Source organism: Thamnophis sirtalis, unplaced genomic scaffold (assembly GCF_051295495.1).
Source record: "Thamnophis sirtalis isolate CommonGarterSnake01/CBP01778 unplaced genomic scaffold, rThaSir2_p1.2 scaffold_4, whole genome shotgun sequence".
Lineage (NCBI taxonomy): Eukaryota > Metazoa > Chordata > Lepidosauria > Squamata > Natricidae > Thamnophis > Thamnophis sirtalis.
In genome coordinates, this window is record NW_028261384.1 from 107334194 (window position 1) to 107476169 (window position 141976).

The following is a 141976-nucleotide window of genomic DNA, read 5'->3' on the forward strand; positions in this document are numbered from 1 at the left end:
TTGGCCGCTTATTCCTATTGATTGGAGCATGGTCCAGGTAAGGATGTAGAGCACGCTGATGCATTGAGGCGCTGTCCATTGCCGTTAAAGGCGCAGGATCCGGCTCCAACATGTAATGTTATGGTGGTCGATTAGCTTAACTTACCGCTGACCTCCACTGATATTGCTGCTTATACCTGCCATGATCTGATCCTCACTAAGATTTTGGACTGGGTTCGCAGGGGCTGGCCTGTTGAGGGTTTGGATGACCAGTTTGTTCCTTATGGGACATGGCGGGTGGAACTGTCAATACTCCAGGGGTCTTTGCTATGGGGGAATCGGGTCATGATTCCCATAGCTCTTCACAACCAGGTATTACAGCAGCTGCATGAGGGTCACCCAGGAATCGTTTACATGAAAGCCCTTGGCTGTGGTTATGTGTGGTGGCCGGGGATGGATGAGGCAATTAAAGTGTGGGTGGGGCAGTATCCCGAATGTCAAGCCACCCAACCAGCTCCGGCGGCTGCGGAACCCAGAGAATGGGAGGTTCCTAAGGGCCCCTGGTCGAGGTTACACCTTGATTTTGCTGGCCCTATTCAGGGGACTCAAATTATGGTAGTTGTAGATGCTTACTCAAAGTGGATGGAGGTAGTGTCTATGGCCACTATGACCGCCGAGACTTCTATTAGGTTCTGAAATGACTGTTTGCATTCCATGGCCTGCCAGACATAGTAGTCTTGGATAATGAACCCCAATGGACCTCGGTCACTTTCCAGTCATTTTTAGCTGTTTTGGGGATCCGGCAGGTTCTAACGGTCCCTTTCCACCTGGCCAGCAATGGCTGGGTGGAACAGGCAGTCTGTTCAGTTAAAGAAGCCTTAGAAAGGATGACCTGTGGCAATATACATGACAAAAATCTGCCAATACTTAATTTATCAACATTCCACCCCATGTCCGGTCACTAATCAAAGTCCTGCTGAACCTTTGATTGGCAGGAAGCTCCGGACCACCCTGGACAGGTTGCACCCGCAATACAACAACGTCCCTATGCTAACGGGGGCTTACCCAACAAGGGAATTCATTAGTGGTGACAGGGTTTTTGCACATAATTTTGGGGGGCAACCAAGGTGGGTTCCAGCTACCGTTATCGAAGTAACAGGGCCCTGTTCTTACAGAGTTCTTCTGAATGATGGGCGGCAATGGTGGCGTTATATTGATCACCTGCGCCGCCGCGAAAGCCCGAGGGGACAGCATAATGATGAAGTCCATCCCAACAACGAAAGACTGTACACCGCCTGCCAGCCTAGCCCAGCTACAAATCTCATTCCCCACACGTTTCCGACTGTCGATCCGCCGCTGGTTAACTTACCCGTGGAGCAACAACCTCCCCCCAGGGTGGAGTCATCACGGCTACCTGATGAGCATCATGTTCCGGAACACCAAAAAATACCAGCTCCTCCTCCACAGGCTCCTACCCAAGGCCTGCATCGTTCCGAGCAAATCCGGAGATGGCCGGCCTATCTATCCGACTACGCCTGCACGAACTTGGGAGAAAGAGGTGTTGTGCCCAAGCCATGGCGACCGCGCAGTATCAATCAGTACCAGTGGGTGCCAGGATTGGCATATTCGCGAGGGCATAGTCAGCAGGAGCTAGCGTTGTCTGATTGGTTGCCAGTTTGACAGCCGCACTATAAATAGCTGTCAAACCAGAATTCTCTGTTCCATTTGTATTAGATTGTTGTAGTTAGTCAATAGAGAGTGTTGTTTCAGAAAAGATCGTCTCAGTCTATTCACATTACACTGAGTATATAATATTTTTATATATTTTACATATTTTAGAATATTAATACACGACTTATTATTTCCCCACATCCAAATCATCCAAAACCTGGAATCATTGCTCTAAACCATGGCTATTAATCTCCTGCCCCATGGGTTGGATGTGTCATGTGCTGGCCACACACTGTTTAGAAAAGGGGACAACTGATATGTCACATGACATCGCTATGATGGCTTGAGTTTGACATCCCCTGCTCTAAACTATTCTACGTAGAACTCATTGTTTTATAAAATAAGCATTTTCATTTTGTTTTTATGGAATATATTGAGGAATTCTGTATAGGTTTTATGACAGCTGACTTTCAACATAAGCAGTGATGTTGGAATTGCCAGTTTTTTTTAGTTTCTCTCATCTGATTATTATAATATAAAAAACTGTTGTACAGATAGTCAGAAGAATAGACAGCAAGTTTATACAAGAAAGTAGTATTTTTTAAAGTAATGCTCATATTTTCCAAATAAGGTGATGCTCATTTCACCCACTAGTTTATCGAACAACTGTTCACTGATTTTGCACTTACAAACTGCAGTGAGTGCTTTACCTCTTCTCAGGCATCTTGTTTAACACATTCATGAGGATATATATAGTTCACCAAATGTAGCCTTAACAGAGGTGGGTTGCTCCCAGTTTGACCAACTGCGCCCGAACCAGTAGTAAAAAAATTGGCAACCTGCCACTGGTCCTTAAGTCATATTTCTCTAGAGCAGGAGTCCTAAACATTTTGTCATTACAACTTCCTTTTGTAATCTTAATGTACCTATCATGGGAAACTTTCTGAAACTGAAATGCTTGTCATGTTGCTCTTGCTCTTTAATAAAAGTCTGGACTTGCAATGACCTGAAATAGGCATCTCTCTTTTTGACAGACCCATATTTCATGTTTCTCAATTTCATGTTGATCTTTTTCTCTAACTTTGATTGTATTATTGAATAGAGAGAAATGAAATCCAGTTTTCATCAAAAGTATAATCAACAAATATAACAATTGCTGTTTGGATTAGTTCTTGTTAGAACATAAGAAAGCTTCAAAAACTTTTCACATCCTATCTACTGCAGGTATTGTAAAACATTTGAGTTTTGTTTGTTGCTGCTATTCAAATCAATACATTTTTTTTAATTTTCTTATATACATATGGAATTACTCATAAGCCTTCGTAATTAATTTATTGTTGCTTCATCAAAAGCATTTTGCATTGAACCATGGACAATATAGGGTGTGCAACCATCTCCAAATGAAATAATTCTAGGAACTAGTTCTTTCAGTCTGCAGAAAATACTGTTTTTCCATATCCTTGGTTTACCACCAAAGTTAATACAGGTAGTCCTCGACAGTTCATTTACTGATCATTCAAAGTTACAACGGCAATGAAAAAAGTGACTTCCCGTCTGCCTGCCCTCAGGCGACTTTTCCCTCACCGGAGTGGATAGAGAAGTTTGTTTTTTGCTTCCTTTAGTTAAGGTCACTATTCTTGTTGCCATTTAACTTAATTCAGCTCTCCCCCTTTGATCTGTAGTTCCAGTACCTTCTAGCTGCTGTTAGAGTATTTATATAGTTCTATTACATTAATCTATAAACTTTTTGAATAGTTTATACTTAATTAATTAATTGGTTAACCAATGAGTTAGGTATCTAGACAGTAATGTTAACAATATATCAGTTACCCAAGTCTCAGTGTGTTGTTCAACAACAATCAATCCACTATAATGCACACCCAAAAAAAAGCAGGATAGTTTAATTAGAGCAGTACTATACAGTATACAATAGAACAGTTCTGTAGTATCTGAGAGGCGTCCACTAGATAGGGAGAAAACGTTTCAGCGTGGAGAGTCAAGAGACGGGAGAGGTCAGAGCTCACGAAAGTCGTTTCAGAGCTCACCCATCAATCACTTCTTGTTGTCAGTGAGGTAAAGAAAGAGGCAGGGGGGGATGGTTTGTTTTTTCCCCCCGGCGCTCAGTTTTCGTTTTCAAGGTGTCGCCCTTCTCTTGTCTCTATCAGTATGCGTCGGCACCACCTCACCAGAGTTTTAAAGCTGTTTCAAACCCTCGTGACTCGATCTTTTTCCCCTTTTTCCCACGAGGACAGATCCAACCGACTGTCTTTCTCTTCACTGTCTCGCCCACTGTTAATCCTCCAAATTTAAATATTCAAAAACTCAGTCCTTCTCTATCCGATCTGCCACTCGGCTCTCTTAAATCTTTCCCTGTCCGTCTTTATTAGCCGCTTCAGCTTAATGCACCCACTTACGTATCCGTGCTCAGAACAGTTAAATTATTAATTTCTTCAAATTTAGGTTCTTAAATCAAGGTCTTTCGTTTACCGTCTTTCAATCCAATATGTTCCCTGCAGCTGTCTTTCCCTTCCTTGTTAGAGGCTGGCAGTCACGTCTTCTGGTCGGCCATTAATCAGCCGACCTCCTTTGCACTCGATCTGAGGGAGCCTCTCGCTTCGTGGGGGAGATCGCCTTTCTCCCTCCGCTGCTCCGCTGCTTCCCCTCTCCACTGGTCCTCGCACCTCGAAAAGACCTTGCCTGCTACAGCCACGCTCGTGCAAAAGGCCGGGCGAACCGAGCAGAGGATCTGTCGGCAGCTCACACCGGCGTGATGCCAAACCGGAAGCCCTATAACTATAGACCTATATCCTTGTTAAACGTGGATTACAAAAATTTTATATCAATTTTGGCGGAAAGATTAAAAATAATATTAAATCAAAATATCCATTCGGACCAAAACGGCTTTCTCCCTAAAAGACACATTCGGAACAATACAAGAATAATAATTAACATCTTGGAATTCTACGAAACAAGATCTGAGAAACAATTAGCATTAATTTTTGTCGACGCGCAGAAAGCATTCGATAACTTAGATTGGAATTTTTTAATCACACAACTAAAAATGATGAAATTCGGCAACAAATTTATTAAGATTATAGAAACTATATATTCACAGCAATCAGCAAACATTATAATTAATGGAGAATTAACAGAGAGGGTACGAATCGGAAAGGGTGTTAGACAAGGGTGTCCGCTCTCCCCATTATTATTTATTATGTCGTTAGAGGTACTCCTAAATCAGATAAGATCAAATCAGGAAATTAGGGGTTTGACCATAAAAAAAGAACAATATAAAACACAGGCTTTCCCGGACGACATGGTCTTTATTGTGGAAGACCCTCTAATCTCAGGACCGAAATTAATGAAGGACATTGAGGACTTTGGGCGTGTGGCCGGATTAAAAATAAATAAGGAAAAAACAAAAATGATTATAAAGAACTTTCCCAAAAAACAGATAGAAGAACTAGAGAAAGCAATGGAATTAAAGGTAACTAAAAAGGTCAAATACTTAGGGATTTGGCTATCTGCGAAATGCTCTTCTATAAAAGAAGATAACTATGATAAACTATTACGAAACATCCAAAAAGATTTAAAAAATTGGTCGAAGCGACAAATATCATTGATGGGAAGAATCGCAGTAATCAAGATGAATGTCTTGCCAAAAATTCTCTATTTATTTCAAACGGCACCGGTTAAATTAGGAGAAAATTTTTATAACGATTTGGATAAAATGGTACGAAATTTTGTGTGGAATGGCAAGAAGCCCAGAATAAAATATAAGCATCTTCAAGATAAAAGAGCACAAGGTGGAATGGGCCTACCGGAATGGAAAGCATATCATCAAGCAGCAACAACAATGTGGATAAAGGAGTGGGTAATGTTAACCAACAAAAGAACCGTAATGATAGAGGGCCACGACTTGCAATGGGGGTGGCACAATTACTTATGGTGTGAGGGAAATAAAGTCCACAATTATTTTAGAAGACACCATTTCAGAGGGGTACTGATTAAGGATTGGCTGGAAATTAGAAGGAAATTCTATATCCAACTACCCAAATGGATATCCCTGACGGAAGCCCTGATATACCCAAATTTGATAAATTTTGACAAAAACGTTATTTACAAACAGCTGTTAGATGATCAAAATAGACTAAATTCCAGGGAAAATTTGGCTGAAACGGGAATAAATATTGATTGGTGGCCATACTTTAATACAAAATAAATACAAATCAGATCTAGCACAATTTGGCTTTCAGGACAAGGACCAGGAACTGGATAAAATCTTAATAGGACCAGACGAGAAATTAATCTCGAAAATATATAACTGCTTGCTGATCCGAAAAATGGAAGCAGAAAGAGTGAAAGAAGTCATGGTAACCTGGGCCCAGAATATCGGCCACACAATTGACCTGGATGACTGGGAAAGGGTATGGGAGTGGAACCTGAAATTAACGAAATCGATGGCCTATAAAGAAAATATATACGAAATGTTCTACCGCTGGCATCTCCCTCCGACAAGACTGGCAAAAATTTCCTCAAAATTATCGGCCAAATGCTGGAAATGCAAAACAACGCTGGGCACGTACTACCACATGTGGTGGACGTGTCCGGTGGCTAAGACATATTGGAAACGAACGCTAAGATGGCTGAATGAAATCATGTCAATTAAATTAAGTCTTAAGCCGGAAATGTTTCTATTAGGGATAACAGATCAAAAAATATGTAAAACCAATCAATACCTTCTCGTCCACATCTTGACGGCGGCAAGGATCGCTTACGTGCAGTGCTGGAAGAGTGAAAATGCCCCCACTAGCACAATGGTGATGAACAAAATCTTAGAATTAGCAGAAATGAACAAATTGACAATGCGGATTACCGATAAAGAAGACATAGACTTTTACAAAGTCTGGGAGAAATTGTACAAATGGCTTGATGAAACAGTGAGAATTCAGATATAAAAGGAGATAGCTGACTAACTTAAAACGATCTAAGCAACAACTCAAATAAACAATACACAAAGACAGAGGGACAAATGAGAGTAGAAATGTATTAGAGGTGAGAATTCACCGTTGAGTAACACCATTAGACCACAACGTTGGAATAACTTGAAAAGCTGATAGGTAATCCGTTATAACTACCTGCATGGAATTAGCAACCTAGTCTCATACTAGGTAAGGCGAGATGAGCAATGAGAGATGAAAATATGTAAAGAGCTTTATCTATTTTTGTATCTTGTATTTTGTAAATCTTGCCTTTTTTATATAACTTTCAAATAAGGGGGGAAAAAAAGAAAGAAAAAGAGAACCAGGTCATCCCCTGAAGAGGAGAATATGTAAACACAACAACGGTTAGAGTGGATGGAGGGAGGAGTAGAAGGAAAGATAGGAAGGAGAGGAGAAAGGAGAGGAATAGGAGAAAGGGAAAGGCAGAGGAAGAATGGGAGGGAATGTAAGAGTAGGAAAGAGGGGAGGAATGGGAAGAAGAGGGGAAGGGTAAAGGGGAGGAAGGAAGGAGAGAAGGGAAAGGAGAGGAGAAAGGAAGGAAGGAGAGAAGAAAGAAGAAGGGGGTAGGAAGGAGGGAGGGAAGGAGGGAGGGAGGGAAGGAGGGAAGGAAGCAATAGCAGTAGACTTATATACCGCTTCATAGGGCTTTCAGCCCTCTCTAAGCGGTTTACAGAGAGTCAGCATATTGCCCCCAACAATCTGGGTCCTCATTTTACCCACCTCGGAAGGATGGAAGGCTGAGTCAACCCTGAGCCGGTGAGATTTGAACCGCTGAACTGCTGATCTAGCAGTAGCCTGCAGTGCTGCATTTAACCACTGCGCCACCTTGGAGAGGAGAGAAGGAGAGAACAAAGGAGGGAAGGAAGGAGAGAAGAAAGGAGGGAAGGAAGGAGGAAACGTAGGAGAGAAGGAAGGGGGGAAGGAAGGAGGAAAGGAAGAGGGAAAGGAAGGAGAGGAGAAAAGAAAGGAGGGAAGGAAGGAGGGAAGGAGAGAAGGAGGGAAGGGGAAGGAGGGAGGGAAGGAAGGGGAGTAGGAGAGAAGAAACGAGGGAAGGAAAGAGGGAGGGAGGGAAGAAGAAGAAGTAGGACCGTTGTAAGATAAGATGGATCTATGGGATGATAAAAAAGCAATCTTCAAGTATATTGTCAACAGTAGGGAAAATTGTTATAAATACATATTATTAATAACAGTTATGAGATTATATAATTGTGAATGTATATATGAAATTGATAAAATAAAAAAACTTTAAAAAAGTGACTTATGACCATATTCAGAGTTATGACAAAGGTAATAAATATGAATCATGTGATCACATAAATCACATGATCAAAATTCAAATGCTTGGCAACGGGCTCATATTTATGACAGTTGCTGTGTCCTAGGGTCATGTGATCTCTTTTTGCGACTTTCTGACAAGCAAAGTCAATGGGGAAGCCACATTCATTTAACAACTGGGTTACTAACTTATCAACTGCAGTGATTCACTTAACGATTAAAGCAAGAAAGGTCATAAAATGGGGCAAAACTTACTTAACAAACATCTCACTTAATAAAAAAATGTGGTGCTCAATAGTGTTCTTAAGACAAGGACTACCTGTATTACAGCAATGTTATCAGCACCTAATCAATTGCTTTCTTATAAATTCTTTTTCATGAATTGATTTTGAAAAGGTCATATATATTTCTACACAAAATAAGGTAGACATTCTTCCTAGCACAAATACAAAGATTTTTACTTTCTTTCTGCACAATATTTAACAAATCATTACAGGTATTATTTTAGTGTCTTTTCTATTAGAAGTATTAATTGACATTTACTGTCCTCCGGGATTGGGCGGCCTATAAATTGATTTAATAAATAAATAAATAAATAAAATAGAAATGCATAATGCTTATTTTAAAACTACATTCAACATAATTTAAATTATACAATCTCTAGAGATATCCATAGTTTCAGCATATTTCTTTACAAAAGGAAAAACTTTGCATGCAACCATGCGCGCATGATGTTGGATGATAGTGCAAGAGTTATGATTTGCACAGAAAGCAAACCACCCATGACTGCTAATGTGAAGGTTTTCCCCCAGTAGATGTCTTTCCCAAACATGTAGATGTTTGCTTGTGTATCATTTGAGTAATGTTAACAGGAATGATTATCAGGAGTCTTAAATTTGATAAGTATTCCCAGTATTTGCAAATACGAGATACCATATTTCCTCAAAAATAAGAAAGGGTCTTATTTTCTTTTGACCCCTGAAATAAACACTTGGCCTTATATTTGGGAAGGTATTATTATTTTTGAGGTGCAGGAGGCAGTGAATGTGGTCACCTCATGGCTGCTGCTCTGCTGCAATATTTTCAGGGATGGCTTATTTTTGGAGGGCTTATTTTAGTGCATGTGCTCAAAAGCCCAATTGGACTTATTATCCAGGGAGGTCTTATTTTCAGGGAAACAGGGTATTTGCCTGAAGTATCTAAAATACAATAAATTAAGTCTGGTCACTTGTGCCTTCAGTTAAAATTAAATGATCCATCTGAGAATCACTTTATTGTAGTAGTTCAGTTACTGGATTAGAACCTGAGAAACATGACCTCTAGTTTTCCTTTAAGTATGGAAGACTGTTAGATGCAGTGGTGGATTCCTACCAGTTCAGACAGGTTCGGCAGAACGGGAGTGGTTTGGCGACCTAGATCACTGGAACCGGCAGCTACCCAGGCAGCTACCCAGGCCTGCCACGCCCCATCTTGTTTTTTGCTTCTGCACAGAACAATTATTGCACTGCGCATGCATGTGCATCAAGCATGTGTGCGCATAAGGCGCAGCCATGAGCAAACCAGTAGTGACTGCAAGAACCCATCCCTGGTTAGAAGATTTTAGGTCAGTTATTCTCTTCCTCAAGCCCTCCTGCCTTATTGTAGCAGGAAGCGAGATGGGCGTAGAATGAACAGATAAGTGAAGAATTCCAGGAGTATATGCCAAAAATATTTATTTCCAGATGATGTGGAGGTCATTCCAACTTCCCAGCCAAAGGAAGATACCGCAGATAGATAATCACATCATAAATTCTTGCTGCAAAGAAGGCACTGTATTTCACCAACAAAACCCCATGGATAGATAATGTAAAAAGACAACAATGAAAACTGCTTTAAATCCTGCTTGTTGCTATGCGTGATTTATCTCTAGAGAGCGATTACAAGATCCTCAAAGGAACAAACAGTTCTTTCCTTTTCAGCAATGACTTCCTTTGAAAATACACTAGTCTTCAGAACATTTAAAACATTTAAAAACGTCTGCTTTGAAATCAACATTTTTGCTACCTAGAAACATTTTGTAGGATGGATTTGTAGCATTAGGGAGAAATATTTCTTCTCTCTCCAACAACAAACTGCTTTTCAATATAGCCCATCCTCACATGGTGTGAATTTTGAATCTCTTTTTAATCTCTATGAAAAGAAGAATGCTAGAAACTGTCTTTCAAGTTTATTTAGTGCGGCTTTTTCACGCTTCTGATGGGCCGCTCATGCTTGTAGCCGAATGGGAAGAAAAACACCGGACAAATCCTTCTTGTGATGAGCTCTGGCCCCGAGCAATGCCCGGGAGGCTTTTTTATTAGTCCCAAACAAAGGAAAGGTGTATACAATATTACATCAACAGGCACATGACTAAATAGTCCAATGATAAATATACAGCGTGGCAAAAAGCTTCATCTCTGGGCAAAAGAGTGAGGTAAGTGCAAGGGGGGCTGCTTCTTCCCCCGGCAGGAGAAGTGAGATAAGGAATAGGGAGGGGGGAAAGTGAGCAGCTCCGCATTCCATGCTAACTGCTAGATAGATGCTGGTACAGAAAGGCACACTAATTAATAGAGAGACTTACGTATTGCTAGCAAGAATGTTTTTGTTAGTATCCATCTTTGGCCTATATTTTCCAGACAGCCTTAGCTTGTCCTATATACAGAAATAGCAATGGATCTCAACATCTCCTCATTTTTGTTTTAAAATGAGAAGGAGGAAAGCAAACATATCAAAATGCAGATTCTTCATCATCACTGGTTATAGCAAACACCTTTACAAACGAATTGTTGTCCAACTCATGGTCGTCCTCAGCATCCAGAAGGGACTTAGTTTCGTGGATAAGCACGTTCTTCCTAGCTGAGGAAAAAAGGCCTTTGAATAGCTGAAATAGGGAGGGTAGGCATTGAATGCAGCAGCAAAGGGACACCAGCACTACTATAATACATATAATGGAGGAAAAAATGCTTCTTAACCAGGAGCCATCCGGTAGCCAGGACCACAGACCATCCCACCAGGCTGGCAGGACGTCTTCTCGAATCTGGGAAGCCAACTCCTTTAAGGAACTGATCTGATGCTTAACCAATTGAGAGGTGTCTGACAGGTTAAAACAACACATGTTTTTGACAGATTCACAGCCTAGATGATGTACCAGTAACAGAAAATCAATGGCAGCACGATTGTCTAAGACAGCATGTCTGATCTCTGCCTGTTCCATATTCAAGGCAGCTATGGCTGCAGATGTGATGTTTATAGTTTTTGCAAGGGAACAGGCAATGCGATGGGCTGTCCTGTGGTTATGCATTGCTAATGCCGGAACACCAACTATAGAGGTAGCAAGGGAAAGATATTCAGCCTCGTTAAAAAGATTAATTGAGCTGTCACATGTTTCATCAAGGACTACCGACCTCTGTGGTCGTGAAGTGAGGTCCTGTTTGGTTGGTAGAACCGCAGTGAGGCGACTCAGACAGCAACGTGTATCTGATAGATTAGCAGGTATGTAATTAAAAGTTTTTTGACCACATGTGAAAAACCAACCAGCAGGAAGCAGAACGTGAGCCCGATTGTAGGAAATGTTCTCGTAGGTGGAACAGTTGGCAGGAAAGATTCCCGTGGGCATACAGGATTGTGTGAGAGAAGCAGTACAATTTTGAATGCGTGCACATGTAACGTTGGGTCCACTAGCTACAAAGGGTGTGGTGAGAGACATGGCATCAGCTGGGAGCCGTCTTGTGAAAGGGCCCCACACCATAGAGTCACCATAATTAACTTCCTTCCTTTTTTTAAACATTGCTAGCTGGGTGTCTTTTAAAATAACAGAAAGAGGTGTGCAAACTGGTATTAAACAATTCCCTAATAACATGTTCAGGTCCACAGCTTCGCTTAGGCAAAAATTGGATACGTTTGCCTGTTCTGCCAAACGCATCCACAGGTTGTATGTCATTCGAGTGTGCAGACTGTGAGAAGCAGCTGACCTTTTCACCCTGTGTGTGAGAGATCTAGTAGGCACATGTAATGGTTCCTGTAACTTGTAAGAGGCACGATGGGAAATTTCACAGCGTATTAAAAGTGCAAGCAATACTAAAACTATGCCACACAGTGAAAAAATAACATAATGATATGAGAAAGTTCTAAAACTAAAAGGTTTCATACACTCCTGCCACCGCGACAGGGGATAACCTGGAGGTCTTCTTCGAAATAAGGGACATCCTTCTGGTGGTGAATACGGTGGAGGGTGTCCTTCCCCGTTTTCCTGGTCGGGGCAGGAAACAGCCTCTATGTTCTCATATGGTGGAGGGTGTCCAGGCCTGTTCTCCAGGTCAGGCCAGGAGGCAACCTCCACAAGCTGTACCTCATTTGGGGACTGACGGACGATCGCCATCCCTGGAAGTGTGTGGTGGTGATTTAGGAAGAAAAGGTCTTACGTGTCTTCCTGGCACCCAGAGCACCTTGTCTTTTAGTTGAATGGCAGCGTAGCCCCGTCCCCAAGTGATCAGGTCAGCAGGTCCTCGCCACGTCAGGTCAGGCAGGCAGCGATAGTAGACAGGTGGACGGGGGGTGTCTGCAGTAGGTGGAGCTGCAAAATGACGAGTCGCTGCTGAGGATGGTGGGCTGCCGGTAAGATTTTAAAAATTCAGGGTATAAAGGCAGAGGTTAAGCGTGTCTTGCACTGCTGGGAGGCCAGGGGGCATTTTTCCCCTATTGCCAATATATCTGTCCAGGGCATGTTTTAATGTCTGGTTGGCGCGCTCAGCCAACGCCTGACCCTGGCTGTTATAAGGAATGCCAAATTTATGTACAATGCCCCATTGGTTACAAAAGGCAGCGAAGGCTGCACTTGTGTAAGCAGGGCCATTGTCTGTTTTTAATTCTTTTGGGCGTCCCAGCGATGCAAAGGTCCGAATACAATGATTAATAACATGTTTGGTGGCTTCGCCCCTTTGGGGGGATGCCATAATGTAGCCTGAATACGTGTCAATGGAAACATGTAAATATTTCCAAGGGGCAAATTGGGGATATTGCGTAATATCCATTTGCCAAATCTGGCAACACTCTGTCCCCCTGGGGTTTACCCCCATAGGGAGAGAGTTTGCATGCTGGCTACAAGAAGGGCACTGCTGAATAATAGCAGAAGCCTCATTTGCAGTAATGCCAAATTGTTTCATGAGCGCTTTCTTGTTCTGATGAAAGTAAGAATGACTCTCCCATGGAGTGGGAGCTGTCAAGGTTAAAAGAGAAGAAGAGTTGGCAGCAGCCGCTGCTGCAGTGTCGGCCACATCATTGCCTTCCTGGAGAGGCCCAGGGAAGGGCTGATGGCTTCGAATGTGGGAAACATGAAAAAATTGGGTGCGGGCAGAAATTAACTTCTGCAAAGATAAAAAGAGCGAGAGTAATTGTGGTTCCAATGAGGGAGAAAGATAGGCCTCATAAATTGATTTCACAATCTGAGTTACATAGAGGCTATCCAAAATCAAGTTAAAGGGTGTATTTGGAAAAGTTGAAAAAGCCAAAATGGAGGCAGCAAGCTCCGCACGCTGTGCAGAAGTCTGCGGGGGGGTGATTTTTGTACACCACCGACCATTCTCCTGCCAGGCACAAGCACCATAGGTTTTGCTTCCGTCAGCAAAAATAGTCATGGCCTGAGGAAGTGGGAGGGGGGAATATGGAGTGTGCCATTGCAGGGGAACAGTTTTCAAAAGAGCCAATCTTGGGTCAGGGGGTGCATGGCAAGAAATCTCACCTGGCCAGTCAGCGAGTGCAAATTGAAGGTTTTCCGAATTAGCAAATAAGGTCTCCCAAGTTGATAAAGAACAAGGGACAAAAATTGTGGAAGGTTCAATTCCTGCCAACAATTTTGTTCTGACACGGGCTTTTGTAATTAGAGCTGCAAAAAGTGCAGGTTTCTGAGAAATTGTGGATTTTGGGGTGTGAGACAAATGTACCCATTCAATAATTAATAATTTTGAAGTTTTTTGCACCATGGCTCCTGTTGGGAGTCCAAGAGTGTTACATATGATGAAAGGTAAGGGGGTGTTATCCTGAAAACGATCCACCCAAATTTGTGAAAGGGCCTCATTTACCTCTTTTAAAACTTGCTGATGTGTTTCATCTAATTTAATAACATCTGCAGGGTTTTTGCCCATTGTTAATGCAGAAAACAATGGAGCCAATTGAGGGGTTGTGAGCCCCATATATGGGCGTGCCCAATTAATGGAGCCCAAATATTGCTGTAACTGTACTAATGTGGGAGTGTGTGGCAAGTCCAATTTTGGCATTGCAGGTGCAGCATGAGAGGCCAAAAGCTTATGACCCAGGTATGAAAAAGGTTGTGCTGTTTGAACCTTTTCTGGAGCTATGTGCAGGCCATTTTTATGGAGAAGATTAGTTAAAAAAGGTAATGTTGCTAAAACCGTGCCTGGGGGCCCACATGCTGCTACCAAGATGTAAATTAAAAAGTGAGGATGTGCCGTCCGATACGGCTGCAAAGTTTTGTCTACAAAATATTGACACAAGGTGGAGCTGTTGAGCATTCCCTGAGGCAGGACTGTCCATTGAAAGCGAGAAGCAGGTTTGGAGTTGTTAAATTCTGGGACAGTAAAAGCAAACAGTTTGCGATCTTTTTCATGGAGTGGTATAGAAAAAAAGGCATCTTTTAAATCAATAATCATGAGATCTACCAGATTTCTTTTTTATAACAAACACTGGAGTAATGTAAAGGCTGTGGGATATCTCTTTCCTCTTTCTCTCTTCTCTCTCTGTCTCACTCATACTCTTTCTCTTTGTCTCTTTCAGTCTCTGTCACTCTTTTTTCTTCCTCTCTCCCACTCTTTTATCACTTTCTCTTCACTCTCTTTTCCATTCTTCAGTCACTTTCTCTATTACTCCCTCAAACACACACACACACAAACACACTCATGCATGCACAAAAGCATTTTTCTCCATTCCAATTCAAATCCTATAAATCAATTGCTCTGTGAAACATCTGTGAAAAAGATTCAGGTGCTCAGGCATGAAAATATCATCAAAGCAACAGAAAAGAAATCAGAAGAGTCAGTAAGAAAGGGAGAACTCCTTGAGACATGAACTCACGATGAGGAAAGACTAAGAGCGGCATCGTAGGGGGTAATGGAAGAGAGGTGGCCAGGATGACCGGAAGAAAGTAAGAAGAGCCAGGCAGATTCACGTGCCAAGAGATTGAAATAAGAAGGAAGATAAGAAACAGCCTTTTTTGTGAGGCTGGCTTAGTTTGCCGACTATGAGTCAGGTTGGAAAGCAGGCAGAAGCTTCCTCTAAAGGGATGTGATGCCGGGGAGCTTCAAAGGCTGAGGGTGACAAAGGCATGCATACAAGGGAAGAGAAAGCCTTGGATTCAAAGTGTGAATTTAGTGAAGAGGTTTCCAAATACGGCAGGGGGGGGTCCGGTCCCCCCATCATGGCCTTTTCATGAACTTTTAAGCATTCCATGACAATCTGCCGAGTGGAGAGTATTTTCGCTGGTGCCCTTAGGGGCTGGAGAAAATACTTCCCTAATTTTGCCCAAATGGTTGTTCGAATTGAGCCCTTCTCAGGATATGTGGGACAAATTTGATAAATGTACCTGAGAAAATTAGTAAGATCTTTTTTTTGAAGGGATGGGGAGAAAGTTCCCATTGTTTTTTAAGATTAATATTGAGGATTTGGACAATTCTCTAAGTTCGAAAGGGTGTGCAACCTGAGGCTTAGAGAATTCTGCCCTCATTACTCACGAATCTGGGAGGATGCTCCGTCTGCGACGGCCGGTCCTGGTATGCAAGAGGCGTTCCTTCGCCGATGAGCAAGAGGACTCCAAATGGGACGGATTGATCAGCAATCACGTCGGAGGTCACCAGTTGCGGCTTTTTCACGCTTCTGATGGGCCGCTCATGCTTGTAGCCGAATGGGAAGAAAAACACCGGACAAATCCTTCTTGTGATGAGCTCTGGCCCCGAGCAATGCCCGGGAGGCTTTTTTATTAGTCCCAAACAAAGGAAAGGTGTATACAATATTACATCAACAGGCACATGACTAAATAGTCCAATGATAAATATACAGCGTGGCAAAAAGCTTCATCTCTGGGCAAAAGAGTGAGGTAAGTGCAAGGGGGGCTGCTTCTTCCCCCGGCAGGAGAAGTGAGATAAGGAATAGGGAGGGGGGAAAGTGAGCAGCTCCGCATTCCATGCTAACTGCTAGATAGATGCTGGTACAGAAAGGCACACTAATTAATAGAGAGACTTACGTATTGCTAGCAAGAATGTTTTTGTTAGTATCCATCTTTGGCCTATATTTTCCAGACAGCCTTAGCTTGTCCTATATACAGAAATAGCAATGGATCTCAACAATTTAGTAGTACCATTGTTTTAGGGGTTAACTTTATTTACACTATCCCATTTGCATGTATCTCTGCAGATCATCAACATGTTTGTTCAGTTCAGAATAATTTTATTTTGGATTCGATTTGCAAGGCAGTTGTATGAGCTTTAACCAAAGAAAAGGAAATAACTAAAGTGATTTTTCTGATTGATTTGTGCTTTAGAGCAATATTGAATAAAATTCAGAAATAAGATACAAGGATAATCTATGATCTTGGAAAATATCTGCAATTCTTAGCGCTGGCAATTCTATCTTGGGTTTCGGGAATTGTGATTCACCAACATATCAAAGTTAAAGGAATGAATCAGACAATTTGACAAAGAAATTAAGATCTATTGTGGAAGATGGCCTGGTAAATAACAAACAAGAATTAGCAGCCAGTACAGAGAACTGAACCTGAAGGCTTTACTGACTTTGCTTTTGAATTGTGTACAGTTGAGAGCTGAATCATAAAATTGTAGTCTAAACTGCAAGACTGTCCTAATTACTGTTATGTTTTTTTTAAAGACCACTTTTAAAGTCAGGGAAGCCAATTGATTATTTATTAATGCAATTTTAAAGTATGGAGTAAACAAAAAATTTCAACTGAAATAGACTAACTCCTTAAATACACTATAGGCTTTTGTGCATGTGTAAAATCCTTTCCCAAATTTTAGGTAAAATACCATATATTAAATCTCATTTATACATACACACACTAAAAGTCTTTTTTGCTCTTTTATGCAAGTGGCAACCCCACTGAGATTTAATAGACATTTTACTTTAACAGACTTTTCATTAGTTCCATTAAACTGAGGGTTCATTTATTTCATTCCCAGGTAAGATTTATGATTGTCTAAAAGCACTGTCTCTTTATATTATGAAGTTCAGATTCTAAACTGCAGAGTGTTGCAGGAAAATATAAACTCAGATTAATGTACCTGAAATGATGAACAATGTCTGTCTATCTAGAGAACCTAACTGGAATCCATACTCCCTGTTAATACCATCAGTGTCCTTCAGTATATAATGTTGGTCATACTGAATACAATATTCTGACATTTCATTGCCTTTTTTCACATTCCCAGAATTTGTAGCTAATATAAAGATAAGCATAAAAGTTATGGCTTACTGTTTTAAGTTTTATCAACCTCTGACAGTTAACAAAATGTGAAGAATTGAATATAGAACTGAATAATGGAAGAGTACCTTGGATGAAGATATCCAGTGATTAATTAATTCAAATACAATGGACAGCATAGTGGATGGAGAAGTTATGTAACTAAATGCCCATTTCCCTTTTAAGTTTCTATTGCAAGCCCTGACCCATTAAGATATTCTCAAAGTTATGTAGCAACTGAGTAAAGAAATAAGAGAAGGAATGATTGTATTTCTCCTGACAATGCAAAAGCATAAACTAATCCTGATCATTCTACTTTACTATATTAACATCTAAATAGCCTTATCTTTTACCCTGCAGGTGTACCCTGCAGATCACACCCAAGGAAATAAGAGGAAGTTATTGTGACTTGCCCAATAATTAAATATAAGTTTTTTTAGTTGCCATCCATATAACTGTGCTATAAGGTGTTTTTTTTTGCAATCTTGTAATTTTTCAATATATTGGCAAGACAGAGACTTGTAATGTAATGTAATAAATAGTTCAAAGCAATTTTTGTTTTTGTTTTACAAGGTAAAATGGCTCAGCTAAACCCAAAGAAATCTCATTGTCTTAACAGTTAAGATTCATACATGCTACACTTGCCAATTTTAAATTTGGTTCATTTTAGGTACATTAAATTATATATCACTATAGAACATAGACTGTCATAATATATTTTACAATGCATTGGTTGAAAATGAGTTAAGTTGGATATTACTCTCAGAATGTTTTATCTGGTTTGTATTTTTCTTCACTGAACACCACTTCCTATATATTGTTATGCAAAAAAGTGATTGTTGGAAGAAAATTTCCTGTTTGTTTCCCAGCTGGGAAGCAACACTTATGCTGAGAAGAAATAGACATGAAAGCCAGCTCCAGAAGAAGGATCCTTTAATTCAGGAAGGCAAGAAAAGTAGTGACACAGCTCAATCCTTCCTGGTTTGTAAGCGAACTTGGAAGTGTCACTCCAAAAGTGATATATGAATCCCCAACAAAACTTAGCATCTCCTGTATTGCATTCACACATTATATCAAGCGAGCCACTGGCCACTATATTGTGCGAACTCGACTATACTGGTTTATAAATTTCTTCTTCCATTCAATTGTGTCCAATTTTCAGACTACCTGAAAAATCCCCTGCAGTTTTCTTGGCAAGGTTTTCCAAGTGGTTTGCTATTGCCTACTGGCTATGGCTGAGTCATGTAGCTGTAGCCAGCTTTGCACCTAAGATGGGACTAGAACTCATAATCTCCCCATTGCTATCTTGATGCAATAAGAGCTAATTAAATAGTAGAAATACTGGATCATATCTCCCTCTATTGTATTCCTGCACTTGGTGTAAACTCATTTCAAGAATAGCAGGATACAGATTTAAAAAATTATAGAAAATACTATGGGAGGTAGTTTATTTAGGATAACTCTAAATGGGAACGGATAGGTTGGTCAACAAAAAATATGTGTTTTTACTTAAAGGTCAAGAAGCAATAATGGAAAGGTATGGAACCACATGCATAGCACCACTTCAGAAGAGGGATTTCAAAAAAGTGAGATTTAGAAGACCACAAAAATGCAGTTCCGCAAAAATGCATCAAGCCTCCAAAATAAAAATGTGTTCAGAATGTGGAGAGTATCACCATTATTTCATAGGTCATTGGAAAGGGCACCAGAGCTCCCTCTCCAGCTGTTTTAACAAGAGTTCAATCTTTTACTGAGAAGACCAGGAACACAGATAGTTTTGTTTGTAAATATTGCAGAGCCTGGTGGTCTGTCACAAAAAAAGACAGGATAAAATCCTCTCAGGGTGGATTTGGAGAGTGGATTTGGAGGGCAAAACCCTCCCAGCACCAAATGTAAGCTACATCTACTTTACAGGAACAAAGGGTCTCAAACTACAAACAGATTAATGGTTAGAAGTTATGCCCCAAGCAACTGCATACTGGTATACAGTACATCCATGGTATGGTAGGCATGCAAATTAGAAAAACATACACTAGGCAATTTCTTATTCCTACTCCGCTTTGTGCTACCCTATAGTGAGCAGAAATCCGACTTTTGGCGGGACAGTCCCGATTTTTAACAATTTGTCCCGTGTTCCGCGGCGTTTTAAAAAAGTCCCGATTTTTTGAAAGAATGCACAACAATCTAGAGAACGGCAGGAGATACCAGAGCTCCCGTTTCTGCGCATGCGCACACCACTTCCCCGGCCTCAATCTGGGAGAGCCACTAGAGTTCCCCGGACTGTCCCTTTTGCCTGCTTCTCCAAAGCTCCGCAGCCCCCGAGTGTGACAAGTCAGCTATCGCTTTCGCTGACCCGGAACCATTTCTGCCTCAGAGACGGAAGCCGCTTTCCTGATTAAAACTGGGTTTCAGGTGTGATCCAAATAAGGCTGCGAAGACTTCCCAAATCTTTTTTTTTTTTTAAGAGTAATGCTATCACGGACTGGGCTGTTTGGTCCTTCCCTGACCTGCTCCGATGCCTTGTCAGAATCCGGAAGCGGGCTTGTTCCCTCTTTTAGGAGAAACAATGGAGTCGGTGGGGATGACATCAAGGTAAATATGCCAGCGATTACTCTTACCTGGGCTGGGGGGAGGGTGTTTCTGGATGTCTTAGGCATCATCCCCCCACCCCACCTGCTGAATTGTTCCGCGTCCTGAAAACTTATCCTTTGGCTCTTTCCTTCCCCTTTGACTTCCACATGCAATTGCAAACCAGCCCCACACCTCCTTCCGTTGCTTCTCCAAGAGAGAGAGAGAGAGAGAGAGAGAGAGAGAGAGAGAGAGAGAGGGAGGGAGGGAGGGAGGGAGGGAGGGAGGGAGGGAGGGAGGGAGGGAGAGGGAGAGACGGAGAGAGAGAGATATGGAGTCCTTTCCGGCCCGAGGTTCCGCTTCGAAGGCTCTGTGGAAGCGTAGACGGCACTTCTGAGCGCGTGCAAAGTGCTTTCCCTCCCCTTCCTCTTGGGGATTCCCACGGCCAGGCAGATTAAGACTGGTTCTTTCCTGTCTGACCGGGGTCAGGGGTGAATGAAGGGAAGGGAAGCTCTCGGGCGAACGAATGAACGACTGCCCGGCATCGCTCAGCGCCTTGCTTGCGTGCAGGGGATGTTCCACTCTTAGGGAGAAGCCCAGGGCCAGAGAGTGTGCGGAAAGCCGATTTCTGGGAGTCGCCTTTGTTCCCGGGTCTCAGGTCATCACCATCGGCCTGGCGAGAGAAGGGAGAAAAGCGAAGGAAGCTTTTAAATGAGTGGGGGGATGCTTTGTCCGTTTATCAGCGTTTGCTTTCCCAGTCCAAGTGGGGCGGCTTTGGGATGCGAGCCAAGCTGGCACTGCGCGGGGAACCCTGCCGTGATGCAGCTGAGTTTCCCACAAAGGGAGACCGCAAAGGGAGGAGCGGATGGTGTAGATAACGGAGAAATACTTTGTCTCTAACCTATGTGGAGTCTCTTATGACCATATAGAAAATTTTTAATCAAGCCCCCCCTCCCCCGGTCAATAGTGTCCCACTTTACCAATGTTAAAATCTGGTCACCTTACTGATTAACCACAACAGTAAACTAGTTCTCAGTTTGTAAACTACAGTGTATATGTGAGCCCAACTACGTGTATTCAAAATAATCATTTAAGTTGAATGTGTGAACTCTAGCTTTTTTTGTCTAATGCCATTCATAATTTATAAACTCAGCTATCATTTTAAAAAATTAGCTCCAAAAACTAGCTAATCTCTGCTTATATTTCTCTCCCTCTCCATATATTAGTGTCACTTGAGAATCTATCTGCAGTTACCTAGGAAACAGTATAATAACCTAAAAGCTTCACCCTTTTCAGCCATTTACTATACTGCCTGAGAAAAGGGGAGTTTGGTTTCCAACATGGAGGCTAAGAAGAATTCGCTTAGGCAGCCGCACAGATGGACTTCAATGATTGGCTCGACCCTCCAGGTAGCTTCTCAGTTTGAGGCAGTTACTGGCTGTTTTCCCGCCAATCCCAAACCCCGCTCCATTTCAGCCAGATGAATTCCAGGTTGCCATGGTTTCAATCTCTTAACCTTCTTTCGTTTGATCCTCCCCTTTTCGAAAAGGCGAACCTAGACCTTTTCCGTTTCTGATTTGTTCCTCGATAAAAATCTAAACAAATCTACTAGAATCCCATTGGATAGATACCTTTTTCTCCTTTATTTGAACTTTCCTTAAAAAAAATAACGTTGACTATTGGTTGGGTTAAACGTCTATCTGTAACGCAACACCCTTTCTGAAGATACGGTCCAATTGGGCGGAGAACAGTAAAAAAGAGAAGAAACCTCCCCCCCTTTAAACAACTTGTCCCAAATCCACGCCGCCCTCCCTCCCTCCCTCCCCCCGCCTTAAATTACCCGTGGTTCAGTCGGCGAAGTGGGTGGGGCATAAGGAGGAGGGGCACCGGAGCGAGCGAGCAGTCAGAATCAGGCCTCCCTCTGTGACGGTGAGCTGCGCGCGCTGCTTTCGTTGTCTAGCGAACTCGCGTGCAGCGCCTTCCAGGTCCCAGCGGCTCCAAGGCTCGCGAGGTCCAAGTCCTGCACGCGCCTACGTTTTCGCGGCTTTTCGGCTTGGTGCCGGCGATAATCAGTAGAAGCAAACAGCAGAAGCAGGCAGCAGCTCCGGGACGGCGATGTCGGCCTCTGGGACTGCAACGATCTCTGCTCCAGCGGAAGCCGGAGGAGGCGGTGTCGCCGGGGACAAGCAACGCTCCTCCTCTTCTGCTCCGCTCAACGTGGAAGGCATCGACTTGCTGGAAAAATGCGGCGTGTGCCGAGAGCGGCTCCGCTCCGAGCGCGATCCGCGGCTCCTTCCTTGCCTCCACACCGTCTGCAAGGAGTGCATCAAAGTCGAGGCCGTCTCGGGCGGCAACAACAAGGACGGGCAAGGTAAGAATAGACCTGGGAAGCAGGAGGGGAGAGCCCGGGAACTCTTTTTCCTACCCGAGGTGGAGGAAATGCAAAGGGAGAAAGACGGGGAAAGGTTCTGCAATGGGCGGAGATGCAAACATGTTTTTGCTGGGAGCTTTTATTATTCCCCCGTTCTCCCCGCTGCGGATTTGCAGCACCGGAGATTTTTTCTCTGGATGGACTTGGAAGCGCTTCTTGCCCGCGGATTGGCTCCCGCGCCTAAAGGGAGAGAGGGAGGGAATCTGCCGTACGTGATTTTGTGTTTACCCGGGGGGGGGAGGAGAGATGGGGGGTGGAGACCCCCCGCATACTTGTACCTTGGACGCCTGTAAGATTGGTGTGTAAAAAAAAATGGAGGAAGGGGGAAAGGGGCGGTGAATGAAGGCGGGAGATGGTGGGTGGCTGTGGGGGTGGGGGAGAGAAAGCAGACACGAGGCGGGGGATGGATGGGTTCCGTCCTTGGCTCTTTCTTTCAGTTGGGCGCCTTGGGATTCCTTTCTTAGCCAGAGAACTTGTTGCCGGGGGTGTGGGGGAGGGACAGATTGCATCAGCTTCTTTTTGCTTAAGCATAGGTGGGGGTGGGGGTTAGAAATGATTTTTGCTTCCCCGCGGGAAGGACGGATGTATGGCGGCGGGGGATGCAGCCAGAGGGGCGTGGCCATGCGCATTCCGACGAGTCGAGTTTGTTCAGCCCTGGAGCTCCTATCGCGAGAAGTGGAGCCCGAGAGGGGATGGGTGAAGGGGGGGCAGGCAACAGCCCCCCCTCCATATTTTTAATTACTAAGGCTGCTTTTATCAACAGGGCGAAAGCCTCTGGAAGGGTCCGCGGCAGTTCATTTTAGGAAGGAAATAGCTTTCTTAATCCTGTGCCACCTAGTTGTATTCTCAAGACACGCGGGATGTAAAATCGCAAAACCGTGTTTTAGCTTAATTCATTGTATTTTTTTGGGGGGGGGAATGCCACCACATACACGCACCCTGAAATTGATATTGCTTGCAAAATCGCATCTTAGATTACACACACACACACACACACACACACACACACACACACAAACGATGGAGAATATTTGGACATTTTGTATGCCTGCCTAACCAGAAATACTGGAATTTTAAAGAATGAATAAATGATTGTTTTCTTTTCAGTTCTTTCCTGATTTTCATCTCCTGTATTGTGTGGAAAAAAAATCAAGATCGCCCCCTCCCCCCCCAAACCCCCTATCTTTAGTTGACAAAAGATTGGGTTGTTTCATGCTACAGTGTTATCCAGCATAGTGCCTCAATATTCGTTGTCCTGTTTACCAATCCTGTCTTCCTTCTGCCTCCCTTTTGAAAAGTTGCTTAATTGTATCCTGATTTTTGTTGTACCATTCCTTCTATGCAAGATTATTTCTTTTGTTTTTCTTCCTACTTTAGCTGCTATCTCTTTTCAGCACATCATCAGGTAATGGGAAAACCACCTTATCATTTAAAATATAAGGACAGGAATGTTTTTTTCCTGATTCAGAATTCTGCTAGATTTCTCTGAGCTGGTTTGTTCATCCTTCCAGCTCTCATTTGAGCATCTCCCAAGTTAAAATGATGCATAATAAAAAAGTGGTTTCAGGATCAGATTAACTCCCAGAAAGAAGAGAGACATCCTGCCATATCTAGTTCTTGTTTAGTTGTTCAATTAAAAGCTTGACTATTTTCTGGGCAAAACTACTTTCTGGAGAGATGATTGAATCTGGTATAAATAACAGGAACTCCTGTTTTGCATATTGCAGTCAAGTAAACAATGCTATAGAATATAAAGGTAAAGATATACTTCATAAAACTGTTTTAAAGTGGAATAGTATCAACTTGTTCCCTCTTCCAGAAATAAAATAAATCTGTTCTCTTTTAGAAGCCTGGAGAGAAGTTGGCATCAAAAGAAAGGAGTGGGGAAGTGATGGATATGTAAGGAAATCTAAAAACAATAGGGAGGGCAAACTGCTGTGGAAGGAAAGTTTTGATGGTGAAGAGAGGTCAATGATGAGAGGAATTTTAACACACTTGTGTATTTCCCAAAATTCCAAAATGTATCCCTGTTTAGTCAGCCAAGGTCACCTCATCTTTGTTAAAAGATAGTGGATGGCAATCATATATCTTTTATAGATTTTATATATCTCAAAACTATAGTGGAAAATGTTGGCCTAAAGAGGAAAATACCATGTATTTTGGATACATCATGAGAGGTAGCATCATCAAGCCCTAACAACATCAGTCTTAGACACTTGTTACATTTCTGAATTATGTTAACAAATGAAAAAGCATCCAATTTTTATAAAAACCATCTCACCTTAAAACCATGTAATAGCAAACTCCTGAATGGAGATTTTCTTCAAATACAGAAGACTTCATTGTAACGAGTCAAACTATCAGTGGTAACTGGAAGGATGCTCAAATTTTCACTATCTTAAGATTTGTTTATTCTTAACGAACAGATTACAATGCCGTTAAAAATTAGACTTCAGTGCAACCTGAATGAAACACAAAGTTGCCAGAAATAAGGACCACAATATGTGCATGTATTCCCACATTTGCATTATAACATTTTTCATTTCTATAATGTAATATTTTTGAAAGCAACACATTAGAACAGCACTGAAAAATGTTTTCACACTTATGACCCCTGTAACATCCCCACAGTCATGTGATTCACATACAGATGCTCAACAACTGACTCAGTTATGATGGTTGCAGTGTCCTGGAGTCATGTGATCCTATTTTGCGACCTAAAGTCAATGGAGAAATCAGATTCACTTTACAGCCGATTCACTTAACAGCCGATTCACTTAACAAATGTGGTAAGAAAAGTAGTAAAATGGGGCAAAACTCACGTTACAAATTTCTCACTTTACAAATTTTGGGCTCAATTGTTATAAGTTGAGGACTATGTATAGTGCTAAATGAAGTCTTTGGGTCACAAATATCCTCTTTATGTGCAGTGAAAGTATAAAATATTTAAGCCCTTACTTGGATGGAAAGAAAACTGGTGGGTGGACTGTTCAAATGAGGCAAGCATGCTGTACTGTTCTCTCTTTTTCTGGGAAATAGCTTCACCACCAGATGGATTTGCAACTGGCTGACAAACCGTACGCAACGTGTAGTCCTTAATGGGTCTAAGTCTACATGGAGAGAAGCAAGTAGTGGGATACCACAAGGTTCTGACTTAGGCCCAGTAGTCTTCAATATCTTCATAAATGACTTAGATAAGGGAATAGAAGGGGAACTTACCACATTTATAGATGATACTAAGCTGGCAGGAATAGCTAACACTCAAGAAGATAGGCTCAAGATCCAAATGGATCTTGACAGACCTGAATACTGAGCCCTATCTAACAAAATGAAATTCATTGTAGAGAAAAGTGAAGCCCTACACTTAGGTAAGGAAAACCAAAAGTTTTGGTTTTTATATAAACTGGGTGAAACCACACTTAATAGCAAAAACTCAGAGGGATCTTGGAGTCTTAGTGGACAACCAGCTAAATATGAACCAGCAGTGTGTAGCGGCAGCCAAAAGTCAATGCAGTCTTAAATTGCATTAATAGAGGAATACAATCAAGGTCAAGTGAAGTACTAATACCACTCTATATAGCTCTGATAAGACCACACCTAGAGTACTGCATCCAGTTTTGGTAAGACTATTAAGAAGATGTTGAGACTCTAGAAAAAGTGCAGACAAGAGCAACCACGATGATTAGGGGACTAGAAACTAAAACATGAACTGTTACAGGAACTGGGCATGGCTAGTCTAGTGAAGAGAAGGACCAGGAGAGACATGATAGCATTGTTCCAATATTTGAAAGGCAGCCACAGAGAGGAGGTCAAGCTATTTTTCAAAGCACCTAAAGGCCAGACAAGGAGTAATGGATGCAAACTGGCCAGAGAGATTCAGCCTAGAAACAAGGAGGAACTTTCTTACAGAACAATCCACCAATGGAACAGCTTGCCTTTGGAAGTTGTGGGAGCTTAATCACTTGAGACTTTCAAGAAGAGATTGGACTGCCATTTGTCAGAAATAGTGTAATGACTCCTGCTTGAGCAGGGGGTTGCACTAGATGACCCACAAGGTCCTTCCAACTCTGTTATTCTGTTAAAATTGCGCACACTGCAGATATAATGGCTGGATGCTAGTTTTCCAAGTAAATAAAGGAGTTCAAAATCCATGAAGGAAAGAAAGGATGCAATTCCCATATTCAGAGGCTTGCCCTGGTATATTCATGTAGTGGACTGAGGTGACATAAATCTTTTCTAATATACCTTAAAATGTCAAAATGCAAGTAAAGAATGTTCTGTTTGAATAATTTATATAAAAGAAAAAGATAGGCAGGGCAGTCTCTGCCTGTGACAAGATAATTTCCTAGATTAGTGCCACAGAGCCATATAGAGCTTTATACAATTACTTAGAACTGCATTTGAAATCACTGATAACCAATGAAATCCTGGTGATGATATGATATGACAGTAGTGGATCTGCCCAATAAACATGCACTGGTTACAACTCCTGAATGATTATATTAGAATTATTTTAATTAGCAATCTGAAATTCTGTAGCATTTCTTAGATTACACATTTTTGGCTTTTAGAAGGAGTTGAGCAATACAGAAGCCAGTCTGATGTGTTGCTGGCTTTGAGCTGAGCTTGTTCAGTTTTCTGATTCCCATCCCACTTATAATATATATTCCAGATTCCATAGCTTACATCAGGCACATTTAAAATATGACATGTTATGAATGTGTTCTTTCTCTTTCATCTAGGTCAGCAAAGGCATGTTTGTACCGGAAGAAGTAATATACTAAACAGTCCTCTAAGAGTCATTGAATTGGCTGGCCAACATATATGATTATTAAGATGGTGGAGGTTATTGCAATTGAGTAAGGGCTTTAAGGGGTGTGTATGTAAAACTAGAGTAAATTCCACAGCCAATATTTTTGTGTAACTTTAATATTTTGGATAGGAGCAGAATTGAGGGGGGGAAATCCTCGTTTTGTAGTCGGAACAGGCAAGATCTTGTTATTCTTTTATTCTTTTGAACTTTGTGTGTGTTTGTGTAAGAAAGATAAATGCAGCAGCTGAAAACTGTTTGCAATCCTACCATACATACCTTCACCAAGATATGCACTGTATTGTTTGGTTAATTTTGATAAGAACATGTTGGAGACAGGCTGGGAGAATAATAGATAAAAACCTTTTCACCACACAATTTTTGGGGGGGATAAGAGTAAGGACAAAGAGAAACGGGGGATGATGTGCTGGCAGGAAGATAAGAGTTGGCTGAGCTGTTTGGGGCTTTTGGAAAGAAGGAAGTGGTGGCTGGCAAATCATAATGGATTAATAGCTTTAACTGCTGAAGGCAAACTTGTTCCAAAGTCAGGCTAATTGCTGAAGGATTTCAGAAGGCTACTGAAAAAAGGAAGTGACCAAGCAACATGTGGGAAGATAAACCATTGTCAGATCATTTTCAAAAGGAAAATTAAATAACAAAAGTCCTGCTAGCCCAAAGTGCCTGTCAAGCATAATTAATGTATTGCTTAATTCTTAAGAGAATGGAGGTGGGGATGGGTTTACAAATAGCTATTAACTGTATAGGCAATAGCTATTACACTGCAGGCAAAAAAATAGTTAACTTAGAAATGCTTGAACAGCTACTCAGAAATCAATTTGCTGTTTTGTTGCCTCATCACAAAAAGAGGTCGAAAGGCAGCAGGAGAGTGGAGGAGAAACAGGATGTATTTGTTTAAGTCTTGGCTGAAATGCTGCTTGACTGAAAAAATCGACACACCAAAAGCTCTTCAGAATAGTTTGGTCTAGTGCAGGGGTCAGCATCCTGCAGCTCTGGAGCTGCATGTGGCCTTTTCGTCCCTCTGCTGCAGCTGCCTGTCGCATGTTTGCTTCACAATTAATAGGGCTTTTGGTTAGAACAGGTAGAGGAAAAGGATGCCGTGCTAGAAGGAGACTGGTGGGGAAAGCGAACTTCTAGCTCCAGAACTAAATGGGGGGGGCCTTCCATTTAGGGTCTCAAAGGAGACTCTTGAGTGTTTGAGGTTGCTGACTGCCTGTCTAGTGGTTAAGGCATCGGACTAGAAACCAGGAAACAGTTTAGTCCCACCTTAGACATGAAAACTGACTAGTGACTTTGCACCAATTGCTCTCTCTGCAAAACTCACCTCACCTACAGAGTAGTAGTTGTGGGGGGGTGGAAAGGAGAAGGAGTTGTTAGCATGTTCACTGCCTTGAGTTATTTGTATAAACGAAAGGTGGAATTAAAAAAAAATATCTTGCCTTTATTTTCATAAGTAACTCAATGTGGGGGAATATATCCAACACACATTTCTCCTATTTTCCCTACAATAAGGGAGGGGGTTGGACTGAGAGACTGACTCGCCCAAAATCACCCAGCTGCTTTCATGCCTAAGGCAGGATTTGAGTCTCCCACTTTGTAGCTGGTTCCCTTAACCACTAGACCAAACTCTTTGCCTGTCCTGCCCCAACTTGGTCCCCTAAGTAAGAACGATCCTCTACTTCATTTGGTGTGAAGAGTTTGCTTTAGTAAAGGCCAAGTGGATTACAGTATAGCAGAGTTAGAAATGAATTTCGCACCAAACTTTCCCTGTTAACTTTCCCCATTCAGTTCTTCTCTAGTCCTCCCCCTTGCAAAGCCCTTATTGTCCAATAGAATTTGTTTTGGGAACTATCTCCTCAAGGCCCTTTGCATTCCGCTTCCAGCGCTTTGTCCTTGGGATGATGTCTCTAGAAGATAAGATGCAGCTGGCGGATGGTAGCGGTTCTGACTGGTTCTCAAAACTTCCAATAATTTCCCCCCTCCCCAAATGAATGAATGAATATATATCTGGCATAGTTAGAGGGCTAAGATTTTAAAGAACACATGTTCATTTGTCCAGAGCACTTCTGTAGCAGACCAGATCACACTAGTGTGTTCTGATAGGTGGAAAGCAGCAATAAATGGAAAAAAGCAGCAGTACAGCAATGCAGTTTATTCCTCCCACCCCACCTCCAATTCTTAAAATTTCAGGTCTAATGCTGGTGTTGGCCCTTTAATTGCATCCCCATAAATATAACTTATCTACATTGCAAGGAAAGGGGAAGCATAGAAGTCTAAAGAAGCCTCTCCAACAGTTTTGATGAGAGTCTCAATTATCTGACAGCAGAGATAACAAGGCAAGAAATGTACAATATGTCCTTTTTCAGATCAATAGCTTCCTCCTGCCAGGGACTGTATGTTTTGATAAATCTCAGAACTTCAGGCTAGACTATAGATTTGAATAGATTTTATTTTAAAAAGTATCCATTTCCTATTGTGCATGGCATGAGAAAAAAAACCCATTTTCTCATTGCAGGTTGCTATTTTGAAGAGGTAATAAGAGAAGTCTTAACTATTTTTCTATTGGGATTTTGCAGAATTGAGTTTTATCAATTTTGTCCACTTAAAGATATGTGAACTTCAACTCCCACAATTCCTGACAGCAAGCTGGCTGGAAAATTTTGGGAGTTGAAGTCTACAGGTGTTCAAGCTGCCAATAATGAGAAATGGTACTGAAAGTGGATTACAGTATAGCAGAGTTAGAACTGAAATTTGCACCAAACTTTCAGTTAACTTTCCCCATTCAGTTCTTCTCTAGTCCTCTCCCCCCCCCCCCCCCGCAAAGCCCTTATTGTCCAATAGAATTTGTTTTGGGAATTATCTCCTCAAGGCCCTTTGCATTCCGCTTCCAGCGCTTTGTCCCTGGGATGATGTCTCTAGAAGATAAGATGCATAGTTAGCCTTCTCTCCTCCCAACCGGCTAAGACTAAACCTTTTTTTCCCTGTCTCCAGAAATAATAAACACATAAATTCCTGATGTAAACATATCAGGAAATTTTATTTTCTCATATTATGCTAACTGAATGTCTTTTGATTGGGAAACAATTCAAATTGGTAGAAACTTGACTGACAAGCAATTAAGCATTTTTGTGATAATATTCAACAAAATACAGTGTATGTCATCTGGAACTGTAACTTGAGAACAGGCTGTGAAATAATATACACTCTTTAGATTCTATTTAGAGGTACTCATAATACTAAAGTATGTATAGATGAAAAAGAGAGCAAAATAAGCTGCAGTTAAAGTAATTTGCATATTTACTTATACTACCTGCAGCTGTTTTTCTATTCTTTCCTGGAAGATTCAGAATTTTGTTCCTAGATCAGAAGTACATTTTGATGTAGAAAGATTTGCCCCAGAACCATAAACTCAGCCACATTCAAAACCTTTGTGCTCATATGCTTCAAACAAGAGCAATGCGTGTAACTGAATAAGGCAGGTGAGAGAAAGTGTTAAACCAAAGTTGCTTGCTCCCAGGTAAAACAGTTTGTACTTTTAACATCTTAACAATCCTAACATGATTTTAACCATTTCAACCATATTCTAAGATACTTAACCCCGTACAGTTTTGCTAAATAGCAAATCTTGGTTGCTTTCTAAGGATAATGTCTGTCTTGCTTACATTGATTTTATGAAGCTGCTTCTTACTATCTATTAGCTAGTCTAGTCTGGTGCATTATTTGGGTGTATAAGACATCTGTAGGGCCCCTTTTGCCTCTAGATAGTTTTTCTGATACTGGAAATCCTGTTTCTCAGTGTCGTGTCCTGCCCCTGTCCCCCCCCCCCCCCAAGTCTTTAAAACATTTCTATGATAGATAACATTGTCCCAATTATTCCAGATGAATTCTGTGGGGTAGTGCTACATAAAGTTTAATTCTGAGGTTATCCTATCCTATTAAAAGTTTAATTCTGGGACATACATACCCTATCAGGGTTTGTTTTCTTGATTCACCTATCCAAAAATGCAGCTTTTTGCGTTGCTGAATTCATATACACGCACACTCACAAAATCATGTATACATGATTACATGCATACACACCTTGTCAGACTTCATTTTCTTGGTTCCATTGAAAATGCAGCTTTTTGCATTGCTGAATTCTGCCCCATAATCCCTTTGGGGGATAGGAGGCCATCATTTAGGTTGGGGCCACTTCTAATTTCAAGGAGGATGCAGAGCAAGATGTCTTGAGCAAGAAACCACATTTTACAGTGAGATGAAACTGAGACGCATGTACTGTATTTTTTGGAGTATAAGACGCACCTTTTCCTCCCAAAAAAAGAGGGTGAAACTCTGGGTATGTCTTATACACAGAATCTAGCATTTTTGGCCTCCCGAAACCCTGCCCCGTGCATCCCATTTTTTGCAAAAATGGATGCGCAGAGGATTTGGGAGGCCTGCAAAGTGCTCCTGGGGGCTGAGGAGGGCAAAAAGAAGCAAATAATGGGGCCGTTTTTTGCCCTCCGCAGCCTTCAGGAACACACTACACCTCTCACACCCTTTGCCTACCCCATTTTTGCTCTCTCAAATCCCCCGCACATTGCATTTTTGCCCTCCCTGGCCCCCAGGAGCATTTTCAGGCCTCTCAAACTCTCTGCACGCCCCATTTTTTTTTTTTTTTTTGCAAAAAATGGGTCATTTTTACAAAAAAATGGCATTTTTTTGCCTTCCTCAGCCCCCAGGAGCTTTGCTCTCCCCGGTCCCCAGGAGTACTTTGCAGGCCTCTCAAACTCTGCATGCCCCCTTTTCATTAAAAAACGGGGTGTGCAGAGAGTTTGGGAGGATGCAGAGTGCTCCTGGGGTCCAGGAGGGCAAAACCTTTTTTTAAAATTTATTTCAAAATCTTGGTATGTCTTATACTCTGGTGCATCTTATAGTCCAAAAAATATGGTACATGCATGTGCGTGTAAATGTTATTTGTGTGTAAAAAAAAGTTTGAGGTAAGTTATCACAAGATAGTTTAAATTATTGCAGCAAATTCTTATGCTCAATAAATTCCAAATGATTTTAATTAGATTTATATAAGAAAACACCAGACAATGTGGGTAATGTGATCCAAACATATATTTTTTTCTAAGCAAAATTTAAAACATAAAATTGGCTGGCATGGAAATTGCCACTATATCACAGATTCTCATGGTGCTATACTTTAATTTGAAAATGAGTTATTTCCTGATAACTGCCTTTGAAAAACCTTTAAAGGATTTCTTTTGAATTTAAATGACAAAAGCCCTGTTCTAAACATTTCTTTTGTAAAATGGCTAAGAGTAAGATCCAAGTTGCTGTGTCTGACATGATGAAGATACTTTGAATGCTAAGTAATAGCAATGAATGAGGAAATAACTAGGTGGAAGGGGAGAAAAAAAATATCATTTGCTTTTTGGAGCCTACACTGTTGGATAAGTCAGTAGGGTGTACCAATGAGGGATGAATGGAAAGAGTTAATCGCTGGTGCCTGAAAGCTAATAAACAGATAAGCAAGCCAGATGATAGAAAGTAGAAATATTGGACTCTGAATATGCGTTAAGAATATTTTAATATAATTTTATCAAGTGAAAATATTGTTTGTTTTATTGCTTTTATTTATTTAATTTGCCTTTTTGTCTGAAATACTAGCTTTTCGGACTAATAAGATAACTTTCCAGACATCTGGTTCTGTTTCTACTAATTCAAGGCCAAAAGTACGGGAAACATGGTGATAACTGGAAAGTTATCATATTTTCACTTGATAAGATTATATAAAAAGGCGCCTGAGAAGTTAGAGAAAAAGGATTTCTCATAACACAGTTGCAATAAACTATTTGCAAGGATTCTTTCTTTTGTCAACAAGAAGCAGTTCAGTTTAAAAACCATCCTGTGACTGTAGTTCATTTTATTTGCCACATCCCAATTTGCTCATTTTAGAAGAGAAGAATTGTCTTTTATTGGAATATTTTTCTGTTATGTGCATATATTCCTAATGATGAAGATTGTGTGTATGGAAGGCAGTAGCTATTGCAGTGATAATATTTCTTTTAGGGGCGGGGGGGGGGAGAGTGTCTTATGCTCTGAAAAGTATAGTACATCCAAATGGTGATAGACAGGAGGCATACAAACAGAAGCCAGAGAGTGGGCTGCACATGAGGACGGCACTCCTGATGCTTAATATTGATGGTGTATTCTGGCCAAGGCGTTGGTTAGCAGAGCTTCATACGCCTACTCAAGAAACCATTGCTAGACCCTACTATTCTACAATTTTCTTCCAGGCTCCCATCACCCCATTCTAGGAAAGATGATTGAGAAGGAGATGGCATTGCAACTGCAGAAGATGCTGGTGGAAACTGATTATCTGAACCCTTTTTAGTCAGGTTTTGGGTGCAGATATCTTTAGGAGGAGATTTCTAGCAGGAGTGTAACATAAGTATAAGTAACCATGTTATCATTGGCAATATTATTCAGTCTTTTTATAAGTAAATTTATCGAAAGCTGAAGAAATGACAGAAGAAAAAATTGAGCAGTATTTTGGCAAAGTTTCTTAACCTTATATTAAGTTTCTTGACCTTATATATGTTAAAAACTGTTGATCAAGAAAGAAGTGTTTGCTTTTATTCTGTACACCTGTAGATTTCAAATTTCCTTTTTTATCCCCCAGTGGTTGACTGCCCAGTTTGCAAGCATCAGTGTTATCTAAAAGACATTGTGGAGAATTACTTTTTGAGGGATGGTGACACTGAAGCTCTTGGTGATGCTAGAGATGCTAACCAGGTAATGTTTACTTTCTGAATGTGACTTGCCTATTTCACATCTCCAGAGCTGGGGATGAGACCTCCATTTTTAATTGATTGATTGATTAATCAGTAGCCTTTTCCTATTAGTGTTGCACTAGCTGTGAAGATAATGCCCCTGCCACCAGCTTTTGTGTGGAGTGCCAAGAGCCCCTGTGTGAGACATGTGTGGAGGCCCATCAGAGAGTGAAGTACACTAAGGACCATACAGTCCGATCCACAGGTACGCAGTAATACAAAGAGAAGGCCTCATGATCCTAATCACAGAGGCTGGTATAAAAAAATAATAAAATTGACTTGGGGGATATGCTAAACAGATAAGGCATACAAATAATAAACCCTTAGTCCACATAAGTAACCATTTTGTTACTGTTTCTCTTGAGGCTCCTCCAAATCACAGGCAAGGGAGAAGACTATCTACTGCTCTGTCCACAAACTCGAGCCTCTTGTTCTCTTCTGTGACACCTGTGACACCCTGACATGCCGGGACTGTCAGCTGAATGCTCACAAAGATCACCAGTAAGCTTTTCTATAGATTGTATAATCATATTCCTGTTAATTTGGGATGATTGTGCAGTTTCCTAGGAATGTAGGGTTCATTATCCTGGGCCAGTGGAATTAGCAGCCCTCTCAGGTCTTAGATACTTCTGTCTGTCTGTCTTTGTGCCCTATGGTGAACTTTCCTCTCAACACATTTTTTTTAACGGTAATGATATCTGCATGAGAATATGGGGATTTTAATAGATTTAGTTCTATTTCTTGAGATTCTGAGCATTTTTAATTTGAGTATTGATAAGTACTGTTTGAGGACATTGTAAATGCTACAGTTTCTGGGTAACAGAATTTCAAGTGACCATCCTAACTTTGCTTCTCCTTTATTTATTTTTTTGGAACACATATATGTACTTTCCATTAGATGTTCTTAAATGTACTTTTTTAGAAACAAAAACACCAGACTGTTTCTGTCTTCAGCAGCTTTTAGTTCTCCCACTTTGTGAAAAAGGTTTTTAAAAAATCAATATAACATGTTAGAAGATAATTGAATGTGTGTGCTGTCCAGCAGATTTGCCTTCTTTATGTCTAGCAGTACTCTTCCTTCTCTGGCCTTGGTTGAAATGAGTTATCGATACAGGTTCAGTGTTCAGTGACTGGACTGGCACCAATACTGAACAAGTTGTACTTATGACAAGTCCGTGGACTTCCAGCTGTGACAATGATGCAGCAGTCACGATCATGATTTCTGATGCTCCCTGCTGGCTCCTCACAAGCAAAGTCAATGGGGAAGCCAGCAGGAAGTCAAGCTGTTGCAGTCATGTGGGTCTGTTGTGGCCCAGATTTTGACGATGAGGAGATTGGGGAAGAGCTTGGGCCAGTTTTAGAGTTTGGGGAAGGCTCTGATGGATGCTCTGCGTCAAACACAGATAAGAACCAAGGCCATTCGACATTTCCCAGCCACCAAAGAGGCAGCTGCCTTTGGAGGCTGATATGAGTGAGGAGGAAGAACAGCTGGGGCTGGGAGCTCACGACCTTGCAATTATAGCAAGGAACTGATAAGCTCTGTTAACTGCAGTTAGCTCCTTGAAGGATTATTTCCTGGACTTTTTAGTGGGTGAATACAATTAATTCACAAGAGGTAAATAAGGATGGATTTTTCATGACGAGTCTGTTGCTTCTGCTAAGGCTGGGTCAGAACAGGGTCTTTCTTTAACTGCCCATGTGATCCTCACTTAACAGAGGCAGTTATGACTGGCGGAATTGCTATTGCTAAGTGGCACAATTACATGATGTCACACTTTATGACCGTGTCATTTAACGGTGACAATTGTGGTCTTGTTTGCTGTCAATTAACATTAAGTCCCTGTAATGTCAAATAAGTTAGGAAACTTTCTCCTGCAGTTGCTTAACTAACTGTGTACAAATAGTGTGTATGCTGATGCTCCATTTTGATACAGATGTTTTAATAATCTCTTTGTAGGTACCAGTTCTTGGACGATGCAGTCAAGAATCAACGCAAGATGCTGGCTTCATTGGTCAAGCGCCTTGGGGATAAAAACGCTAATCTCCAGAAATCAACCAAGGAAGTGCGCACTTCGTAAGTGTCCTTTGCTAAAAAACTCTGATCCTTAAGTATTTCCATTGACATGTCTAAACCTTGAGGAAAGAGAAAGACAGCTCCTTCTGATGCATTCCTGAGGAGTTTAGGCTATAAAATTGAAAAACATTTCATAGTTATGAGTCTTAACATTTAGCATTGTAAAACTAGAAGTTTGAGGATAAAATAGTGACATTAATGGATGGAATGTAAACAACTCCACTCAGCAGCACCATAGTTCATGTGTGCAAGCCTCCCTTTCAGTTCTCATGGGACTACATCACCTCACTTCCCTATCTCAAATACCTGAGCTCCCCCTCTCCATTATTATGGTAGCCAATAGCTATTATGCAGAAGAAACCTTTGCTGGAGATCTGGCTGACATTTGTCTTGTGATGCATTATAAAGCCATGAACAAGTTTTAGGAGGTGCATATCTCTTCTTTAAAACCAGTATAATGTGACATATCCATTTATACAAAATAATAAATCAATTATAATAAAAATGTAAATGTAAATCCAAGAAAGCGTCTTCCTATTTGGAAAGAGAAATATTGCTATATTCTATGTCTGCTGCTATTCTTTGTGTCAGTCTTCTGTAACTTGGCATCTTCCACTATTTTGGCTCTTTATATTCCCAGAAAAGATCTGTTTTATATATAAATTTTATGTTTATTTCCAAAGTTGAGAGAGAGAGAGAGACAGAGAGAGACTGTTTCCTCTCTTGCAAAACAGGCCCACAATTTATGAACGTCTACATCTATATTTGCTAAATTGGTATATAACATTGCCATATAATAAATATAGAAATCTATTATCAATTAATCAATTTGACTAACTAAAAATTCAGGCAACAGGCAGTCCCAACAACAAAGCAAAATTTCAAACAATACATTAACAATCTGTTATTACAATATATTTTACTTGCAGGAAGATCACAAACAGACTGTAATCTCTCAAACTAACTGCAGCCATTGTCTTTGATCTGTCCAGGATCAAATACCATCGTTTGATTCTTTATAATAAAAACAACTTCTGGTCTATCATCTTCACTTTTCTTTAAGATTTATAAATGGGATCTTTTTAAACAGCTGCTTCTCACTCCCCCAAAATTTAAGTCTCCATTGAAGATATCTTCATAGTATGGTTTCAGTAATTTTCCCTGAAAATTGGAATATGTGTCTTCTAGTTACACATGATGATTCTAATTCACAGTGTTCATTCAACTTTCCTAAGAATGTCCTGTTCATTAATGCCCCTTTTCAGCCTTCCGTACCAAATCTCAGGTTTTCAAGCGAAACTCTTTGCCTTTCAAATCTTTACAACAAATTCAATTGCATGGCTGATTTAACTACTATTCTTATCTGGATGTTGCCTTAAGGATGATTTGAAATTGTGACAAATTCACCAAACCTTTAATCTAATTTTTCATTTAAAGCTTGTAAGTAAGCAATTTTTTTAAACAAAAGTTTTCAAGAAGGCTTTAAGGTTGACGTCATCTTAGTCCCATCTCTTTTATATGTCTTTTGGGGGTATTGTAGGATATGTAGAATGGATACTATTCAGAATGCTTAATTTATTATTGACTGGGTTTTAATATAATCCCAATCTTCCTTATAATCAAGCTTTCACAACAGAGTAAGCTGGTCCAGGAAAGGCCGCAATTGCAATCTTTCTACAAAAGATTGTCACTAAAGATAAGTAGGGATATGCAACACATTTGGCACGCATAAAGAGTGTTTTAGACAATACAGGTAGTCCTTGACTTGCAGCCATTCTTTTAGTGGCCATTCGAAGTTACAATGGCAATGAAAAAAGTGAATTAATGAATGGTCCTCATACTCAGAACCATTGTAGCATCTCCAGAGTCACATGATTAAAATTTGGGCACTTGGCAACTAGCATGTATTTACAGTGATTGCAGAGGTGTCACTTGATCACTATTTGCAAACCTTCCTAGTTGGCTCCAACAAAGTCAATGGGAAAAGCTGGATTCGCTTAACAACCATGTGATCTACTTAACAACTTTTATGATTTGCTTAACCAATGAAAAAAGGTCAAAATTGGGCATGTCTCACTTAACAGCAGCTTTCATTAGCAATGGAAATTGTGGTCCAAATTGTGATTGTGTAAGTCGAGGATTATCTGTAGTGTTGGCAAATTAAGGAAGATAGGAAAAGAAAAATGCTGGGAAAATTGGCCCATGTGTGTAGGTTATGTAGAACAGAAAGATGTTTTTATTTCTGCTGTAACCTGGAATAACATCTTCCAAACAGTAGCCTACCTGAAACAAGAATAACATCTTTATTTTGGGTTAGGAACAAAATGGGGTTGTTGTTTTTTTGCATACCCCAGTTGTAAGTAATTGTAGAGTAAGAAAACTATGTTAATGCCTCAACAGGATCCGGCAGGTGGCAGATGTGCAGAAACGTGTGCAGGTAGATGTGAAGATGTCTATCTTGCAAATTATGAAGGAGCTCAATAAACGTGCTAAGGTGCTGGTTAGTGAAGCACAGGTAAGATAGGAATGAGAATTTTGGCAAGTACAGTGTGTAATGTTGAACTACAAACCTCTATAGTTGCAGGATACACTAGGCCACCCTATAAATTTGTTTGTCAGTGTCCTCATTTTATCTTTCAAAGTATTTGATTAGTTTTATTACTGCATAAGGATTGTACAAAAATAGATAAAAAATAGAAATAGCAATAGCACTTAGGCTTATAGACCACTATATAGCCCTCTCTAAGCAGTTTGCAGAGTCAGCATATTACCCCCAACAATTTGGGTCATTTTACCCAACTCCGAAGGATGGAAGACTGAGTCAACCTTGAGCCTGTTGAGATTTGCCAAATCGGCAGTCAGCAGGAGTAGCCTGCAGTAAGTAGTACTATACTCTAACCACTCCACCACCGGGGCTCAAATGCAAGAAGTAATGTAAAAGTACTTTTAAAATGTAAAAGAAGTTCAATCATTCCTTCATTTTTTTTCCCATCAAGCACTCTTACTTATATATTTATATGTTAAATTTCAGTAGTTGTTTATATCAGTTTGTCATTTTTTTTCCAATTGTTTTTAGTATTTTTTTAAAAAGCTACATTCCAAATTCCTTTCTTTGCCTTGCTGCATAGTCTGTTGTAAGGTAGATTTCTTCTTCTGAGTTTGGGTTGACTTCTGTTGTGAATATATATAATTTCTTCTTGGTTGTGGTTATATATTCTCCCAATTTTGGTTTTCTATTTCTGTATTGTTGGCAATGTTTTTACCCCCAAATTGAAATATTGTTTCTTGTCGCTATTGTGATACCTTGCATTTATATTCGAATAATTTCTAAGAAAAATATGTAATTTCAATTCAGATTTTATTTTTAAATTCCCTGAATGTTTTGATTTATTTCCAGTATTTAAAAAAAGCCTGACCTATCAATCACTTAGGATAGATTATTCCTTTTTAAAGACATTTCCATTATTTATTGTTATATTGATTTGTCCATTGACAATGGAATTATATAACATCTATATAACATTTTGTTCCAATTACCTCTTAAATTAGAGCTTGAACTAGAGTTTACTTATTTCTCCTCCATGAATCCATTGCACTTCTTTGTAGGTTTTTATCCAGTTTGTCAATTTTTTTTATAGTTATCGTCTCAGTGTAGTGTTTTAGTTACAATGTATAGATACAGTCTAATAAATGATTTTGATTTTATATGTATTTTAAATTCTTTTGTCTTAAGGTCCCTTCTTTTTTAAAGATTGTTTTCTCCTCATTACTTGAAAATACATTACTGTTATAAGTTCCTTCTTTGTTCTTATTATGTCTTTAATCTGTTTCCTGCATCTGAAGATTTCAAACTGGCATAAGTGATTAAATGTTCCTTACTGAAGTTGTTCTTAGAGTAAAACAGTTTTTGACTGGTGATGCTAATGGTGAAATAATTGGTTTCATCTTTCTTTTAAAAGATTCCAGATTTTTAACAACTTTACCTTACAGTGCATTGTTTCATCATTTTTGCCCTTTTGTTTGTCTTTCATTCTCTTTAATCAAACAAATAGCTAGTAATCAGTCCTCCAGTGGGTGCACAATCCCACAGTTCCCATTTCATGGCAAAAGCCTCTTTTCCTAATATTTCCCTATGCAAGAAACTTTTTGAAAGCCAAAGAATTGGATATTCCCCTTCCTCAAACTCTTGGATGCAGAACCCCAGAATTCACATTAGTTAATTTTGACGTGCAAAACAAATGGAAGATTAATATCTGATAATCTTAATAGTAGCTGACTACACAAAATAGTCTCTATTGAAAGTTGTTTCCGTATTCAGGAATTCATCAAACTTTATTGGTCTCTCACCAGTGTTTGAAGACTTTTGATTTGGTGGTAAAATAAGGTATAAACCATCCCTAGTATCCACAATCTTCAGAAATGATGTTTCTTTTTTTAATTTGATTCATCACCTCTTGAACAGCCCACATTATATTCTCCTGGGCGTAACCTTTTGCTAACCAATGATCTATTCTAGATACCTGTGCTATCTTTCAATTCTCAGAATCTGCTTTCAGTTAGGAAAAAAAAGGTTTTTTGATGTCTATAAAGTACAGGATAGTATAGAACCATGGGAGGCTACATATACTACCACTGTAAAATTTCTAGGAAAGGCTGTCTTATCTGCCTTGATTATGTGAACTTGCCTTGCACTTCTGTTTCTTTACCTAAGTTTTGCTGTTTTCCAGAAAGTCACTGAAGGCCAACAAGAGAAACTGGAAAGGCAGCATTGGGCGATGACGAAGCTGCAGCGTCACCAAGAACATATCCTGCGCTTTGCTAATTGGGCCTTGGAGAGTGACAACAACACTGCATTGCTGCTCTCAAAGAAACTGGTAAATGTCCCTTGGTTAATAGATGGTTGGGGAAAAAAATGAAGTTTAAGAATTAAGTGACTTGGCCTGCCTCTGTTTTTCTATTTTCATGTATCTAATGGCAATGTAAAACATAACTTATATTTTTGTTCTTTCACATATAATTGGTGTTTTGTCCCTCTCTTTTATCTTCTTCCATTTTTTTCTTGCTTTAGATTTATTTTCAACTGCACCGGGCTCTAAAGATGATTGTGGATCCAGTGGAACCTCATGGAGACATGAAGTTCCAGTGGGATTTAAATGCCTGGATCAAGAGTGCAGAGACTTTTGGTAAGTGATGGTGAAATTAAATTCTTCCTGCTCAGAAGATGTTGGAGTCTTTGATTTGAGCTGTATTTCAAGGGGGAAGAAAGGATAAGGATCAGCAAAGTTAGAGAACGTAGAAAATCATGAGTTTTTCCATTAATTGAAAGTTGATATTGTGGGATTGAAAATTCCAGCCAGCTTCAAATCTTTCTTCTTTTCCTCAGGTCAAATAGTGTCAGAACGGAGTGGTTTGCCGGTGACTGCCAATGCCCAAACACCCCAACAGCGGACTAACACTGCTTCTGCTGCATCAGGAGTGGCGGTCAGACAAGGTTCTGTCCCCCCTTCTCAGGTACTGGTACTTGTTTGTGCAGTTTTCTCTCCAGTGACAGCCCGGTGCATCTGAACCAGCAGTTTAGCTGGTCAACCCGTCTCTATGATCTGGGAGATGCTAACAGGGTAGTTACAGGCTTCGTGGTACACTTTTCTATGTAGGGAGTCCAACAGATGTCTCTGCAGACAAGCATAATGAATAAGGGAGCTTTGCTTCAGCCTGTGCTGCCTTCCAACAGCCAGCGGCAGGCCATCCCCGACTGCTATATCAATGATGCCAGTGCCTCTTCTGCTGGACAGGTGAGCAGAAAACAGGACAAGGAAGAGTCCTTAATGCACGAGCATGCTTGGTAGTGCACTGATGAAATGAGATGGAAGCTGGTGCCGATTCTTCCTAGAAGAGAATACATTAAATTGAAAAACTGCAGTCGGGGGCCCTGTTTTATACAAGGCCAAGAAACAACTAAAGATACATTGCTAAAAGATGGTGAGGAATCCGTTTTGGACTTAGCCGTGTATTGTATTTAATACGATATTTTTTCACATTTCTTTCAGCCAATGGACATTGGTGACGGCTTTGGTGTAGGTAAGGAATATGAAGGGGAATGTGGTATGTTCAATAAGAGTCTAGAGCAGGGATGTCAAACTGGCAACCTGCTTTTCCAATGGGAAAAATGTCAAATGACGGCAGTGTGATGCCGTGAGTTTGACACTCCTGGTCTAGGGAAAGCCAATTCTTTAGTTGTTGTTTCACTTTACTTGTGGTTTGATAGAAGTAAAATGTCAGTCCTGCCTGGACAAAAAAATCACAGTGGAAATTTTGTTGGGAGGATGGAATGGGGGATTACGCATGAGCTTCTTGACACTTGTTTCTTTCTTCTTTTTTTTACAACAGAAGGATCATATTCTGGTGAAGTATCTGGAATGAAAAGGTAAGTCGTGCTTATTTCTTTCGCTATGTTTTTTTTAGAGTGCTGGAATCCATCCTGAAATAGTTCCAGACGTTTTGAATATTGGGACTTAACATTCATTTTGTTTTTTTATACTTAAGAATGCCTTCGGTTATGTGACAGAAAACAAGGTCTTGTCTTGCAGGAAAAAGTTTGCTTGATTATGGAAAGCAGTATTGGCATTCAGGGCCTCTATATTGAGAAGAAAATCATAGAGAGCAGATTGGAGCTTGAACTGTTGGATTATTTTATTTTACCCCAGAGAAACGTGTCTTATTCCATATCCTCTGCCTGTATATATTAGAATGTAGGAAATGCCACTGAAAAAGCATTTGAACTATCTACAGAGAAGACTTATATAAATTACTGTGTATTCATTGAACTATCTACAGAGAAGACTTATATAAGTTACTGTGTATTCATTGGAAGGTTCAGTACCATCAACATGAACACCACATGTGAAGATTGACAACCCCCCCCCCCTTTTATGTCTGTGTTGATGAGTAATGGCAAATACATCTTCAGAATTTTTTTTTAATGATAACATTCCTTTTAGGTTTATAAGATGCTTAGAACACTTGTACAGAAAAGAGAAAAGGTTAATTTATAAATAATGTTCATTTTTTTTCCTGAAAGTAGATTTGGGGACAGCCATTGAGAATAGTAAATTGCATTGCCATGGCGTAAGTTGCATAAACTTTTTTTCCTTGCTTGGCACAAACTACAGGAAAGAGTAATATATAAGATCTGACTATTCTAAAGTTGAATCAACAAGATACTCTCCTTCTCCAAAAGGTAACAGTAGTAAAAAATGTTGTACTGCTGAACTCCATGCAACTGTACAATCAGAATCTACAACCAGCCTCCGTAAAGAATCGGAAGCAGGGGTCTCTATGGATAAATAAGAGTAGAGGACATGTCTTAAACAAAAGGTTCCCAATTTGAAGATGCATTTTGGATTAGCTACTGTAAAATAAGCCTTTTGATAATGTTTCAGTGTGGAGTTTAATTTAGCCCTGTGATTTTGGAATTTTATTGTGGTAGAATTAACCCTGTCCTATTAACCTAACATGATCCCTGCCTGTTCCTAGAACCCGTGTCCAGGATGGAGAAACTGGTCTTGTGCGGAAAGTGCCCCGGGTTAGTCTGGAGCGGCTGGATGTGGATTTGACATCAGATAACCAGCCACCTGTCTTCAAAGTCTTTCCGGGCAATTCCCGTGAAGATTACAATCTCATTGTGATTGAACAAGGAGGTCAAGGTGTAGCAGGGCTACCAAATGCAGTGAAGGTCAGCATTGTTTTCTTTTTAGAATAGTCTATTTCTGGGTAAGTTGGCAGAAAGCAGTCTTGATTGCTTGATAAAAGCTCTTATCTGTCGTATATATTATGAAGTGCCAGCACCAGCTCTTGCAGTATGGAAGCAGGAATAGGCCACGGAGGTTGGAGCAATACTATGTGTGTGGCAGGGAGGAAGAATGAGTGAGAAAGGAAGCAGACATATAAGATCTTTTAAAAATTGTGTTAAGGGTGTTCTGGAATTTGATTTCTAGGATCACCAGGTAACTTGAATTAAAAAGAAATGGGGGGAGGGGGGAGGTTATAATTGTCTAGAACCGTGATGATGAACCTATAGCATGCATGCCACAGGTGGCACACGGAGCCATTTGTCAGGGCACGTGAGGCGTTGCCCTGTCAGCTGGCCAGCGTTCATGTGTGCACTGGCCAGCTGACTTCTGACTTCTTTTGAGGCCGTTTTTTGATCTCCGGAGGCTTCAGAAGGCAACGCCTTCCAAAGCACGAAAAACCAACCCTATGGGCAAACCAGAAGTTCAGGAGCAGACTTCTGGTTTGCTCATAGGACCGTTTTTCGCCCTCCAGAGGCTTCAGGAGGCTTCCCTGAAGGCTCCGGAGATCAAAAGTCACCATTCCCAAACTTCCGGGTTCCCCGTAGGTCTGGATGGTGGTGGTGATGGGGAGTTGAGGTTGTAGCCTCAACTTCTTACAATATCTTAAGATACATCTAGATTGAATTACATTTGGCTGAAATGGGTTTCTCTCTGGGTTTGGGCTTGACAACTATTTTACACAATAAGAAAAGGATCTTGCAGTGATTCTTTAGGGTCTGTTCTACCTTGAAGATAATTATCCATAAAGAAGAATGACAACAAATCATGAAGGTAACATAGAGATCTCCTTGAGGGTAATAAAACTACCAAGTTCATGCCAGGGATGCCGTTTAAATTATCTGTCCTAATGAGTTTCCTTTTGTTTCTTTTTTTTCCTTTGTCCTGCTTTTTTTGCCTATTTTTCTTATGCGTTGTCATTCTTTTTTTGTCCTCCAGGAGGAGCAAATGGAGGCAGCTATAGAGCATCCTACTTCTGCTGTAGATACTAAAGACACCAAGCCAGTTATCTTGCCCCAGGATGCCCTCCTTCCAGAAGGCTCTGCAGCCCCCCGGCTGATCTCCCCCACTGGCAGCACCAGCTCTGCCATGGAAATGCAGTCCGTTCATAGCCATGATGGCACAGCTAATGGGGAGGAAAATGCTTGCTGCAGGATCTGCCTGAAAACTGGTGCTGTAGTCATGTGTGATAGTTGCAGAAAGTGCTACCACTTGGATTGTCACCTGCCTGCCCTTCAGGAAATCCCTGGGTACAGGCTTTTGTATACATAGTTTTCCTTTTTGTGGAAGGGTAGAAAATATAGTTTTCAGCAAATCTAGTATTTTCATCCTTGTAACATGCAAAACCAAAAACCCAGAAGATAAGCTGCAATATCTGTGTCATTATAATTATTGCCTTTTCTCTCCTTTTGCCTAACCCTCTTAAGTTCTTTTGCCTGATCGGAACTCATGTGGTAGAATATTACAATTGCTGTTCTGTGTTTCATTTTTTTCTAAGCCAGATAAGATTTGGAAATGAAACAAGAACACTCTTTTCACACACTGTAAGAATTGTTGTTCTAATGAGATCTCAGGCACTTAGTGGTGGTGAGAAAAAGTGCAGTCATGGCTTGCTTTGAAGTTTGGAGACCCAGTTGAATTAAATGAGTCATTGCTTTAAGTCCCTTTTCTTGTACAATTCTTGCAAAGGTATAACAAGAAACAGGGCTCTTGGAAAAGTGCTGCTCTCATATATATTAATAATTAAAATGAAATAAGAATTAAAATCTCTTGTAAAGGCAAGCTTCATAGAATTAGAAGGCATAGTGATTGATTGATTGAACTGTATCATCTCAACTTTGGGAAACCCTGAAGTTTCATGATACTTATGGGACATGCAGTAATCGAGATATGAAATACTTTATATATATTTTTTAAACAATAAGATATTAAATGTTAAGGTCAGAAATGAGTAGTGTAACAGAATCACTGTTAAAACAAAATGTTTGGGTAACATTAAAAAAAGCAATTGTTCATCCACTAAAAGCAAATGCATAACTTCCTATTAAAATTCCACTACTATGCCTTTTGAACATTGTGCAGTATAGAGATTGTTGGCCTGAATAGAACAGACTGTTAGTGTAACTTTTTGGGAATCAAAATGACAACAGTGTTGACAGGTATATAGCACCGACCTAATTTTTTTTAGTTCAGAATATAATTGATGTCAGTGCAAATGGGTGAGCTCATATATTTAATAGAAAGTTAAATTGGCCAGGCAAAAGAACAGGTTACCTGAATGTAAAACCTCTTTCTACAATTCTTTTCAATAGAAGCATTTTCTAGTTGTGTCTGGGTTTACATAGAAGGCCTAAAAGCATTGTTTGGAGAATAAAGATTGCAACCTGACTTTAAAACAGTCTTTAATGAACAGTTAACGGTTGCTATAGCTATCTATCTGCTTATAGGTGCCCTGTGGCCTACTTTGCTGCTTTAAGTTATCTGTATATTTAACATGCTTTTTATTTTGCAGCCAGGATTGGAAATGCCTACTGTGTACTGATCCAGTAATAGCCATTGGAGAAGATGGAACTGAATTGGCTGCAGTCTTCAAAGATGGAGAAGCAAAAATGCTGTCAAGTGTTGACCAGAAGGTTGGTCTAACTGAGAGATGGGATGACACTGATTGCAGGGAAAAGAGTATGCTCTAATGTTAAATGCACTCTTCAGAAATTGGTTTGAGACAATGAAAGACATCAAATGACAGCCTGATGCTGTTCATATCTAGGGGCCTATTGGAGTATGATGGATGGATCAACTGAAGATTTAGAGTAGGTTATGTTAGACTTCTAATTAGTCTTTTTACCCATACACATTCCAAAACACAAGGCAGGACCTAATGGAATTTGCCCACAATAGAGTGCATTTTAGTTGTAGAGCAGGAGTAGGCAATTTCCCAAGGGGCAATATGAGAAACGGACTGTTGTGGAGGGCTGAATCAATAGACTGAACTTACTACTGCTCAATACTAATTTTATTGCTTTATAAAAAGCAGAAAATTATATGGTTTTGATTCGCTGCCACTGGTAATACATGTTACCCTAAAGCTAAAGCTATGAAAATGTGGCCTAGATCAAATACTAATCATTATTTTATTTTTAACATAATTTACTTTTAACCTTCACAAAACACTACTAGAAATGGGCATTTTGTTGCTAAAGAGCAACAGTTAATTAACTTTATACAAAAAGTAATGGCATTCAGTCTGTCTTGTTTCATTCTGTACTTCACCAAAATGTTCAATTGCTTCCTGTTGCTGTCGGTGATGATCTCAGCCCGGTCACGGTTGGAGTTGGTTCATTTGATTCCTAATTCCCAATTGATAATATGCATGCTGGACAGGGATAGCCAAAGTCCTGGGCTGTAAAATGTCCAAGTCTCTTGGACAGGTCAATTTTTTGCTTTGAATCCCATAATCAAATGGGACAGTGCAACATTGGCAAGAAGGAAAATAAAGCTAAAGAGGATAGAAACTGGAAGATGATGAGTTCTAGTTTATCTAGCCAGTTGAGGTAGTCATTCTCAATCCTAGAAAGTAGGCAGTATAAACTGTTTCTGGAAATTTTGCCAAAAGAACTTCAGGGGCAGTCCAGAAAATTGCCAGATGACAAGAATGATTTAAAGATGCCAGCTCCCACTCGCAAATTATTTTAAATACTGGGCAGCAAATGTGAACGTAGGATTTCTACATCATAGAGAAAGGAAGCTTATAAAATTCTCTGATTAAATCCTGGCTAATATATTGCTTATAATTTATTGTTTAACTGAAATGTTAATTGTAACCTTTTATAATACATAAAAGCCATGAAGACTAGAAAAGAAAAAGAGAAATTTCTGATAAACGTGTAGGTTCTCCTTGAAGTGTCTCTGAAGTAGAAAGACTGTAAAAGTCAAGCAAGTCAGTGCTTTCAAAATAACAGGGTGGAGGCTTGTTTTGATTTTTGTTTATTTAATTCAGCTGGCAATTGTGTCTGATTATAAGGAAGTTGTGTGATCTCCATTCATTGGTAAGACCAGATGATTCCCAATAATCTACCTTTGACCTTGTTTTTTACAGAGATGTGAACGAGTTCTCCTTGAGCTTCTTTGTTCTGAACCATGCAGGCCTCTTCACAGGCTTTCCAATGCTCCAGTGAGTTTTTCCCATTGAGTTGTATTTTATGAGTCAGAAAGTATAAATTTAAATAACTTGGATTCTAGCACAATTTATGTAGGTGAAAAAAATTAACAGGTGCTTGGCAAGTATTAATTATTTTTCTTAGTGCCAAGCAGTTCAGTTCTTAATGAAATCATCTAATTCTGGGCTTTAAGCTTTGACTCCTTGGTTTCTGTCCATTTGGTCTGCTCTTACTAATCCACACACATACACACGAAGTTTACAGTAATATAAGTAGCATGGAATATTTTACAAACATGTCTATTAAAAATAGCAGCGTGTTAAGAGTAATTGTTATTAATGAAACACTTGTTTTTAATACAGCCTTTTACAACCACCTTTACAAATCACCATTACAAGTTTTTGAGAAAAACTAGCTTTTGGCTACTAAAATGCACATGTTTGAAACAACTTTTGATAGAAGATTTATGATAAAACCATAAAATTTTCCTTTCTGCTTTATTTTCCAGGAGGGGCAGAACACAATTGACTTGACTTTGATAAGAGCAAAGTTACAGCGGAAACTGTCACCACCCTATGCATCTCCTGATGAATTTGCAGATGACGTTTGGAAGATGTTCAGGCAGTTTAACAAGCTGACTGAGGTGAGGCTTTCTTCTGCTTGGAAGAACAAAAACAAAAGTCTTATGTCATAAAATTCAAAGAGATAAACTGGCAAACTGTAAGCCAACAATCCTTCACAGGTGTCTGGAAACTTTAGAGCAGTGGTTCTCAACCTGTGGGTCGCGACCCCTTTCGAACGACCCTTTCACAGGGGTCGCCTAAGACCATCGGAAAACACATATTTTCAATAGTCTTAGGAACTGAAACCCCTGCGTGCCAGTGTTTGGAGCCAGGGGAGCGGTGGCGGCAGGTGCTGCCTTGCGAAAGGGAGGGGCTACCTGACGAGCGGCGGCACGAGGACAGCCAGTGCCCAGCTACTTGCGACACGAGAAGCACCGACGGGTGGATCAGATGGCTGCGCTTGATGAGGGGAGGGGAGAATGGGCAGCGCCCTGAGAAGTGGCTGGGCCAAGCTCGGTCTCCCAGTGGGGAGGGGAGGGGACGCCAGGAAGAAGGAGCCGAGAACTGAGGCAGGAAGGATGGCGACGATGTGCCTTCAGTCCGCAGCCTCCTCCTCGGAGACTCTGAGGCTCTCACAGGCACTATGCAGCAGCTGGCTCCAGACGTTTGGGTTTTTCCTTTTCTGTAAAAACCTGTGTCCATTCACAAGGAGAGACCCACCTTTGTTTCCTTCCCTTTATGATAAATCATAAAGAACCAGTAGGACGATGAAAAATAAGAGGGGATATCCAACCTAGTACTACATTTCTCTTTGATCCATTTTTTTTAACTGTTTTTCTTCTCTGTTTTTTTTATTTGTTAATAACTGAAATGTTTCATGGACTTTTTGTGACAAGGTTAGAGATTATATTATATTACATATATTATTCTCATTAGCAAAGCATTTCACAATATATAATTACATAGTTTTTGTAATTAATCACTATGCTTTAATTATGTTAATTTGCAATAATGAAAATACATCCAGCATATCAGATATTTACATTACAATTCATAACAGTAGCAAAATTACAGTTATGAATTAGCTACAAAAATAATTTTATGGTTGGGGGGGTCACAACAACATGAAGAACTGTATTAAAGGGTCGCGGCATTGGGAAGGTTGAAAACCACTGCTTTAGAGGATGCGAGATAGACCAGCTAGGCAATCACTTAGTGCATCATAATGGTATTGCATGATTCCTGTGTTGAAAGGCTTCTATGGTTGCCAGTTGTTTTCCAAATCTAATTTAAGGTGTGTATTGAGACTATCTGAAGGATAGCCTATTATTATGAACTTGTCTGGATGCTAAGGAAGGAAGGCTCTTAGAAACTTTTATAGGCCACTGGCCCATTAATTAGGTACACATTTATATGTAACATTCTTTGGCAATGTAAAGTACTTTCCTGAGAATTGCATAACCTTTTCCCCCCACTGCTTAGAGAAGATCCAATTCCTTCCCAATCATTTTTTTAAAACCCTGTTTACATTTTTGTACTTAAATCCCTATTATATTTTGTAATGTAAATTATTTATCTTCTTATTTGTTGGCCATTTAAAATACTTAGTTGAATAGAATTTGAAAAAAAATAAAGTATCAAATGCACCACTACATCTGTTCTCAAGGGGCTACTTCTGGCAGTAGCCAACAGCTGCTGATTTTGATGTAATACGTGTTATGTATGTGAAGATTTATGAGATCTGGGAACGTGTAGCATATTCCTTGCACTGATCTTGGCTGGTGGTATCAGTTGGGCAGGATTCCAAATGTTTTACTCCCCCCCCCCTTTACTTTTTAGGATAAGGAGGATGTTCAGTCCATCATTGTTCTGCAACGCTTCTTTGAAGCCAAACTGAGTGCTGCCTTTGGTGACCGGAAATTTTCAGCCCTGCGTGAGCCAATCAACATTGATGAACCACAAAAAGAAAACACACTTGCTTCCCGTGTTTCCCCGGTCACTGATCCGGGTGAGGCCATGTCTTCTAAGGCTGATAGCAGTGGGGATGAGGGAATGGCAAGCTAAAAGGTTACTTTTTTCAATGGACCACCATTGAAAATGGACCACCATTCCATGGAGACGAAATGAGGGAGCTGCCAATTTAACTCACTCTCACCCACCCCCCTCCACTCTTTCGGTCCCCTGGTCCCCCTTTGACCTTTTCTGCACCTCTCTGCTTTTTTTGGAGAGTTATTGTAGATCTTGACTGGTTAGATCAGTATTTCTCAACCTCAGCAACTTCCCAGCTAGCATGGTACTGGGAAATTTTGGGAGTTAAAAATCCACACATCTGAAAGTTGCTGAGGTTGAGAAATACTGGCTTAGATAATGTTATAAATGGTCTGAACAGTTTTTTTCTTGATAAATTTTATCCCTTGTTCTCACAGAGATACTTTGTGGTTTTCTTTTTTTTTTTTTGTATTGAAAGGATAATTAATCTGAGGTAACCTAGAAGTCTATATATCATGTTTTACAGTTGGATTTTTTTTGTCAAGTCCTAATGGGAACAGTATAGAAGTTCCCTTTATTAACACTTTCTCAAATTTTCACTAAGGAAAAAAACTTGGTGTTAAATATCTCCATTTTAAATTGCTTCTCCTTAAAATGACTACTTAGATTAAAAATTATACAGATTTTAATGTCTCACCTGGTTTTTGTTTGACAGATTTTATGCCCTTGTTCTGATTTTTTTTGGTAATATGGTAATAGCAATTAATAAAATTGAGCTAATTAATGCTCTCCAATTTAACTCCTTTTTGCTCCTGATGGGAACAATATAGAGATTCGTTTTTTTTAAACCACTGAGGAAGAAGCTGTTATTGCATCCTCCAATAAGGAATCACTGCCCCTTCAAATATACTGGACTACTCTTGGTGAATTCTTAGACACTAATTGTTTTGAGAATCAAGATCAGTCTTAATATCTGTTTCATAAGAGGATAAAGAACATCTTGTTTTGGTATAATTGATGAACTTCCCAATTGTGGTACCAGCCTAGATGGACAGCTGACAAAAGTAACAGTTGGCCCGCCAAGACAGCTTTCTTCTCAAATGGTTATTGCTTTCTCTGAAAATGGGATTTTTTTGCTTTTGTTTGCTCAAGAAGAGTCACGTCTGTTTCCATAGTTCAGGTTAGTTGTAGATTTTTTAAGCTGCCTTTCTGGCTCTACATTTCTTCAAAAGCTTTCTGGCCCAGTAGTTTTATTCATTGTCCCAAGAAATGTTTTCATGGAGATGTGCTTTTTAATTTGCTTATGTATAGACTTGGCTTCTTTCATGTTCAAAAAATAAATGATGTTTACAATTTCTGTGTCTTGTCAATTACAAAACATTTCATAACTAACTAATAACATAATAACTATAAATGTAAGGGGGTTGCTGAGATAATAATTTGGTTTTTAAGTGTAATCAAGTCTGCCTTCATATGATGCCATTCTTAAATGATGTTTGATTAGATCACTCTTTGTACTTTTGTGTTTAACCTTATAATTACCATTTTCCCAATTTAGCCCTGTCTTGAGATGTATACTCCAATGTTTCTGACTTCATCTTTTGTGGAATTAACAAAATTAAACAGGATCTTTTCTGTGCATATTTGGATTAAAGACATGAGCTAGACTTAAACTTTCTTTCTTTTGGTTAAGTTCATCCTGTTTCTTAAAAGATTAAAGCAACATACTAACTTAACTACAAAGCAAACCAACAAGATTTATTTTTAAATCAAAAAGTGAAGACAAGGTATATCATTTTGAAATTCCTGGCTCAAGATCTCCAAGCTCAATTCATGCTGGTGAAAAGAATATCTGCAACAAATATGCCAGAACTGTAATTGTGTAAAAGCAGCACACATAAAAAGCTGTTTTTCCATCTTGACTTCAGAATAAATACAACTTATTCCATAATAAATTAAAAACGTGATTGATGAAATCATATATATAATATCTATACAATTAAACTATAACTATAAATAATTAATTTATATTGTATATAAAATACCGGTAAATGGAAATGAGAGGGCTAAGGAAGGGGTAACAATGATTTTAAGATATAAATATTTCATATGGGTAAATGGGGGCAAATTTGTAGATCACGAAATTTGGTGGAGGCACTTGCCAGGAAGCTTAAAAAGTTAACTGAAAGTTTTTACTATTCTATTTAGTAATCTTTTTACTAAAGGACACGGAAGTAATGTTGGAAATGGAAAGAGTAGTTTCTGAGAAAACCTCAAAGATCACAATAGGACATTACATTTATTAAATTGTGAATTCTATAAGAATTGTTGTGGGAGCTAGTAGGTTAGTGTGAAGGCCTGCTAAAGCAAATGTAGAGAGCATTTCCAAAATGGAAAATACCAATTCTGGGGGGAAATTGATAAAATAGTGGCAGAATACTATGAGACTGAGATTGGCATATCCTTGGGAAGGCTTGCCTACAGCCTCAAACAGCACTGAAAAAATGACTTATGACCAATCTTTGTATTTACTGGGGTTGCCCAGTCGCATGATCAAAATTTTGGCACTTGGGCAACAGATATGCATTCACAAGAGCTGCAGCATTACAGGGTCATGTGATTATTGTGTGGCCTTCACAGTTGGGGGAAGTCAGATTCGTTTAAAGATAGGATCCTCTTAAATGCAGTGAGTTGCTTTACAAACCTGATGAAAAAGGTCATAAAATCAAGCCCGTCACTATACAACTGCCGTGCTTGACACCTGAAACGTCCCAGTTGTCATAAGACTGTCTCCAGGGGATCAAAACAAGCTGTGACTAACAAACTTGGCCAAATCTATTGTGGCTTCAAGGGTATTTCTATTGTAGTTTCCTTGACTAGGATACCAAATTCATTTCCGTTGCCTTTTGGATAGCTTTGTCACTTCATAGTCTAACCTACAATGCTGGGATGAACTTAAAAGTAGTAATTTCTCACAGAAGTACTAATCAATTTTACTTAACTAGCGCCAAGAATTACATATTGTCATCTAGCTGGGCCCCCTTAATGAACTTAGACAAGGGGGGGGGGACTTAAGCATTTGAAGCACCTCAGAAACATCAAATTTTCTGCAGAAGAAAGTTTCCAAGTTTTACCATTCAAGCTGAGCAGAAAACAAATACAGGTAGTCCTAAACTTAAAACAGTTCATTTAGTGATCGAAGTTACAAAGGCCCTGGAAAAAGTGACATGACTGTTTCATGCTTATTATCATTGCAGAATTCCCCATGGTCACATGATAAAAATCCAGGTATTCAGCAACTTGTTCCTATTTATGAAAGTTGCAGTGTCCTGGGATCATGCGAACAGCTTTTGCACTCTTCCAATAAGCAAAAGCAAATGGGGAAGCCAGGTTAACTTAACAGCCGTGTTACTAAGTTAACTGCACTGATTCACCTAGCAACTGTGGTAAAGGTTGTAAAATGGGGCAACATTCTCTTAATTCTAAGCAACATAAATTTGGAGCTCAGTTGCGGTCATAAATTGAGGATCAGCTGTATATAAAGTAGTTTCAAAATGTTAGCACTAATAGTGGGAGGCTAATTAAAAACTACCGAATGTAAGAAAGCGGCAGAAGAAATCTTGAAAATAAAGCTATTTAAACACATTTGACAAAATGCAAGGGTTAGGAGGCTCATGGATGTAACAACTACCCCACCATACATACTATTGTTAAAACATGAAACAATTGGGAAGCTAATCTGTGGGGAAGTAGAATCTATATATGGGTTTCTGTGGAAACCTGCTGTACCAGCTAGATGGGCAAATTAAAAGCAGAAACGTTTCCCCATTAACTGCATGAGCACAGTTGAACGTAAAAGAGACAAAGCAAGACGGATTTCCTCGCAAACCCTTATTTCCGTTATGCACGTGGGCGACTTTGTTAGGCAGGCTCAAGCGCTCTGCGCAAAACGGGGCTGGCAGAAATATATTCGCTTCTCTTTCAGCATTCGCGGGGCATTTACTGAGAAGTGATTTTAAGCAACTATATATTAAAATAAAAACTTCCTGGAATAGTTGTTTTCCTCCTCCGCAACGCTTGCCCCGTATATTACCATAATCAATTGGGAACCGGACATTTTAAAAAAGCGCCATGACGCTGTGACTCTTGAGGGAGTCCCAGAATTCTAAGAGGAGAGCCGAATGCCGGGCGGAAATGCTTTAGCCGGAAGCCGCCCGAGGAGATTAGAAAACAGTAAGCCGAATCAGAAAACCACGAGGAAAACTTTAAAAAACAAAACAAAAAAACCACCTCGGTTGAGCCTTCAATTTGGAAACCTTTCCAAAGCGTCACTCGTCTCCGAGCGAACGCGGCGGAGTCCTTTCGGAGAGTCGGCAAGTGGGCGGAGCTTGAGAGCAAAAGACGGAAGTTGCCGACGTTCTTCCGGGAAGGGCCGAAGAGGGCTATCCGTTGCCGTCCGACTCACACACAGATCCCGCAAATAGGAAAAGCAGCATCGGCGGCGGCGGCGGCGGCGTTCTGAGGCGGGGCTGCCCCGGTTGCTTCGCCCTTTCCCTGACTCGTTCTCCTCTCCTCCCCGTCTCCTCTCCCCCCCACCCCTCGCCCGGCTTCCCTGATCTTCCCGTCCCGTTCTCTCGGCCGGCCAGACAAGGCCAGGCCGCGGGAATCGCCATTCCCCCCCTCCCCCCGGTCCTACTTTTCCCTCTCCTTCTCTTTTTCCCGAGAGCCGAACCTAGTATTGGGCTGGGCCTGGCTGCGGTAGCCAGTGGGGGACAAGTCGAGGCCAGGGGTCAGACGGGCGGAGGAACAGTTCACCGAGCCAGCCAAGATGATCAAGCTATTCTCGCTGAAACAGCAGAAGAAGGAGGAGGAATCGGCCGGCGGCACCAAAGGCTCCAGCAAGAAAGCCTCTGCCGCTCAACTCCGCATCCAGAAAGGTTAGGGGTGTGTGTGTAAAGGATGGGCAGCTAAGCTTTGGCTTCTAAGGGCAGAGAAACAAAAGCCAGGCCGGCGAAGGCAGGGCTCCTCCTGTTTCTCCTCCGATATAGTCCTATTGTGGGTCTCGACAGGATGAAAACTTTACCCACTCAGGGCTTTCCCTTCTTCTCCTTGATGGACATCGTGGTTTTGCATTTATTTTCACTTTTTAGTGCCAGTGGTTTTTTTGTTTTGTTTTTCTTAACATATATTTATCTAGTGATCCCCTGCAGTCCCTTAAGAGAGGTAAAGTGTGCCTGGAAAGCCTTTCCTGCTTAGTGAACGCCTCAGCATAGTACACAAAAATATCTGCTATAATGTAGTTTGTAGTTTATTAACATTTATAGGCCGCCCTTTTCCCTGAAGGGACTCAGGGTGGCTTACATAAAATCAGGGGAGGGAAATACAAACAATAACGTAGACAAACATAGAGTAAAATAATGAGCAACATTCATTCATCATTCGGGAGGGGCAATTATCTTTGTCCCCAGGCCTGACGGGCGAGCCAGGTCTTAAGGGCTATGCGGAAGGCCTGGACGGTGGTGAGAGTACGAATCTCCACGGGGAGATCGTTCCAAAGGGTCGGAGCTACTACTGAAAAGGCCCTCCTCCTTGTAGTTGCCAGCCGGCACTGGCTGGCAGATGGAACTCGGAGGAGGCCCAATCTGTGAGATCTAATTGGTCGCAGGGAGGTAATTGGCAGGAGGCGGTCTCTCAAGTACGCAGATCCACTACCATGGAGGGCTTTATGGGTGACTAGTAGCACCTTGAAGCGCACCCGGAGATCGACAGGTAGCCAGCGCAGCTCGCGGAGGATAGGTGTTATGTGGGTGAACTAGCTGAAGTCGCCGGATGCTCTTCAAGGGCAGCCCCATGTAGAGCACATTGCAGTATTCCAGCCTAGAGGTCACAAGGGCCCGAGTGACTGTTGTGAGAGCCTCCCGATTCAGGTAGGGTCGCAACTGGCGCACCAGGCGAACCTGGGCAAATGCCCCCCTGGTCACAGCCGTCAGATGGTGGTCAAAGGACAGCTGTGGATCCAGGAGGACTCCCAAGTTGCGAACCCTCTCTGAGGGGTATAGAATTTGACCCCCCAGCCTGAGTGATGGAATACTGGTCGAATTATTGGGAGGAAAGCACAACAGCCACTCGGTCTTTTCTGGGTTGAGTACAAGCTTGTTAGCCCTCATCCAGTCCATAACGGCCTCAAGGCCTCGGTTCATCACGTCCGCCGCTTCATTGAGTTGGCACGGGGCGGACAGATACAACTGGGTATCGTCCGCATATTGATGGTATCTTATCCCGTGCCTGCGAATGATCTCTCCCAGCGGTTTCATGTAGATGTTGAATAGTAGGGGGGATAAGACCGAACCCTGAGGCACTCCATATGTTAGGGGCCTAGGGGTCGATCTCTGCCCCCCCACTAACACCGACTGCGACCTGTCCGAGAGGTAGGAGGAGAACCTATCTGTAAACAATTACCTCAACTCCACTGCAATAATATACGAATATGGGCAAACAATAGATACAAACTCAAAGTAAACTGCTCCAAAATTGATTGCAGAAAATAGGACTTCAGCAGTAGAGTGGTCAAGAGTGCCTGGAACACTCTACCTGATTCCTTGTTAGTTCCTCAAACCCCCATATCTTTAACCTTAAACTGTCCACCATGGGCCTCGCATGTTTCCTAAGAGGTCCCTAAGGGGGCGAGCATAAGCGCACCAGCGTGCAGACTGTCCCTGTCCTATTGTCCCCATTAATATGCACTCTTTTTATGTTTTCATGGCCATGTTGACAAATAAATAAATAAAGTGGCTGCTTAAGGAGTTCATGGGAAGATCCTGATTCCTTTTGCTGCCAGAACTCTTTGGTTAATCTTAAGAGTCTGGCTTTTCAGCCTCACCAAACCTATTTTCTTTACAGGATGAGTTATAAATACTATAAATGGCCTGAAGTGATTGTAGATACCTGAATGCTTCTCAAACTGCATATTGCTGGTTTTTTTCCTTGTCTTTCCTCTACAAAGTTTTTTGCTATTGAACAACTCCACTTGTTTTACTATAAACGTTGAAGTTAGAATAAGCTATGAGGTGTTTTCTATAAATTACCTTGTACACATGTTGTATTTTATAATTTCAAATTTTCTGTTTAAAATAACTAATATTCTTCTCTTTCATTTTAAATCATGCCTATAACATACTGTCTTACGGTAACTTGGTTGTTCCTTAATAGTTGTCAGTTCTTATGTAGAAGCAGATATTGTTTCTTTTTGTAAGATATACAGTGGATGCAAATTTCCAAAAAGCTCTCCTCGATCCATTTTAAGAAGATTAGAACATCATGAGATTGGATCAAATTTGCCTTGTGGTCTTGTCAGGAAACTCTTGATTTAGGTTTATTTTCTTTTTTCTAAAAGTTTGCAGAGAAATGTATCAGTTTTTACTTAATGATCAACATAAAGAGCAAATACATATTTTGGTTTGGGAATAGAGGTGTACTTTTCTACTGTGATGGCTCTAACCATCTGTCTTCTCTAAACTGGCAATTTGTTCTGCTTTTCCTGACAGATATAAATGAACTGAATTTGCCGAAAACATGTGAAATAGACTTTTCAGACCAGGACGATCTTCTCAATTTTAAGCTAGTTATCTGCCCTGATGAGGTGAGTGATGTGCATGCAGTAGCTATACATACTGTTCTATTTGAACCTGAAGCCCCATTATTAGTGAGCTAATAGGTTGTGCCCAGTTCTGGTGAATTTTCTCCCACCTTCCCTTTTGTACTTTCCTCCATTATACAAAGGGATGGTTGATATAATTTATTTGGAGAAAAACTACTTACTGAAAATAGCTTAAATCATTAGAGCTCTTGTATTTGAAATTGTGAAGAGTAATGCATCAGAGGAATGATATTGTCTGGGAAATTCCATCTTGATGTTATTCATTACATCCTGCCATATTTTTTATTTACTTCTTATACATTCCCTTCTCAGCTTGCCAGTGCACCATAAATATTAAATTGTTTACTTTTTTGTTTTTAGGGTAATGCTAGTATAATATTTCCCAAAATTGGCTCTTTTTAATTTAAATGTGCAGAAGGCGAAGTGTGGCTTTTAAAAATATATATATATGGTGCATATAAAAAGTCTGCATACATGTTAAAATGCCAGATTTCTGAGATGTAAACAATCAGACCAAAATTTGATTTATCTTGGGCTGATATTTTTACATCTCAAAAACCTTCCAACAATAAGATATCTTTGATTCTTTGTTAAATCTATTCAGACTATTGTTTTGGCTGTAAAAGGCAACTGAGTAAATGTCAAAAAAATCTTACTAGAACACTTGAATTTTCTATGGCCTTGATCAGAGTCATGGAGATGTATACTAATTAACATCAGCTTGAATGTGATTGTTAATACTGAACTCAGCCACCTCCCTACTTACAAGAGTGTGCATGTTTAATGTAACCATGTTATATATTTGGTATTGTTATTTCACCCCCACCCCACCCAGCACACAAAAGAGATTGCAGTTTGTTTTTAGTTGAGTTGCACAGCATATATTAAAGATGGAAATTATTTTGAAAAATCTTGGTCTGATTTTTTTTACATCTCAAAAACCCCAGCATTTTAACAGAGGTGTGGAGACTTTTTATATCTAATGTAAATGGCTTTGTCCACACATGAGTATTCTATTTCTTCAGATGCTGGTCTTAAGTAATGATTGATTGGGAAACTTTGTGAGTGGGATGATTCAGTAAACCTGGTATGTCAAACTCGCATCGTCACAGTTACATCATGTGACTGATTGGGACTTTTTGCCATTCACTAAACTGGGGGTGAGCTTGGCCAGCATCCGGCCCACGGACCGTGAGTTTGATAGCCCTGCAGTAGACCAATGTATCCTATTATATTGGTATTCATATCAGTATATGTGATATTTATACCTTTGTACTTTTAAGTCCATCATTATTGCTTAAAATTGTTCACATTTTGAATGCAATGTGCTGCATTCGTACAAAAGTAGGCAAAGTGTCTTCACAAAATAAATTAATCTAAAGCGAGAATGTTAGATGAGAGGATGATAAGGAGAACTTTTAACATAATTCTATTTTTAATCAATATGATGCGATAACCTTAAAGCACATGTATAAAAATACACAAGATGAATCTGTGTGACAACTTTTCTTGTGAGAAAAAATTCCCAGATTGCTTTGATTCAGAATAATGAAGTATAATCCCATTCAGAAGTCAGAATGTTAGCAAATAAAGACTCTGTCCTCTTCTGAGTACAATGTCCTGTCTGCCACCCTTTTTGCTTCTTTATTTGCAGAAATGCATGTAAAGCTAAGCAGCTAATTCCCAATTTTCCGTGTATTTTAGGCCTATTCTAGATTGGGTAGCTGATCATGTTTCCAGGCTTTGGAAATGTGAAGTAAAGATATATAGCCTAAAATGATAAACATCTGGAGAAATTGATGGTTTGTGTTGAGGGATTGGAAAGAGAACTGCTTTGTTGTAACTTTAGTGCTGTCAACCTCCCATTTGCCCACAGCTGAAATTTATTAGAGTTGTTTATTGGAAACATACTTGCTTAAATTATCCAATGTTTGTCTTACAGGGATTCTATAAAGGTGGAAAATTTGTGTTCAGCTTTAAGGTAAGCAATCTATCTGCTTGCTATCTAAGTTATCCAATAGGATAAATACTATATAATTTAGCTTTTTTAGTGCAGAAAACAACATGGATAATACCATTTCTTGGATTTCAGCCATTCCTGTGTAATTTGGGTAGCAACATACGGATGAATGATGTCAGCATAACAACAATTTAATTCAGGGCAGAGATTGGGAATTATAGATTGCCATAAATCAAATATGTTTGGTGCTTCATGTTTTCTATTTAGAGTGGAGCTGGGTTTTGCTTCTGAAGTGGGGAAAATCTCTTAATTGTTTGGGACTCAATCAGTAGATTGATTACTTAATGAGCAATTGTGTAGAATTCCAAGTATGCTTGGAACTATGATAAAGATGAGGAGGAGTGCTCAACAAAGTTTGCTCTAGATATTTTGCCTGTTAAAGGGTGTTGATAAAATAAATCACTTGCTGAGAATGAAACAAATTTTGAAAAAGAGTAATAATAAGAAATAGTCCTAATTATTGTGAATGAAACTGTTAATAGTTACTGTCTGAGGGTCATTGAATGAGCTTCCGTGTATGGATTTTCAGAACTTGAGATGATCTATCTTTCAAAATTAATTGTAAGTTAATTGGATATGAAAAAATGGACATTTTATGTTTGTAATATAACATACTTACAAGTTATGGATTATTTGACAGTGGTTTGCTGCACTTAAAATATCATTGTGATTCAGATAACATGTCCCAAAAATGGCCTGTTGGGTACACATGGTAGTCTATGACAACCGCCTATGTGACTTCACAACTTTCTGTACAAATGATGAGATTAGAAATCAGATCCATTATTATAATTTTTGTTTCTTAAAATAATACCTGAAGAAATTGCTTCCATGATGTATTAACTGTCTGAAATATAAGCTGGCTTGCTAGGCAGATATGCCACAGTTTTCTAATAAGATAGTTGTACATATGCTCAGCATATACTTCATAGGTGTATATTGACATTGCAATAGCTTCAGTTTTCATTTAAATAAAATCTAGTAATGAATATTAATACATGTCTGAATACGTAGGTTGGTTAAAGCACAGGACAGCCAAAAATTACTTGAATTTGAATTCCTTTTATATATTAGAAGAATTTCTGCCAGTCTTTCTAATAAAAATACTTAGGATAAACTATGTATACTTACCTTTGTGTCAAAAGTTAGGCTATAAAAATTTTAAAACAATTGTGTTAAAATACTGTATTTTTTGATGCACCTAGCTCTTGGGAGGAAAACAAGAAAAAAAGAATCTGCCTCTGCCTCCTAGCTATTTGCCTCCTTGCAGCAAAGAACAAACAGCATGGTCAGCTTCACACAACCTAATTTAGCACAAGCAGCTGATTGGTGGTTGGATCAGCCTCCTGGAATATTGCTTATCAGCTATTTCAGGCTGCACGGATCGCCACTGCTGCCCATCACCGCTGTCCATCGCCGCCTCTGCGTGCCCCATTTTCAGCCTTTGTGAGCTCCATTTTTTTGCCTTCGCATGTCCTGTTTTTGGCACATTCTGGGCAGCCGGGATCGCCATTGCTACAGCCTGGAATGGGCAAAAATGAAGTGTGCAGAGGCCAAAAACGGGGCAGGTAGAGATGGCAGATCCAGCTGCCGATGCTCAATCTGGCTGTGCTGAAGCTGACCAGGCTGTTTGCTATTTTCTGCAAAGAGGCAAATTGATGGGAGGCAGAGGCCAAAGGGTGGGAGCTTGTGAGTGGCTGGATGGCAGCAACATTTGCTGTATAAAATGCACAGACATTTCCACCCACTTTTGGGTGATTGCGGGGGGAAGTGCGTCTTACACCAAAAAATACGGTAATGCTAATATAGAAACTTTAGAAAACCTGTGTCTTTAATTGGAGATTAAGAAAGCAGAAAACTTCATGCTGTGGCAGTGTCTGCCATTTCTGTCTTAACTTTGCTAAAAATCTGTTCAGTGAGTCAGAACTACGGTACAAATACAATTAGAACATTTTATGGCTGTTTATCAGAAGAGAAAGGAAAGGGTGTAATATTCACATTTCTGCTGAGAATTCCAGAGAAAATTAGTCTTTCTTTCCTGAGGTGACAAAAATGAAATATTAAAACAGTTTTAAATAAAGTGATTAGACAAAAGGACTCTTATGGGAAGCAACTTGGAAAGTTTTCAAAAATTCACAGTACTTCAGGGAAAGTATTTAAGATTCCTGCTTTTACACTAAGTGCTCATGAAAAAATGCTACTGTCTTTGAAACAATTGCATTTTTATTGCATCCTTCCAAATTTTCATAATGGTATGTATGGTTCATTATTTTACTCTATGGTTATTATTTGGATCTTTGGTCAGTGTTCATACTTATAAGGATTTGAAGCTCATAGTTTCAGCAACTTAGTTGTACCAAAACAGCCACATAAACAAATGTTTCACATTGAAATCTTGATTGAATAAGGTGCTATCAGTTATCTGGATACATTGTATTATATACATTGATAAAAAAGCCAGGATTCCTCTCCTGTTTCTCCATTCTAGTTTGGGGCATTGCATGCCTCAAAATATAACTTACCTTCTGTATCACTCAGATATGGCAAAACCCTAAATCTACTGGCAAAAAAATAGTGAAAAATGGCAAACCATAGATAGTATATAGATTGCCCAAAGTTTTGGTAGGAACATTGAATGGACAATATTGAACATGAAAAAATTGACACAGTGTCTTTCTGTTTTGTGTTTTGCTTGCAGGTCGGGCAAGGTTACCCACATGATCCTCCCAAAGTCAAGTGTGAGACTATGGTGTATCACCCAAATATAGATTTAGAAGGCAATGTTTGCCTAAATATCCTCAGGTACAAAACATATTCTGATGTTCTTATATATTCTCTTTTCATTATTATATATAATATTTTCCTATTTGCAGGATTAGAGGAAGTTTAAGAACAAACATTGCAGAAATAACAAACAACTTATAAAATATTTTTATATAATATAATAATAGTATAATGCTTTTTGAGGCAAAGTGTATTCACTGACTAATGAAATGCATTTACTGAATAAAGCATGGTTCACAGATTGTAGGAAACAAGGGGTGGGCAAATCTTTGCCTGTAGATTCTGTGGCTCTCAGAGTTCCCTTTGACCATTTGCTGAAAATTGGTGGCACAGTTTCTTCATCATCTCAAGGCAAATGCATAAAATTTACTGCAAGTTCTACAATTTATCACAATTAATTAATCCTTTCAAACAAACAAACAAAAAAAATTAGCATCACTCACTTTGCATCATTGCCCATTCATTGTAGCCCTTGGTTTTCACACAAAATGTTACGTATGATCTCCAGATTTCAACAGTTGTTGACTTCTGTGCTAAACTATGTTGATTGGATTCATGTAACAGGGAAACCCAAAGACATTGCATTATAATTTTGTGTTTATGAATCTAGTTACACTAAGGAGTGTGGAAGAGGGCTTGCAAAAGTCATGCCAAACCTTATGCCCCCAGGATGTATTGAACTGGCACTGCCCTCAGCTGCAGCCAGCATAGATTAGGGAAGGCAGTTTTCCATTCTAGTGGGTGTATTTCTAAATACTGCTCATTTTTTAAAAAGTATTTGGAATATTAAAAATATTTGTTTGTTTTTTAAATCTTCTTTTGCCATAGTAATTAAAAGGGTAACGAACAAAAAAACCTTTTGGAAGCTTGACAAAAAATTTACTCTTGGGATATTGTCACTTTTTAATTACAATTTTATGTAATTAGATACTGCCTTCTGTTTCAAAGGTCTAAGAACTGTTGACTTCATTTTTTTAAGGATTTGGGATATTGAGGATATTTCGATTTGGATCACTCTTCATACAATTTTATTTTATTTTAACAATGTGAATTTAAATCAATATTATTTTGTTATTTTTCATTTGGGTAAACTTTCCTGCGCTCATTTTTCATTATCTTTCTGGCCGACAGAGAGGACTGGAAGCCTGTACTAACAATAAACTCTATAATTTATGGCCTGCAGTATCTCTTCTTGGTAAGTATATGTGGAAAGGAGGTGTGAAACAGTGATACTAAGACTAGAGCACTATTTTCCTGCTCAATCTGGGCAGGAAGAATTAATGTAAGATTGAGGGGAAGAAATGATACAATAAGCAAAGCGTGTTGTGCTCCTCAAGATCTGTAGTGTTCTAGGTTAGGTGGATTGTGAATGAAATAAAAGCAAGTTTGTATCATTACATTTTGGGAAGATTATCTGATGTACTGTCTACCAGTTGGAAGGGGAATTTCCCCATACACAAGATTATACTTGATAATAACTGCAAAATAAAATGGTTGGAAGACCGTTTATAGGGTGTGGCTAATATGAGAACGTTTGCACTCAAGTAGAGAGCTTTACATCAAGTTTTTAGCTTTCTAATAGTTTTTTTCTGAATAAATCTGACTACTCAAAATTAAAGCATTTGTTTCCAAAAAGATGGAACTTTTCTACACTATCCAAAAGTGTGATCTCAAAACCCTTTTATCTTGCTCCTTCTGTTTTTCAGTATAGTGTCTTTGAATACTGTTTGTATACTGTTAACTAAAATGTTATCTTCACAGAATGTTACATCAGTGCATTTATTTTTGTGGAATAAATTAGAAATGTAAAAAATATATGGCCCTCTGAATTTCCAAAATGACCTCATACATTTGACAATTCAGAAAGTTCCACTTAGTGAAATTTTTAATCAAGATATTAATTCTTTATGACATAAGTAAATATTCATGTGATTGTGGGATAACCTTGAAGTGGGATGGTAGGGCTACACTCCCAAAAATTATTTAAGCAGAGTTTAATTTAAATTATTACATCAAATATAATATTTATTAGGTTAAATATAATATCTAGTTTTATCATTTCAATTTGAGAAATACAATTTGGAATGTTTAGAACAGATTTAGATTTAAATACCTTTGGCCTAAATATGTATGGCTTATATGTAAAGGGCACTCCATAACCTATCATGTAACAAATGCTTAACAGCCTGTTGTATTAATAACATATTGTCTTTTTTCATCTACAAAAATTAGTTCAATCATTTTAAAGAAGATGGATGAATTGTCTGTTTGTGGCATATCTATAGAGCCTTGAAGTATAATTAAAATTAAGTTATTATAAAGTGGGAAGTAGTATACAGATGTTTTTCCTACAAAAATAAGCAATTCACATATATTTTTAAATGTATTTAAATAGAATTTTTGACAGCCTGACTTGCACAAATTATGTGAAGTAGTACAAAAATTTCTCTGGGTTTTTAACTTCCTAGTTTATTGGCAAAAAGAGATCATTTTCAAAAAAGCAGTTCCATTCTATAACAATAATAACTTTCATAGATTGGGTTCTGGTTCATCTTAACAGTTTTGATTGATTTGTATCAAGATATATGAGAATGACCTTGGGAGATCAGATGAAGAGAAGCTACCTAGGGAATGACCAGATATGAGAAACCATAAGCCACATCTGCTTATAGAGGGCAGAGCAAGACCTCTATAGGAGGGATTCTCCTTAAATTATCAGTCTGTAAAAGTGATAGCAAGAAAATTATACTTTTGAAACTTGTAAGATTATTTTAATGTAGTTTTATAATAAAGTAGAATTAGCTTATCTGGTGATACTTTCTGTTTGATCTACCCAGTAAGGCTGACATTAATTTTGCTAATCTCAATGTGGAATTCTCTTGCCCTCACTTTTATAGCCCAATAATTTAGGAAATAAACTTCATCTTTTCTCATATGGGAAAAAGTTAGGAGCTCTTAAGAGAACATTGGTGTATAAAATGTGAAACTCATCTATTGAGAATCAAGTTAGGAAGGGTCTGTTCTTTTGGAGCACTGCTTATGCTAGTTGGCAAATACTAGCTTATGCTAGGACAAAATTATAGTGGGTGAAAACTGATTTTTTTAAAACAGATAGTTAAATAATCAAATGGGAGTAAGATGCTATTGCATATTTTTGCAGCCTGATTAAAATAGACTTCTTGTACATGAAAGTCTTTAACCACAAACCCTGGTATTTAATGGTGTTTTCTTCCCTCTCTAGGAGCCAAACCCTGAAGACCCCTTGAACAAAGAGGCTGCTGAAGTACTCCAGAACAACAGACGCCTGTTTGAGCAGAATGTCCAGCGCTCGATGCGGGGTGGATATATTGGTTCCACCTACTTTGAGCGCTGCCTCAAATAAAACTGACTGGCTCCGGGCACAAACTTGCTCCCCCTCCCCTCCCCTCATCTCCCTTCTAGCTCTTTTAAGGGACTCGGCCAACACCGCTGCCTTCAAGGGGGCACAGGAGTCAGAAATGGCAGGGGGCCCTTTCCATCTTCTTTTTTCTCCCCTTTCCCCCTCCCATCTGCTCACCCTACTGCCCCCTGCCAGCCTGGAGCTTCAGCAGCCACTGCCTCACCAGATCCTTGTACCTCCCTCACTGCTCTCTCTCTGCTGCTGTGGGGTGAGGGCTGAGGTTACTGCTGCTTCTTTGTCTCACTCCTTGTGTTGGGGTAGCCACCTGTTTCTGACTGTGTGGGACCCAATCAGTCTTTCTGGGAGCTGTGGTTTTGCTGCTAAGAACAGAAGGCTCCCTATGTGCTCTGGCATTCCTTCCTGCAAGTGCAGTGTTATTCAGCTGCGAGATCTGCAGGCCACTTTCCTCTCCTGCTGGGCACCATGGCTTCTGACCGTAACTATTTATTAAATGGGGGAGGCTCTTGAGGACTGGTGGAAGGCTGGAACAGGGTGCTCAGCTGCCTTCACTCCGCCCCAGGTATTGTGGCTCAAGGGGGAGGGGCTTGGCCAGGCCTGGGATATTTCTTCTAGGATCAACTCACTTGGATGTTTTGTTCTTAAGGAAAAGCTAATAAAGCCACCACCTTCACCATCAAACCCACCAATGCTAATAGTAGTAGTAATAAAAGTAACAGGGACACTGCTGATCCTATTGTTGTCAACCAGGGCCTGCCCAGCAATGAACTCTACTCTGCCTCTCCAGTGACTCCTGCAAGTCCCTGGCCAACATAAAGCCACTGTAATTCTAGTGTGTCGGGTTATTAAAGGGGAATGTTAGCACATTCAATTTGCCCCCTTGCCTTTCATTTTCTGCTTCCTTCTTCCCTGGTTGGTGCAAGGGTGGAGTGGGCAGAGGAAAGTAATATATATTGGTTTGAACAGTGGTCATAGTGACGTTCTGGGCCATCCAGAGAAACAGATGGAAGAAACTGGAGGTGAGTGCTGAAGAAGTGGTGGGAACATTTTGACAATGTTGACTTTGACATACTAGTTAGACACATTTCCCCCATAAATAGAAGTATAGTTGCCACAATTGATACAGAATACTATGCCTGCATATCCGGACATCTCAGTGTAGTTGTTAGAGCAGAATTGATTTTATGACTGTTCTATGATGTAGGATCTAACAAAGATTCTGACCTTCCACCATAATGAATTCTGCTTTGCTGATAAAATCCATTTCACAAACTGCCTCTAGAAAATTGCATTTTCCTACCAATTAGTGATACTACCAATTCTTTCTAAGCATATGCATCTAGTGTAGCTTTGCTGTGAGCTTAACCTGGGTCTATGCTACAATTGATGTGAGAGATTGCACTTTTTACTAGAAGATATCGAGATAAACTGATAGATTTTACACAAAACTAAATGTATCATAGCCTTCCTTGAGCTCCCACATTCAGAAAGGAAAGTCATCGGTACACTCTATACAAACATATATTCAGTGCCTGTGTATACAATGAAGAAAGAAGGTTGTAAGAAAATTTACTAATAAAAGTTCTATTTAGCAGCCTTGTACATCTTAACATTTCCCAGTTCCCTCCTGCTTACATTTTGAGAATTGTTCTTTAAAAATGTTAACAATATGCTAATGAAAATTTCTAGTGTAGAGATAGTCCTCAACTAACACTTTAGTGACTGTCAAAGTTACAATGGCACTAAAAAAGTGACATGACTTTTTCACACCATTGTAGCATCCCCATGGTCACATGATCCAAATTCATATGCTTGGTAACTGGTTCATATGACTTGCAGTGTCCTGGGGTCATGTGATCCCCTTTTGTGACTTCCTGACAAGTGAAATAAATAGATTCACTAAGCACCCTTGCTACTAACTTAACTACAGCGATTAACTGTCAAGAAAGGTCATAAAATGTGGCAAAACTCACAACAAATGTCTTTAACAACAGAAATTTTGGACTCAATTGTTGAAAATTAAGGACTATTTGTGCTATTTATGTAATAAAATACATGGTGCCTTGCAGCATCTGGATTGGGTGAATTTTCCAACTGCATGCTATGTCATCAAATAATTGTTTTCAGAACCGCATACTTTAGAAAATGTTGGGTCTTTTCTCAACTTTCAATACAGGCTGCTGTTTCTAAAACTGTTCAAATGAAAAAGTAGAATATGTTCCCATTTTCATGGTGTTGTACTAGTAGCTGAATGAAACACAGAAAATCCTGAGTGTGTCTATGAAGTTTCTGCACTTCTGTTGTGAAGGTGTGGGCAGCGGATCTGAACATTTAAGTCTATAACCTGTCCTACATGAAACACTACAAATTCTTTTCAACTAATTTATTAGTGTGATCAACTGGAAATAGTTAATGATTCAGGATTGCAGAAAAGCAAAGTTTTTTCTAAGCCTATAAAAATAATTTATAGACTGAAACATGCCTATCTATTTAGCCCTGAAGTGTCTTGGTAGCCACTAGGCCATGACCATAATAAAGCACTAGTGCTTAATTGCTGGTGGTAAAACAGAATTGCTACTTTTCTGTCTTTCCCACCCTTTCCCTCTTTCAATTGTCAATTTTATCACCTCAGTTTGTGATAGTATAAGGCATGTGTCTTAATGACACATACTAGGAGCCAAGAAGACAATAGGGAAGGTCAGCTGTCATCACCACCTTGCTTCAAGATTCTCAGAAGCTTCTGTTTAGCTCTTACATCATTCTTTGGGCATTTTGTACTAACAATCATACAAAACACTCAATTGTCCCCTCTTCATGCTGCCTAATGAGATCATTCTGCTTATGTGCATCATGAATCCTTGGCTTGGACCAACTGTTATTTAATCATACTGGGCCTCTGCATTTATGAATGTGTATGCTTAAGCATATTCCTGGCCTGAGTGACTGATGCAGTTGAGATTTCATTTCCCACCATCTCTAGCCAGCACAGCACAGCTGCCAATATAGCTAACTGGAAGAGTTGTAGTCTGGCTTCTTTTTAAAAAAATTGACAGTGGCAAGGATGGAGCCAGGAATGTTATCTATCCAAACCATATTGCACTATCACAGGGTATTTTTAATGCAGTGTTTTTTAAGAAACGTAATCTTAAAAGAGCTCAAAGGAAATAAGTCCTGAATACAAAGTGGAGATAGTTACTTTCCTTCTTTATTCCTCCAAAATAAAGAATATGGCGTGCTTTTTGGCTATGAGCAGATCTGCAATGTACAGTAAATGATAAATGTTCCACTGATCACTTTGTTTTCTGGCCAAGTGAGGGAATGACTGAAAAGCAATATTCTTGTCCTTTTTGCATAGTTAACAAATTTCAGCCCAAAGAAGTGATGTCATGGACAAATCCATGTAATATTGACAGCCATCATGGAGGTGGAATACCCTTTTAAAAAATTCAGAATTTGTTTTCAAGTACAAAGTACATTCAAGCCTGCTTACCTTTTGCTTACCTTTTTTTGAACTCACAGCCAGCTTATGTGTTATCATCTAATACATTTTTATATAGTTAACTATCATATGAAATGAAATTTCTAGCTGGTTAAAATGATGGTTTCATATCATTTTACCTCACTGTGATTTGTGGAAAAAAACATCAAAACTTGGCCAAGCTCTCTGCAGACTCAGCCAATTTTATGTATTGAAGTCTTAATAAATATATTGTGGCAAAAATATTTGTGTCAGAAAAATCAACGTCATATAAGTATGCAAAAGTGACAGACAGGAACAACTTTGTAAGCAATTGGAGCAAAAAAAGATGTGCAGCAGAGTGCATAGAAAAATTTCCATACAGAAGAAGTGGTAGGTTCATTTGCAAACAGTAATCTAGTCCAGTCTGTGGCTAGGCACTGGCAATGTAGTTTGAAAAAGTGTTAACATTTGTTTTTATTCTAGGCTCCTCTCCTTATCTGCTGAATTTGGAGATGTTAAATCTCCAAACTACAAAAGCTGAAGACTAATACCAGTAACATGAAGATGCAAAGAAGAAGAATGAATTGCCATCTTCAAACTTTCAAAATATTTTTGGTGTCATTTTTAAAAAAAATCGTCTTCAACATGTAAGAGTTTGGCTTTCCTTCAACCATAGAAACAATTTTAAACCAATCATTTCACCCAATCTATTTCTCAAGCTGGCAGTTGAGGGGGGGGGACTAATTTTGAAAGAAAAGTTATAATACTGAACTACTATTTTATGGTCCAGTATTTTGATGTCATAAGCCATACTAAGATATCAACAAAATTGCATATTAGCCTGTCAGAAAAAGCTATTCAGTTTTTAAAAATTCAAAATAAGCTTGCTGATTTGCGATTTTATTTTTATTGCTGTTATTAAAGCTGAGTGACAGTTTCATTTAAATTCCTATATCTCCATGTACTACAATTCGTACATTTCCAAATCCCATTCCTCTGAAAAGTCTGGATCCAGTTAGATTTGTACCACATACTACATTCTTTAAATCAGAGTTTACATAAGCTTTTACTGAACGTATGGTCGATGTGAATAACAATGGGACAAATACCAAGGCTTCTATACCCTCCTTCAGAAAGCGGTTCATTGATGGTAGCACCAATTTTTTATTATTTTTGGAAGTGCCTTCAAGTCGGCAGCTGCCTGGAGAAGTCCTTACAGTTTTCTTGGCAGGATTTCAGAAATTGTATGTTGCTGCCTTCTTCCTAGAAGATATCCAAACTGGCTAATACCCAACTTTTCTTTTCTAGCATAAATGCTGTCCTTGATTGCTCATCATCCATCGGAGAGGAGACTCTACTGACCAAAAATGATGATGATTAAAAGTAGCGTTTCCTCTCCATCTTTCGGTGTTTTTTTTTTAACACGGCTCACTTTCGCCTCTAGTGGACAGTTTGGAATAGGAACTATGGAAACCATGGGGCGGGAGTGGGGCTAGAGTCCTCTCTGTACTTTTGAAAGATCTCTAATATAGTTGGCACATAAAATTTCCAGGAAGTACCAACAAGGGCAGACAAGACTTTAATCTATCGTTTCTTTCCCTTCCTTCTGTCTCTATATGTAATTTCCGGTAGCGCCCCCGCCTCCTATTCTCTGCGCAAATCAGGGAGGCCTCCGGCTTTTTCTAAGCCGCGTGACCATGACGCTAAAATGCCACTCCCGTGACGTCAGTAGGCTGAGGCGGAAGAAGAGCGTAGAGGAAATATCGAGGTGAAGCGACAGTGTTAGGCGGCTGCTCGGTAAATTGTTGGGGTGGGGGTGAATTTCGGAGTAAGGTCTCGGAAGCTTTTTTTTTGGGGGGGGGAAACAATCCTTTTCTGCCTTTCCTCCTCTTTTCCACCGTATTCCCCATTGTCGTTAAAATTATATATATTTAAAACTGTGTTTGCGCTTTCCCCCTTGCTAGTGCTCCCTGCCGCCCACCATCGCCGCCCTATGATTTAGGCATAGACCTGCGTCACCTGGGCGACTTTGTCTCTTTGCTTTATATTGCTTGTCCTATTTTTTGCCGTGCTATAAAGTGAGCTCATCTAGTCTGTCCTTCCAGCTATGACGGACTATCTCCTCCTACCATCACCATGAAGTGATGAAGAAGGGTGGGTGGGAGAACACATCCGGAGTATTGGGTGGTTATGGGAAGTTAACAGATTAGCAGTAACAGTTGGAAGGGATCTTGGAAGTTGTCTAATCCAACCCTTTGCTCGCGTAGGAGACCTGTATTGTAAAGGTTCCCATTTGTTTGTTGTATTAGACGTTTTTAATGACTGGGATTTGATTGGAAGGACATGGTGATTCTGTGGTTAATAACTGAGCATGTCAGTTCGGTGGTTCGAATCCCTAGTGCCGCATAATGGAATGAGCTCCCGTTGCTTGTTCTGGCTTCTGCCAACCTAGAAGTTCGAAAGCATGTAAAAATGCAAATAGAAAATAGGAGCCATATTTGGTGGGAAGGTAATAGCATTCCTTGTGCCTTCGGCATTTCCGGCCACATGACTACAGAGACGTCTTTGGACAGTGCTGGCTCTTCAGCTTTGAAATGGTGGTGAGCACCACCCCCTAGAGTCAGGAACGACTCTACATATGTGCGAGGGGAACCTTTACATTTACCCTTTATTTGATTGGAATGATGTATTGAATACATATGCTAACTGTTGGGTAAGGAAGGATGCTTTTTAATATTCTGATAGTTTGTTATAATTTATTACATTTATATGCCACTCAGCCCCTATTGTCTCTGAAAAATAAACCCGCAGCCTGTTAAAAGTAAAGTAACATGGCTTAATATTTGTACTCAAAAGCTTCTTAGCCAAGCAGGTTCATTGTGACTTATGTTTAAATTTGTTTTGGCCCAAGGTGAAATTGATTTGGTTTGATTCTCTTTATAATTATTTGCTTTGTCGAGGGTGGATTAGCTGATGCTTATCCTATTGATGTGTAAATGATGGTATTAGCTTTTTTAAAAATTAAAACAGTTTCTGAAGACAACTGAAAGATGTGAGGCTTTCCAGACTGTCTGGTTAGCAAGTCACAATCTTTAGTAATTATTATTAGTATGGCTTGTACAGTAACTTATTTGGGTGAATATTCTGTATGCCAAAGATGTAGGTAGCTGAAAGTTGCTTAACAACTCTCACCTGTCTTTTCTAGCTCACCTAATGATGACTGATGCTGGGTGTTGTATTTCAGCCATGAGGTCCCCATCCCCCTCATGAGGGTTATAACTCTTATGAGTCCAATACACATAGACCATTACTTATATAGAAACATGATAGATTATAGGAAGTTTAGTCCTTGCCCAACCTGAATATAGATGAGTGGACTTTACCGGCAAGAATTCCTATCTAACATATCCATACCTTTGAAGGGTGGGATTGCATTTTCATTTTTTGTTTGTAACTAAACAAGCTCTGCCCCATTTTTGATCTCTCTGACAGAAGTAACAGTAAGTATTGAGATTAGGTTTTGGAATTGGCACCAATATGGATTAGTGACCCATTGCCATAGAGGGATCTTCCTTCAAAAGTGTAGGTTTTTCTCTAAATAACAGTCCATTTCAAAATATAACTGGGTAAGTCTGGTTGAATTAGCCAGGAACTTAAGCTGGACTTGTCATTTCATTCTTCTTCCTACTTTCTTACAATATAAATGATTTCTCTTAATTTGGATCATTTTTATTTGCTCAGTTTGCTTGTTTACCAAGCAGCAAACTACAGAGGAGAAAGATACAGAGGCTCTATAGAGGATAATGAGTTATGAATAGTAAACAGATATTGAAGAGTGCATAATGTAGAGCAGTGATTCTCAACCTGTGGACTGTAGACCCTCAGGGGGAGGGTGCAAATATCATCAGGGGGTTGATGAAATGTTATGATTTAAATCTTGAGTTGTCTTAGGGGTCCATGACCATGGTCCATGACCACAAAAGGTATGTAAAGGTGAAGAAAAGATTGAGAACAACTGGTGTAAATTGTAATAAAATACAATTTAATATAATTCATACAGTATAAAATACAATGTAATACAATACAATATAACACAAAGTTTTAAAGAGTAAACAGAGGGTTTTTTGTTCTTCTGTAGACTTTTTGATACATAGTTAGGAAAATAAGAAAAGTTGATATAAAAACTGTAGTAAAAAACCTCTGGCTTAAGCTTGCTGCCAAATAATAGAAGTAACACATAACACATACAGAGAAAATGGTTTGTCTCCAGAACAGTGAATGTTTTCTGTCTTCATTCTCTAGGTCTAGGTTGTTCTCACTCTGAAATGTAATGTACTTATCATGAAACTTTGAATGTAATTTTAGTGATCTGATTGGGGATTTCTTTGGTCTTTGACTATATATTTTAATAAATTAGAGTTTCTTGATGTATTGGCCAAACCTTGTAGTTTTTATACAAGGATACTTTGCTCCTATGTGTTTTATATTTCTGCATTGTTCTTTTTCCCAACAGTGTAGGCTGACTCATTTTCTGTCAGGATGGATCTGTTGTTTGGGCGCCGGAAGACCCCAGAGGAGATGCTACGGCAAAATCAACGAGCTCTGAATCGTGCCATGCGAGAATTAGACCGTGAGCGGCAGAAACTGGAGACCCAGGAGAAAAAGATCATTGCTGACATCAAGAAAATGGCCAAGCAAGGGCAGATGGTAAGTTTGGAAAGAAAGGACAAATATGGTTTTCGAATACCACCAGAAGAAAATCTATGTATCTGCTTTCTAACCTGGTTCTCCTCATCTTAGGATGCTGTGAAAATCATGGCTAAAGATCTGGTGCGAACAAGGCGCTATGTCAAGAAATTCATCCTGATGAGGGCTAATATCCAGGCTGTGTCCCTTAAGATACAGACACTCAAATCAAACAACTCCATGGCTCAGGCAATGAAAGGTGTAACCAAAGCCATGGCTACCATGAACAGACAGGTGGGTGAGCTGTAGAAGTATTTTTGAACTGCTCCTTTTGAGTCCATATCTTACTCACTGACCAAGCATCTGGTTGCATTCAGAAGGTCGCACTTTCAAATTGATTTGCCTAAACTTCTGAACAGCCAATGCCAGTTAGATTAAGCATCTGGAACTAGGAAGCCAAATAATTTGACTTCACAAAAAACAGCTTTCTAAAAACTATTTCTTTTAATAGTATGTGTGGGATGTTGAATATATATTACATGTAGTGCTTGTTTAGCGACTGCTTTGTTTTAGTGATCATTTGCAGTTAAGACCAATGAAGAAGTAATTTTGCAGTCCTCTCATTTATGACTTTTGCAGGTATATAAAGCACAGGAAAATGAATATGAGATCATAAATATAGTGGTAGTTTTATTATTGATCACTTCATTTAACCACTGAGTTGTTGGCAACCAGTTGTGGTTGCTAAATGAGGACTACTTGCAAAATCTGTTTGTTTATCAGAAAGGGAATGAAATTGGAATTGCTAAATGTGAGGAACTAGACAATGGTGATATCTTATCAGTGGCTAGGCAAAAAATGTGGTACAGAAGCATTTTTTAAATTACCTAATGCAAAGAATGTGCCACTTAAGGTATCATAACAGTTTGCAGATACTTTTTTTCAGTTCAGCAGCTGAAGTGTTTTTCCAACAGGATTCTCTAGATTGGGTGCAATCTGTCACTATCACTTGGTCAATTAATACTTTAAAAAAAAGAACATTCTATTTTTAGTAACAGTAATCTGCTACTCTAAGTGATGTTACTCTACTTACTGTTGCTCATCATCCCCTGATCATCTCCAGAATATTTTTCTATAATGTGGTCTACCTGCAGGTGACCTTGAAGAGCATCTGGAAGGTTTATTTGGTGCAGATAGCAGCTCTGTGTGGACTGTTATGTGGGTGTCTTAAAATGGCTTATGGAACAGAATATAATCTTCTGGGTGCAATTTAGGGTGCCATTTTTGACCTTTAAATGCCTACATTGGCACATGATCAGGTTATTTTAGGAAATGTCTTTTCTATCCATCCCATCAAGTCCAGCAGAAGAGGTATGCTCTGCATCTCACCAGCTAAAGAGTTTTATCTGATGGGATTCAGGAGAAATACATTTTCTGCTTCAGATTTTTCCCTCTGTAACATCATTTCCCATGTGGTGAGATTAGCCCCATCACTGTTAATTCCACAAAGGGCTTTTATGTTTTTATGTTTTATTTTTGTCACTTATGTCTGGTTTTTTAAAATTGCGATATTGTTGCAATTTTTGTTTGTAAGCCTCCTACAATCACTTTTTGTGACATTGGCAATGATATAAATATATTAAATAAATAAAATATTCCCTTCCATTCCTTTTTGAAAGGTAAAAAGCAAGTGATAGTTTATTTCCTTTTCTAAGATTTTGTAACAGTGTTACTTCTTGCTTCATTTAGCTCAAGTTGCCTCAGATTCAGAAGATCATGATGGAGTTTGAAAAGCAGTCAGAGATCATGGAAATGAAGGAAGAGATGATGAATGATGCTATTGATGATGCGATGGGAGATGAAGAGGATGAGGAGGAAAGGTAATTAGCATTGGGGACAGGAAAGCTCATAAGGGTTGCATATTGAAGTGACAGTTTAGCATCTAAGTGGTACCAAGTGATACCCTGTTTCCCCCAAAATAACACCTCCCCAGATAATAAGCCAAATCGGGCTTTTGAGCACATGTGCTGAAATAAGCCCTCCCCTCCAAAATAAGCCCTCTCCAAAAATATTGCAACACAGCAGCAGCCATGAGGTGACTACACTTGCCGCCCCAAAAATAATAAGACCTCCCTGTAAATAAGGCCAACTGCTTATTTTGGGGGTCAAAAGAAAATAAGACCACATCTTATTTTCAGGGAAACACGGTAGCTTTTTGACCTTCAAATCCCTCCCTGAAATCCAGAAATCTCTGCACAGTAAAGCCAAGCCTTTTAATTCAGTCTGAAGTTGAGATAAGAATTGAGATTCAGTTAAGGCAAGTGGTGGATTAGCCATGCAAACAAGTGCATTTTTTCCCCCATTCACAGTGATGCTGTTGTCTCCCAGGTGTTGGATGAGCTAGGTCTGACATTGACCGATGAGCTGTCAAGTAAGTATTTGCATGAAATGAACATTAGGAAAGAAGTACAGCAAGGGAAGAGGCACTTGATCCACTTTGTGATTCAGCAGCCTTAGAAAATGAATGAATGAATGAATGAATGAATGAATGAATGAATGAATGAATGAATGAATGAATGAATGAATGAATAAGAAAGAGGCAGTTCACGTGATTCTTGTAAATCCCAGATGGATAAAATTATCATTATTTATATCCAGTTGACTCTAGGTAGCTAAAAATATATTATCATAAAAATCCAATACACCTAAAACAAGATGGGATATGGTCGCTCTATACAGACAAACAAAAATAACAGAAAAAACATTAGTTCATAGTGTTCCAACACATAATTTAAAAACAGGCGTTTCAACAAACATTAAAAACATATAGTGGTAATGTTTCCAGTTAGACTGGGACTCTTAAACTTTGTGTACTATAACTCCCTAATCATCCTGATACTACAACTTCGGAAATTTGCCCTAAGTCAGTGTTTTTCAACCTTGGCAACTTGAAGATGTCTGGACTTCAACTCCCAGAATTCCCCAGCCAGCATCGCTTGCTGAGTTGAAGTCCAGACATCTTCAAGTTGCCAAGGTTGAAAAACACTGCCCTAAGTAATGCAATTTTAACTGAAGTCAAATGGAAACTCTTGAGAAATGCAGTGGTCCCCTTTGGAATGAATGTCATTTCTTAATTGTAAAATTAATTGTAGAAAATGTGATCTTGGCTGCTTTATTCAAAAAAAAAACAGAATAAAATAGATTGCTATTTATGTTGAGAGAAGACACTGAAAGTACATAGAGGGGGATTTATTTTAAAATTTGACCGTATTCCCTTCCTTCCTCCAATTCAAATGATGGTGCTACGGGGTTCTGCCTTGGTCTATCTATGCACAGTCCAGTCCTGTCTTATAGCCTCTGGATTTTCCACCATATTTCCTTGGATTAAACAGCTTGTCCAGACAGAGCAGGTTTTAGGGTATCTCTAATATGTTCAAAAGTCATTAGTAAAGTGCATTGCCCCTCCCTCCCCCCAATCTGTTCAGAACAGCAAGAAGCAGTTCTGCTCGAAGGTTTTCAAACTTTATTTTAATCTATTTGGGAGGAGAGCAAGACGTGTGACTGTGAGAGAACCTCTTGGTTCAGGAAAGTGCATACACAGCATTAAACAAAATTTTACAAATGTCTTCTTGGCCATGGCTTCTACCTGCTCCTTGAATTGGAGATGTGGATCCAAGAGAACACCCTGATTTGTCACTATTTCTGTTTGAGGTACTGCAATCTCATCCAAACCCAAAGCTGGAAAAAACATTGTATCCGGGAAGCCTTAAAATCCAAAGTGACTCAGTTTTACTTGGGTTAAGCTGAAGCCTGTTCTTCCCCATCTGGATCCTCAATACTCTCTTGACACTGAGGCAGGACCTCTCCCAGGTTCTCTTGGTTGTCCACGAATGGACATGTAAAGCTGGGTATCATTAGCATACTGACGACACCTTACCCAGTGCTGCTGAATTACTTCATCCAGCACTTTGTTTAGTTAAAAAAAGAATAGGGAGAGTGTTAAGGTAGACTTTTCCCCACCCATCAATTCTATCTGGAACTGCCGTCTGGAAGGACAGTCAGCACACCATGCCTCTGCTCTCAACCCTTAGCCCCAAAACCAATAATCAATATCAAAGGTTGCTGAGAGATATGGGGCGCAAAGATGTACCATCTTCATCCTGCTTTTGCCAGAGGTCATCCGTAAGTGTGATTAATGCTGTGGTTAATGATATGATACGTGAAACTTTGCCCACAATTAACCTAACCATGATAAGTATGATGCATGAACCCCATATCTACAATAATCCTGATGCCACAGTCTTGGGCAGAGAGAACTGGGAGGGAGATTGATGGGTAACAGTGATATTGGGTTGTTGCGGACTTCATTCTCTTCCTTGCAGATTTGCCTTCCACGGGTGGTTCTTTGAGTGTGGCAGGAGGAAAGAAAGCTGAAGCCTCCGCAGCCCTCGCTGACGCAGATGCCGATTTGGAGGAGCGGTTAAAGAACCTACGGCGAGACTAGAAGAGCAGTGCCCAGCTCCCTTGCCCTCCCCTAGCATGGGTGCCCTCCAGACACTACTGGTGTTAGGATTGCAACTCTGCTGTGTCAGGGAGTCCTAGCTTTGCAAGCTTGTGTGGGGTTGACCGTGGGTGGCATAATTGGGGGAAAGAAGGGTTAAACCAAACCACGTGGTGCTTTTATATTCCCCTTTAATTTGAAAGGACTTTCAGCATCACTTGGCAAAAGTATAAGGTAAAATATTTTTTTCACACTACCATGAAAATGCTTCCATTTCCATGAGGCCGAATAGATTGGGATCTAAAGGAAGGGGGGGGGAGGGCAGGAGTGGGTGCCATTCCCTATTTAATACCCCATGTTCTTTTGGTGATAATGGCAAGGTGGAGGGGGGGGGCAAAAAGGGAGAACAACAAGCTGTACTGTGGCTGATATCTCTGCCACTAAGAAGTGGCCAAGGACTTTATTATTCTTTTTCCCAGTAAAGCTTTATATAAAACCCTGTCCCTAGAGGCAGGCAAATACATAGGCAGGCTGGCCTCCACGTTCGATTTTTTGTCTCTTGTAATAAAGGTTGTAGTTTATACTAAGAGTTCCTCTGGCATCTGCTCTTGCCCCTGAAATGGAACAAACTGAAACTGTCCCCTGACAACTCTAGTCCTAAGACATTTGTCTCTCTTTGTTGTGCATCTGGGAACTTTTGGAGCAGGGCATGTTTTATGTGAGAAATGTAGGCAGATTTCCTTGGTTCTAAACATTTCCCTTTGAGTCTGGGAGTATATGAAGAGCATTGTAAGTGTCCTCTTATGCTCTACCTATGTTTGAAACTATGGACCCAGTTAGTGAGTTGTAGATAAAATATGCGGGTTAAAGCAAAAGGAAGACTCATACAGTTTAATTTTGAATAGAGAGCACTGATGCAATACCTACTTATACAGTGCAAAATTAAGCTATGGAATTCCTTTCAGCAGGATGAAGTGATAGCTTTGACTTTCAATGCAAGGGAATTTATTTGTCCTCTCTAAATTTGGATGTTAAATCCAGCAATCCTGATAGCTGTGTGGTGACATCAAAGGCAGAAAAGGGCTGAAAGAGAGGAAGATTTCTCTTGAATCCAGTCAATGGCATGGCACAGGAAATTGAGTGTCTCCTGTGGAACCAGGTTGCTGGATGAGAAGCTATTTGGCTGATCTAGCATGAATGTATTTGCCTTACTAGAATCCAAAAGAGGGTGTACACAGCTGTGCCAGGGAATCTTTCAGATGGAATTGGGGAAGACCAGAAGATGAAGGGAATTTTGTGAGGCCTACCGAACATATGACGTGTCCTGGGGTGTATGGACGATCTAGCTTCATTCTAGAACGCAACGAGGAGGAGGAATTTCTGAAATCTCTTCCATTTTTGTTCACCTGATATATCTATTGACTTTCTGCAAATGATCCAAGGAGGCTGATTTTCTTTTTCCTTGTCTTTATTTTTAATTACTATTTTTGGAGGAGGGATGCTTCTGATTCCCAGGATCCAAGGTGGAATGTCATCTGAGATCTGAATTGTTTGGAAACGCAGTGTCCAGGATGTCCCAGGGATGGTGGAAGTGGTGATTCTGAAGGATGCCCGATCATGGGATGGCTCCAGCAGGCTGTTTAATGTAAAGCTCTTCTGCGGATTTATTTTTCCTTGAGTGCTACTGCACAAAGCAAATATGGCAAAGGTGAGGGTTCCAAAAATCTGAGAACATTATGCCAAAATCAGAAGATTTCCAACTCAGTAATTTAACATGTCCGGTCAGAATAAAATACAGGGGCTTTATTGAAGTTGGGAACTCCTTCTGTAGTGCCTGCTGAGAATGGTGAATCAGTGCTGAGCTTTCTGTTGGTTGAGCATTCTGGAGTCCCTATGGGAAAGGAAACATGGCTGTCTGGGAGTCCCAGTGATTTGGAGGCTGTAAATGTAATAGAAAATCATAGAGTAATGTCGGTGTATCCTCCCACTTCTGTGGGATATAATGTTTCTTCCCTTGGGCTAAGCCATAGCTTTCCTGGCAAATGGGTGGGGTGGAGTGCCAGCAAACAATTGGATTCACATTACAAACTAGGGTAAAATGGAGTATGGTGGCTTGTAATCAGTATATCAGTATAATCATTATATGGTGGGAACCCAACCATTGGTTTCCAGTGTTCCAAATTGGGTCGTCAAATAGTATATGTGGTTTATTTAGATATAACATTATTTGAACACAGCAACTGTTTTGGGGGGCTCCTGTGTCAATATCTGAACTTGGATTAAGTATTGCTAATGTTTTCTCTTTCAGGAACCATATGTCTTTAATATACATTGTCTTGCATAAATCTACTTGATGAAGTTTTTGCCTCTCTTTTTATCTTCTTGTGTAGAAAATATGTGTGGAGTCAAGCAAATCTCCTGTGTTAACACCTTCCCACTAGTGCCAATACTATTTATCTTCAGAAACTCCCTAGTAACAGAGATTCTCATTCTTCCCACATTCCTGATATTCCTATCCATCTATGGCTTGTTTTCCTTGTTAAGCACCCTGATACCATGGAAGCTTGCATTTAAAAATGGAGTCAAGGGATAAAGTTTCATTGCAATAACTGCTATACTTCTACATGCCTTTTGTCTTTTAAATAAAGTGGAAAGTGAAATCCTTTCCTCCAAGATAATATAATTGCTGCACACTCCCTCTTTCTGACTAAGTTAATTCCCTATAGCCCAGCTATTCTGTATTGCAACTTGCCATATTCCCACTGAATGCTGCCACCAATCCTTTTACCCCTGAAGTCCAAACAGTATAGGGACACTCACCTAGGGACCATTTTTTAGATCCGGGTGAGCTATGCCCAGTGCCCGCAGGCAGGAATGATATGTCTCCAGCAGCTCCTTGCATGCCTCTTCTCCCTTTTCTTTAACACTGCAAAGGTAAAGAAGTGGTAAAGCAATGATAACAATACTACTGGTTTGTCTTACAATTGAACAACAGCACCGAAACCTGGAGATCTTGAAGCTCTCCCTGCAACTCTCAAGAGGTGTGATGCTCCTGCCACACCCACAGCAGGGGTAGTGACTTGGTAGCTTGATTACCCCAAGGCAGTCACAAGTGCCCACTTTGAAATAATAATGAAATCTTTTATTGCATCTTTCCAGATTTCCCCCAGTTTTATTCTTTTCCTATTATAGGTTTTGCTCAGTGACATAAGGATTATAGCCCTTGATATAAAGAATGTTCTCAATATGAAACTTAACTGATTTTTAATTGTTTTTTCCTTTCCTGAAGTACTTATTTCTTCTTTCAAAAAATAATAAATGCACCTGTCCAATGTCTCAGTATTTTTCACATTCTTCTGTAATGGGCGAATGGTTGTGTCCTGTAGTGGGAGGAATCACATTTAAACTGAAACAACTGAAAGGGGAGGATGGCTTATATTTCGGTTTTTAGGCTGGTAATGAGGTCCATTGCAGAAGAGAGGAATGTATATCGTGTATTTTCAACTTGAAGCTTTTGGACTGGTTCAGAGGTTCAGTCCATTCAAAAGAAGCGGAAAGCCTTTAGAACCCTTGGAATTTCTTCTGTGAAATGGGACTTGAAACCCATTCTGCAATACCAGAACTCAGATTGTATATAATTCTAGGTCAGGGAACATAATTTTTATATTTGTTGCAAGTTGTACTCTTGACAACAAGCTGGAGATACAAAGAGACACTTTAAAAAAAAAAGATGAGGCTGAGTCAAATGCTACTTTTCATTATTTAAATAACATTCTTGGAGTAGAAGTCCATCTTAAAAGATGCCAAGTTTGAAAAACACTGATCTAGAACACGTCTAGGATGTGAAGGCTGTCCTGGAGGATTCTGTGTTTTCCTATCCATTGCTGTTAAGAGCAGAGGGTGGACAATCTTTTAAGATAGTCCTCAGCATAACAATGGTAACTGAGCCTGGAATTATGGTTCAAAGTAGCTGCTGCCATTATGTGACTGCAATGATCATTTGACATTGTTTGTTGCGGTTGTTAAATGAATGCTGCAGTCATTAAGCAAATTTTATGGTGGTTAAGTGAATCAGTTTGCCCAATGGGTGGTGGGTTTTTTTTAACTGCAAACTGGAAGTAAATGCCAAAAATAAGCAAAAACCCAAAAATTTCAATTGTGTGACCATAGGCATTGTAAACAACCATAAAGCCAGTTATCAAGTGCCAAAATTGTAATTATGGGACTCTGTGGGTGCACATGCGGCTATCAGTCATAAATAGCTTTTGGTGGGAGCATTATAACTTCAAATGGTCGCCAAGCAATGAGTCATAAGGACTATTTAGTTAACATAGAACAGTCTATCAGCTGTGAGAACTCAGACCAAGTGTGTTTGCTGGTTGCTTCATGGATCAGAGATTTCAGTAAATAGAGTAAGCTATGGTTAAATATGAACATAGACATTGTCTCCATGCTAGTAAAAACTTTAATTATTGGTTTTTGTGTAAAAGAGCAGAAGAGACTACAGTATTCATTCCCTGTCCTTATGCAACTTGAATATTTTAGAGGTAGATAATTAACAGGATTAGTTGGAGTGATTTCACTTTCTTTCATCTACTTCAAATGGTCCCATTTTCTTAATTTTACACATTCTCAGTTCATCAGGGCACAATTTCGTTTACCTACTTTTGAAATCGATTCCTCTAACCCCGTGATTGCAAACATGGCATGGGTGCCACAGGTACCATGCGTAGCCATATCTGCCAGCACGTGAGCTGCCAGCTCCAGCACACATGCACGCACCAGCCAGCTGATTTTCTGCCTTTCGGAAGGCTGGGGGAAGCCGTTCTCGCCCTCCCCAGGCTTCAGGAAAGCCTCTGGAGCCTGGGGAGGGCGAAAAATGGGCCGAAAGGACCTACTAGAAATTTGGAAATGATCCGAAAAATGTGCCCAACGGGCCAAACGGATGTTCAGAAGTGAACTTCTGGTTGGCTCTTTGGGCCTGTTTGCCTTTGCCTTTCCCAGGCTCTGGAGGCATTCCTGAAGCATGGGGTGGGCAAAAATGGCCTCCCCCGGACCACCGGCGGAAATACCAAGCTCAGCTTGGAGGCGTGTAGTGCTGCACGCGTTGGGGGGGGGGAGAGTTATATGTTTGTGTGTGGGTTGTGTGTGCACTTTGCATTATGCTTGTACGCCTTCACATTTTTGGCACCCAACAACCACAAAGGTTAACCGTCACTGCTGTAACCTGTTCCCCTCACTCAAGCACCATTTGAGCCATATGTTAGACATAGCCCGGCATACTCTTTTTTTCCCCAGAACTATTTTAATTTTTGAGGATGGGGAAGGGGAATGCAAATGGGAGTTGCAACAAGAAATTGTGCAGGTTGAACATTCCCGTTCAGGGTTCCAGCCAGCTGTATCCTTACATGCATTCTATTTTTCTTCCCCTTTGATTTTCCTCCTTTACTTCACAACAGTGAGCCAGTGTTATTCAGTGGTCACTGAGAAAATTTAGACCAAGATGGGTGGTAGTCAAATTTAGTGGCAGGCAACTTAATTTTTAAAATGTATTTTTAAAATAAGTTTTTTAAATCGTTTGATTAATGATAAAAAGAGTTTTAAAATTATTCATCTGCGATATTATGTATAAACTATATATGATATAAAAGTGTAATTGTGAGGAAAACACCTATAACAGATGAAATGGTGAAAAATAAATTCTATACCTACCTAGTTTGGAGGAGGGGGGAAATCGGGGAAAAGAAAAGGAAAGAGAAAAAAACTTTAAAGGGTTAGGCGATTTTGTGCTTTTTGAATGTTTTGGACTTTGAGTCCAAACTTCTGTTTTCTAAATGTTTGCCCAATATCAGCTTATTAGCCTGGTTTAAATTACCGGAGTAGAGGAACTTCTATATTCTGAAAACAAAAAAAGGAGGGTGGGTGGGCCATAACAAATAGCCGTCTTCTGTCTGCACGCAAGGTTTTTTGTGGTGATGGAAGCATTGAGCCACGTACTGTATTGTGCAGCAAAACTCTTGTGTTGCTTTTGGGAACTGGCTACATTCTTCCTTTCTGGCTCTGCAAAAGCGCCTCAGGCTTGATTCCAGTCCAACTGAGCCCTGCTATTTCTCTGCCTCTCCCTGGGCTTTGCATTCCTCGTGCCTGCCATTTTCCTGACTTAGCTATGGTTGGATGCATCTCAAATAAAAAGCCCCAGAGTGGCAGTTGGAACCTAGAATATCATTCTATTCCCAGCCATTTTAAAACAATGTGGAGATAGTTCAGATGTCTTCCTCCCAACGTCCTGCAGGTGTTGGACTGCCATTTCTCACATGTCCCATCAAAACAAAGAATGTAATTTATGGTATCTGTTGTGTAGGGGCAAGTGGGCAAATGGTTAAAGAGAAGCAGGCAGAAGCCAATGATGTTCACATGGGCTGGGCTCATGTGGGTTGTCAATTTTGGTTTGCTGAATAAATCACTTTTGGCTGGATTTCAGGCATAAACAACACTGAATAATTCACACAGTGGTTGGACTTGCATTGCATTTCATAACACCAAGCCCAAGATCTCATTCTGATTGAGTCCAGCTTACACAAGATGATCTACTCAGCTTGAATATTAAATTGTTTTATACCACAGAACTGTTATTCAGAACCTATATAAATAGTCAAATACCAGGAATACGCCTATGTTCCAATGCATATTTCCATTTTACAATATAACACCCTCCACCTCCCATTAGCACTGTACATAGTCTAATTCACATAACATGGCAAGACTGAAAATTTAGTTTGAATCCCTTGAACTCAGGCAATAGGGTTAACAAAGGTGTCTTTGGCTGGGATTAAACTACTTATTTTTATTTATGTAATATATAAAGCAGCTTTAATCTTAAAAAGACTGTGTCACAGAAAAGGCAGTTTCAAGATTTTAATGATGTAAAATCATCCAGAGTCACCTTGTGTGAATTGGGCAAACTTATAAGTGTATAAATAAATAAATATGCAAACAACAGAATGCAGAAAAATAGAATAATCTGGAATGACATTGCAATATATTCTACACATTTGAGAGCTAGTTTGGTCAAGTGGTTAAGGCTCCAGACTAGGAAATGGAAGACAGTCCTAGTCCCGCTTTATGCATGAAAGTTGGTTGGGTGATTTTGAGCCAGTTATTCTTTCAGCATGTATCAGACTCAGGTGACAATCCGGTCAGTCAACTATTGGCTACCAATTGCTTCCAGAATAGCTGTCTTTGCAAGCTAATGACAGGTTGTGAGGAAGACATTATCCTTGACCTGCAGGCTATTCAGAGGAGAAGGAGAAATGCAGAGAATGCCTGTTTCTGAGCCTTCTCTGGCCATTCTTTCTGGGGACCTTCCACAGGCATTCCCTGTTTTCTCATTAGGTAGGCAGAATTTGAGATAAAGTTCGGAGCCATACAGGACTTTCTAGCTAGTGCTTTGACTTGCGTTTGAAAACGAAATGGTAGCTAATGCTGTTCTTATAATGAGGCTGCTACAAGGTCATCCTTGTGATAAGGACATTCCATAATCACCCTAGATGCTGTACTTTATGGCAGTTGAATTTTCTGGGTAGATTTCAAAGGCACTTCAGGAAAAGCAAAAGTATAATTAATCCATACAAGAGATGACAAAGGTGTGTTTGAACATCTTTTCATTTCTTAAGATAAGGCCACAATGATGCACTAGTCAAATCGAGCAAAGATCTTCCTGGCTATACTTTCACCTGCTTTTCCTGCAAGAGCCATGAAACCCTCAAACGTCAGGCACGGTTTCCATGGGGAAACACCACCCTGTGGAGAGCTAAGCATGCAAATCCAGAATTAGAAGTGTTCTGAATAAATAGCCATTCTGTCTTGCATGGGTTGTCTCTGAGCTGGTTTTTCTTAATCCAGGCCCTAACAACCCCTTTTGAGTAATGTATGTGTTTTTGCCATCTTTTTGTTCTTTTGTCCTTATTTTATTGTCATGTATTTTTACTTTCTGAACACCCCTCTGCCCCAGAGTCACTGGAGTTGGCCACTGTAGAAATTTAATAAACATGAATAAATAACAATAACTGTTGGAAGAGACTTTGGAGGTCTTCATGTACAATCCCCTGTTCAAGGAGAGGCCACATACCATTTCTAATAAATAAACAAGCAAACATGCATTCTTTCCAAATTCCAGATGTGCACACATTTTCAAATAAACAAACAAGCAAACATGCATTCTTCCCAAATTCCAGATGTGCCCATTGGAAAAACTTTGAATCCTGAGTTTGTGTGTGTAGCTCGTTTCTGATTGCCAATCTGAAATGTTTTCTTTTAATAAGGTGACTTGAGATGTCACCATATGGTAGCAAGGAAACATTTAGGATAGTCCTCTTTCATATTTTCTACTTATTGTGCCTATTTTAAATAACACCCTGCAAACAATGTTCAGGATAATTCAAGAGCTTTGAAATATGGCTAGCCAAATTGAAATATTTATAGCTCAGGTTGACATGAATTTTATATAGGAGCCTCTGGCAGGGAAATGGTTCCTTGTGAGGACTGTAATAATAATAATTAATAATAATAATAATAATAATGATGATGATGAAAAAGATTAGGGGAAGATCACAAAGTATTAAGATCTGAAAATCAAATGGAAAGATCATGGTATATATAGGCTGTGATGGTCTCACTAGTTATTGGTGCCATGTCAAAAAAACTTGGTGGGCACTTCATTTAGAAAATCTAGGCATTGACAACATTTCTATCTTCAATTACAAAAGGCTACTCTCTTGATCCACACTTCGAATGCTACAACACTTCCAATGTTACAATATCCCAGGTTCTTGGAAAGAACTCATTATGAATGAAATATGACACCGTTTAAAGAAATCGCAGCTGTGATTTCACGGAGTTGTGTATATAATAATAGATTTTATGTCTCTTGTTGATATACAATTTAAGGTGGTGAACGTACTCCTGCCTCTTATTTTTCCTGTAACAACAACCCTATGAAGTAGGTTGAGCTCAGATTGGCTAATGTTACCCAGCCAGTTTTCATGTTTAAGAGAGGCCTAGAACTTACAGTCTCCCAGCCAGTGTCTTAACCACTGTTCCAAACCGATTGTCTCAACTATTGCAAGATGGCTACGCATTCTGTTTTCTTGCTCCTTTTCTGCAAAGTAATCAGTTCAGGAAATGATTTTAGACCTCCCACGTCCCCTGTTGCAAGTCTCAGTAAATGAAGAAGATGGCCATGACACATGCCAGCTGGATCCCATGTTTGGTTTCTCCTATGGAGGTCTTTCTCAACTTGGTTATTTATTACATAATGGCCTTCTTCAGATTTCTCCCATCAGTGAGGCTAATACTGAGCTCCCAAAATTGTAGCCTGCACTTCTGGAGAGAGTACAAAATGGGAGAAACTGCCTCATGCTCTTTATAAATCTAGGGAGAACAGATGCCTTGAAGGTTGATGGTGGTCCTTCATAGTCAGTCTTTGCATTCGAATCACAAGGTCCTGCCTTGAAAGCATTACAGGAAAAATTGCCTGAATTTGGCAAATGCCAAAATGCAAGAAGAAGGAAGACGAAAAGATTTCAAAGGGATTTTCACTCCATATTTCTCCCCCTAACTCTGAAGATCATAATGAATGGGGATTCCCATTTCTAAAAGCAGATGCTCTGTGCAATGTACAGCAGCCATGCTAACATACCAAATTAGTCGGACAGGAAGCTTCATTAGTTCAACTGTAAAACATCCCACAGAGGGTTCTCACAAGCTTTCAGCGCATGCTTGTTGCTTTAAATTGGGCCAGTTACCAGGGCAACGCAGCAGGAGAGCCCAAATGTGGGTCAGGAATACGCTGATGGCAATGGATTAGACTGGCTGGGCAGGGGCCATGTAGAAGGAGGAGCTGCTGGCTTCCTCTGCCTGTCACTTCCCATCACTTCCTTGGAAGCCTTGTGACAAGCTGACCTATCAGAGCTGCGCTGCAAATAAGCTGAACTGAAGTCATGTTCAAACATCCATGTTAACCTCTTTATTTGAAATTTATTACTTTGTACCCTTGGCTAACCGTTGCAAAAATAAGGATCTTGTCCAAAGATGCTGTGTGATTTCCTACAATTTGAGAGGGAAAACACACAAACTCTGTATGGGAGCCATTAAAAAAACATGAGGGTTTTCTCTATCCTTCAGAACAATTTAACATGCCCAGTTGTTTTTTCAACCAAAGGGGTAAACTGTGATTGCATGTTAGGCCTCTTTCATTTAATACCCATTTAAACTCATGAAACATGAAGTTTCTGATTCTAGCTTCCACTGCCCAGCGATGCCTTTCCTTCCTGTATGCAGATGGTACAAATATTCTTTCATTCTCAGCTACAGAGCTGAAAGAGCCCTCTGGGTGTTCCCAAAGATGGTTTTTCAAGAGGCAACTGGACTTTTCTCAAAAGGCAGCTGGATTTACCAGATAATCCAGTTGCCTCTTGAAAAAACACTTGGGACAACCGTGACCTGGATGACTGAGAATCTCCATAGACCTCTGGGTATTAGTTCCTTTTTTTAACCTCTGCCCTCCCTCCAAAAAACCCAGTTAATACATAATTTGAAGGCCAAACATGCAGGCTTCTTCAAGCATGTAATGAAATGTGGCTGGCAGGTAAATATGCATAAATTAGAGTAAGTAAAATAGTTTAAAAATCTGAGCATTATTTTCCAAGTTTCATTTCTTGTTGGACACAGACTATGCATTTTATGTGTCTAAGAGATTTCATGATTTCCAGATTGTTTTTCAATAATTAATCTTTTTCAGAGTACAGTACTGTATTGCTAAGATGATATGTAGTGCCACAGGTCTATGGTACTGTAGATGTAGTTAAATTGAAACTCCAAAGTTCAAATTATTGATTGAATTTTCATCAATGGTGGAGGCTGGTAGTCAGAGTTCAACAACATCTGCAGGACCAGAAATTACCTCTCCTGTATCAAAATCATTTTAAGAGATTGTCTTTTTGAAAATCCACAACTTCTGGGGAAGGAGAATGAATAATAAATTAGTCCAGACTCTCCATTAAAAATAAATACATCTAATAGATTCTTACCTTTTATTCAAGATAGTATAGTAAACCATTTAATCTTTCTCTCTCTCTTTCCACCTCCCTCCCTCCCTCCCTCCCTCCCTCCCTCCCTACCTACCTACCTACCTACCTACCTACCTACCTACCTACCTACCAGTGACGTGCAGTGAGGTTTATGGCTGGCGAGGCACTGACAGAGGGGTTTCAAATTTTTTTAGACTTGTGGACTTCAATTCCCAGAATTCCACAACCAGGCATCTTCAATTCCGATTTAAAGCAACAGCATTTGTTTTTCTCCTTTGCGAAAAAGTTTTCCTTCATTCTTTTTCTTCTCCCTCACCCTCCTTCCTCCCTCTCTCCCTCCCTCCCCCCTCTCTCAAACAGACACGTCCCTGCTACCTACCTACTGATAGCTAGCTATCAGTGTGAGGTCCTTAGTGCTATTTGAGGTTAGTTGTTTTATTACCCAAATGCGTAATACTTGCATCAGTGCAAGTAAATGTGGGGTTTGCTCCTTGTTTACAAACTGGTAGGGCAATTTACTATATATAAACAAGGAGCAAACTTCATACTCATTTAATATGATGCTGTTACCCAGTTGGGTAGTGAAACCTTTGCAAGCAAAGCAAACTTAGAGAGCACCAAGCACTCAACAGTTCAATCTTGAGTTACATATATTCTTTTCTATTGGAGATATATCAATATTTTGTGATTTCCTATATGCTCTGATTATGTGTCATCATTATCATCATCACCATCATCCAGAAAAGAAATACCCAGGCATAGGAAGTAGTGAGAAGGAAGTTGTACTTTTGTGTATTAAATGAATATTGTGTCTACTCATCTTCTGGGGATCTTAAAAGGGTCCTAGGATCAGACTCAGATATAGCAGAGTCCACAACTTCTCTAAGCAACACATTCCACTACTAGGCTTATCTTGAGTCCTGCAGCTCATATTCCTTGTTGTGACCTTTCATTAGCCCAGTGTCCTTAGCTCCCTCAGTTATGTAATTGATTGTCGCCGCTGATTTAAATTGCCTGTAGCTTCATTAGCAAAAAATAATGTTCTCTTCTCTGCTTCTTTCAGACCTAGCAGATAGTAGGTCTCAAAGTGTTCCTATTGACCTGCATGATTCCTGTGATGCAAATCAGAACAGCCACCTTGCTTGTTTGGAAATGTTGCACAGAGAACACAATACTTAATTCATTGACTTGATTCATTTACAGGGATTTACATTTCAGACTTTCTTGTCCAAGAATTGATCTATTGGAACAGCTATAAATATAATGTAAATTGTAAATATTAACAAACAAAATATACAGCCATCATAGAATTGAGCCATTGATCCCAAGATAGTTCACTCTTTCTTGACTTTGGCAACTTTTAAGGTGTAATATTCAACTCCCAGAATTCCCCAGCCAGCATGTTTTTATGTACTTGCATGCTGATATCAGGTCTCCCCCTCAATCTTCTTTTTTTTTTTTTCTCAACTGAACACCTTAAGTTCTTTAAGCTTTTCCATAAACATGATGCTTTCCAGAAGAGTTGGGATGCTGGATAGATGTTTCCCCACCAAACTTCCCTGAATGATATGAATTTAGGCATTTGGGGGTAGTTAAACGGATGAATTGACAGAAATAAACAGAAACCATTACCTAAGTAAAAAGGCTGAAACATTTTTAATACCCAGAATTGATGAGAGCTGGACAGCATATAAGTGATGATGATGATAATGATTGTCCAAAGATAACATTTGCAAATGGCTCATGCAGACACTTCCCTGATTTTAGTGGACTACAGTAAGGAACAATTGGTACAGCACAATCAAATTTACAAGGTTTTGCTCTTTTAGCCAATCTCAGTCAATAAAAATAGTTTAGTTTTCACGTGGAATTCATTTCCTGATCTGGTCACCTACTGGAGCTGACATGTAGAATATGCTTGCACAACATGCTTAGCATGTTGGTATGAACCGTGGGTAAGTTACATATCCAGTCATCCAATCTCGTAGGGAGTGGATATTTTGGATAGCAGCTCAGCCCTTTTCATGTTTTTCATATTTATACCCTAAAATGTCAAAGTCCATGCCCCATAAAGCATAGCAGGGGCAAAAAATACAGAGAAAAACAAAATGGCTGCCAAAGACTTATTTTGCAGCTGCCACAATCATTACCGGTAATCTCTAGCTGGAGATAGGAAAATGGATTGATTTCAGAATAACCCTGGGTGAAATTCAGATGCAATAGGGAACTCAGGATAAAGTTCTTTATGACTCATCTCAAGTAGAAACAATGACGAAGATATTTGGTGTTAGCTCAATTTTGTCCCAAGGTCTCAAATTGAGTAATACAGAAGGTACTGATTAGTATGTGTGTCAGGTGTTGGCTGAGTAGCATGATTTAACTGCCTTAAGAAGGTGGAACAGGAAACACTGCAACAGCCAGGCCACTCCTCTTAATCTTTCATTCTCCAGAGCTTCAGTGGCAATGAGGGAGGCCTCCCAAGGAGGACTTGTGATTGATGTTGTCTTAGGTCTGAGACTGTAAGATAAGAGACCCGAAATCTCTTCTCATGGAGTGACTGTTAGAGTGAAGGAGACAGACCACTGATGCCATTATAGATGTTTCAAAATGTGGTGGCCCAAATCCATGATGGGATAGTTGCACTGGAATATAATTAAACTTATCTTGAAATTGCTGAATTTGTTGCTGGGTATTTTTCAGAGCTAACTTGGAATACTAAGTATTGTTGCTTCTTCTTCTTTTTTTTAAAACATAATTTCATTAATAAAGCAGCAAAAATAAAGTACATGCTAAAAAAATATGAAAAGGGTGCAAGAAAGCAACTTCCCCAAAAGTGACTTCCTACAATGTTTATGACAAATGTAAGTTCCACATCTCTCCATGACTTCTTCATCGCAAAACTCACGTGTTAACAATAAGCAAAGCAAATTAAGTAACCTGTTCTCCAATCTGTTTATCAGCAAGACAGAAATCTAAAATATCTAGCTTAATTAACATAAAATCAACATTCCACATCTTAATTCTTAGCTATGACACAATCCTATTTATAAAGCATAAAATATCTTAATGTAAAAAAAATCAAAAATCCAATTTAATGTAACATTGAGAAACTTTTCCTCTTTACGTGTGAAAAACCCCAGTACTTAAATATTAATAGTTCCCTGAAAAAAGCCACTCTAAATGCAACATATCCCGTTCAAACATTTTAAATCTTAACTATAAATAAATTCACAATTCAGAAATATAAACTAATTCCATTATCATAATAGAAACAATGGATTAAAATATAACGAGAAATGACTTGTCCTTTATAGACAAATGTTCATTAAATTTCTTTACTTAGAATAAAAAACACAAGTATTATCAAAGCTAAGAAATGATAACTTCTTAAAATATAATCAAATTTAGTATGCAATATTTTCCAATTACAATATCAATAAATCCCAAAAAGAGCCACCCAAAATAATAACATATCCCATTTTTATCCCTGGTCAAATAATCCAACAATGTACAAAACATCACTTCTAAAGCCCTTCATAGCATTGCACTGAGTTATATGAGGCAACTTTTTTTGCTACTTTCTGATTCAAATCCCTAGAGAAGGTCTGTCGGGGCCTTCTAGTTTACAAGCTCCATGGGGTAAGAATCAGATAACAGGTTTTTTCAGTGGTGGCCCCCATTTTTTGTACTACCTTACCCCCAGAAGTGAAAATAATTCCCCCTTTCCCTATATTTAAGGGACATATCAAAACTATTTTAATATAGCAGTTATTTGAACCCTGGTTTGTGTTGGTATCTTTTATTTTATTTTATTATGGTTTTAGTTGTGTGTAGTACCATAGCTATGTTGTATGCTAAACAGGGTTGATTAAGGTGGCTTGGAAATACACTAAATAAATATTAGTTGCTGAATGACAATGGCTATTTGTATCATCAGAACAATGGCTTTCATTTTTTCCTTTGGGAGGGAGAAAGAAACTCAGATGACATACTGCAGGCTTCAGTTATAAGTATCGTCCAAGTATATACGGCTAAGTATATAGGCCTATGTAGAGTATATAGGATTTCATACAGGATTTGAAATCCAAAATATGATTTCTTAAAAATGCCTGCTTATTTATAATCTTTGTTTCAATGGTGTTTCTATGTAAAATGACCCTTGGCATTGTCCCTATTATTTTTCACTGGGCATCTGGCTTTCCCAGATTAGGATCTTTCTATTTTTATGCCTATCATAGGGAAAAATAAAAAGGAAACGATAAAGACCTTACGTCTGACAGGTCCAGAACCAAATCCTTTTCCTAGGAGTGCTAGGATTAGTTTAGTAGATGGAAGTAAATAGGAGATTATGAAATCATTGAAATGTCACCAAAAGGAAAAGTGGGGCTCAGTAAAAGTGGGAAGGTATGAAGAGGAGAGATTGTTCCTGAAATTAAAAAAAACAAAACAAAACAGAGCAGGATGTTGTGCTGAAAATGAAATGTGCTATACAAAGTTATCCAGGTCACTTAGCAAACAAGAAGGAAAGAGTTCTTAATGCGCACTGGCCTATCTCGATCATAAAAATCCCATATTGCGTGTGACTGCATTTGCTTTTTTTCCCCCCATCGGTGTTTTGTTTTTGCCTGAAATGCAGCTGGAATGAAGTCTCAACCTAGTCAGTGCAAGATGGATTTTCCTCCTTTTATCTTTATAGCTTCTCTTGTCTTCACTATAAGCTTTGTGGGGTGAGATCTTATCTTGTTAATAAATTGTTGTATATAATGATTGTGCTTTAAATAATTGTATATTTACAAACGAGGACTGGTCACATGTTTATTTCTTTTTTTGAAGCTTATACCGCCATCCATCTCTTAAAACAAGTGACCATATATAGCGGATGTGAACATTACACTGATTCAGAAGAGAGTATATTGAGATCAGTTCAGTACTTTATCATTTATATCCTGTGCTCTTTATTACGCAACAGAAACCAATATATTTATTTAACACCTCCTTTAATTCAGTGAATTCAGATTCAAAGTAGGTTGCTGGCAAAAATAGCTAGTTGTTTTACCAATTCTACTCTTTAAAGAAGATTCCCATGAACATGAGAGGTTCAACTACAGTTGATAACTATGATGATGATGATTATTTTTAAATTCATGTATTCTGTTCTTAGGTGGAGCTTCCAGTTATCTGCCATCCAGAATGTTTATCAGGCTAACATCTGCTCACTCCAGCTGCTGGTATTTCCAAACTGTTTAATAGCTGTTCTTGCATCAACTTTTCCTTTGAAAAGCTAAGCAGTGGGTTTATGAGGTGAGATGAGTGGATTTATCTTGCTAGCAAAGGTAAGCAAAGGCCTTGCATTTTCTTCTCCCAATAATTTCCAAGTTGACCAGTGGCTTGATTCTAGTACTTTCTCTGAAGAGACGCAGTTTTGCAACGTGATATTTTGTGAGCAGAAAAACTGAGTTCCTGAAAGTGCTTTTTCAGGTTAATTCTTAATCAAAGGAAGATCAGGAGAATGGATGTTAAAAGAAGAAAGAGAGAGAGAGAGAGAGCATTGCTAAAACTGTTTGGAAATGGTGGGGGGGGGGGACTTTGACAGAGTTTGGTGTTTACAGTGCTCCAGTAAAAAAAAAAAAAAATCAGGAAAAGAGTTGGTATATAGCTGTTTCGACTTGGGGTCAAAGTCCTGGGGCTGTCTGGGAGGCCAAGCCTGTTTTTCATGATCAATGGATGCCAATAGTTAGTGACCTAGTTTATATATTTAATAGTTTGGCTTATAATAACGAGGACTTTCACATGGCATTTTCTGAAGGCACCAGATACCAATGATCACAAACCAGCCCCGGGACTCCTGTTCGATGTTGCTGGTGGGGCACCCAGACTTATCTCTCTGCCTCATTTTCAAGAAATTGCTTGGATTCCTTCATGTTCTCTCCTCCCCCCCCCCCCCACCTCTGCTCTGGGCATCCAAGCCATCTTCCCATGTGCTGCATGAAAGCCCACATATTAAATGGCTGCCTATTTTGAATAACACTGTGGCTCACCTCAGAAATATGGTGAAGTGGTCAAAACAAGGGGTGGGGAGTGGAAATCAGGACATCCCATAATGGGCTTCAGTTTCCCACTAACCCCTTTTCTTGTTAGCACCTGTCTCTTTCTCCAAATCATCCTGCTTTCCTTCACCAGCATTTCCCCAAATCCAAAAAAAAATCTACACATACCTCACTGCTGGTATCTTCCATGCCCCACTCACCATTTTTCAAAGTTGGCTTTCAGTTCAGCACAGGGGGGCTCCTCTGGGGGAGCATCTGGAGTGCCTTGTCCTTTTGCAGGGACTTCTGGCTGGCTGGGACTCTGTGACATGTTGCAGCTCCTGGTCTCTGTGTGCTTGAAATCTGTCCTGATCAAGGGGAGCGAGGAGCATTCTGGCTGGAGGCAGCCCTGCCCACCAGTCATGCGGGAGGGGTAGACAGATAGGCTGGGTGGGTGGATCTTGGGTATGGGAGATATGCTTCAACAGCCTTCACCGCCTGGTTTAATTTGCAGAGCTTAGTTGGGAGAGGCACCATCTCTCCCACGTGAGGATGGATCTGCTATGTGGGAAGAGGGGGGGGGGGAAACGATGGATGGTGTCTCTGGCCTGGAAATGGCCTCAGGTCAGATCCAAGGAGACCAGTCCTGTGAGCAGGAAAAAGAGTCTGCATGGGGAGAAGGTGATCGGCAGATGCTTGCTTGGAATTTTGTTTTTTTTGTACAAGTTCAGAATAATCACTACGGCTTATGGAGGAATGTCAGGGTTTCCAGCCATCATCCCAAAGGAAGCTTATATTAGCTGATGGGTTGGGTTCAGTTACTGACTAAACTTCAGTTATGATATGTGGACATATTGTACCGTGGAATATATGTGGGTCAGTGTGCAATAACACAATGCCCGTGACCCATGTTATTATTTCATCTGGCGAAGTGGAGATGGAGAATTTACGAGAGGCTTCAATCATACATTTACCTAAAGAGGAAGACAGGGGCCATCCTATCCCACTGTCACGACAGCTGTACACAGAGACTGGCAGGCTGGAATTACTCCATAGTGAATAATGCCACTCTGCACATGCTCAGGTTTTAATACATAGCACTGAAAGCAAGGAACTTAGATTAGATACCAAGACCAGGGACTGCCTCAGGGAGAATGTGCTAGTGAAATTTTCCATAAACTTTTAACCTGCCTCAGACTGAATCTTGAAAGTTTGGTTGCTTCTGTGTGAGCATTGCTAAGATCATGAAAGAGAGGGGGGGAGGAGGGGAGAAGGAGAAGGAGGAGGAGGAGGAGAAGGAGAAGAAGAAGAAGAAGAAGAGGAGGAGGAGGAGGAGGAGGAGAATGTGAAGGAGAATTTCATGTTGGTATAAAGCTGGGAATTTTGGTGCATGGCAGTTATGCCCTGTTAACTCTGAGATGGATAGATCACACCAGACTTTTCTACTGTGCATAAAAAATTGTACAGGTAGCTTTCAACTTATGACCACAACTGAGTCCAAAATTTCTGTTGTTAAGCGAGACATTTGTTAAATGAGTTTTGCCCCGTTTTACAACCTTTCTTGCCAGTGTTGTTAAGTGAATCACCCACAGTTAGTAACCTGGTTGTCGTGAATCTGGCTTTCCCATTGACTTTACTTGTCAGAAAGTCACAAAAAGGTGATCACATTCTGTGACCTTGGGATGCAGCGTCCATCATAAATATGAACCAGTTGCCAAACAGCTGAATTTTGATTACATGATCATGGGGGATGCTGCAAAGGTCGTAACTGTGAAAAACGGTCACTTTTTTCAGTGCCATTGTAACTTTGAATGGTCACTAAATGAATTGTTGCAAGTTGAGGATACCTGTATTTGGGTTGACCAAAACAGTCCAGAACGATTGTTATTGTAGTAGTTTGGAAGTTTATTTAAGTTCAAGGAGAAAAAAAAAGAGTGCATAGGTGTTTGCTCTGTGTTTTTATTAGTTGCATAGCCCATTTTCCTTTAGGAGCTCAAGGTGGCAGGCACGGCAGTCTCTCCTCCCTCCCCCGCCCACCCTGGCCCCCGCCTCCACAACAACCTTTGAGGGAGGTGGGGTTGCTGGGAGACTGTGATGAGCCCATGTCCACCCAGGGGCCTTCAGCCCCACCTTCTTTCCCTGGCCTTGACGTACAGGTGGCTTGTGGCCAGAGCCTTCATTGGATCTACTGTCTAGGAGCGGAGGGGTGCCTCCCAGGAGAGATAAGCAGCTTTGTGTTCATAGCTTAGCCATGATGTCTTTGGGTATATAAGGATTTTTAAAATTGGTTAATAGACAAATTATGTGGGCGGATCTGGCAGCACCGCAAGATCTTCTTCCTGTCTACTGAGTATTAAGACTGATTGAATTCAGTAACTCCTGGGTGCATATGCAGAAAAGGGTGATTCCATGAAGTGGTCTAATTGTTAAAGGGATGTGTGCTGCAAAGATTGCTAATGCAGGTGGTCCTCAACTTACAACAGTTCATTTAATGACCTTTCAAAGTTACAATGGCACTGGAAAAAGGTGACTTATGACCGTTTTTCACAGTTACGACCTTTGCAGCATCCCCATGATCATGTGATCAAAATTAAGAATGCTTGGCAACTGGCTCATATTTATGACCGAGGCTGAGTCCCAAGGTAATTCAATGGGGAAGCCAGGTTCATTTAACACCCGGGCTACTGACTTATCAACTGCAGTGATTCATTTAACAACTGTGGCAAGAAAAGTTGTACAACGGGGCAAAACTCATTTAACAAATGTCTCTTAACAACAGAAATTTGAGGCTCAATTGTACTCGTAAGTTGAGGACTACCTGTATTCAATTCAATCCACAGTTGTGCACAATTTTGTCTTAAGACTGAAGAGAAAATATAAATTTTCAACAGTATCCTAATACCACCACCACCACCACAACAACAACAACAACAAAAGCAAAGAGGAAACAAAAGCTTTAGGCAACATATTTTGGGAATGTGCCCGATCTGACATTATCTATTGTTTGGAAGAATATTAGCTTATCTTTGGACACTAAAAAGAAATGGGTTTAGGAAATGAGAGAGAAAAGCAGCGCAGGACAGTGTGAATTTATATGATCAACATCAGTGCACAAACTGTAATTGACCAGGAGTGCGTGTGTTACATAAAAGCTCCATGTTTTCATTTCCTCCTTGACTCCTGGCCAGAGATCGAAATTCAGCTACCATAAAGAGATTGTGATTTTAAAAAAAAATATGGGTCTGTGCTGACCTCTGGTGGTCAGGAAACAAAAATGTAACGTTGTAAACGATTCTAAAAAATATTTAATCAGGTATTCAGAAAAGCTTAACTTTTGGTGACGTGGGAGGAAAGCAGAATTATTGTCTTCTTAAAAAAATATTAGGAATGGAGTTGGGGAGGGTACAAATATATTCAAAATACAAAGAATACAAATATGTTCAGTATATCAGCATAAGGGTATTAATTCCAGTTGCAGTAGCAGTTATTGGATTAGTGACAAGAATCTCACAAAGTGTCTCAAATTCAAGTTAACCAAACACTGCAATGAAGCCTTTTGCAAGTCTGTGTTGAAGGTGAATATGATTTGAAATTTTCCAGCTGAGATTTCAAAACATTTAGTATTATTAGCTGCTTAGAGTCATATTTATGTATTTATTAAATCTATTTGCTGGCTATCTTGCTATGGGACTACTCTTTTCACATACATGAAATGGGTAGCCATAAAAATCTACCAAATAAATGTACCTATGCATTAGATTTAAACTCTGTTCATTTAAGAGTACAAGATGGCATAGAGAGCATTCCCTTTCCACTCAATTACCACTAACCCAATAAAGAATGCAAGTCAAAGTTATACTCAAAGGCTATAAACCAGAGGTGGTATTCAATTGGTTGTGACTGGTTCTGGTGAAGTGGTAGTGAAAATTTTGAGTAGTTCAAAAAACCAGCAAATACCACCTCTGGCTACTCCTGCCTCTATCTATTTGTTGCCTCCTCTCCGCTGATCGGCTGGGTCTTCTTTTGTTGCCTTCTTTTGAACAGAGTTGGAAAGCAGGTTAGTGGGGTGGGGAGGGAGTGGGGATTTTGCAGTATTCTTACCCTGCCATGCCCACCAAACCATGCCACTCCCACCAAGCCACGCCCAGAGGACCAGTAGTAAAAACATTTGAATCCCACCACTGCTATAAACCATAATTGTGGGTTAAATTCATGCCCTGGTTTGTGCAACATGCTGAGGCATTGAATAGGATCCTGTTCTGCTCCGGGCAATGAGGGTTCTGCTCGGGCAGCCAGTTAACTCCACGCTTGGGAATATTTTTCAGATCAAGTTTATTGTCAGGAATCCTTAATAACAAAACTTACAGTTCAGTAATGAGGTTCTTCTGACTTTCCCTGATCTGTCCCTTCACGTGGTGTAAAAAGACATTAATTCCTCTAACCCATGCTGCTGGTACAAAGCTGCTTCTGCTAGTGCTGACAGGGATTCAGTGAGTGCGAAGCAACAAACAATTTCCCGGGCAAAATACCCACTGCCCAATCAGGGAGCACAGATGTGGTCACATGTTCAGATCCTCTAAAACTGGGTCACAAACTGGCTTCTGTGTAACTCAGTCTACCATTTTTGCAAAATCCAATTGTAGAGTTGAAAGAAGTCATTAAGAAGCCACACTTAAGAAGACCTTTAAACCATTTTTGAATATTTTTAATGTTACTTTTGTACAGAAGCAGTATTTCACTAGAAATGAAAAGAAAGTTCAACATAAAATCAACCGTTGGAAAAGGAGGACAAATAAAGAGTAGAAAATGTACACTGAACACAAAAAGAAAATAGCTTCATGTTGCAGTGGAACTGTGATGGTTATTAATTCCAGTATTACCTTCCTCTAGTATAGTTTATTCAGAATGTCAGCCGTAGTTGTAAAGACTTAAGTGGCTGCATTCATATAAAATGCGACTCTTGATTTTAATTAAAAAAAATTTAATGGCTAATATGTTGAACAAGCCCAGACATTTGATAAATTCAATGTAGTGAGAGAATCCATGAATTAGATTATTTCATGAACTAGGCTGAGCATGTATGAGAACCCAATCATTAACCTGGCTAGAAGATCACTTCTGGGATTTGTGTACTACATGGAAGTGCATCTGGGATAGGTTCACACCTCTTGACCACTGTTCGTACTTGAGCCACAACTGCATTGTGACTGGTACCTTGGATGGGGGCAATTCGGGTTGCTCCGCTATGATAGTAACGAGTAGCAGTGGCATTGAAGGGAATATTTGCTCTCATTTTCATGCCACCCATTTCCAGTTCACAGTGGTGGTTGGGTGGGACTTCAACTTCAACTGTGTCAGAGTAAATGATTGATTCACTCCGTGTGTAACCTTTAGTCCAGTTGAATGTTTTCTCTGATGAAATGCCCCAGGATATTCCTAAGACTTCAGGTATCCCTGCTGTCATTGTAAAGCCTATGCCCTGAGACATGGACATGCCAACATCCCAGCTATGTTCAGAGGTCACTGTTCCTGATAAGGTGGTTGACTTCTTCACTGTCCTACAATCATAGTTGGTAACTTTGCTAGAGACTATGGATATGCCTGATTCAGTGAATGATCCATGGTCTAGAAAGTACTTGACATTGGAGATGCTCTGTGAGCGATAGTCTTTATTAATGGTCAGGACATCATAGTATTTATAATAGTACTCCTTACCATTCCAGCCAAGGAAGAAAGCTTGGTTTTTACTATCTACCTTCCCTAATCCATACTTATTTTTACCAACATATAAATTTATACCTGCACATGTGTTGATGGAGTTGGGTGGGACCTTACCCCATGAACCCGCTTTCCAGCTTAGGGATTCAAAGTCATGTCCATTCACCAAAATCCAGAACTCAGAAGTGGAATATTCTTTGTTTCCGAATGGGTAATAGCAGTAAGGACCCTGGCTGGGACTGTAGTAGCCAGCAGCACAGTTTTGTTCAATGCAAGGATATTCCCATCTGCCAGCATAACTATTCCAGTAAGGCACAGCTTCAGAAGGTATAGATCCTGGGAATAAAGTCCAACTCATAGTAGTTCCGTAGAAAACGCTAACATTTCTACTAGAATGTTGGATGTCATCATTCTGGTCTTGAGCACTGTTGGCTTTATCTGAAAAGTGAAAAATATGTCAATCAGTTAATTTTAATGAAGAAATATAAGCATATTTTCTGGAGATCTTTCTCAGACATGTGAGTAGTCTATTACTGTATGTCTATGGAGACTCTCAGTTGTCCAGGTCATGTTTGTCATAAAGATGCTTTCTTTCAAAAGACAAGAACGTCCAGTTGCCTTTGGAAAGAAAACACCTTTGGGTCTGTTACTGTAGGATTCTAACATAGTTCCAATCCATCTGCTAAATCATTTGTTTATATATTGATATTAATGCATTACTAAACTACTATGTCCAAGACTTTCTCATGGCTTCATGAAATAAAAACTGAAAAATCATTTGTAAAAATATTAAACAATGCGACTCTGCTCATCATTTTTATTTGTTAAAACATATAGGGTTTTTCCCCCCCATGAAAAACATTTTCAATTGATATCTAAGGTCTTTTTGGGTCTTCCATAACTTTTATAAGTGGGGACATTCTTCAAAGAAAAAATATCAGAAACATTGATCTACTGCAATTTTGGATATTATTTTTGTAGGTTTCTGTTAATTTTAATGGATGAAAGTTATACTCTGGGCTAGAATTTGTATATGACCCTTATATATGCATACACTATATGTACAATCTATTGCTTGTATTTTGTTTTGGTTTGTAATTGTTGTTCTGCCTCCCATTTGAACTTCAATTCATAAAGTATATAATCCACACCCTAGATGAGGAGAGGGCAGTGTCTTCACTTCACTTGTACTTTCTCTTTCTCTATTGACAGAGACTTGCCAACATACAATCAGTATTTAAGATTTCAGCACTTGAGATTCTTTATAGGGAATAGTATGAGACCTGCTTCATCCAAATGCTCTACTCCTGGTATTGATATATGGAAACCTTACTTATATGGATTTCAATTACCAGAATTCCTCAACTAGCATGATGCTAACCCAGAATTTGATGATTTGCTGGTCACATAAGATATTTTGGGCAAGTAAACTTTAAACAAAACAGTTGCAATATTTAGGACGTCTTGGAATGTTATGACCACCATAGTCTATCTTGCTTCTGTCCACAGTGCAATTTCATTTGGTTGTAGAACGGATTTCAATGAGATCAACTCAATACGGTTCTTCAAAAAAGAAGCTCAAGATGAAAAAATTTGTAGACAAAAGGAATTTCTCCATGGATAAAGCTCACTTTATATACCTGGGATCAACTGAGGAGGATTTTTCTTCACTGTTCTCTTTTGGAGTTCAAGATTACTGTTGACTTCAGTGGCCAGGGGCCCATCTATGATCAGTGAAAGGAAGAGAGTGCAGAACAGTAGATGCATCTGAAACACAAATCAGAAGATCATTTCAGATTTTGGAAACATTGCCAATAAACTGCTATTTTATTAATTCCCTGAGGGGTCCCTGCTAGTGCTCTTATGTTTTAAACACAAGTCTTACATATTAAAAAACAAAGAATAAACTTTTATTCAGGCACTTTTAAAATATTTAGCTATAGGTAAGTATGGCTGGAGCTAGAAAAATGTGGTCAATTTGAGTAGTAAGAAATGAGGGGGGAGGGAAATGCCAGGCTTTTGAACATCAAGCCAAAATGATTCAATGCACATTGCATAAGCTATTTTTGAAGACAAGAATTCCCCATTAAACAAGTCACCAATTCAATTTACTCTTAAGTAACTGTCCAAAAAATCATAGATTGAATGACTACAGCGAACTGGTAACTTACTATGATTGACTGATTGAACTGAATTATATAGTATGGAGGAGAGACATTTATATTTATTCAATTTACCCCCCCCCTTTCTGCAATTCTTGGAGGAAAGGAGTATTTCCATTACATGCCTTGTTGCCAATTAGAGTGGAGAAGTTGTCTATAATGAGATGAAGCCCAGGTGTACTAGATGTGGCTGCTAGGGCCAACATAACTTTAAAAAATGACATTTTGATCTCTAGCAGAAAAAGATGAGTGGAAGTTTGCCTTCCTGGGCATATGAAGATCAGGCATTTCAGACTCATATATAAGATGTAGCTCAATTTTTACCCCAAGAAGATGGTTTTTAGAGAAATCACCGTGTCACTCTACTACAAATAATAAACTACAAAGACAAGGCTACTGAGCAAAAATAGAGGCACTGATTTTAAGCCGAAAAACATCAGTAAAATGTCACCAGGATATTTATCTGCCCTTCTTCTAAAAGACATCTATCCACAAGTCACGTTAGGTAAGCTGCATGAAATACTGAACTCCTACTAATTATATTTATAATGGCGGCAACTTACCTTGGGATCTCTTTCAGAAGTCCAAGGCTTTTGATGTGGCAATTGTTGTCCTATTTATATAATTTACAGAGGGAAAAAAAAAGGGTTACGGGGTGGGACTCGTCTTGCAAAGAGAAAAATCCTAATTGAGTAGTGATGTGAGTTTCATAAGTAATTGAGAATATCCATTTCTGATTATCACAAAGTGGCACCTTGAGAATGATTTATGGAAAATATATCTCATGAACTCTCCAGTTTCTAAAGTAAATATTTGAGTAGAAATTTCAGGTGTTCGTTTGATGCTCTGTCTCATACTGAAGCCTTCTAGATATTTTCGGAAGCTTACAACTGGAGCCTTTTTGTCCTAGTCTTGTCTACCCCAATGACATTTGGTGCCACACAGGTTCAGAAAATGCTTGTTTTGTAGAACCATCTTAATTAAAGCACCTACAGAAAAATGAACATCCATTTATTTTATTCCCTTGGAAATACATCTTGTTAATGACCATTATCATATCTTCTGGCAATGAATTCAATAAATATGTATTGCATTAAGGAATACTTTCTTTTATCTGGATCAAATCAATTTCATTGCACGCTTCTGCTGTTCCTGGAAAGAATTAGGAAAATTCTGGTTAATTTCTTTTTTTAATCTTGTACCTAATTGATGGTTTTATTGTTGTATAATTGATGGCTTTATTATTGCTCTAAAATGGCAAACATTTCAGCCCTTTATTATAGGAAAACTGCCCCGAAGACTCTGACTTTTTGCTCTGTTCTGCTTCTCTTTGCCACTATGTGAGTTTTCATCTTATAAGAAAGAAGATAACAAAAAAGTCATTTGCCTGGATATTGTAACAGAAATGTACAAATATTGTACATTTGTCAGCCCATGTTCTTCTAAATGGTGTAGAATTATCAGAATGAGATTAATAGAATCTTATCTTCTAATTGTCTATAGAGATCCTCAGTCATCCAAGTAATAGTTGTCCTAAAGGTGCTTTTCGAAGAGGTAGCTGGACTTTCTTGTTTTTCTTTGAAGACATTTCACCTCATCCAAGAAGCTTCTTCAGCTTTGACTGGATAGTGAGGAATGGAAGGATTGCTTGCAGGCAGATACGGTAATCATTTGCATTCTTTTAGAGAGTTGTTGAAGCCACTTAGAGCTTTGTCTGTTTCGTCAAGGTCACCTGAGTAGTGCAAATGGGTGTGAAACCTTCTTGCAACTGCTGAACAGACTGTGTTATGTAGCTGTGCATTCTGCACAGGATGTTTTTTTCCACTGTCCCTTCACTATTGAACAGGCTGTTGGGGATGAGTCTGTGTGGTCTGCATAGTCAACCATTGATTTCCAACATAGTGGGTACGGTACTCATCTGGCTGGTAAATAATCACATACCTAGTCCATATCCTATGTCAGGCATTCTGATCTTTCTGTGTGATACATTATATGCACACCAAAGGATACCAAAATTATACCTCAGGAATTGCTGACTCAAGCTGTGGTGGAGGGTACATTAACCTGGCCACCTGGCAATATGCCAACTGCCTGCTCACATTTGACTAGAAGATGCAGAACCATTTTTTTGAAAAGTTTTTATTTTATTTTAATTGAACAAAAAAACAAAAAAAGAATCATCCTTCATTACATCTTGTAGAAAGTGTGTTGATTGGTTACAGATAACTTTCGTGCATTTCTTCCACAGTCATTACTTATAGTTCATATTAGATTATATATTTTATATCAAAAATCTTTGTATATCTTACTATCAATGTACCACAATTCTCATTTGACTACAATTATATTATGAGATTATCATATAAATGTGCTAGTTTCTAAATGTTTGAGGGCAAATTGTGTGAATCTGAGTGCCTAATGAGGGCTTCTATAGATTCTGCAATGCATATATCAAATGAATTGAAGTCAACAAATAGTCTAGAGCACTAAAATTGTTAGTGGCAAGGAACATCCCTTAATTTCCTTGCTAGTTTTCTTTAGAGATACTTTTCTTTTCTCACTGTTTAAAATTTGTGACTTTTCCTGTCTTGCACTTATCACTGTTATATAACTTTTACATAAGAGTGATCTTTAGTTAATTTTATACATATTAAAAAGTGAGTCAGTGGAAAAGTTTTAGATATAAATATCCTTGGAAATAAATGAACTTGGGAGCAGGAAAGATCAAAATATTTGAATGGAGATAACAGTATGAATTTATCTCTTTATCCTCTGAAGGCTATACTTGATACTGTATATTCTAGAGCTAATTATATGATCAATGTGTAGAAGTTGCTTAAGCAAGTAAGATATCATATGGAGAGGAGAACTGGAGTAAAATAGTAGCTCTTGGGGAGTTGGGTGTAAAACCTGATGAAACATTTTTTTAAAACCCAATTTCTAGTTCCAGGTTTTAAAGAATCCTAGCTATGTTATTAAGATGTAAGAACTCAGCTGGCTCAGAGAAAAAAAATCCAATGGCTAGTGGAAGGAGAACAAGTTCTATTTAATAAGACTGAGATTGAGTTGAAACTGGATTTACAAATGATATACTATAAAAATGACATGGAAAAAGAAGCTATACCGGCATACAAAAAAAATTGGCTAATGAAATAAACTGAAGATTACCTGAATAATTTTTCTATATTGGATTTACAAATTAGATATTAAAATGTTTAAAGATATCATGAGAAATAACAATTAAAAAGTAAAAATAAACTAAATTCTATGATATTATTTGAATGAACCAAGGATTAAGATTGTTAGAAGTAAAAGGAAAGAATATAAAGTTGGTATATTTGAACAAGATTAAAATGGATTTGTTGTTATTTCAGGTGGCACTTAATGGACTTTTGCTAACATCATGATAATATTTTATGGATTTGTTTGTAAGCAAAAAAAAATGGGCCATAAAGAGAAGACATTATTTGTTGATTTTAAGAAAAGATTACTAAAATTGTTTATTCTTGTTGGAATGAAGTGGGAAGCTACATATTATGTATATGTATATGTATATGTATATGTATATGTATATGTATATGTATATGTATATGTATATGTATATGTATATGTATATGTATATGTATATGTATATGTATATGTATATGTATATGTATATGTATATGTATATGTATATGTATATGTATATGTATATGTATATGTATATGTATATGTATATGTATATGTATATGTATATATTGCTTTATTCTTTATTTCTTTTCTCTTTCTATTTCTTCCTACTTTTTTCTGCATTTCCCCTATCTTTATTCTTTTATCTTTTTTAGTTTGCATTGGTTTTAGTTTTGTACATTTATACTCTTTAATAAAATTATTACATTTAAAAAAATGAAAATTCAATTTAAAAACTTTATGGAATCAAATTTTAAAACACAATATTTGCACACCATACATAAATACACTCATTCACCCACACACATTCATATATATATATATATATATATATGTGTGTGTGTGTGTGTGTGTGTGTGTGTGTGTTTATTTGTGCTGATAAATAAATAAAGGGAGACTAGTATAGATCTATTTCAAGCTATTTAGCTCTCATCAGCTAGCCATACCCTTACTGGGATTTGAACCTGGGCTATATGGCATACTAGGCACACTAGGCAGAGATCTTAGCCATTAGGCCACAGGCTCTTATCCGTTATCATTTTTCCCCAAAAAAGACACGAATAGCCTTGGAAGGACTTGCAGAGTGCTCCTGGGGAGGTGGGGAGGTGGGGGAAATCAGCAAAAAATGGCCCTTTTTTTGTCAAAATTTTTTTTATGCTTAGCCTTATGGAGGCTTATAGAGTGCTGCTGGGGGCTGGGGGGGGGGAAACAGCTCATTTTTCCTTATTTCTGTCCTTCCTAGCCCCCAGGATCTCCCTGAAAGCTTCCATAAGGGGATGCATGGTCATTTTGGTGAAGGGGGTGGGGCTTCGGGAGGCAAAAAAATGCTGTATTTGGTGTATAAGACACACCCATGTTTTCAGCTTCTTTTTTGAGGACAAAAGGTGTGTCTTATACTTCGAAAAATATGATATATTCTGATGGCCATCCCTGACCGGGGTGGAGATTCCCTGAAAACTAAATGGGGAACAAGCAGAGGTGGGTTCCTAACAGTTCGCACTGGTTCAGGTGAACCAGTAGTGGTAATTCTGCCTGGGTCATAGAACTGGCAGTGCCCAGGCTGGCCACGCCCCCAAACCAGTTCCCTAGTTGCTGCTGCTGCTGTTGCTGGCATGTTTTTTTTCTTACTGTTTTTTGTTCTTCATGCATGCGCAGAACAATTTACAGAACAATTTAGACTTTGCACATGCACAAAGCATGGACAAAGCGAACTGGTAGCAATGCCGGTAGGAACCCACCTCTGGGAACAAGGGTCCATTTGAATCTTCATTCTGTGAACACTCATTTTATGACTAAAAACAGATTACAGATATACCAAGATCTCCAGGTATCTTCTTGTAAGAAAACTGAGTCCTATGAAATCTTGCCTTGAAATGTATCATTGGTGGAATAGAGGGCATGTATATAACAATATCAAAGACATAGAAATGATATGGAAAGAGCAACTACAATTAGCAGATTGAGATCAGCATCTTGTCTAGAATCTTTAGCTATAGCACATCCCATCTTAAGAGATAAGATAAGATATGGCTAATTTTTTTAAAAAATACACAGAATTAAGAAGTCCAAGAACCAGAATTTTTCTAATCTTCAGGAACAATATGACCAGCTACTAGTGCAGAAATTTTAGAAGCTTGAAGGCAAGTTTTTTATCAGGTTTCTGTCTAACTTTAAATCACGTGAGTTCTCTAAAAACAACAGATTCATATTTCTCAGGAGATCAGAGGGCAGCCAAAGTCACCAAGGCCCAGCTGTAGCCTTCCACAAAGCCTTTAGATATTGGGAGAATCCAAAATATAGTAACAGCTGCATAATCTGCTCAAATATTTGCTTTATAATCTAGAGATAGCTACCTGATAGCATTAGCATAAATCATCCAAGTCCTCATATTTTCTAAACACACAACTTCCCATCCCATCTCTAAAACAACCCACTCATTTTATTATAAATTGCACTCCCTTCATTCCATTGGGTCAAATATCAAACAGAGAAAAGGAGTAAAGCAGCAACTAACTAAAGGATTGCTTTGTAAAAAGCTGTAATGGATTCTCAGGTAAGGTGGAAATCAGTGCAAATGGTTGGTGGTCATGCAAAACTTATTAACAACTGAGTTTAAAATAGTCTTAACAGATTTTTTTCCCTTGATGTTTTCTCAAAAAGCAACATACGCTGAAAACACTGCAAATATTTAGGACTGAACATGCCATAGACAATTTCATAGACATTAGTGTGGGATTTCGAAGTATTATTTTTAAATTTATTTAAAAATATTGAAAGATGCAGTGATAAGTGATCCTTTCAGGAGAAAACTCTTGTAAACTTCATGTAGGAAGGTGATTCAACTGATCAGATTCAACTGATCTGTCTTAGAATTGAGATTCTTCCAGCATGAGGGATTCACTTCCTAGAGAAAATGAATGGATATTTTACACTAAGATGCCACATGTTGGAATTAAATATAAAAATATCTTCCTGTTTTTACGTCATTGAATTATTCAAAGTCTAAATGTCTGAACAAGTTGAATATTACATGGTGGCAGTTTCATTTCAATTTCATCTTTTGAAAATATGAAATACTTTTCTGATCTTTGTTTTAGATGTGTCGTTTACTCTCTGCTCTGTTCCTGTTCCTAATCATCAGTGAGTCAGTGGCCAATGATGTGAAAATTAGCTTTAAAGTCCTAAACAGAACGATGGAGAAAAACATTCCACAAATAAAACCAGGTACTTAAGATTGGCACATGGAAAGATCTCATTTAGCATCTGAGCTAGTGGTGGGTTAAAAACTTGAGCAAAGAAGAGTCTATAATCTCAAAGATTATTTGTTCCATTATTGAAAAATTGTTAGGACTTTTTTTTCATATCAAAATTAAATATACTTCCATATAATACAAAACCTGTTGTGTCTTCAACTTTTCTATGTAACAAGCCTTCAGATACCTGAAGATAATTTCTTATGAACAGTCTAAACATCTGCAATGCTTCCTCTCTTTTTTTTATTACAGAACTTTTTTATTTTTCTTTAAAAAAACACAAATATATCATTTGTCAATCATTAAAACATTGAAGTACAATTTTTTTTGTTGTGTGTACCCCTCCCTCCCTCCACCCCCACCCCCCCTCCTCCTTCCCCCCCCCCCGACTTCCCAGAACCCGTACCCGGTATGGATTTTTAACTAACACAGTCTAAAATCTATTGAGAAAAAAGAAATAAAGAAATTAATGACATTCTAGATTGACCTTAGCTTCTTCTTACTGAACTAACTTTTAACAGTTTAAATCATTTCTGATCTTAAGCATAGGCTAACTGGAATTTCTTAGTCCCGTATTTATTTTGTATATAGTCAATCCATTTTTTCCAGTCTCGTTTATATCTCTCATTTGAATGATCTTTGAGATATGCCGATATTTTAGCCATTTCAGCTAAGTTTGTTACTTTCAATGTCCATTCTTGGATTGTAGGCAAGTCTTCCTTCTTCCAATATTGCGCCACCAACAGTCTTGCTGCAGTTATCAGGTGCAAAGTCAAATTGGTCTCTACCACTGTAAAGTCAGTACATATACCTAGTAAAAATAACTGAGGACTAAACTTTATCCTTCTTTTAAAAACATTTTGCATGACCCACCATATTTTTATCCAAAATGCCTTAACCTTTTGGCAGGTCCACCATATATGATAATAGGTAGCATCGAGAGAACCACACCTCCAACATTTAGGCTGTACATTCGGATACATAGAAGCCAACTTTTTAGGATCTAAATGCCATCTATAGAACATCTTGTAAAAATTTTCTCTCAGATTTTGAGCTTGTGTAAATTTCACATTTCTTACCCAGATTCTTTCCCATGTATCCAACATTATTGGTTCCTCAATATTTTGAGCCCATTTTATCATACAATCTTTAACTAATTCTGTTTCCGAATCCATCTGTATTAATACATTATATATCCTCTTTATATGCATTAAGCTTTGATCTCTTATTTGTTTAAACAGATTATCCTCAACTTGAATAAAACCAATTTTTTGATCTATTTTCCACCTAGCCTGTAATTGCCCATACTGGAACCATGTTTGAACTACCTTCTCCTCTTTTAATACCTCTAAAGATTTTAATTGTAATACCCCCCTTTCCGAGGTAAGAAGCTGTCTGTAAGTAATTCTGTCCTGTTTTTGTACTGTATTCATATTTTCAATTGCGTGTCTAGGAATTGCCCACATGGGTATCTTGTCATTTAATTTATATTGGTATTTCTTCCAGACCCGCAATAACGCTTTTCTTAAAATATGACTTTTAAAGTTCTTATCCAATTTTTTGTTGAATAACAGGTAAGCATGCCAACCAAATAGCAGATCGTGTCCCTCAATGTTCAATATTCTATCATTGGTTAAGTGAATCCAATCACTAATTACCGATAATGCCACTGCATCATAATATAGTTTTAAATTAGGTAGTTTCAATCCTCCTCTCTCACGTGCATCTTGCATTATTTTCATCTTTACCCTCGGCTTCTTTCCTGCCCACACAAATTTGTTAATACCCTTCTGCCATTCTAAAAGGTTCGCATCTTTTTTTAGTATAGGTAACATTTGGAAGAGAAATAAAATTTTTGGTAGAATGTTCATTTTCACTGCCGCTATCCTACCCAGCAAAGATAGGTGCAATTTCTCCCATTTTTTCATCTCTGTCTGTATGCTATGCCAAAGTGGTTCATAATTATGCTTATATAATTTCCCATTTGAAGTTAAAATGTTAACTCCAAGATATTTGACTTTTTTAACTACCTCACATCCTAGCATCAGTCCTAATTCTTCCTTTTGTTTAATATTCATATTTATAGCTAATATTTTGGTTTTTCCTAAGTTTATTTTAAAGCCCGACACTTGACCATATTGATTAATCATATTCATTAAAACCATACTGGATTCCTGCGGTTGTTCCAATATTATAACCAAATCATCCGCAAAAGCGCGGACTCTATATTCTTGCTGCCTAATCTTGATCCCTTTTAAACCATCCAAGCCCCGTATTTTATTCAACAATACTTCCAAAGTTATAATAAACAATAATGGGGACAAAGGACAGCCCTGTCTTGTACCTTTTCCAATTTGAAAAGAGTCTGTTAGACTTCCATTGACTATGATTTGTGCTGTTTGCTGTTGGTATATTGCTTTAATTGACTGTAAAAAATTATCTCCTATCTGCATTTTTTGCAGTATCATCAACAGAAATTGCCAGTTAACTCGATCAAAGGCCTTCTCAGCATCCAAAAATATAAACGCAGCAGGGATCTGGTTGTTCTTTCCCAAATATTCTAATGCATTAATAATTAATCTAACATTACTTTTCATCTGTCTCCCTTGTATAAAACCTGTTTGATCCGTATGTATCAATTGTTGAGTGACCAACATTAACCTATTTGCTAATATTTTAGTAAAATTTTTATAATCTACATTCAGTAATGAAATAGGTCTATAATTTTTGGGTTGAGTAGTATCCTGATCTTCTTTGGGTATCAAAGATATAAACGCTGTCTTCCAAGATGGAGGGACTTTACCTTCCGTTTGAATCATATTAAATAATTCTCTAAGAGGTTCTACCATTTCTAACTGTAAGTTTTTATAGTAAACCGCTGTCAAGCCATCTGTACCTGGTGCTTTCCCTGACTTTAATTGCTTAATTACCTGCAGGATTTCCCCCGAGGTTATTGGTTGATTCAATTTTTGCCTGTGTTCTTCTCTAACTGAAGGTATTTTCTCTTTGTCTAAATATTTGTCTATGTCTAAACCATTAATTTTATCCCCTTTATACAGTTCTGTAAAGAATTCCCAGAAAGCCTTTTGAATCTCTTCCTGTTGAAACACCTCCTTCCCTCTATAAATCAGTTTAGATATATTTCGAGTTTTCCTTTTTTTCCTAATCTGATAAGCTAACCATCTGCCAGGTTTGTTTGCATTACAAAAAGTATTGTGTTTTGCATATAATAGATTAGTAGCCACCTGGTCAGAGATCAACATGTCAAATTGAGATTTTAATATGTTAATAGCTTCCTTAACCTTTGTATCGTCTGGGTTCATTGTTAACTCCAGCTCTTTTCTCTTAATTTCCTCTTCCAGTTCTGTACGTTTTAACCCTTGCTTATTTCTATGTGTTTTATTTATATTCATCAAAACTCCTCTCATATACGCTTTGCTTGCGTCCCATACAAATTCCATAGATGTACCCTTATTCATATTCAAAACAAAATATTCAGATAGTAATTTTTTACAATCATTAATATACTTTTCATATCTAAATAAGTTTTCATTCAATCTCCAAGACCTTCTTGCCTGCGCTACCCTTCCCAACTCCATCCAAACTGGATTATGGTCCGAAAGGATCCTAGCTGCAATCTTTGTTTTCTTGACCCTAGAAAGCAAATCATTAGTAGTTAGAATAAAATCAATCCTTGAGAAGGATTGATGCCTGTCCGAGAAGAAAGTGAAGTCACATTCCTCTGCATTTCTTTCTCGCCAAATATCTCTCAATTCAAAATCATCCATAATGTCAAAGAAAGATTTGGGTAACTTTGCTCGCATCTTGGTATTTAGGCGGGAAATCTTCTTATCTTTCTTAGTGTCTATCACTCCATTCCAGTCACCCAATAGTATACAGGAACTATAGTCCCATTGTACTAATTTAGCATGAAGATTTCTATAGAATCTATCTTGCTGTTGATTGGGAGCATAAATTCCCAAAAGTAATGTCTTTTTCCCTTCTAAGATTAAGTCTAAAGCAATATATCTTCCGAAGGGATCTGCTTCTATTAATTCAGCTTTCATGTCTTTTCTTAAGTATACAACTATACCATTCTTCTTTTCCATAGCAGAAGCTACAAAATGTTGACCAAGTTTTGAGTTGATCAAATATTTTTGATCAGTTGATTTGATATGAGTTTCTTGCAAACAAATTACATCGTTCTTAAACTGTTTGAGATAATGAAATATTTTCTTCCTCTTCTGTGGAGAGTTCAGTCCGTTGACATTCCATGTTAAAATCTTAGTTGTCATCTTTGGTTGGTTGAAGCATTTTTAGAGCTTCCTGCACGGCCTGTTTAACCTTAGGTCTAGCTCCTCCCATTGCTTCCAGATTTGTTGTTGTAGATCCTTGATCGATGGCCGATGATTGTTGATGCTGTTGCTTTTTAGCTTGTTTCTCCATACGTCTAGTAGTCATGCGGCTAGGTCTTGGTTCCATAGCACCTTGCACTTCTAGAGAAGAGAGATGCTCCATCTTGTCTGGTGGTTGTGTAGTTTGCTGTCTATCCTGTCCTTCTTGTGGTCTTTCTCTAGGTCCAGATGGTGCAGGGTGTCCGGCCTTCAATATATTATAATAAAAATCTCGGGCTTTCCATACAGAGTTGAGGCGGTATCTTTGCTTATCAAATGTAAATATGATGCCAAATGGTGCATCCCATCTATACTGTATCTGACGATTTCTGAGTTCTTCGACCAAAAAAGCGTAGTCTCTCCTGGCTCTTAACATTGGAGGTGGTATCTCTTTCAAAACAGCCAGGTCTTGACCGCCAATTTGAAGCTTAGTATTATAAGATGCTTGCAGTACCATATTTCTAAACTCTCTTGTAGTAAAATATATAACGATGTCGCGAGGAAGCTGCTTCTGCTTTGCCAGCCAGGAGTTAACGCGGTAAGCTTTGTCAATTTGCCAGACTTGATTGGTCCCTGGTCTTCCCATCAGGCGGTCAAAAGCTTCCGATAGGATCTGTTTCAGGTTCTCCTGTTTCTCCTCACGCAGCCCCCTTACTCTTAATGCGAACTCCATTTGTCGGTACTGTATCATAATAATTTCTTTTTCAGCATTTTCCACTTTTTGTTCCACCACCTCTGTTTTCAATGTCAAGTTAGCATTGGCATCATTAAGAACCTCTAGAGTATCTTCCACTCCAGAAATATGTTCTGTTAATACAGTTACAAGACTCAGCATGTCGTCTCTAATTTTATCAATCTTAGCATCAAATTTCTCATACAGCTCCTGTTTAAGTCCATTTATTTCACTTTTAATCTCTTCTTTCATTTCTTTCATTTCCTCTTTTCTCTCCTGCTTTACCACCTCTCTATTATCTCTAAACTTATCTTCCATCTTAATTGTCTGTGCATTGAGAGCCTCGCTTAGATTACTCAGGAAAAATTCTTTCGTTAACACATCCCCAGCAGGGGGTGTAGGCTGCAGCTTTGTGCCAGGCACTGAGGATGTGCCCCTGGAAGTAGAGGGTGACGACTTCAAGTTAATATTTGGTTTTGAGGCCATTTCAAAATTTATCTGCCTGCAGTTAATAAAACTCTATTGCATGAATTTGCAGCTTTAAGTAAAGAGGCTTTTATTTTGAAGTTCAAGGCTTGGCAAAACTTTCAGTGAGTAAACATTGTAACAAGACCATTCAGCAGATTCATCACCATTTAACTTCCAAATAAGCAAGGTTAATGAAGGAGTAAAATTCTTCCATTGTGAAACCAAAACATATGATAAGCTATCTCTTTTGTTTTGAATTCTTTTGAAGTCTTGTGAGAATTAGCAAAAAGTGTTCGTTATTACCGGAGAAACCAGCCTGCTCGGCGCCATTTTAAAAGCCTCTGAGTAAATAATTTTTCGGAGGAGAAAAAGAAAAGAAGCTAAAATGTTGATAAGCAATTATTGTCCTCGCAGTAAACGGATTCAGCTCGTGATAAGATTAAATCAAACAAAACTTAGAGCAGAGTGGGAGAGACCTACTTTGTCCTGCACAAGGCAGTTTGAAGTTCCCAGCACGGACAGCCGTTCTGCCTTGGGCTAGCCCCCCTTTCCTTGCAAGCACAAAAGCTGCAAAAATCGAAGAGCATTTGCCAGCAAAACAGTTTCTTCTTTCCCTCTTGCCTGAAGGATAAGAAAACCTGATAAGACGTCAGATAGAAGATCCTCTAAACAGGTACGTAGCCAGGAATTCGGAGGCAGCTGATTTTTTGCTGCCCCCACCAGTAAGCTCCTCCCAGGAAGTATCTGCAATGCTTCCTCTCTTCACCTACATATTTTTTGTTTCTTTCCAGGCTTTCCATGTTCTGTAGGGAGAACGAGGCAGGCAGGAACTGAGGCAAGGCAGGTTGAAGCTAACTCAACCTTTATTAACAGTTTAACAAGACAAAATGCAAGGCAAACCTTGAACAGGCAAAAAACAACATTTGACAGCTGATAGCCCTTTTATACCAGAGCTATCAGACACTGAACCAATAGAATGGCTGCATTCTCCCACCAGCTGGCTGCTCGCGTCTTAACCAATCAGGAGCCGGCAATGATAATCAATGGCATTGTAGCCTCAAGGACTTAACACTTAGCATATCGTTTACTGTCCTCTAGAAAGAATCCAATCTCTCAAATAACTTTCTAAATTGTGGTATCTAGATATGGACAGAATAATTTTATCTATTTGGGAAGAGAAATTCATGTTACAGTTAATTTAATTTAATGTAATTTTTAATTTAATATATTTTTTAAATTTGTAAGATCACCCAATTCAAAATGAATCTAGACAGCATATAGTATTGTTACTCCTCATTTTAAGAATATAGATTGATGGATTAAAAAGTGCATTTGACACTGGCAATATTATTTATGTATGCATTTATTTATAAATTTTTATCCCACCTTTATTATTTTATAAGTAATAAGCAGGGGTGAAATTCAGCAGGTTCTGACAGGTTCTGGAGAACCGATAGCGGAAATTTTGAGTAGTTCAGAGAACTGGCAAATACCACCTCTGGCTGGCCCCAGAGTAGGGTGGGAATGGAGATTTTGCAATATCCTTCTCCTGCCATGCCCACCAAGCCACACCCACAGAACTGGTAGTAAACAATTGTGCATTTCACCACTGGTAGTAAGCCAGTGAATATAACATAACACTCCACCTCTTTTTCTCCATAACAATCTTTGAGGTGGTCTGAGCTGAGGCAGAGTGACTAGTCCAAAGTCATCTAGTTGACTGTCATGCCTGTGGCAGAACTAGAACTCACAGCCTCCTAATTTCTGGGTCAGCAACTTTAACCACTACACCAGACTGGCTCTAATCTATTGTAGATATTCACAAGTATGAATAGCCAGAGGAGTCTACTGTTCTCAGAAAACATTAATCTCATTGCAATTCTTTATTTTTCTGCTTCAGTTCAGCAGCACAGACCAGGGGGAAAATATTCATTACAATTTCTGTGGGTGATCCATCAGGGTTACAAGGAATTGAAAACATTATACAATGCCAAAACAATTGTTTTGCTGAACTCACAATCTTTAATTTGTCTTCATTCAGATGGATTTCAATTTCCCCTGTTCAACTAGGATAATTTTAGAGCGTGCATAGAATATATGGAAATTTGTGCTTTGTCTGGAAATTTTCAAAGGGCTTATATTAGGGAAATAATTTACATAAACTCCCCCTCCACCATTTCTTTATGAAATATTAGCTGATTTCCTTTTGTTTCTATTTCATTTTCTTCTCCCAGGCAATGCAATTAGTAGGAGTGCAGCAATGAAAGAGAAACAGCCTTCCAGTAGGAGCGTTGGTGTTTTCCATGAAACAACCATGAGATGGGCTTGGTTTCCTGGCTATGTCCCCAATGGAGCTGTGTATTACTGGAACAGCTACGCTAACAGATACGAATATCCTTGCAAGGTTTCAGACTGTTCTGCTGGCTACTACAGTTCCAGCCGGGGTCCTTACTGCTATTACCCATACGGAAACAAAGAACTCTCCACTTCCCAGTTCTACATTTTGGTGAATGATCATGGCTTTGAATCACTGATCTGGCAGTACGGTTCATGGGGTAATGTCCCATCCAATTCCATCAACACTTGCTCAGGTGACAGAGTATATGTTGGTAGAAATAAGTATGGATTAGGTAAAGTGGTCAGTAAACATCAAGCCTTCTTCGTTGTTATCAATGGTAAGGAGAAGGATTATAAAGAATATGATGTCCTGACCATTAATAAAAACTATCAGTCTCAGAGCATCTCCAATGTCAATTATGACCTAAATAAAGGATCCTACACTGAGGCAGGCATGGCATTAGCTTCCAGCAAACTCATCAACAAAGATTGTAGGGCAGTGAAGAAGTCAACCACCTTATCAGGAACGGTGACTTCTGACCATTCCTGGGAAGTTGACATGTCCATCGCTCAGACCCTCAGCTTTGGTATGACAGCAGGGATACCTGACATCATTGGAGGATCATGGGGCATTTCATCAGAGAAAACCTTCAGCTGGAGAAAGGGTTATACATATAGTGAGTCGGTCACATTTTCTGAAACAATTGAGGTTGAAATTCCACCCAACCACAGCTGTGAGTTGGTAATGGATGGCAAGAAAATGAGGGGACAGGTTCCTTTCACTGCTACAGCCACCCGTTATTACAGAGATGGAACTTGGAGGAGTGCCACCATCCAAGGTGTCAGCTCCAATGTAGTTGGGTTAAAAGGAGCCGCACAGGTTGAGCGCTGTGTCCCGATCCCAGATGCTGTCCCCTGCACTGCATAGATTGGGCTTCCTAAAATGCCTTTGTAGCTTTATTAGTTTGCAGCAAGAATGAAAAAAATAATTATTGTTTAGCCTTTAGAAGGATTCATTGAAAATTGATGTTTGTAATCCAAAAATAGTGACGTGCACGAAGCCGATCTTTTTGCTTTATTAGTATTAGTAAACAACCCTTTGAACCAAATTGTCTACAAAGCAGTTCTTAGAAATTGTTCTTAGACTTTAATTCTAAGTAACAGTATAAATGCAAATTGTGCTCATCTGTTCATAGCAAAGAAATCTCCATGCAAAATAGTAGTGCTATCAAGAGGAAGAGTGTTTTATTATTTGAGCGCTGTAATCTTAGAAAAAATGCTTGAGGTTTTGTGAACCTGACTTTTTCCATTAAGCTAATATCACTATCAAATAATTATTGTCCATGATCTCATTATAACGAAGCTAAGTTGAAATTAATGTTCTTAATTCCTTAAAAATAAAAATTGATCAGACTCAAATACATGGTATGTCTAGTTTTATTTTTTCCACCAGGTTTTTTTTTTGCTTTGAAATTTGTCTTCTCTTCCTCTACTGTTTTTCTGTTCTATTATAATATTCCTATTCTTAAATTATAATAAGGACTCTTACACAAAAGTGATATAAGGTATTACATTGTAGTTTGAAAATACATATTAAAGATCAACCATGCTTTTAAAAAGTAAATGGATGCTTTTCTTTCATTATTTTTATCTGACACATTCCCTATCAATACAGATAGTACTTGAGTTATGGTCATTTGATGAATGATTTTTCAAAGTTACAGCAGGGCTGAACAAAAGGACTTATGACTGGCCTCCAGAGTTATGGCTATTGGAGTTCCCTCATGGTTACATGATTAAAATATGGGTGCTTTGCAGTCCACCCACATTTACAACCAGTAGTGGGATTCAAGAAAGTTAACAACCAGTTCCCCCCAGGTCAGGTTGGCTGTCATGGGAGGCATGGTCTATCCCCATCCCCCGTTATCAAAGTGGATCCTGGGCACTCCACTGTAATATAGAAATGGGAAATGGAGCAGCTGGCATGAGGGAAAGAGGAGGAGCAGTGAGAAGAAAGGGAAAGTGGTCTCCTTCCCATGCACCGGCTGCGCTCTTTCCATTTCTCCATTGCAGGGCTGGATCTTGCTCCACCCACCAACACTCAGATGCCCTTGCTTCCTCCAAGAAAGTTGGTCAAGGAAAGAGGATTCCATCACATGCTGAATGCTGTAATAAAACCATGGCTTCCTAAGATGCCATCTCTGTCACTGTATAAAGCAAGGAAGGTGACTCAAGGCAGCAAGCAACTCCAGCCCCAACAAAGTGAAAGAAGAAGAAATGTGAAAGCAGCATCTGCCTGCCTCTCTTTTCTGCCCCTGAACTGGGCACTTCTCCTAAAGGCCTCTGGTTTGACGCGCCTGCCTGCTCTGTCTCTTTCTGCAGCACACCTTGCGTTCAGTAGGTCTGCAATTTTTGTCATATCTGTGAAGGATGGCAGGGTGGCTCCTGGTCTGTGTGGTGGACTGTGATACTGGATGAGCCCCCCACACCCACCCACAAACAGGGATGACTGGATGATTGGGCACATGGTTGGCTTCCAGGGATGGAGAGGGTGGGAAGGGAAGCGGCCAAGCTGCTGCTGCCTTTCATTGGGTCACATGGAATAAGACGGGGCTCCTCTTGCCCCCTCACCAAACGTGGCAGGGCTCACTTCAGCTGGTTCACCAAACTACAGAAAAATTGAGTTACTACTTCTAGTGAACAGGTGCAAACTGGCTAAATCCCACCACTGCTTACAACCATAGGGAGATTTTAACTCTCTATCTCCCTCCTTAATTACCTATCTACCTCCTATCTATACCCTTTTGGACCCTTGCATTCCATGGCCTCTGCCACTCTAGCTGACCTTCCTGTCTTCTTACTCCCTCTGTTGACGAAGCAAGTCTGATCTGGCCCAACAGCCCTCATGTATATGCTGACTACATGAGATTTTCTTCCCAACGTTATGCATGTCATCATAAGATCTGGGGGAAATGGTCTATGTGGTGCCATCAGCTGCCTTGTGCCAGGCCATGGTGCACATGCCTCATCAGTAGCAGGAACAAGGAGACAGTGGAGGTCAATTGGCATAGCATGTAAGGTGGCAGAGGGTAGAGTGGCAAGGGAATCCCTGGAGGGTAGAGTGGCAAGGGCTACTACAGTTGGGACCAACCCCTGAGGCAGCTGGGGTTCCTGGGGAAGCAGGATTTTCCAAGGTGGCTGAGACTTCAAACCATGCTGTGTTGTTGAACCAAGTTGGGAGAGCTTCTAGGTGCATCTGTGGGTCATGCAGCGCCAGGGGTGTTTTGCAATCCCAGGGCTGCAATGTGCCAAGAATCCTCTAAGCCACAGCTTAGAGTGGCAAAAGAGCAAAGATCCTGGGGGGGGGGTGAGGCATAGGCATTTGAGAGGGACTTAAATGAGAGGTAGTCCCTTAACTTGGAAGAATCATCGCTTGAAACTAGGAAGAATCAAAGCAACCATAGTTTGGTTTGGAGCAGATTGTCATCTTAAAACAGGTGCAATTCAGTTAACAATGGCAACGGGAGAGCTGGGATGCTATTGCTAAGTGATATAGTCACATGACATCATATATTTTTTTTTTAAATATATTTTATTCATTTTCACATTCCATTTGCAATCACTTATATACAGGGTATTTACTATAAAAAAAGAAAAAAAAAGAAATAAAACAAACAAAATAAAAAGGAACACAACTCATCATTCACAACCCCACCTAACACTTCCATCCTCCATACACCCCATCTACCTCCTCCAACTTTCTTTTCTCCCTCTAACACTCCCCTCCTACTTTCCTTTCCCCTCAAACCTTCCTTCTCCCCTTACTCCACACGCCCTCCTTACATTCCCCTTACTCCTTCCTTACTCCTCCCTCTTCTTTCCCTCTATCTCCCTCCTTGGTGTATGCCTTTATTCAAGTGTTGTTTAATCTGATAAAAGTAAAATAAACCAAGGAAAAAAAAAAGAAAAAATATATATAAAGAAAGAAAAAAGAGAGAAAAGAAAAAAGAAAAAAAAACCACCGTATATAAATACATTCTTGTTCTTATTGAGACTATTTTAACGCCCCCCCACCCCCCCCACAAATCCCCATCCCTAATCCTCCCGACTTCCCAGGGCCCACACCTGGCACTACCTTCTGTCTAAAATATCTTGTATACATATGGATTAAAAATAAAAGTAATATGTCAAAAGAAAGAAAAACAAGAAAAAAAGGAAAGAAAAGAAAAGAGAAAAGAAAATAAAGAAGAAAAAAAGAAACCACTCTTTGTGTTGATCTCAGCCACCCATCTTTATCTATGCTTAAATAGTATAAGTCATTCTATCTATATTTTATTCTCGTCTCTTACTTCTTTGTTATTTACCCCAACCTTCTGTAGACTCTCCCGTTCCTCTTCCTAAACCTTATATTCAGGTAAACATTTATACAAATTTGTGTAGGCATCAATATACAGTCTAACCAAAATTGATCCCTTCCGATAAAATTTAAGCAACGTGGTTCATGCCACATATTCAAATATTACTTTACAGAAGAATAATCAAACTTTCCCTACTAATAAAATTTAAACAGCGTAAATAATCTTTCTTAACCTCCTTTTCAAACAATAATTCAAAATAATCTAACCAAGCTTCCCCTTCTTAGTAAAGTTTAAGCAGCGTAGATCAAGTATTACTTTACACAAAAATCAGTTTCTATCTTAAGATAATCCCAACCGACTTTCTCTTCTAATAGGATTTAAATAACGTAAATCATTCCACATGCATTTTACCCTCATCCTTTGCTTGTCTGATATTTACCACTATCAAATTTATGCAGACATTTGTTTAAGATCTAGCTCAAAGTAATTTCAACCAACTTTCCCTTCTAATAAGAATTAAATAGCATGGATCATTCCACATATTCAAATAATACTTTCAACAAAAGTCAGTTAACCTTCTGTTTTAAAGTAGTCCCTTCTAACAAAATTTAAACAACATAATTCATTCCGCATTCATTTTACATCTATCTTAAGATAATCCCAACCGGCTTTTCCTCTTCTAATAAGCTTTAAACAACGTAAATCATTCCGCATATATTTTACCCTCATCCCTTGCTTGTCTGATGTTTACCACTATCAAATTTATGCTGACATTAGTTTAAGATCTAGCTCAAAGTAATTTCACCCAACTTTCCCTTCTAATAAGAATTAATCTGCTTTTTCTACCGGAGAGAGGTCGCAAACCCCATTCGGTCCACAACTTGGGCAAATATTTTAAAATGTCTAAATTCTCGATCTCCGTTTTTCTGCTTCTCCGAGGGAGGAAAGGCTACCCCCTCCATCTTGCAGCCACGCGGCCTGCCGTTTGCCTTCTCCTTCCGCTTGTCTCTCCTCTCTTCCAAGTGAGTCAGGAAGTCCCGCCTTCAAAGTCCTACGATAGAAATCTCGGGCCTCCGAAACAGAGTTAAGACGAAATCTTTGATTCTCAAATGTGACCGTAATGCCGGCAGGGGCCTCCCATCTGTATCGAATCTGTTGACTCCTAAGCTCTTTAGTTAAAAAGGCGTAGTCCCTTCTTGCTCTCAACATCTGGAAAGGAATATCTTTGAAGACAATCAGGTCCTGGTCATCAACTCGGAGACTGTTATTATGAAACTTTTGCACAATCGCATTTCTGGATTCTTTTGTGGAGAAATATATAATTATGTCCCTCGGGAGCTGTCGCTGTTCCGCTACCAATGAGTTCTGGCGATAGATTTTCCGAATCTGCCAATCAAAGTTAAGTCCCGGGCTTCCCACCGCATGGCTGAAGGCTTCAGCAAAGGTCTGTTTCAGATTCTCTTGCTCCTTTTCATGGAATCCTCTAACTCTTATTGCAAATGCCTTCCTATTAAAATTTATCATCATGAGCTGTTCTTCAGTGTCTCTAATTTTTTGTTGTAATATTTGAATATTAGTAGTCAAATTAAAATTAGCCTTCTCCAAGCTTTCCAATTTATTCTCTATTTCAGCAGAATAATCTGACAGGGCAGACACGGCTGCGAACGTATTCGCCTTCATTTGGTTAATTTTAGACTTTAAATCATCATATAGTTCCAATACAAATTCCTTAATTTCTTTTTTAAAATCATTAAACATTTTAAAGAAATATTCCTGTGTTAAAAATTCTCCAGTAGAGGGCATAGGAGACAAAGGCTGTGGTTCCAATATAAATTCTTTAGATTCTTTAGGCACATTTGTAGCAAGACGCTTCTTTGATCTGGGTGCCATAATAAATAAACAGATAAGCAGCGCTTTTGCTCCCCTCTGTTTCCAAAGAAAAAGAGTTTATTTTGTTAAGGAGCGGTCTGCAGAAAGGTAAAACCGGCTAAGTACATCCGCTATCAATCACCAACGGGGGGAAATCGCCATTTTGAAGTCCATTTAGACAAAGAAGTCTCTAAGACGAATGGTGCTGGTATTTAAGATAGTAATAAAAGCATAAATCTCACAGGAGTGGGACCCACCCGTATTAACCTAGCTTGAAAAAAACTTTGCTTTGTCCTGGGGGGGGGGGGGCTAGCCTGTCTGGGGCTGCCAAAAAAGGCAGCTGAGAAGAACTGGCTGGAGATAAAAGCTCCGCTCCCGCTGGATCTAATCTCTGTCCACAGCCAAAAAAAAAGAAAAGGCTGTGGATTACGAATAGACCCTAGCATACAGAGCTACTCCCTGCCCCTTCCTTAGCCAAAAAGGGGTGATATCTATGATCTTATTTAGATATACAGACCAGATTCCTGAGAGGAGCTCGGTTGAGCCCTCCTCGGCAACAGGCCACGCCCCCAGGAAGTCCTCACATGACATCATATTTTGTGACTGCATTGCTTAATGATGAAAATTTCAGTCCCAATTTTAATTGTAACTAGTTGGCTATCTGTACATGCTTTCTTGTTGCATGCCCTTGGGTGAAATTAGACTTAGAATAATTTTATTGTCATTTTGAATGTACACTAATCAGCATAGATTAAAATGAAAGTTCGTTGCATAAATCTGTCAAAGGTTTCCACCACTATACAAACTGATAAAATAAATACATAAATATGCATATACCTACATATATTATATGACAAAGAGAAACAGCACAGTCTAGTTCAGATGTATACATGTACATCAGGGGTGGGTTGCTGCTGGTTTTACTACTGGTTGGCAATGCACATGCGCCAGATGCACATGCGCTATTCTATGTAAATTGTTCTTCACACATGTGCAAAACAATTTACAGTGAACTGTGCACATGCAGTTGCTAAAAAACAGAACGGTGGTAGTCCAGTGGTGTTGCAGGAACCGGTTTGGGGGTGTGACAAGCCTGGGTCACTGTCAGTTCTACGACCCAGGCCTGAATTCCACTACCGGTTCAGCCGAACCGGGCTGAACTGGGAGCAACCCACCTCTGATGCACATAGCAAAAGAAACAAAAGTTTACTAGATGGATGGCAAAGATGCTAGAAATACTTTGAAACCTCCTGCCAGAGGAGAGCAACAGAAACTGACTGTGAAGTCTATGTGTAGGGCCTCTAACCTACACCTACAGAGCCGAGGTGGCACAGTGGTTAGAGTGCAGTACTGCAGACTCCTTCAGCTGACTGCAGTTCTGCAGTTCGGCTGTTCAAAGGGCTGAAAGCCCTATGAAGCGGTATATAAGTCTAACTGCTATTGCTATTGCTAACAATGCTTTGAGGCCTAAGCACATAGTGCTTATAAGCAGTTTCTGTATAATTGTGCCTAGATCACAAAAGATGTGAAATTGACTCTTGCAACACAACTAATGCAACTACAAACTCATTCCTGTTCAGAAATCTTTGGGGAAACTCATGCATTAGAATGAAAGCCATCAATGATAGCAGCTGCCAAAGTATTGTTTTCCATTTCTATCTGGATGGTTATAGTGGATTTGCATTTCGCTAATTTAGTTTGAGGTTTCTGCCTGTTCTTGAAAGAGGATCAATGGAATTGTACTGTAATGCAGGGACAGCGGCTATGAAAGGTGAAACTGCTTATAAAAAAATAGGTAGCTGCATTCCCTTCATTATTTTTCTTTGAGACTTCTTTTGTTAGCTTAAAAACAACAAGCACATCAGGGCAGCAAGGATCTGTACTTATTCTGCAGCCAGGAAATGCATGAAGAAATGAACTAAAGGGCAGCAAAAGGGAAACAGAATAACCCTTCTGTGTTGTTGCAACATCCACAAAAAAAAATGTTTACAGAATTATACTGTCAACTTGTACCAATTTTCTGGAGATCCTCTAACAATATTTGGAATAGTATATTTATTCACATACTTATCAGCTTTTCACCCACGTAAAGTAGGGAATGATCCTAACAGTTTGAGAACATGTATTTTCTTAACAGGGATGTTATTATCCACTATTAATGTCAATACTATTTTTTTTAATGTATTGTAAAAAGTGATGTCTATTGCTGGTCTATGACTGTAATAAAGATCCTATCCTATCCTATCGATCTTTCAACTTTCAACTTTAATAAGATTTCTATGCCGCCCACTCCCTTGGGACTCTGGGCGGCTCACAACAAAAGTAAGAACATTTAATTTTTTTTAAAAAAATACAATTATTAAAATTAATACAACATCCATTCAATCAAGTGGGGCCGGATATTAATCAACATCCTATCCTATCCTATCCTATCCTATCCTATCCTATCCTATCCTATCCTATCCTATCCTATCCTATCCTATCCTATCCTATTCTAGCATAACCCTTCAAAGTTTCACGCAATGAGCTTGAGGATGAGTTACAGAAGTCTGACTCATGCACTCCTGGCTCTGCCTCATTTCCAAATGCCTGCAAATCTGGGAGATTCCAAGGTCAGTCTCAGCCAAATAAATTCCATACTTGATTCTGGGGGCTCCAGAAATGTATTAATGTAGCCTTGGCTACCCGGGACAAAACCCCTGTGTACCCACTGCAAGTCCTGTGCAGGTGGAAAGTCAGTTGCCAACTAATTATTCAGCATTGCAGGACATATACTTGGCAAGGAAGATGCTGACCACCCCCTCTAATATTACCTCTACAATTGTGGCATTGCTTAGTTCTGGAAGTAGCAATCCTAAGGGGTCCACCATATGCCCTTTCTGAGCTGGAGGCAGAGATCACAATCACCTCATTGTAAAAAACCTACAGAAGGCTTCTGGAATGACACCCCCCAATGAATCATATAACTCGCATTCTGTTTTTAGTTAGATTAGCCTTTAAGATTTGGTACTTTTCTCAGGTCTTGGGTAGGAGTGAGTGATAAGGTGTGGGTTGTCTGACATTTTTTTTTTGTTGGTGGTCGTTTTCTTCAGACAGTCTTTTTTATATTGGGTGGAATTTTTTTCTCCTAATTTCAATTTTGTCTATGTTACACACTGCTCAGAATTATAATGGAACCAGGGTCTTATAAAATTAATAAATATAATAAAATATTATTAATAATTTAATGAATCTTCCCTACCATTTACTATGTGTTTGGGAGCTTCCTGACCTGGTGTACTTCTAATTCTTGAAAGATGGCTTTCACAAGCTGCGTTGCTCAATTAGGGATTGCATGATAAAAGTGATATAATTTCAGAAGTACCATCTTTTAGCCATATAACATTGAAATGTGTAGCTTGGTTTGTGTATTTGCTCTGCATTGATTGAAGGGATGATTGTTTTTCCTGTTGTCTTTTATTGTGTTACTCTATGTGTGTGTGTGTGTGTTTATTCTTTAATATATGTGTACATGCATGTGTGTGTATATCTATATATCTGTATATCTGTATATCTGTATATCTGTATATCTGTATATCTGTATATCTGTATATATATGTATGTATGTATGTATGTATGTATGTATGTATGTATGTATGTGTGTGTGTATGTATATATATATATATATATATATATATATATATATATATATATATATATCCATATATATCCATATATATCCATATATATCCATATATATATATATATATATATATATATATATATATATATATATATATATATATATCCATATATATATATATATATATATATATATATATATATATATATATATATATATATATATATATATATATATATATATATATATATATATATATATATATATCTCCATATATATATGGATGGATGGATAGGTGTGTGTGTGTGTGTGTGTGTGTAAAAATTCTCCTTTTAACCCTATCAAATAAAGGAGCTAAAATAGAGAAAGTTATGAATGCAATCTTAAAAGAATCTGTAACAGAAAATTATTTAGAGTGAATTTATTGCTGTGGGCAGATCATGAAATGTCACTGGCCTGTAGAAGAGGACTTTCTCCATCTAAAAACCCTGGTTGTATCCTGAGGATGATGACTATAATTACCATTGGAAGACATAAGATGTCTACTGCAGAACAATTGTGAGCCAGTGGAGGAATTGTTTCTCAGTAATTTCTTCTTTAGCAAAATTCTTTACTGTTGGGCAGCTGATTTTTAATCCATTGCCATATACAAAACTTTATTAGTCTGATTAAAATATATTTACTGCTTATGTTATCAGTTCAAAAGAGCAATGAGGAGCAATGAGAACTGAATTGAAGAGCAATCCAGTTCTGCATTCAGAACTGAAACACAGGAGAAGGGCAAAAGTGGGTAAGCTTCTTATAGCAGAGTCTTACATTTTTGAAGAGAGGGAGTCAATAGTGGGGTGATGATATAATTTCCATGCAAATAGGATTCCCCCCCCCCCTGTTTGCAGTTGGGGAGGGTAGTTGGTATATTGTTTTTTTTTCATGTTTAAATTACACCATGGCTAATGCGTATTTACATATTTTTCATTTTTCTTCAAAATGTTGGGAAACTTTATTAATAATTTTCAGTGCCTTAAGGTCAGAAGAATTCTGAAGGATTGCTCTACCCTGCATGTGATTTAAATAAGATTATTTTAAAAAGCAGAAGAAATATTTTGAAGATAATCTTATTGCCAGAAGCTCTATTATCTGATAACAGAGTGAAGGTCTTGGTATAGAATGCTGTCCCCAGGGAAGTACTTACACCTTTTTTTTCAGGATTCAGTAAGGTGGAAAATTAACAGTTTTTATCTGTTAATTGATTTAAAATATATTGATTTTAATTTCATGTTATATAATGTATGTTTTCATTTTAAGTGTTATCCCTTGCAAATTAATAGAAAGAAGGGCTCTTTTACTGATATTTGTAATCAAGTGTCAAACCAGAGATCAAATCATGAAAATAATTTATTTAAAATAACATAACACAAGCAAGAATAAAAAAGTTTAATTTCTGAGTTGAGGCAGGAAGTTCAATCCTTGAATGCATGGAAAATATGCATTCATACCTCAGACATTCAAACACCGCTATAAAAATGATGATAATAAACCAATGAAATCCTATAAATGTTATCTTTATTAATGTTGTTAGATTATTTTAGATAAATATTTTGTGGGAAGCCAAATATCTATTAGAGGAGGGGTTCCTAACCTTTTCTATACTCTGCACCCCTAGAACACTTCTGATATATTCTCACACCCCTTAAAAAAGTAAATAATTATATGCATATAATATGCATATACACTATAATTTTGAAACTTCTAAACCCAAATTTTCACACTCCCTGGAATATCGTCTTGCACCCCTGGTTGGGAACCCCTTTATTATGTAGCTTAATAACCTGATCTACTTCAAAAAAAATTACTCTTGATTAAGATTTAATCAGTTCACATTTCTTCTGTTACCCACATAGTAGACATGTGTGTTTGTATGCATGCACATGTATACAATCTATCTTGGAACAAAGTCATTGTTAGTGCTCTGGCCACTGGAGAACTGTTTTCATTTCACGATTCCCTAAACATACAGTTATCAAGCATACCTAACTGTCTGCAATGCAGAAATAAGGCAATAAACAAGTCTTATATTGTTTACTTCATACTAATCTATAGAAGAACAATGCAAAAGTAGAGAAAAGGAAGACCTATATTAAGGCAAAGTTGAGTCCTTGACCAATATTTGCTTCAGAAATATTGTGTTAGTTGTCTAATCTATTGTTTAGGTTTAAATCTTATCTGTTTTTTTCCCTAAAAGTCTATCATGGAAAATCAAGCAATCTGGGAAGATATTTGACATCACTATCTAATGTGCTTTGTCTACCATTAAGTAGAGGGAGCAGAGTTTTGAGGATTCCAACTATTCCATGGAGCATTAAGCCCCAGGGCCAGCTGTGAGTCTAAGAAACAATAGAAGCCCTCAGGAGTGGAAGGAAGAAAGTAGAATTCCAGAAAATCATTCATCACTTTGATCTGCTGAATGGAGATGTGGTTGATTTGGCTCCTGAAGTTGAGGTGACCTTTCTTCATTTTTGTTCTCAGAACAGCTCCCTTTTTCAATGGATGATCTATTGATTGGTTTTTGGAAATACAGTGCCTTGAGCTTCTCAGGAGTCTGAGACATCTTCATGTGGCTTATCCAACACTCTATTAATGGATATTAGTATGAATTTGAAATCAGAATCTGTCTACAGCGATTTGGGGACATTTGATGTAGCTGGATTAAATATCCCATCATCATGTATATCCCCATCTTTAGAAGCCTCAGTTTGGGAATAACTGGCTGGAATAAATGCCATATTATTTATTGCTACTGGGTAATTCTGGAATCACAATCCATGTCATGATTTCATGTGATCATCAGTGCATGGTGATCTGAAAAGTCCAGGAGATAAAGGCAAACAGTCACAGCTGCTTTGTGGGGGAGAAAACGAGAGAAAAATGTTCAGCTTTTATGCCTCCAGAAGGGAGGAAATGTTTTACTTTGTTTAGGATAGTGTGGGGCAGAAGTTATATAGGGAAGAAAGCATTTTTATCTTTCACTTCAGCTTGTTGGGTGGACAAGAAGCAATGGTTGCCTGCCTGCTTTGCCTTCTATTTGCCTGCAATCTTCTGCCAGTTCTCTTGGCTGGTAAAGGTAATACTGACACTGTGCTTTTAGAAGATGAAGGCGCCTGGGGCAATCTGCTATTAAATCCCATATATGCTATTGAAAACTTTTCCAGTCTCTCCTCCTCAGTTTTCTTATGGGTTCTCTCTCTTTCTCCTCCTCATCTCCTCTCTCACTCCTGGTCATTTCTTACCATTTTCTTCTCTCCAGCTTTATCAGCTAATAATATTGGCATGTGATTGAACTTACAGGTCTTCCAGCTTGGACCTCTCTAGTCATCTTGTCCTAGTAAAATCATTTCATTAAGGAGAAGATATATTTTTCATCTGATCTTTTCAGAAAGCTGCAGCTAAGGGTTGTATGATTGAGCATGTATATTTCTGAGATGATTTTAGTTGGTCTTAATTGGTGTGTTATAAGAAGGAGCAATGCTGACATCAAATCAAGAATGGAAGAATGTACAGGTAGTCCTTAACCTACGACTACAATTCAGCTGAAAATGTATGGTGTTAAGTGAAATTTGTTAAGTGAATTTTGCCCAAGAAAATATGACTTTCCTTGCCACATTTGCCAAGTGAACCACTGCAATTGTGAAATTAGTTGTTAAACAAATCTGGTTTCCCCATTGATTTTGCTTGTCAGAAGGTCACAAAAGGGGATCACACGACTCCAGAACAACCATCATAAATGGGAGTAAGTTGTCAAGAATCCGAATGTAAATCACATGACCATGGGGATGCTACAATGGTTGTAAATGTGAAAATAGTCATGTTATTTTTACAGGGCCATTGTAATTTCAAATGGTCACTACATGAACTGTTGTAAATTGAGGACTATCTGTATTTTCCAAATTTTAATCCATCAGCATAAGATGGAGTTGTTAACACTAATTTATTTTTTCCATAAGACTTTTCTCCTATATTTTCATCTTACTTTCCTTTCCTCTAGATCAAGATTCAGCTTCTATCTATATTGTGAAAGGCTTTTAAGTTTTATATACAGTAAAACAAATCAAGGGCATTATTTTTTGAAAATTTGCTTGGTAAATTGCATTTAAAAGAAGTTTTAAGTATTTGTTCTGGAGCTTTTTTATGTCTGTGAGATGTCGACTTCTACCATGCTGACTTAAAGGTGGGGAAAACTTAAGAAATAATCTATTTCTACACATTTTATCATATTTAATTGCTAAATCACTCTAGACTGTTCAAATCATTCTACAGAGGATGTTATTTCTTCTGTTCTCCATCTGAACTTGGAGCACTTAGAAGAAAGAAACACTTATGTATGAATGCTGTTCGTTGACTTCAGTTCAACATTTAAAACAATCACCCCTCTGCATCTAGTAGACAAACTGGGCCTTTTAGGCTTCAATATTCCTTTGTGCAACTGGATCTTGACTTTCTTACTGATAGGCCTCAATATGTACGAGTTGCGACTAATATTTTGAACACCATTTGTTTGAGCATAGATTCTCTTCAGGGCCGTGTCCTAAGTCAGCTGTTGTTCACCCTGTTGACTGTTGTGCTAAGTTTACCACCAACTCAGGGGTGAAATCTACTTACCTTCGCTATCGGTTAGCAAATGTGAGCGGTGTGCAGATTGGCTGCCCTGATGCACATTTAAATGTCTCACACAGTCAAGTGGCCAGGGAAAAATATCCCTTCATGAAATGCCCAGAATAAAGAGGTGAAGGAAGAACACTGGCTGACCAATGGCAGGAGAGGAGCACCAATGTAGAGCCACCTGAGTAAGAATGGCCATTTTGGGTCAGCCATGGTGGGGTCCCTGAGTAGAAGTGTTAAGACAGCCATGTTCAATTGTCCTAGACCCCTCCTATAATTTAATGTACTGAAAACCTCTACTTTGATAACTACAAATGAATCAGATGAATAATTACTTTTCTTGTATTAATTTTTCAGCCATTGAAATTCCAGACATTTTTAATATTACTGATCCAGTGAAAGGTGTACTTTAGTTTCCTAAGATTTGCAGTTCCAAAATGGGAACACAAAACAGGAACTGAATCAATCCCTTAGGATAAGTAAGAAATAAAAAAATAAAAATAAATAGTAGGATTTGCTGGGCAACATTATTGCATAATTCTTTCCTTGGAATATCACCTCAGGATCCACAAATATGATCCCATTTAGCTGATCACTTAATCAGAAAGAGAGGTAGGATTGGTCCTTTCCTCTCTCAGTTCTTGTCATAATTTACACACATATTAGTTTGATTCCAGGCATTTAATCATTATCCTGTGATTCCGAGGCTTTAATAGATTCTTTCCTCATTTTAATCATAGTTCCCCCCCCTCCAGGTTCTTCTTCCTGTGTCTTCCCTTTTGTCTTTAATGGGAGGTCATATTCATCTTGCACTAGAGATGGAGCCATTGATGAGCAGCTCTGGTGCAGTACAACATATAATTATGATACAGATGGCCGGTGGAAGCACTGCATTCTTCAAGGTAAGTAATCCAGAATCCTATCAGAAATGAATCATTCAGAATTCAGCTATCTTCTTCTCTGGGCAATGGTTTTATAGGTTACATTTCAATAAATGGCTCATGGCTTCTAAGCAAGATATAAGATAGGGCTACTGTTTGTCACTGTTATAAGGCTCTCATCCCCTGGCCTAATCCCTGCAATGCTGAAGTGTCATCATGATAGTTGGCTGGAGAGAAGAGCAATAACATTATCCTTAGATAGAAGTAGTTGCCTCTACAACAACCTCTGGGATCTGGTAGCAGTGGCATCATAAATTAATGGAAAATGCAGTGGTATGTCCCAAGGAGTCTGCACTCTGTTCCCTAAACTAGATTGCTTCTTATCCAAGAAGCTTCTTCAGCTCTGACAGGATAGTGGGAATGGAAGGATTTATGTTTCTTGCAGAGAGCTGGTAATCCGCATCCTTTTAAAGGGTTGTTGAAGCACTTGGAGGTTTATCTGTGTCCTTAAGGTCACCTGAGTAGTGCGCCTGGTTCCTGTGGTCTGCAATTTTTCTCTGGAAATCCATTCCTATTCTCACACCATTCAAAGAGTGTTCATCCAAAATTGTACAGCTAAAAGTCTGTAGAGATTCTCCGTCATCCAGGTCATGGTTGTTCCAAAGGTGCTTTTTTCAGGAGGCAACTGGATTTTTTGGTTTTTTTTTCTTTTGAAGATGTTTCACTTCTCATCCAAGAAACTTCTTCAGCAACCATGACCTGGATGACTTAGAATCCCTGCAGACTTAGATCTGATGGGAAAAAAATGCCCAATTGGCAGCACTCAAATGAAAAATTATCTTTCACTATACACTATACAAGTGTAATACTTCTATAAATAAATGGAGAGGCAGCACCATTCTTTCATCTCAGTAGTAAAAGGTTTCAGATCAACCCTTAAAAAGTAGTCCATGTAATTTCTAAACCCAATAGAGATCAGAGATCCTATTCTAATTTGGAGTCTGAGCCTGGAATATTCTGTTTGAAACAGGGCTGGGCAATTTGCAATATAAGCCATTTTTAGTGGCCCTTAAACCTTAGAGATTTCAGTGACAATATTCAGCAAATTGTCAAATCACAGAGGCATAATTTCATTTTACTCTTTTACAACATAAAAGTAATGTAAAAAATCCCAAAATGTAAAAACTTCCATATTGATTTAACGTACTATTATTATGTACGGTATGTGTAATTGATAGATTCACAGTCTAAAATTGATGGGAACTTAATAATTCAAATTCTAACCAAGGATGTAAGAATTATTAAAGTAGTGTCTATGAATATAAGTAGTTCCAAGCAGGAGGGAGGGTTTGTGTGTATGTGTAAAATTAGGGATTTGGGTATGATGATTTCAATAATTTCACATATTGAGGTAGTGTTTTAGGTATTGTTCCAATGTGCTCCAATCATGATTGGTGTAACATCATCTTTTTCTGTAGATGTTCAGTTCAATCTGCAAGTCCTGGTTTTTGTAATTTTTCCATTGGTTTTCCTTTGACATTAGGATTGAAAATGTCACTAATATAGCAGATTCAATAAACAAGTTTTTTTTCCTTTTAAATAACTGTGTTATCAGGCATGTTATCAATAAGATGTCTGTTTATTTGGATTTTAAAGTCTCATAAAATCTTAACCCACTCATTATTTTCTAAACCCTTTCCAACCTGACCCTCCCATAATTTTCACTACATTTGAATTCAAAACTGACAAAGTTTTCAATGAATAATTTTGGCAACTTGGTCATGATGCTATTTGTAGTCAGTTTGTGAAATTTTGCTTCAGCAGTTGATCAAATGACCAATTGTTTCATCCTTTTTGCTACAAAGGCAACATTTGCTATTATTTGTTATATGTTGAAATTTTACCTTCATGCAATTAGTTAGTAAAGCTTGTTCTTGAGTCAGTAGAATAAATTCTTCAGTTTCTTTCTTTAACACTCTTGATCTGATCTTAACTAACTCCATGTGGGTTAAGAGCATTCTTCACATAAGTCTAAAACCATTTGTTTGTCTTTAAGTCACTCAGTTGACAATGATGAATGGAAAAGACAAGATGTAGTATTGAGTGTTACAGGAATTATATAAGCAAGCAAAGTTCTTAGCTATGTCTTGTTCAACGTTTCTTTCCATCTATATCCATACTTTCCATGTTTTCAGAGCATGGAGGCAATTCTGGAGGCAAATCCTGTGTGTTTCCCTTTGTCTACAAGAACCAGACCTTTTACACATGTACCAAAGTGGAGAAGGGAAGATTCTGGTGTGCCACCACAAGAAACTATGACAAGGATCTTGAGTGGAGCTACTGTGCTGACACCAGTAAGAACAAGATATTGAGTGCTGTAATTATTTGTCCTACAAAGGATATAAGAGATCAAGATCTTCAAGTCACGTTTCAAAAGCTTCTTTTCATTGTTAGTTCAGGCCTGAGAGACAAAATGTTTTGTAAGAAAGTACTAAGAGGCACAAACTGCCTGCTAGAAAACATTTAGCAATGTGTGAAAATTCATCTGCTGTACAGCTAAAGCAATATGACTAAAAATGAGCACAGTATAGAGAGAACAATTTAGAGAATATTTCAGTTTCAAGGATTAATTTAGTTGGGCAAGGGATTTGGAGGAAGAAAATCTAAGGCTTGCCTTAGATTTAGATTTGAAGGACACCAAGAATAATTTTAAAAAATATTAAGGAAATAGAAACTCTATTGTTATTTGAGAGCAGAACAGCTTGATATATGGAAGTTGAAGCAAAGGGTATAAGATAATGGCAAAGGGAAGTGGATCTTGCTTAGCCATGGAGTTTTGAAAGTTAAAAACAAACAAAATTTTGTCGCCTAATTTTCACACTCATAATTTTAATCCATATAAGAAATTTTATGTTTGCATTGTAAATTGAAATTTGTGCACTGGTGCCCTACGATGTCTGTTTTGCATAATCTGTATAGATTACCAGATTTAACTATTGGTTAATTCAGATGCTGATGTAAACTTGTAAAGCCAAGGAGGATGATATGCTTCTCTCCTTCCTTCTTTATGGATCCTGGGAAAATGAGGTGTGAGAGGATTTTATTTTTTATGATGACACCTATCTTGTGGAATACTTTGTCCAATGAAATGTTTCAAGCCACATCACTCTGGGAAAGTGTGGGACTCTGGGACTATTCACAAAATAAATATTAATATTGGGATTGTTATTTGATCTGTTTTGGAAAAAATAGATGCAATACATATTTCTTTTTGTAAATAATGCTTTAACTGCTTTGAATTTTTTATTATTCATATTCTTTAAAATGTTTTAAAATATTTTTATTTTAAAAATAGATGAAATTTGTCCCCCAACCCTTAAAAAGGGGAACATTTTTGTTCTTTGTCTAAATAGGCTTGTTAGAGGAAACTAATATTCATTTCTGCACAGGATTAGATGCCAATCCTAAGGGACCCTGTGTCTTTCCTTTCATCTTCAACCACACGTCTTATTCATCATGCACAACAGATGGAATTTCTAATAAGAAGCCATGGTGCTCCCTTACCAAGAACTATGATATTGATTTTCAATGGACCTATTGTGAATCTTCTGGTAGGATGGTGGCATGCAAAAAATTTATGGTCTTTTTCTTTGTGCTGTGTGAAAGGAAAAAGTTATGTGTACATGATGTTGGATAGTAGGGGTTTGGAGAAGGAGTAGGATATTAAGACAGAAACTAAAACAACAAATGGAAAATCTGAAGCAGGCAATTCTTTTTGTAAAAGGAGTTTAAAAAATATAGGAAAATATAATAGTTACTTGGGACATAGGATCATGAGAAAGCAGGCATGTTGTTTCTGCAGTGCTTGGAACATTAATTTTTTTATTAACTTTTGCATTTATTGAATGGTCAGCACTGAGGTATCAAGTTTAATATAAATGAAACTAATTTTTCCATGCCCCTATAAAGGAATTATTCAGTTGCAGAGGTTACACAGACAGACCCCGTTCAATGACTGCCCTGTGTAGCAATGTTCATAATTACCATGTACTGAAAAAATAACCATGACTGGTCCTTGCATTTATGACTATTGCAACATCCCTGCAGTTACATGATCAACATATGGGTGTTTGCCACCAGTGAGTGCTTATGACCATTGCAGAACCTTATGGCCACATGACTGCCATTTGTGCAGTTCACAGCCCAGATTTCCACAAGTAGAATCAATAGAGAAGCCATGGTCTTATGTGTCTCTTAATGACTGTGGATGATTTTCTTAACAACTGCAGAAGAAATGGCATTGTAAGTCCAGTGTAATCATATGATTAGTCTCTAAACAACGGTATCATTTAACAATAGAATTGTCTTTTTAAAATAATTTTTATTAAATGTTTTGATCCTTTAAAAACAATAGGAAAGACACAGCAAAGAAAAAAAAACACAATAAGACAAAACACAGAACATACATAACAGAGAGCCGAGGTGGCGCAGTGGTTAAATGCAGCACTGCAGGCTACTTCAGCTGACTGCAGTTCGGCTGTTCAAATCTCACCGGCTCAGGGTTGACTCAGCCTTCCATCCTTCCGAGGTGGGTAAAATGAGGACCCGGATTGTTGTTGGGGGCAATATGCTGACTCTGTAAACCGCTTAGAGAGGGCTGAAAGCCCTATGAAGCGGTATATAAGTCTACCTGCTATTGCTATTGCTATAACAATATACAGTAATTTTACAGCTTTCTATGTCGGCTTTCCTTCTTAGCTTTTATAATTCTCCCTTCTGCATTGCCTTCCTCTCACTATAACCTTGTCCTATAATGTAACAATCATAATATTAACACTTATAATAATATTCATTATTTATATCTCCATATATTTGCATTCCCTATTTTCTCTCTTGCCTTGTTTTCTAGTCACTTGTACATTTTATTCCATACTTTACAGAAGTCCGATTCTTCTCTTTCTTTTAGTTCTATTAATTAACAATAGAATTGTCAGTCATTAAATGAGGTACATCACCTAAATGAACATTTGGTTCTTCCAGTTATAACTGAGATGGGAGGAAGGAGGTGGAAGAGAAAATGATTCATTTTGTTCAATACCTAAAGACATGGAGAAAGATAATTCTAATGTAAAATAGATGATTAGAGTTCCATGCCTGAATGCTCACTCAAGAGCCTAAATGCTCACTTAAGAAAATTAGCTATTGAAGTCTAAGCACTACTGATGCCCTGAGACTGGGTTAATATTCAAGATCTTGGATGAAAAAAATGATATAAAAAGTTTTTCCCTGCTATGCAAAAAATCTCTCTCTCTTTCTTTCTTTCTCTCTCTCTCCCTCCCGTCCCCTCCCTCTATCTCTATCTCTATCTCTATCTCTATCTCTATCTCTATCTCTATCTCTATCTCTGTCTCTGTCTCTGTCTCTGTCTCTGTCTCTGTCTCTGTCTCTATTTTCCACCTGATCTATTTCAACCAAGTTACCATCTGGCAAAAGTAGGATGGTGGGAAAAGTCTTTATACAAAATGTGCTACCATAGTCATTCCATACCCCTATTACTCTTTCTTCTTATCTTCTTGCTTAGAACATTCCTCTCTTTTATTAGTCAGTTGATCTATGTGTGATCGTGTGTGTGTGTGTGTACATTCAATATCATGATGTTATTTTACACGTTCAATATGTAAAGATAAGAAAATGGCAAAACACTGAAAGCAACTTCTTGCTTTCTGTTACATCTAGTTTTGGCTTCATTGCAAATTAAGTTTAGGCTGCAGACTTCTACACTGCAAAGTTATCCTTGGGCAATTGGTATTCTATTTACCGGTATTCTATTTCCCTATTTTAATTATTAAACATCAGAACCAAAAGAGAACATGGAGAATCTATCTTGCGTCTTCCCATTTGTCTATGATGGCAAGCTGTATTTCAGCTGCACTACAGAGGGGCGGAATGATGGGAAACGTTGGTGTGCCACCACTATCAACTATGATCTTGATAAGAAAATGAAGTTCTGTCCAGAGGAATTAGGTAAGAAAGACGAAAGAAGAAGGGGGGAAAAAAAGAAACAAAATCTTTCCTCCAAATCACCTTTGAGGAAATAAGCTATTTTAACACAGGATTTAATGCAGGGATCATATGCTACTAGTTTGTTTGGCTCCAATAACAGTAGCTTTTAGTTGTTAATTAATCAGCCATTAACATCCGAATTAACAACTAAAAGCTGCACACAATCCAGAACAGTATAAATATAATAAATACAACCCAGTGCACATACTTTGGAGAGAGACAGAAGTTCCCTGATGATGGACTTCAGCATTAGCCAGAAACCTTGGAAGACTAAATCTTTAGATCGCATGACTTACTTGGATTGGATCTATCAATATCTCTATATTCAGTGGCCATATTTTGCCACTGAAATATCTGAACATACAACACTAACTGATTCTCTTCTGGAAAGTCCATATATCTTTCTTCATTTGCTTTTTATTTTAACATTTAACAGGAACAGAGCCACAGCAAGATGATCCAACTTGTGTCTTCCCATTCATCTACAAGGGCAAGTTCTACAGTACATGTATTGATGAGGACATGGATAATGGGAAGTTCTGGTGTTCCACAAGTAGCAACTATGACAAAGATAAGAAATGGAAATATTGTAATGTCACAGGTAATAAATGTAATGAATACTTTGTTCTGTGGATTTCAAGCAGTGGGTCCAGATAGATCAAGGAATGAAGGCTAGTCTTTAAAAAGTTATCCTACCAAATATATGGAATAGAAACCACTTGAAGGGAACTTAGTGTGTCTGTATGCGTATGATGTGGTATTGTCAATGTGCATTTGTTTCTTATTTATAGTATCCTCATGACAATTATGAAGAGATAACTTCTATAAACTTTGAAATAGAGGCCCACAAAAGTTACAATATGAACAAAGAATGCAGCATTTAACAAAAATCTCTATTTAACAAAAAAACCTGAACTGTTTAACTGATACTAACGTATACAGAATAATCCAGAAGTCTATTCCATGAATTATGGTGAAAGGTAGTATTAGCTGAAACATAAAGTTTGATAGAGCCGTAGCTGTGCTACAATGCCTGGAATCTGTAGGTCCCAGGAAATCTATATGTCTATAAGAAGTCTATACATGTATGTCTATAAAAGCAAATAGGTCTTTCATCACAAATTTATTTAGGAGGGAAATTGTAAAAGATAGATCCTGTTCTCTAGTATACTCAGTCTTATTCTGAGAATATAAGCAGATAAATATTTTTCCATTCTGTGTTAGTTTCACATGTATTTACAACTAAACATAAATCATATGTGAAAAATATTTTTCACCTTTTTCTTTTCAGAACCTCATCTAATAATAGTAAATCCACTTTGTGTATTCCCATTCATCTACAAAAGCATCTCCTACAATACATGTACAGCAGAGGGCATGAGTGATGGGAAGCTGTGGTGTGCCACTACGAGCAACTTTGATTTGGATAATACATGGGCATACTGCAATATTACAGGTAGGATTAAAACCAGACAAATTTTGCAACAGAAGTGCACAACTTCAGTTATAGGTTCAGGACTACATATATTGCTCTGGACCTGTACTCAGAATTAATACTGAGTTTTTGTTTTGTTTGTCTGAATATTTGATATGGCGGATACGGATTGTATTAAAAACACTGTGAATAAACATATTAACCAACTGCAGTTTATATAGTGCTTTAGGTAGTGGATTATTTAGCTCACTGAGTGACTCTCTGGCCAAGAGTTGTTCTTATTCCTCTCCCATCTTTCCTTGAGCTTCAAGAAAAAAGCTAAAATAAACCAAAATGCAACATTTAAGCATTTGGTCTTTGCCTGATGTATTGAAAAGAATATTTATTATAATATAACATAGTCATCCATTTACGGCTGTAATTGAGCCTGCTATTAAAATAATAAACCATGATGGCCATTGTGGGTTACCCCATGATTGTGCTTGATTTTACAACTTTTTTTACTCAGTGTTCATTAAGTGAATATGGCAGTCCTAAGGTGCATGTCCCGCTTCTTAAGTGAACCTATTGTTTGCTATGGACTTTTTTTTTT

General features: G+C 38.9%; 8 protein-coding genes and 1 long non-coding RNA gene across 17 annotated transcripts in view; 6 read left to right on the forward strand and 3 right to left on the reverse strand.

Annotated features, from left to right (window-relative positions):
* Positions 1-10473: 10473 nt before the first annotated feature.
* Positions 10474-13912, reverse strand: LOC148046043 (uncharacterized). The gene has a single exon (XM_087713701.1). It carries the CDS (start codon positions 12322-12324, stop codon positions 10675-10677), a length of 1650 nt encoding a protein of 549 aa, XP_087569827.1. The 5' UTR covers positions 12325-13912; the 3' UTR covers positions 10474-10674.
* A 7972-nt stretch (positions 13913-21884) lies between these two features.
* Positions 21885-52063, forward strand: TRIM28 (tripartite motif containing 28). Of its 2 annotated transcripts, XM_014057836.2 has the most exons (18): positions 21885-22369; positions 33928-34040; positions 34151-34283; positions 34444-34579; positions 36036-36152; positions 38553-38667; positions 40880-41026; positions 41221-41335; positions 41536-41663; positions 41807-41944; positions 42200-42230; positions 42540-42576; positions 43686-43884; positions 44939-45249; positions 46512-46632; positions 48096-48170; positions 48665-48799; positions 50559-52063. In XM_014057836.2, the coding sequence occupies exons 1-18, from the start codon at positions 22114-22116 to the stop codon at positions 50781-50783; spliced, it is 2532 nt and encodes an 843-aa protein (XP_013913311.2). In that variant the 5' UTR covers positions 21885-22113; the 3' UTR covers positions 50784-52063. The 2 variants fall into 2 exon arrangements, with proteins under 2 accessions (XP_013913311.2, XP_013913312.2); XM_014057837.2 differs by lacking the exon at positions 41807-41944 and having other exon boundaries at positions 21886-22369.
* A 2924-nt stretch (positions 52064-54987) lies between these two features.
* UBE2M (ubiquitin conjugating enzyme E2 M) lies at positions 54988-67437 on the forward strand. Its single transcript, XM_014057845.2, has 6 exons — positions 54988-55645; positions 58253-58347; positions 60308-60346; positions 63084-63187; positions 64301-64364; positions 66411-67437. Exons 1-6 carry the CDS (start codon positions 55537-55539, stop codon positions 66549-66551), a joined length of 552 nt encoding a protein of 183 aa, XP_013913320.1. The 5' UTR covers positions 54988-55536; the 3' UTR covers positions 66552-67437.
* A 62-nt stretch (positions 67438-67499) lies between these two features.
* Positions 67500-82547, forward strand: CHMP2A (charged multivesicular body protein 2A). 3 transcript variants are annotated; one of them, XM_014057842.2, is made up of 7 exons: positions 67500-67585; positions 70510-70673; positions 74540-74733; positions 74827-75006; positions 76462-76592; positions 77082-77143; positions 79095-82547. In XM_014057842.2, exons 3-7 carry the CDS (start codon positions 74566-74568, stop codon positions 79214-79216), a joined length of 663 nt encoding a protein of 220 aa, XP_013913317.1. In that variant the 5' UTR covers positions 67500-67585; positions 70510-70673; positions 74540-74565; the 3' UTR covers positions 79217-82547. The 3 variants fall into 3 exon arrangements, with proteins under 3 accessions (XP_013913317.1, XP_013913315.1, XP_013913319.1); XM_014057840.2 differs by lacking the exons at positions 67500-67585; positions 70510-70673 and adding an exon at positions 71718-71823; XM_014057844.2 differs by lacking the exons at positions 67500-67585; positions 70510-70673 and adding an exon at positions 71737-71794.
* On the reverse strand, positions 80664-97001 carry LOC106542186 (uncharacterized). 2 transcript variants are annotated; one of them, XR_015696462.1, is made up of 3 exons: positions 96516-97001; positions 82034-82139; positions 80664-81152 (listed from the first exon to the last, which is right to left on the reverse strand). It is a non-coding gene; the product is annotated as an uncharacterized LOC106542186 (long non-coding RNA). The 2 variants fall into 2 exon arrangements; XR_015696461.1 differs by lacking the exon at positions 96516-97001 and having other exon boundaries at positions 82034-85095.
* On the forward strand, positions 95456-119919 carry LOC106542183 (natterin-3). Of its 4 annotated transcripts, XM_014057839.2 has the most exons (4): positions 103896-104711; positions 105710-105869; positions 110473-110599; positions 118398-119919. In XM_014057839.2, the coding sequence occupies exons 3-4, from the start codon at positions 110473-110475 to the stop codon at positions 119426-119428; spliced, it is 1158 nt and encodes a 385-aa protein (XP_013913314.2). In that variant the 5' UTR covers positions 103896-104711; positions 105710-105869; the 3' UTR covers positions 119429-119919. The 4 variants fall into 4 exon arrangements, with proteins under 4 accessions (XP_087569828.1, XP_013913314.2, XP_087569830.1 ...); XM_087713702.1 differs by lacking the exons at positions 103896-104711; positions 105710-105869 and adding an exon at positions 95456-95633; XM_087713704.1 differs by lacking the exon at positions 105710-105869.
* LOC148046044 (natterin-3-like) lies at positions 101006-104886 on the reverse strand. Its single transcript, XM_087713705.1, has 3 exons — positions 104770-104886; positions 103685-103811; positions 101006-102482 (listed from the first exon to the last, which is right to left on the reverse strand). Exons 2-3 carry the CDS (start codon positions 103809-103811, stop codon positions 101431-101433), a joined length of 1179 nt encoding a protein of 392 aa, XP_087569831.1. The 5' UTR covers positions 104770-104886; the 3' UTR covers positions 101006-101430.
* An 11460-nt stretch (positions 119920-131379) lies between the features above and the next one.
* On the forward strand, positions 131380-140751 carry LOC148046045 (epididymal sperm-binding protein 1-like). The gene is made up of 7 exons (XM_087714456.1): positions 131380-131470; positions 133761-133907; positions 136082-136240; positions 137336-137497; positions 139743-139910; positions 140386-140550; positions 140741-140751. Exons 1-7 carry the CDS (start codon positions 131404-131406, stop codon positions 140749-140751), a joined length of 879 nt encoding a protein of 292 aa, XP_087570582.1. The 5' UTR covers positions 131380-131403.
* Positions 140752-141243: 492 nt separating this feature from the next.
* The window catches only part of LOC106542189 (epididymal sperm-binding protein 1), a 15773-nt gene continuing 15040 nt past the window's right edge, over positions 141244-141976 (forward strand). For both annotated transcript variants that reach the window (XM_014057847.2, XM_014057848.2), the window contains exon 1: positions 141244-141405. In XM_014057847.2, coding sequence (XP_013913322.2) covers positions 141327-141405 — 79 coding nt within the window. In that variant the 5' untranslated portion in view covers positions 141244-141326. The remainder of the gene's footprint in view (positions 141406-141976) is intronic.

What these genes read in the sequence shown, in the direction of transcription:
- LOC148046043 (XM_087713701.1), bottom strand. Translation starts at nt 12,324, where the DNA reads ATGGCGATCGTCCGTCAGTCCCCAAATGAGGTACAGCTTGTGGAGGTT.
- TRIM28 (XM_014057836.2), top strand. Translation starts at nt 22,114, where the DNA reads ATGTCGGCCTCTGGGACTGCAACGATCTCTGCTCCAGCGGAAGCCGGA. An exon ending in ATGCTAGAGATGCTAACCAG is followed by an intron (nt 34,041 to 34,150) that starts GTAATGTTTACT and finishes TTTTCCTATTAG; the next exon opens with TGTTGCACTAGCTGTGAAGA. An exon ending in CAAGAGTGCAGAGACTTTTG is followed by an intron (nt 41,336 to 41,535) that starts GTAAGTGATGGT and finishes TCTTTTCCTCAG; the next exon opens with GTCAAATAGTGTCAGAACGG.
- UBE2M (XM_014057845.2), top strand. Translation starts at nt 55,537, where the DNA reads ATGATCAAGCTATTCTCGCTGAAACAGCAGAAGAAGGAGGAGGAATCG. An exon ending in TCAACTCCGCATCCAGAAAG is followed by an intron (nt 55,646 to 58,252) that starts GTTAGGGGTGTG and finishes TTTTCCTGACAG; the next exon opens with ATATAAATGAACTGAATTTG. An exon ending in GTTTGCCTAAATATCCTCAG is followed by an intron (nt 63,188 to 64,300) that starts GTACAAAACATA and finishes TCTGGCCGACAG; the next exon opens with AGAGGACTGGAAGCCTGTAC.
- CHMP2A (XM_014057842.2), top strand. Translation starts at nt 74,566, where the DNA reads ATGGATCTGTTGTTTGGGCGCCGGAAGACCCCAGAGGAGATGCTACGG. An exon ending in TGGCCAAGCAAGGGCAGATG is followed by an intron (nt 74,734 to 74,826) that starts GTAAGTTTGGAA and finishes TCCTCATCTTAG; the next exon opens with GATGCTGTGAAAATCATGGC. An exon ending in ATTGACCGATGAGCTGTCAA is followed by an intron (nt 77,144 to 79,094) that starts GTAAGTATTTGC and finishes TCTTCCTTGCAG; the next exon opens with ATTTGCCTTCCACGGGTGGT.
- LOC106542183 (XM_087713702.1), top strand. Translation starts at nt 95,607, where the DNA reads ATGAGTGGATTTATCTTGCTAGCAAAG. An exon ending in GATTTATCTTGCTAGCAAAG is followed by an intron (nt 95,634 to 110,472) that starts GTAAGCAAAGGC and finishes TCTTTGTTTTAG; the next exon opens with ATGTGTCGTTTACTCTCTGC. An exon ending in CATTCCACAAATAAAACCAG is followed by an intron (nt 110,600 to 118,397) that starts GTACTTAAGATT and finishes TTCTTCTCCCAG; the next exon opens with GCAATGCAATTAGTAGGAGT.
- LOC148046044 (XM_087713705.1), bottom strand. Translation starts at nt 103,811, where the DNA reads ATGCATCTACTGTTCTGCACTCTCTTCCTTTCACTGATCATAGATGGG. An exon ending in TCCTCCTCAGTTGATCCCAG is followed by an intron (nt 102,483 to 103,684) that starts GTATATAAAGTG and finishes TTCACTTTTCAG; the next exon opens with ATAAAGCCAACAGTGCTCAA.
- LOC148046045 (XM_087714456.1), top strand. Translation starts at nt 131,404, where the DNA reads ATGGTTGCCTGCCTGCTTTGCCTTCTATTTGCCTGCAATCTTCTGCCA. An exon ending in GAGCTACTGTGCTGACACCA is followed by an intron (nt 136,241 to 137,335) that starts GTAAGAACAAGA and finishes ATTTCTGCACAG; the next exon opens with GATTAGATGCCAATCCTAAG. An exon ending in GACCTATTGTGAATCTTCTG is followed by an intron (nt 137,498 to 139,742) that starts GTAGGATGGTGG and finishes ATTAAACATCAG; the next exon opens with AACCAAAAGAGAACATGGAG.